The 144,179-nt window shown below is 40.2% G+C and overlaps 2 protein-coding genes and 1 pseudogene across 5 annotated transcripts in view; 1 reads left to right on the top strand and 2 right to left on the bottom strand.

Moving 5' to 3' along the window:
- Nucleotides 1-8,364: 8,364 nt before the first annotated feature.
- LOC140788790 (uncharacterized) lies at nt 8,365-39,177 on the top strand. 4 transcript variants are annotated; one of them, XM_073138242.1, is made up of 7 exons: nt 8,367-8,778; nt 10,229-10,392; nt 10,496-10,805; nt 10,884-10,946; nt 13,458-13,707; nt 28,175-28,268; nt 38,772-39,177. In XM_073138242.1, the coding sequence occupies exons 4-7, from the start codon at nt 10,939-10,941 to the stop codon at nt 39,014-39,016; spliced, it is 597 nt and encodes a 198-aa protein (XP_072994343.1). In that variant the 5' UTR covers nt 8,367-8,778; nt 10,229-10,392; nt 10,496-10,805; nt 10,884-10,938; the 3' UTR covers nt 39,017-39,177. The 4 variants fall into 4 exon arrangements, with proteins under 4 accessions (XP_072994341.1, XP_072994343.1, XP_072994342.1 ...); XM_073138241.1 differs by having other exon boundaries at nt 10,223-10,392; XM_073138240.1 differs by lacking the exons at nt 10,229-10,392; nt 10,496-10,805; nt 10,884-10,946; nt 38,772-39,177 and adding an exon at nt 28,394-32,912 and having other exon boundaries at nt 8,365-8,778.
- Nucleotides 39,178-55,857: 16,680 nt separating this feature from the next.
- LOC140788493 (uncharacterized) lies at nt 55,858-115,347 on the bottom strand (annotated as a pseudogene).
- Nucleotides 115,348-141,300: 25,953 nt separating this feature from the next.
- The window catches only part of LOC140789892 (pentatricopeptide repeat-containing protein At1g03100, mitochondrial), a 3,893-nt gene continuing 1,014 nt past the window's right edge, over nt 141,301-144,179 (bottom strand). The window contains exon 2 of the mRNA XM_073139785.1: nt 141,301-144,128. Coding sequence (XP_072995886.1) covers nt 141,750-144,074 — 2,325 coding nt within the window. The 5' untranslated portion in view covers nt 144,075-144,128 and the 3' untranslated portion in view covers nt 141,301-141,749. The remainder of the gene's footprint in view (nt 144,129-144,179) is intronic.

Raw genomic sequence — 144,179 nt, 5'->3', positions numbered from 1 at the left:
TAGATAGAATCAAATAATAATCATGCAGAGTAATACTTTTGATTATTTAACTAAGTCTAATTACCTCACTACTATTTTATATTAGTATTTTATTTTATTAGTTAAATAGTGATTAGAGAGAGTAATATTTTTTATTATTTAACTAGCTCTAATTATCTCACTATTATTTTTTATTAATATTTTATTTTATTAATTAAATAACGATTAGAGAGAGTTGTATAGAAAAAAAAAGAGTAGGATTAAATGATAGAGTCAGATTTTACTATTAAATGATGATGAAAAAGAACAATAAAAAGAAGAAAATATATTAACAACTTTTGTCATTTTCCTATACACCGTAGAATTTATATATTTTACTATTACAATTTATATAAAAACAAATAAAATAATCATATAGAGTCAAATTTTAGTTATTTAATTAATTCTAATTATCTGGCCACTATCTCTAATTAATCTCTCATTTTATTAATTAAAAATGTTAGATATACGTGAATAAAAAAATGAGAAAATGAAGAAGAAGAAGAAAAAGAAAAAGAATAAAATTATAAATCAACTTTCATTATTTTTTTAATAATTTTTTCTGTCTTTTTATACACTACAGAAATGTAATTTATCATCACAATTTACGTAGAAATAAATAGTAATCATGCGGAGTCATACTTTTGGTTATTTAATTAATTCTAATTATACCAACTATCTTCGATTAATTTCATACTTTATTAATTAAAATCTGATTAGAGTTGCTTGTATAGAATTTCTTTATACACCATAGGATTTATATACTTCGCCATTATAATTTACATAAGAATAATTAATATTAATTCAGAGATTTACTTTTGATTATTTGACTAATTCTAATTATTAACGACTTTTATAAATATAGTATTTTTTTTAAATAGAAAGAAAAAAGAATAAAAAAAAGTATAGTAGCAGCATACGAAGAAGAAATGAAAAAGAAGATCGAGAAGAATAAAGAATACAAGGTTACTCTCTCTTTTTATAGTTTTCCGTTAATATTTAATTAGTCAGTAAATAATAGGGGGTTATTTGCATCGAAAACCCACTTATTTTTTAATTTGGCGAGGCATGGTCATTTTGGTTTCTCTTGCACTTGAGGCTTCATTCTTACTTTTCTTCCAACTTTACCCTTCTGTCATTTAGTGTCTTATTAAATATTGACGGGACACCATAAGAGAGCGAGAGAAATATCTCGTACTCATCATCTTCTTCTTCTTCTTCATCTTCGTCATATTCTACTTCATATATTACTGCTAATTCTTCTTCTTCATCATCATCTTCTACTACTACTCATTTTTTTATCTCTTAATTCTTTTTTTTATGCAAGTTTGTTATGAACCGGACTAAAGAGAGGTGTAGATTGGTTATTTGGATTGAAGGAAGTTCTTTAATGGTGATAGAAGGAAGGAAAGTAGAATGAATATAGTGATAGGGATACGTGTAATTAGAGAAGAGATCGAACGAGAGGGGAGAAGGGAGTCGTTCTTAGAAGAAGTAGGGAAGTGACAGATGAGGGGAGGATCTAACCAATATTGGCTGGGGGTCGACGTGAAGTTAGGACACGAGGAAGAAGAGAAAGAAAGAGGATTTATTCATAATAGAACCCAACTAGGGTAGACTCCACAGTACTTAGAGGCTACCCTTTTGATCCAAACAACAAATAAATCCTTAAAAACCAAGCGTTCTCGCCACGGCGCGTTCAAACGCACCCGATCCCGTTCGAACGGGCAAATTCTATCCTCTGTCTTTGCGAACGTGTGCAGGTATTCGAACGGGCCCAATACCGTTCGAATGTGCAAATCCTGTTCTCTATCTTTGTGAATGCGTGCAGGCGTTCGAATGCGAGTCCCTAGCATTTGAACCCCCCCGAGCAAAAAGTCTTATTTCTCAAGCAAATTTATTTCTTCCGATACAACTTGATCCGGCTCTAGTTGTATCAATCCACCACGCTTTCGTCACCTTGACCTAAAGGTGAGAAGCCTGAAAAGCGTTCCACGATGTCCTCCTCAGACTCCCACGTCGTCTCGTCAAAATGCCGTCTGAGCCACTCCATTAATATCTCTATCTCTAGCTGCCCTTCCAGGCATCGCGCAAAAACAAGATCCCCGACCTCAAACTCTAACTCCCTATGCCGACAGTCATATACTTATTTCATGTGGTTTTGGGCCGTTCTCATGTGCTCTCGTAGCCTCTGTAGCAATACATCCTGATTTGCTAGCTCTATCTCTGTCTCCGTCCTCACTGATGATGCCTCGATGTCGTATGTTCTCAAAGTAGGTGATGGTCTACCATACACCGCCTTGAATGGTGTCATCTCGATAGAGTTGTGAAATGCGGTATTGTAGTGCTTAGCATGATGTCGGGTACAAGTTCAAGGTGAAACTATATCCCTGTACCCGTACCACCACTCCTCGATAGACACTGTCGGCTCTAAAGCAGATGCCATCGCCGATGGTCACATCAAATCCGATAGTGGGCTCGACCTCGAGCCCTATACTCCATACCAATCTCTCTTCCAAAAAGTTATGCATGCTTCCCATGTCAATGAGGATGTGCACACATTGCTTTTGGACGAACCCATCCACCCGTAGGGTTTTTGGGGCACTAGTACTATAGTATGCATACATCGAGATCTCGGCTTGCATCTCCTCCTCCACTATCTCTTCAAGCTCCTCTCTGACTACCTCCTCTATGACGTCCCCCTTAGCCTCGTCATCATAGCCGTCAATCAACATGATACTGCCTGTAGCCTTGGCGCATCGATACCCCAGAGTGTAGCGCTCGTCGCACCAAAAACACAAGCCATTGGCTCGTTTTTCATTCACCTGCTCTTGGGACAAGGACCGGCCTTTGGGTTGCATGCCTCCTCCTCTGAACCCAATCGTCGGTCTTGGGGTACCCTGTTGTCCCAAAGAGGGCGCCGATGGTCTCATCATGGAACTAGAGACACTGGTTATGGGCGCCGTCCATTGCATATATCGACTGTCTTTTGACGTCCAGCTCGTCCTCATATCCCCTTTTAAAGCAATATACTTATGTTCAAGCCTCATGGCAATTTTGAAGGCCTCCATCAAAGTCTGTAGTTGTATGGAATAGACGTTGACTTTTATCTCCTCCCATAGCCTCACCAAAAATATGCTATTCAATGCTTCTTGCGGCCACCTTGGAAAGCAACGACTGCTAAGGCACTCAAAATCTTCTTGATATGCTATCACATTAGTTTTTTGTGTCAATTTGGAGAGTATAGCACCATAATCTTCATATCCAACAGTCCCAAACTGTTGAACTAATGCGAAAGTGAATGCCGTCTAATTGTTGAACGGTTGGTGAGCATGCATTGATCGATACCAATGTAAGGTCGCATCTTCCAAATGAAAGCTCGCAATAGGTATACCTTAGCTTCTTCTGGTGTGCCATGACATGAAAAGTACTATTCGGCATGAAGAATCCAATCAATAGGATTACCTCTATTAAACTTTGGAATTCCAGCTGAGCGGTTCGTTCCTGGATGCCATAATCACGTCCATTGTTTATTACGGGATCCATCCTCACTACTGACGAATGAAGGATGTGAATCTCTGGACCACGATGCCTTCTTTCCTCCTTCTCGCGTGCAGCCACATGTTCATCATCATATGGCCATGCTACTCCCGGTTCACCCCTGCCTTGATGGTGCTCGGTTCTTCCCCCATCCACTCCATGGTTCACTCCTGGTGGGGCCGGGTATGACATCCTTGGCCTAGGAGGGTTGGGCAGTAATGCGTCCATTTGCCCAAGAAAAACTCTCGTCGTCGATGGAGTTTGGTTGGCCGCTAGTGTATTTACGGTGGGTTCCTTCGGTGTTAGTCCTCCGCACGATATCATCCGGATCTCCTCACATAGGGACTGCACAAGGGCTTCCTACATTCGCTGTTGATGGTCTATCATCCTTTGTTGTTGATCCATCATTTGTTGGATAATAGCTGCAACATTAGGATCGAGCCGCGTGGAAAGAGGTGCACTAGGGTTGGCGCTAATGCTAGCGTCACTAGTACTGCCGCGGTTGTCGGTGTAACCCCCCCCCCCCCCCCAAGACACGGCACGTGCATGCCCACGCGCCCACACGGCACGCACGGCGCACGCGACAAGTCGGGCGAGGCCCGTCACGCACAGATACTCTCCTAAGCACATATAATCATGACATCATCGAAAAAATATCCTGCTAACCTATTCATGATTACATAATCCATCGCCAAATAAATCATACTCTTAACCAAATAAACCTGTTAACATATGAATATCAAAGTCCACAATAATATACACTAGACTGCTACACAATCTGGCAGGGCCCACACAGGCCACAACAAACCATCAAGATACCATTAAACAACTGATACAAGAGTACACTATGATTCGACCTGTATTATACAAATCATCGTCTAATACAAAAGAGTACAAATATCAAATACTAGTACAACTTAATTCCTATATAAACCACCATCTATACCATCTCGCATCTATAGCTCACCTCATCATCACTCTAAAATATATTCTCAAGATATCTCAAGTCGCTATCACGTACCACAAACCTGAGGGGTTAGAAAAGAAATAAAGAGAGTCATGAGCAAAAGCCTCAGTGAATAGACCTTACCCCGAATCAGTGATGCCAAACAGAGAGTAAATCATATACTAGATAATATGAATTAGAAAGCAACATCATGTCATGAATGAGTATATGAATGCATCCTCAATAATACATAATTGAAAAGTAGATAATATGTCATACTGATAAAAGTATACAATCTTCGACAATGAATAAATAAATCTCCATGTCATATGATCATCATAACTCTCTTTCAAATATGATATATGATGCATGCCGATCATGACCATGCGATGATATCAAATGCAACCATATATGATATATATTGACCCCTCAATAATCAGTTATGTCAGATAAAAATAAAATCATATGCATTTCTCAACATCACGATCATCACCGACATCTCGGTATAGTATCATCATACTAGACCACTGTGCACAGTCAACACCCGGTACCCGATCTCAACATCATGCCCGAAGGCTAAGAGCATACTCTGCCATCCGCAATGAGTATCTCAAATATAATCATACCCTGCCATCCGCTAGGGTATCAACATCCATCCAGACCGGGCACACACATAGTTGATAGAAACCTCGTGAGGATAACTCGCCACATATGCCCCGGCGAACGGCATGTGTCCGAATGTTCGCGCGCACACGTACTAACGACTTCGGACGTAAGGCCAACGGGATCGCGACCATGTCGAGCGATCAATCATCCACCAAGCGCGTCCTAACCCTCGCGCCCACTCGGGTATCCTCACGCTTTCTATCAACTATCCTATCAATCACATTTCATGCTTTTCTTCTAAATGACAAATCATATACATATATCCAGTACGATAACAAGTCAATGCATAACAGGAATTTAGGTGGAATAGGAATCAAGAGAAAATGATGCAATGTAGTCTCCAACTGTATCGTCAACACATGCATACTCATGCTAATCTATTACATGCATACTCATGCTACAGATCAACTCGGTAAACAATCATAACAGTAGAATCATCTCTGATTATCTCTATATATATCACCAATGTACTCTTATTCTAAATCAGCGTAATCGAGTTGATCGATAGTCCGGCCTCGGCGAGAGAGAGGGAGGGAGAGAGAGAGAGAGAGAAATTTAAAGAGAGAGAGAGAGGGCGGTGGGAGGTTGGCGGTAGCTGTGGCGGCGCTGGGCCCGCCGCTGCCAGACGGCCGCAGCCGGTTGGCTGCGGCGACGCGAGGGGGGGTGCGTGGCACCACCCCCACGCAGCCCCACTGCATGGGCACGAGGCCGGTCACACTATGGGCGGCCACGTCGTGCCCATGCAATTTTTTTTTTTTTTTTTTTGGGATTGGGTTGTTACAGTCGGCATGCTCAGGACAGGGCCCGAGTTGGCATCCGTCATCCCACGCTTCACCATTGACCTTATGTTAGTCATGGTCTGAGAACCGATGGTTCTAATACCACTGTTACGAACCGGACTAAAGAGAGGTGTAGATTGGTTATTTGGATTGAAGGAAGTTCTTTACTGATGATGGAAGGAAGGAAAGTGGAATAAATATAGTGATAAGGATACGTGTGATTAGAGAAGAGATCGGATGAGGGGGGAGAAAGGGGTTGCTCCTAAAAGAAGTAGGGCAGCGACATATGAGGGGAGGATCTAACCAATATTGGCTAGGGGTCGACGTGAAGTTAAGGCACGAGGAGGAAGAGAGAGGAAGGGAGATAGAGAGAAAGAGGATTTATTCATAACATAACCCAACTAGGGTGCACTTTATAGTACTTAGAGGCTACCATTTTGACCTAAACAATAAAAATAAATCCCTAAAAATTAAGCATTCTTGCCGCGATGCGTTCGAACGCTTCCGATCTCGTTCGAAAGTGCAAATTCGGTTCTCTATCTTTGCCAACGAGCGCACAAATCCCGTTCTCTGTCTTTGTGAACGTGTGCAGGCATTCGAATGTGCGTTCGAACACAAGTCCTTATTTCTCAAACAAATTTATTTCTTCCAATACAACTTGATCCAACTCTAGTTATATCAAAGTCTCTAATCACTCTTTAATTAATACAGTAAGAAACTAATTAGAGATAATTTAAACTATGAATTATTATTAGAATTTCATACTTAAACTATAAATTTCTTGTCAAATTCTTTGTTTCACTATAGATGAATTATTGTTTCACTATAGATAGATTTTATCCAATTAGTTTCATATTTTTTGGATGTCAGATACATATCTTTTGAAAATTTTGCTAAATTACATGGAATTAGAATTTCGTACTTTAAGTATAAAATTCATACCTTAAGTACAAATTTCGTACTTAAACTATGAAATTTCAGTTGTGCATAGTTTTGAAAAAAATATTCACAAGATAATCATTTGAAGTCCAAAAATTATGAAATTTAAAAGATAAAATCTATGATCATGATCTAGAACTTTTTTATTCAAAGTTTCTTCAGATTGAAAATATATCTATAGCAGAATGAAGAATTTATATGTTAAGTATGAAATTCGTAGTTTAAGTATGAAATTTTGATAAGAATTCATAGCTTTTTAAGTATATATTGTAATTTACTTGTAATATTAGATTAACTTATATTTTTGAAATATTGATTAAGGAGTTTTTATTTATTTAAACTATCTCTAATTTGTTTATATGTAAATTGTAATAGTGAAATATATAAATTCTGCAATGTAAAAAAAATAACGAAAGTTGTTAAAAATCAATAAAAGTTATTATTATATTTACGAAAGTGACTAATTAGAGATATTTTTGCTATATAAGTCTCTCTAATTGCTTTTTAATTAATATAGTAAGAGACTAATTAGAGATAGTCTAAACTACGAATTCTTCTTAGAATTTCGTACATAAACTATGAATTCTTTTTTCGGCTATAGATATAGTTCGAATATGAAGAAACTCCGAATAAAAAAGTTAATATAATATTACAAGTAAATTATAATATATACTTAAAAATCTGTGAATTATTATCAAAATTTCATACTTAAACTACGAATTTTGTACTTAAACTACAAATTTCATACTTAAACTATGAATTTCTTATCAAATTCTTTGTTTCACTGTAGATAAATTTAAATATAAAGAAACTCCAAATACAAAAGTTTTAGATCATGATATTACAGATTTTATCCAATTAGTTTTATATTTTTTAGATGTCAAATGCATATCTTTTGAATATTTTGCTAAAATTACGCAAAATTGGAATTTCGTAGTTTAAGTATAAAAATTAGTTGTGAAGAATTCATAGTTTAAGTATGAAATTCGTAGTTTAGATATGGAATTCCGACAAAAATTCACAGTTTAAACTATCTCTAATTAGCCTCTTATTTTTATTAATTAAAGAGCGACTAGAGACTTGTATAAAAAAAAAATTAAGAGAAAGAAAAAGGAGCAATAGAAGAAGAAGATAATGATGAAAAAGAAGAATTAACAATAACATATGAATTAGAAGATGAAGAAGATGAAGAAGATGAAGAAGAAGATGAGTACGAGTTAATTCTTTTTTTTTTATAGTGTCTCGTCAATATTTAATGAGGCACTAAATGACAGAAAAATCAAAGTTAGAAGTAAGTAAGAAAAAAATCTAAGTGCAAGAGAAATCGAAAATAACCCGCCAAATCGAAAACTAAATGAGTTTTCGATGCAAATAACCCAATAACAGGAGACAAACTTGAAATGATAAAATGGAAAATGACTCTTAAACTAAAAACAGATCTTACTTACAAAAGCGAAAACAAGTGAGTTTTGGTGCAATCAATAACTTCTACGAGTCCGGAACTCATCCGAACCACATAAATCTGCTGTTATCCACTATACTGCGGATAAAGAGAATGGGAGGAAGAAGCGTCACACGTCCGGCAGGTCTGGCCGGCGCCGGTGCCGGTGCCGGAACTTCCGGCAAAAAGCACTTCGTGTCCGGTACCGATGGCAACGCAAAGCCCACAACCATCCTCCCCTTCTTTACCTCCTCCTCTTCTTCTCCACTTCCCTCCATCTCCGCTTCGTCGTCGAGCAGCATCTCTCGCGTTCTTTGCCCCAACGAAGAAGGCGAATTGGGCGAAGGAGGAATACCCAATAATGGGGTCGGACTCTCGGATCACTTCGTGTTGTTCGGGCCGGTGCCGTCCGAGGAGGAGGCCGAGGCAGCTCTCTCAGCTCTTAAGCAGTATGATTGCTAATTTCTCCTTCTTTCTAGCCTTTTAATTTTTATATGGATTCTGTTAATTTAGTTGTCACGTGTGAATTTCTCTGTTTTATGCTACAATTGCTTAGTGATGAGATGATCTGTTCCTAAGATGCCGTGGAATTTTATTTTGATTTGAAGTCCGTAGACAAATTCATTTCATTCAAACCATTACACAAAATCTGGATCACATTCGGTCCATTCATTACAACATTTGTTCTGAATAACTAGACCGGCAAGGTTATGAGCTATCTGAGTTGTTTTTCCTGTTCGAATAGAGAACCTTGATAGAGGATAACTTGCTTGATAATCTATTGCATTCCTGGATGATCGCCGATATTCGCCAATCCACGGGCTCTAGACTGTCATTTACTGCATTCACTACTGTTAAACAATCGCTAAAGATCACTCCAGACTGTTCAGCCTGATCCATGGCTTCTTTGATCCCTAGGAGTAGTGCATGAGCTTCTCCAACCAGAGCGTTGTCACAGAGGGCTAAGAACTTGCTTTTGTACCTTTTGCACTTTGATCTTTTGCTTGCTAGGTAGATCCTCACACCTCCACAATAACTGCCCTTCCAAGCGGCATCAGCCCAGCACGTGAAGCCACCCTCGTCCACTACCTCGTAATTGTTGCTTTTTTGCATGGCTTGGGGCAACGGTAACATGCAGCCCGGTCTATGCTCCTTGTTTTAGAGTTTAGGGTTTGAACACTGCCTTGTTCCTCGCTTTGCAAATAAGCCACATGGCGTTGAAGGCATAACTGAGCTGTTCCTTCGACAGCTTTTCACTCAGGAGCTCCAACCCACCATCAAAGCTGCATGTGTTCCGATCAGGTTGAATCCCAAGCGCTCCCACGAACTAGATTGCTCTCGAGAAGTGACATGAAATGAGGAGGTGCTCTATAGTTTCCGGCTCGTTCCGACAGAGCGGACATTCTGTGTCAATGTGCGGCATCAGCTTGTGAAGTGTCATCCGGACTGGTAGAGCTCCCGTTGTGCATCTCTATATAAATACTTTGATGCGAGGGATTGTGTTTGCATCTTTCCAGATTATTTTCTAGAGTTTGGCTCCTCTTGGGCTTGAAGCAGAGGCTTCCTAGTCTCCTTCTAAGAGTGCTGATAAGCAGACCTCGAGCTAAACACACCATTTGTAGTCGGGGTCCAGAGAAGCCTATCCTTTCTAGCCAAGGAAGCAGGACTAAGGAATATATTTGTGATGGCACTTGCTATCTTTGCTCGGAATAGTTGTTGCACTAGCTCATTGTTCCACCTCGCTTCCTGCCTAACAATTAGATCTTCCACTTTAGTGATCTGGTCCGGGAGTTGAATCTCGCTAAGGTCGAAGATTGGCACCCAGGGGGGTCTTTAGAGATAAAAACTGAACTTCCATCGCCGATCTCAAACCTAATCATTTTCCTTGGGTAGCTGCAGGTCTTGAGGATTGAGCGCCATGTCCACAAAGCCGCTCCTGTGCCTTTTACCGACCAGAAGGAGGTCTTGGCGAGATACTTGTCCCTGAGTAGCTTTGTCTTGATGCTGTCATTTTTCGTAAGGAATCTCCATGCAAGCTTTATAATCAGAGCCTTGTTAACAAGGTGCATGCGTTGGACTCCTATGCCTCCGCTCTTCATTGGTTGATATATTGAGCTCTACCTTCTGAGATAAAAATTCTTCTTATTTGCCGTGAACCCCCACCAGAAGTCTCACAAAATGGCGTCAAACTCCTTTAGCAAAGATTTCTGGAAGAGTAAACTCGACATGAAGTACACCAGAATGTTGCTAAGCGTTGCTTTGATAAGAACAATTCTTCCAGCATGTGATAGTTGTCTTATTTGCCATCCAACCAAGCGCTTTTTAAGTTTATCTAGGATGAACCAGTAGGCCTTCCGCTTGGAACACGGCAGGATTAGAGGATTCCCAAGGTACTTATCCCCTCCCTCCAAGAGTTTGACACGGAGGGTAGCAATCACCTGGCTTCTCATGTCGGGGTCAACTTTGGAGCTGAAAGGTATGGCTAACTTATCATAGTTGATGGCCTGACCAGAAACTTGGCAGTAAAGATCGATTGTTGCTCTCATATTTGTAGTGTCACGAAGAGTAGAACTACCGAAGAGAAGGAGGTCATTAGATGCCCTGGAAAAATGAAATGGTATTTTTTCCCCATATTTTATCAATGAATTGCCGTTTTCTGTTATGTCAGTTATGTAGTGGAGAGGTCTACAGTTTAATATGAATACATATTATTCAGACGATATTATAGGGAAGTGACATATAATAGTACTAGAAAACAATATTTTCATCAACCAAATGAGTAGTATTTAAATCTAATGTCAATCATGCTCAATACATAATGTTTTCACGTATAATACCATACAAACAAACAGGCATTCTCATAGACTACATGTGAGAACTTAGAGCGGTCTTTAACATCATCATAAAGTTGGCTGTGTCCAGGAGTTTATTTTGCCGCAAATTCATATTTATATTTCAAATTCAACAACTTAACTAGCGGGTAACACTTTCTTACAATTAAATGAAAATAATAACATATATCCAACGAGCTCGAACAGGCCTAATAAGTCTCAATCATATTATGATAATGAGCTTTTTGTGATATCCACACCTAGAACCTTTAATAGTTTCATTTCTGAGACATTTACATCTGATATTTAATATCTAAGAATTTAATGGTGTCATGACACTCGCAGAGTAGATGTAGAATATGATATAGATTTCCCCAAAATGACAAATTTGTCCTCATAAGAAGCGTTGGAGCTGGAAGATTACAGAAAAAGAAAGCAATCATGAACTTAAATAGTTCATGAAGATGTTAAAAAATTGCTTTTGTGTGACCATGACAGCACGAGTGCCTTTAGATGGAATTTGTTGTTTTAGTTTACAAAGTTTCATGTCGACATTTGCAGAAGATATACTTGTGAAGTAATTGTTGTGAGGCTGGATTTGTTAAACTTTGGTGAGATAATAATTTGCTAAATGCATCATGGTGTAGCCTAAATTGGAACAACAATTTTTATACCTCACTAAAGTTTAGGAGCAAAGCAACTTCTATTATAGCTTTTTCCAAAATCTGCCAAAAGATCTATTACCTTTATGATGATCTACACTTTGGTGAGATAAAGCATTAGATGGACTTTATCCCAAATGCATTCAAGATTAGATGTTGAGTGGCTCTTGTTTTCGTTGCCTATTCACTTTGGACAGCAAGCACTTAAATGCATATTGAACTTGTGGTTGTTGTTACCAATAAATGGAGCCTTTTCCAATTTCTGTATGTCTGGAGCTGTTGTCAGTTAAGGGCAATATGAACTTATTTTGCTTCTAAGTTCTAATACATAAAATTGATACTTCCCTGTTAAATGTTTCTCTATCGAGTTAAATAGTTAATGTTAAGTTCCAATATTAGAGTATACAAATTGAAAGTCCATTGCCTCTATGATGGTGAAAGCTGTTAATGATAAAATGGCATATAGTTTGAACTTTGGGGGTTCTCAAACCATTAATTGAATTTTTTCACAAAAAAATTGAAGCGGGCTTCTGTATTGGCACATATGAAACAACACTACATGATATCTCTTGATGAACACTTCTTAGAATAAGTCTAAGTTTTGATTCTTCTCAACCATAGATATTAGAATCAGACTTTACCATTATAGCCATCTAACTTTCATTCACTGAATATGAAAGCACTTTTCGCTTGTGTAGATCACAATAATGGTTTTTGTTGACAAGTTTGGTAGTCAATTATTGATTCAATAGTTCTCGAGAGAAACTGTTTAATATGTGAATAGTGAAGCTATTGTACTAATATTGGGCTTGAGCATTAGCAAGGTTATAAATATCAGTAGATGCTTGCAATTATGTGATGATGTAACTAGTTTATGCAGTTCATGATCTACATTAAAAAAGGATAAACATAAAATGGGTTCCAAGTAATACTTAAAACACCTGGCTATAAGCAAAGCTGGATAGGAGATGAAGTTGAACTTGGACCATGCTTTTAGTTATTACCCTGCTTGCCTAACTGAAGTAAGCTCAAATACCCACATTGCCACTACCAAGTTGCGCTGTAGGTTATGATTGCAAGTAAAACATAATGAAATCAGTGAAACCATGGACAGTAATTCTCCATGCAGCAAAGCTCAAAGTTACTGAAAAGTGAAAACAATGTCCTAAAATATGGAATATCTATAACAGTGTCAATTTACGCAAGTTTTTTCGTTTTACAAGATTAAGTTGAAAGACATGTAAACGCAGGGTATCAAATTTAGTAAATATATAGCTACTTTGATGAGCCAAAGAAAAATTTAAGCTACTATATATTCATAAGTTGACGTTTTTTTTCTAGGATGTTAAATAACATTGATCTTCATTGGGTCTGAGAAATCATATATTTGTTGAAATTCCTGACAGCCATCTTCAGGAATTTATGCACTCATAGTAGTGCCATCTTTGTACATGTACAGTATTTGTTTCATTTGAGAAACAAGCATAAGAGCACATAATTTGTTTCATCTATATCTTTGTCTTTTAGATGTGATGACTAAATTAGCTTAAACTTTTTGGTGTTGTGCATTCCAAATTTTTGCATGCTTGTGTTTCACCTCTTTCAACAAATATTTTTTGTATCTTTTACTTCTAGGATATTCGGACGGCCACATTCAAAAGATGAATTACCTTCTTTGGGCAAGGACGCTGTTGATAAAGTGCCAGTTTCGTCTAAAATGTGCCAGAGAATATGCTCTGCTGAACAAGAATCAAACAAAATTGAGATTGGTCAACAGGAAGTTAACCATGCCTTGAATATTAATGCACTAAATACTTTTCAGTCTCAAGGGTTGGACAGAATTCGCAACTCATTTTACCTGTTGCAGTTGAACACTTCTATTCAGGTGATACTCTTCTCCCATACATTTGTTTGTTTTTGCTTGTCAAACTATATTTTCTTTCTCTTCATTTTGAGTTTTCTTTTACTCTGCAATACCTCATCGATAATCAGTTACTGATTCATTATTTTTAGAATTTTGCATTTGGTTTGGAACTTTGTCCAATGTAACAGTGCTAATTCTTCTTTAACACAAATGATAACCTTTAGGTCTCTTTCTATTCTAATTTCTCTGAAGTTTACTAGATGTTTATTCAGTCATACATAATTTTGGGCTGTTGAGTATCTTAACTACACCTACTTTGATTTATCAGTTCCTAAGAATAGCTTATGCCTGCTGATGTAAATTTTCTTTCATATTCATATTTCCAGTTTTAATTTTTTCTTATGTGGTCGAGTATATTTAATGTCTTATATTCGCTGTGCTCAGAAGTAATGCAAATCTAGTATGAATACAATGTTTTGGAGAACAATCGACTCAAACAAATAACTAAAATAAAATATAGTAGACAATAACTGACAATAAGTTAATCGATTAAAATGATCACTACTAGATGGAAGGAAAGTGATGCAGGACAACGTCTTGATTGTAAAGTTGAGAAGAAAAAGTAGGGAGAAATAATCAAACCCGTGGAATCCACCAATCGGGGTGTCGGAATCCACCGATGTTGGAATCCACCAACAAACACTCAATAGGCAAAAACTCTCAAAATATTCATTAACCCATAAAAGATGATTACATGCCTTTATATAGGCAAAATAAATTAAAAGACATAGGAAGAACATAGCCCTAGAAGGTAACTAGTTACAACCTTTGTTAAGCCAAAGGGCCACGGGTGCAGCTCTTTTGTACTTACGAGAATAAACGTGACGAAAAGTAGTGTCTCCACCAACTCTCCCGGGGTGGAAGAAACTCGACCCAGTCGAGTGGCTCTGATAGTATTCCAAAATGTCAGGGTCAAGCTGCTGTAATTTCTTGCGAGTGATCCACGTACAATCAGACTCTAGTTGCCCGTGCCATCGAACGAAAAAACGGTGGACCCCTCCTTCTGCAGTAGATGTTATTTGATCATCTAAAATAGCGTCTATCTTTTCTTGTGATGTGGAGGGGAAATGAGAAGTGATAGGTGGCACAGCAAGGATGTCTGGAAGGGTAGTAGATGTACCATAGGGTTCCATAGGGATATGCATAGGTGGATGGTAGGCTGCTAGATCATCAATATTAAAAGTACAACTAATGCCATAATCAGGAGGAATATCAATGACATAACCATTAGCATCAACACGTTTCAGAACTTGGATAGGTCTTGCACTACGGGCATGCAACTTCCGAACAGCTCCTGAAGGGAATCGTTCGGGTCTGAGACGAATCATAACATGATCTCCAACATTGAACTCCTTAGCACGTTTTGTCAGAATCAGAAATTTTTTTTTTGGGTTAGAGAGGAGGGTGCACATGACGAGGCGCAAAAAGGATTTTATCTAATCCGAATCGGATTAGATTTGATCATCTCTTAATCTATAAATTAAACCTTAAATTTTTCTCTCTCCTTAATCCCCTCAGCCCCCTCTCCCTCCTCTCTTCTTCCCCTCATTCGTTTTCTTTTTTTTTTCTCACCGTCGGAGTCGTCGCTGTGGAATCGGATCGCCGGAGCAGCACCGGAGCAATCAAAGACCACCATACGACTCGTTGGTAAGCCCTCTCCCACCCATAAATTTTAATTAAAGTTTAATAGAGTAAATTAGAAATACCTAAATTGGGGATTTCGGCTTTGCCGACAACTCTCACCGGTCGGCGGCTTCGGGCGCCTGCTACTCGTGCTTGAGAGCTCCAAGCTGTTGGTCTTGCGCCATGGTTGCCTTTTGGAAGAGCCCTCGTGGCTCCGGTCGTCATCGGCATTGGAGTCGACTGCCGGTAACGGGTTTTCCATCTCGTGAGGACGACAAAAAAGAGAGAGAGAGAGAGAGCCGGCCGTGAACCGCCGCTGGCAGGGCCGCCGGCGGCCACTCTCTCCCTCGATCCTTCTCTTCCTCGCGTTGGTCGTGGGAAGAGAAGGCTGTGGGTAGGGCTCGGGTTTAACCCGAGCCAACCCTTTTCTATTTAGTTTCGGGTTCGGGTTCGGATTGGATTTTGGATCCAAAGACCCGACCCGAACTGAACCATTTAAATGGGTGGGTTGCGGGTTAGCTCGTAGCCCAATCCACTTAGTTTTGGGCTAGGCCGGGCCAGCAGTAGCCTAGCCCAATCCATTAGGTAAATTAAACCTATTTTAGTTCTTTTTAGTTTTTAAAATTTAAAAATATTGATATTATTCAAATTAATTTTATTATTATTATTTATTATTTAAGATGGTGATTTTTAGTACGTGAGCTAGAGATTTGAGATTTCGGTTGTCCTGCCTAGACTCAGGTGAGTGGATTCACTCACATTTATTTTATTATATTTCATACTTGTTAGATAATGTAAATTTTCTGTGTGAAAATTATTTATTTCACCCTTACGTGCAAAAATTTAATTGTTACAATTTCTGTGTGCAAATCTATTTATTTTATCCGTACGTGCAAAAATTTAATTGTTATATTGTCTGTGTGCATTTAATCATTATACTCAGTGCATCACCATACTTTGTGCAAATATTAAATTTAGTGCAAATATTAAATCCGTACGTGCAAGTTGTGACTCTCTATATTAAATTATTATTGTTATTATTTAAAGAGCATGCCTATTGCATATTGTTATGTATATTGTTGTTTTTAGTTTAATTTTATTCAGCATTAATATGATTTAAAATTTATTTGATTTTCGAGTGGATTCCACTCATTGAGCTATAGTTGTTGGCTCATGGATTCTTTTTTTTTGTATTTATTTATCTATCTCAGGTAATAATCAGCTGGGCGACTGAGAGAGATGTACCCGGACTCTATCTCCACTTAGGATTCACCTATTTACTTTTCCGCTCTTTTAGATTTTATGCTTTAGATTAGAAGTTTTATTTATTTAGTTTAGAGACTCAAAAATATTAACATTGTTTTATGTTTATTGCAATTAGTTTTGAATTTAATAAAATAGATTTTTATTTTATTTATTTATTTTGCCATCGTACACGTAGAAAGTATTAATAAGGTTTCGTATATCTCAAGCATATTGAGATGCATGGCCGGTCATGATTCCTATTTCGGGTCGTGACACGTTTGTGCAAGTTGGCATGCATTTTATACTGGTGATTATTTGCCTCAATTCGCTTAGTGATCTCTTGATGCAAAGAATGAACATGATATGCAAATGCTTCGGCAGATTCAGAGACTCTAGAGTGAGATGACATAGGCAATAGATTTAGAGGTTTGTGTGCTTTAAAACCATGAACAACTTCAAATGGGCTCATGCCAATAGACCTATTAATGGAGTTATTGTATGCAAATTAGGCTATAGGAAGAATGGTATCTCAGTTTTTGTTATGATTACCCATGAGACAGCGCAAAAGATTTTCAAGACTACGATTAACGACCTCGGTTTGACCATTGGTTTGAGGATGATAGGCAGTAGAAAATTTTAATTTTGTGCCAACTATATGCCATAAGGTTTTCTAAAAATAGCTCATAAAGTGAACATCCCGGTCGAAAACAATAGTTTTTGGAAGACCATATAACTTAACGATATGGGCAAAGTATAATTTAGCCACTTGTGACGCATCAGAGGTCTTAGCACAAGGAATAAAATGGGCCATCTTAGAGAAGCGATCCACAACCACGAGGATTGAATCATGTTTTTTAAATGTGCGAGGCAATCCCAGGACAAAATCTATACTAGCATCCTGCCACAGGTGATCAGGCACAGGTAACGGAGTGTAAAGTCCAGTGTTTTATTTTCTGTGCTTTGCTAACTGACAAGTCCTACATTGACCAACTAATTTTGCAACGTCACGTTTGAGACTTGGCCAGTAGAATTGGTGCTCCACTTTCTTAATGGTTTTATCACGTCTAAAATGACCTGATATGCCATCAACATGGATCTCCCAAACAAGGAAGTCACGCACGGACGTACGGGGAACACAAAGCTTGTTAGCCTTAAACAGGTAACCGTCTTGGAGGGAATAACTGTTTAAAGCTAGGTTCGGATCAGTCAGCAAAGTGAGAACGATTTTGTTAAAGTCCGGACAAGTATAATCTTCCTTCATTTTGTCAAACCCAGTAACTTTGATGCTAATGGCAGATAGAAGGTTAACCCTTCGGCTAAGCACATCAGCCGCCTTATTCTCAACCCCAGATTTATGTTTGAGTACAAAAGTGTAATCCTGTAAGAACTTGATCCAACGAGCATGTTTTGAATTTAGTTTCTTCTGAGAATTTAGGAATCGAAGAGCTTCGTGGTCGGAATAAAGTACGAATTCATGTGGAAGTAAATAATGGCGCCAATAGCATAAAGCTTGAATAACAACATAAAATTCTTTATCGTAAGTGGAGTACTTTTGCTTAGCCTCATTTAGTTTTTCGTTGAAATAGGCAATATGATGGCATTCCTAGCTAAGGACACCGCCAATCCCGATGCCTGAGGCATCACATTCCACCTCGAAAGCTTTAGAAAAGTCAAGAAGACGCATTACAGGTGCTATTGTCATTTTCTTCTTAATCTCAAAAGCCTTATTTGCTACTTTACTCCAATGAAAATCTCCTTTCTTCAAGCAAGCAGTGATCAGCGACATGATAATACTAAACCCTCGAATGAAGCGGCGATAAAAAGTAGCAAGGCCATGAAAGCTACGCACATCATGAATATTTCGTGGTTCCGACCAATCAACAATTGCCTTGATCTTCTCTGGGTAGTGCGGACTCCTTCTGAAGTAACCACAAATCCTAAAAAGATGACTTGATCGACAAGAAAAGAACACTTCTTCCTATTGCCATATAGTTGAGTAGCATGAAGCGCTAGACAAACTTGACGCAAATAGTCCAAATGAAGATCTTTTGATTGACTATAAATCAAAATGTCATCAAAATACACCACAAGAAATTTTCCTATGAATGGGCGAAGCACTTGTGTCATAACATGCCTGAAAGTGCTTGAGACATTTGATAAACTGAAAGGCATTACCAACTATTCATACAACCCGTCTTTTATCTTCAAAGTAGTTTTCCATTTATCGCCTGGGTGAATTCGGATTTAGTGATAACCACTTTTAAGATCGATCTTAGAGAAAATTGAAGCTCCCGCCATCATATCAAGCATGTCATTAAGTCGTGGAATAGGAAAATGATATTTGACAATTATTCTATTAATGGCTCGACTATTGACACACATCGCTAGGACCTATCCTTCTTTGGCGTGAGCAAGGCAGGCACAGCACAAAGGTTTAGGCTCTCGCGGATGAAACCCTTCATAAGAAGTTCATTTACCTGATGTTGCAGTTCAGCATGTTCTTTGGGGTTCGTTCAATAGTGTGGCAAGTTTGGGAGAGGCGCTCTAGGGACAAAGTCAATTGCATGTTGGATATCGCGTAAAGGAGGCAATTGGTCCGGCAGATCATCCGGGAATACATCTTGAAACTCATTTAGTATAGGAGCAGATTCGTCGAATGATGGAGTGCGGGTAGTGCTCCCAACTTCACGAGCCACCAAGGCAAACACAATAGAGCCTTGGTTTGCTTCATTTTGAAATTCTTTAGAATTTATTATGTGCAAACCCTTTTTACTTGGAGCATTTTTCTTGTTATCTTTATTAATTATTTTAGGGCGCATAGGATTTATCTTAATCTTTTTGCCTTCAAAATTGAAAGAGCACGAGTTGGAACGCCTAAAAATAGTTACATCATGATCAAATAACCCTAAGAAATGTATCTTTCTGACAAACAAAGTTGTTTTCTTGGGTTTCATTGTTTCATCCGAAGGAGTGTCTGCTGACCTTGATAAGGTCAAAGCTATTAATGAATGGCCTGAACCCCGTACTATAAGAGACGTGAGAAGTTTTTATGGGCTCGCTACCTTCAATCGTCAGTTCATCAGGGGGTTTAGTATCATTATGGCTCCAAAAACTGAATGCCTCAAGAAGGGTGAATTTGAGTTGTCAGTAAGTGCTACCAGAGCTTTCGCTGAAATCAAGAAGAAAATGGTGGAAGCTCCTGTCATGCGACTCCCAGATTTTACTAAAATTTTTGAGGTCGCTTGTGATCTTTTGGAGTTGGTATAGGAGGAATCCTGAGCTAGGAAGGTCATCCGATTGCCTACTTTCGTGAAAAGCTGAATGAAACCAGACAACAGTATACCACTTACAATAAGGAATTTTATGCTATGGTTCAATTTCTTCACTACTGGAGGCATTATTTAGTTCCTCAAGAATTTGTAATCTTCTCTGACTATGAAGCTCTTCGTTACCTTAACTCCCAGAAGAAGCTTAACGCTAGACACGGCAAGTGGGTTGAATTTCTCCAGGACTATATGTACACGTTGCAACACAAATTGGAGGCAGACAACAAAGCGGCTGATGCACTGAGTCGTCGCAAATCTTCTTTCAAGGATGAATGCGGAAGTAATAGGATTTGATAAAATTAAAACTAAATATGAATCATGTCCGGATTTTCATACAATTTATTAAGCGACGGAGTGACTTAAGAAATAGATGGTTTTATCTTACAGGATGGCTATCTATTTAAATCTCAAAAGTTATGCATTCCTAGCACCTCGTTAAGGAAATTTTTAATTTGGGAATTGCATGCTAAGTAGGGGTGAAAACGGGTCGGATTAACTCCGACCCGACCCGCTATCCGACCCGACTCGGATCGGATTCGGATAAAAAATTTCTATCCGATTCGGATTCGGATTCGGATACGGATAGAATTTTTGAAAAAAATTCAGATACGGATTCGGATACGGGTCAGATATATTTTTCGGATTCGGATACGGATATCGGATATCCGTTTATCCGCATATTTTTTTAAATAATTTACAGTTTTTAATTTGCTTATTTAAATAGTAAGTATTAATATTATTACTAATAATACGTTATATATTATTTATAGAGATTAATTTCTCTAATTTTATATATTTGACATACAAAAAAATTATTTGTTATAAAACTCTTAATAATTTTGTGTTAATTATATTTAAATAAAATATTACAATTATTTCAAATTTAATCAATATCCGTTTAAGATCCGATCCTTTATCCGAAAATTATCCGTATCCGTTTAGTTAGGATATGGTTTTAAATTTTACTATCCGTCTAATATCCGTATCCGAATCCGTATCCGAACTAAAAATACGGATCCGGATATGGGTTGAGCACTATCCGATCCGTATCCGATCCGTTTTCACTCCTAATGCTAAGGGTTTAGTAGGACATTTTGGGCATGCGAAAACTAATGAGGGTACGGAACATTGATTTTTCTGGCCAAACCTTAAGAGTGATGTTATGAGACTTGTTAGTCGATGTCACGCATGTCAACTTTGGTACGATCTCCTCTTGGGCTAAGGTTCGATTTATTCTATTTTCAGATCTGGACAGAATCTGGCACAAAATTTTGGAAATGGATATCGGAAAATGCAGCCGTCGGATCAACATAAAATTTTGGTATGTTGTAGCCCTGGAGAAGAGCTTTCCAATAAATCTAATTTCAGAGAAATCGAACAGTGGGATCTCGAGATATCGTCCGAGACGAACGTCAGGGAGTCCGTCTATGGATCCGTGGATGGAGGCACGAGATCCTAGGTGATGATGGATGGTGGTAGACCGGCGGTAATGGGGTGGCACCAGTGAGTAAGTGGTGGTGGAAGGATTAGGGATGATGGAAGGGGTTAGGGCAAGGTATTAGATAGATTGGAAGAAGGGGGAGGAGTGGGCCGCCCTAAGGGACTAAGGTGAATGGCCGGTCGAGGGAGGCTAGAAGTGGCGGCGCCGGGGAATGAGAGAACGTGGGAGAAGAATACTAGAGAAAAACTCAATTCATTCAATAATAACTCCTTAGTTGCTATCCATGCCTTTAGAGGCTAACCAAACAATTCAAAAATGACAATTATTAACCCTAAAAATAGTGGATTTTCGTCGAACGCGCTCGAACGCAAATTTTGTGTTCTCTGTATTTGCGAACCTGATGCAGGCGTTCGCAAGCACGTTCGAACACACCCCACCCGCGTTCGAACGCACCCCACCCGCGTTCGAACGCACCCCACCCGCGTTCGAACGCACCCCACCCGTGTTCGAACGCGACATACATAAAACTTATTTTTCTTTAAATTAAACACTAAAACAAGAATAAAAGACACTCATAACAATGTATCCATGCTCGAGACGACATCGGTGAAGTCCGAATCGTATCACTCGCTAAGCAGCGTAAGCAAAATACGGGATTGTACACGCCTCTACCTGTTCCTAATTGTTCTTGATAAGATGTTAGTATGGACTTCGTACTTGGACTTCCAAAGACTACTGGAAAGCACGATTCCATTCTTGTGGTAGTAGATCGATTTTCAAAGATGGCCCACTTTATATTCTATTCTCGAACTTTTGATGTCTCTCGAGTTGCTAAAATTTATTTTGATGAAATCGTTAGGCTGCATGGGCTACCAAAAACTATTGTATCAGATAAGGATGTGAAATTCACTAGCTATTTTTGAAAAACTCTATGGCATAAGATGGGAATCAAGCTTCAGTATTCAACCTCTTTCCACCCACAAATTGACGGGCAAGCTGAAGTAGTCAATAGGAGTTTAGGTAACCTACTGAGAACTCTTGTCGCCAAAAGTCTAAGACTAGGATCAAAAACTACCAATTGCTAAATTTGCATATAATAATTCTGTTAATAGATCTATAGGTCTAAGTCTAACTGAGGTAGTCCACAAACCTAGACAACCTATAGATCTCATTCCTATGACCCATTATCATAGGTTGTCTGAGTATGCATCTGCATTCGCATTACATATTCATGACTTGCATAAAGAGAACAGTAACAGAATTGCTTAAAATAATACTAACTATAAAATTCGATCTGATCTAAGAAGGAGATTCAAGAATTTAATGTTGGAGACTATGATGGTCTGGATACGTCCGGAACGGTTCCCACGTGGAACTGTCAAAAAGTTGCATGCACGAAGTGCAGGACCTTTTAAAATTCTGAAGAAAATTAATGATAATACTTATGTTTTAGATCTCTCCAATGATTTCGGCATCAGTTCTACTTTTAATATTGAGGATCTAGTAGCTTATAAAGGTTCGAATTTTACTCCAGATAACCCACTAGATATTGAACATACCAATAAGCCTGTTTATGAGAGACTCTCTTTACCTCCACTTCCTAATATTCTACCAAACACAGCAGACGAAATTGATAAAATTTTAGATGATGAGATTATTTCAACTAGAGAAGGTGGAACCCAACGATATTTAGTACGTTGGAAAGGACGATCTACATCTGATGACATGTGGTTTGATCGCCACGATTTAGAGGTGCATCACCCTGATGTCTTAGAGCAGTATGAGAGCAACAGAGTAGCACACTCAATGGGATCGAATTCTCTCTCACCCGGGGAAAATGATGCGGATATCACTGATAGGACTCGATGGCGTGTGTACCAGCGCAGGAGGCGCCGATAGTTGATGATCCCTCTTATAGGGATTTAGTTATGATTTTTATTTATTTGGAGTGTCTTTTGTTTATTTTCTATGTAGGGTGTCTTTTGCTTAATTTCATTGTAGGTCTATCTATAGATCTGTTATATTTTCTTTGGAGGTTAATGAAAGATTATGTGATTTTGCTCTCTGGAGAATTTTGGTGTGAAACCATTTTTAGGGTGGAGGTGTGAAACCCCATTCCTTTCTTTCTTACTTTTCTCCCTCATTTCTCCCTCTACCATGTTTTGCATCACATAATTAGCTCAATTAGACCCGAATTAGACTAAAGCAACTTTATTTTGTCAAATTGAAGATGATGCCCACATCAAGAAGTCAGAACTTGTACTCTAAAATGTCACCAGTTAGTCAATGCATGTTTTGTTGCTTGTGGTGTTACTGTATCTCTCCCTATTTGGAGATTAAAGTGCATGTATGTACTATGTTAGGATATCATATATATGGTACAAGTTTATAACAACAGTAAGGTTGATACTTCTTCAACTTGCAACTATAAACAGGATCCAAGATAAACATCATTGACTTACCCTTGTTAAAGCTAGTTTGTAGCTTCCTCAAGTATAGTTTGATGCTGGACAAACATTTTGATCACAGATTTGAGAAGAAATAAAGCAAAAATAACTGAACTCGAGAAATTCACTAACCAGAGTGTCAGAACCCACCAACATTGGAACCCACCAACAAAACACTTAGTATATCAAAACTCTAAAAAATATTCATTAATTGAAAAGAGAAGAGCATAAGCCTTTATAGGCAAAGCAAATTAAAAGATCAAACTAACCATGATGCCCTAATATGCAAACATAATGAAAATAGCCCTACAAGGCTAGTCAAAATTCTCATTAAGCTAGAGAGTCATGGGTAAAATTCTCTTTATGCCTACGAGAATAAATGTAACAACCCAATCCCACAAAAAAAAAAAAAAAAAAAAAAATTAGTTACATGGAACGACGTGGCCGGCCACAGTGTAGCCGGCTCGTGCCATGCAGTGGCAGGAGGGGAGCGTGCCATGCCCCCCTCGCGTCGCCGCAGCCAACCGGCTGTGGCCAGCTGGCCGCGGCGGGCCCCAACGCCGCCGTAGGCACCGCCAAGACCCCCCCCGCCGCCTCTCTTTCTCCCACTCTCTTTCGGTCTCTCTCTCTCCTCCCCTCAAACTCTCTCTCTCTCTCTCAAACTTTCTCTCTTTTTCCTCGTGCTGCCGCCGACCTGCCACCACCGGGGTAAGTTTCCTACTTTCCCTCTCCCTCCCTCTCCCTCCCTCTCTCTCTCTCTCTCTCTCTCTAGCTCTCTTTCTCTTGTCTTGGGCTCGTCGGAGTCGAGCCGCCGGCGAGAGGCCGATCGCTGGATGGCCACCAGCGGCCGGTGCCCTCCCGCCGGCCCGGGTCCGCAACCCCCCTCCCCCACCTCCTCTCTTTCTTCTCTTCCTCTCCTCTTCTTCTTCTTCCTTCCTTCTTTCTTTCTTTCTTTCTTTTTCTCCTTCTTCCTCAGAATTAATTTATTAATGAATTATTTTATTTATGTTATTTATTTAGGTAATTTTCTTCTTAATTAATGCAAATAGATTATTTAGACATTAACTATTTTAATAATATTATATATTCTTCAATATAATTATTATTAATTGTAATTTGTATAGCTAATGATTAATTAGGTATAAATATAGGTAATACTTATATTTATTATTTATATCCCTATTAGAGTAATATATAGATTTGTAAATTATAATTATCAAATTTATACACTATTATTCTTATGAGATACATTTTAAGTAATTCTAATAATCTATTATACATTATTATTTTGTAACAAATAAAATACTAGATGTATTTATTTATTATTTTATAAAATAGTGGTTATATAGTTCTAATTAATCAAGATATAATTATAATTAGTTTTTTTATCTATATTTATAGTTTTATTTTTAAAATTTAGCTAGTTATAAAGATAAGTAGAAATTCTAAAATCTACTAAATCATCTTATATTATATGAACGGATTTTAACTAGATGAACGGCTAACTTCATGCTACTTAAATATTTTTAGACCCCGAACCCCCTTATTTGAGACCCCGTAGATCTTACTAGTGATAAGTTGTCATTCGGTTGATTAGCGGATACGAGGGATACGTGGTTTGCGTCTTCTGATCAAGTGTGAGTAGTATTATCCTTTAGACGCCTTTCTCAAATTAGGTTATATTATATATTTATGTACATGCATGTTTTGGCCTCTAGCATGATTATATGATTTTATCTAGAGATGATTATAGTCGAGCATATTTTATCATGCATTTGATTATGCTGATTTGGGATATGAGTACATTGGTGATATATATACAGAGATGATTAGAGATGATTCTACTGTTATGATTGTTTACCGAGTTGATCTGTAGCATGAGTATGCATGTAATAGATTAGCATGAGTATGCTTGTGTTGACGATACAGTTGGAAACTATATTGCATCATTTTCTCTTGATTCCTATTCTACCTAAATTCCTGTTATGCATTGACTTGTTATCGTACTGGATATATGCATTTGCTCTGTCATTTAGAAGGAAAACATAAAATGTGATTGATAGGATAGTTGATAGAAAGCGTGAGGATACCCGAGTGGGCGTGAGGGTCAGGGCGTGCCTGGAGATGATTGATCGCTCGACATAGTCGCGATCCTGTTGGCCTTACGTCTGAGGTCGTTAGTCTGTGTGCGCAGCAGACATTCGGACACATGCCGTTCGCCAGGGCATATGTGGCGAGTTATCCTCACGAGGTTTCTATCAACTATGTGGGTGCCCGGTCTAGATGGATGTTGATACCCTAGCGGGTGGCGGGGTATGGTTATATTAGAGATACTCTTGCGGGTGGCGAAGTATGCTCTAAGCCTTTGGACATGATGTTGAGGCCGGGTACCGGGTATTGACTGTGCACAGTAGTCTAGTATGATGATATTATACCGATCTTTCTGATTCATATTATCTAGTATATGATTTACTCTCTGTTTGGCATCACTGATTCGGGGTAAGGCCTATTCACTGAGCCTTTTGCTCATGACTCTCTTTATTTCTTTTCTAACCCCTCAGATTTGTGGTACGTGATAGCGACCTGAGATCTTGAGAATATATTTTAGAGTGATGATGAGGTGAGCTATTGATGCGAGACGGTATAGAAGATAGTTTAACTAGACATTGAGTTGTATCGTTGTTTGTTATATTTGTACCTTATTGTATCAGATAATGATTTGTATAGTATATGTCAGATTTTATAGCACTTGTGTATCAGCTATTTAGTTGTCTCTTGATGGTTTGTTGTAGCCTGTGTGGGCCCTGCCAGATTATATAGTGGTCTAGTGTATATTATTATGGACGTGGATATTAATATGTTAACAGATTTATTTAGTTGATAGTATGATTTATTTGGCGATGGATTATGTGATCATGGATATGTTAGCAGGTGTTATCTGATGATGTCATGATTGTATGTGCACAGGAGTGTATCTATCGCGTTCGAACGCACTGCAGCGAAAATTGTTGATTTGTTAGGGTTTTAACTTAGTTGTTGGGCACCTAGGGTGAGCCTCTATAAATATGTGGAGGAAACTCTAATTGAAGTTTTATCTGACAATTGAAACGGCATTGTGCCTTTATCTTCTTCCTTCTTGCTCTAGCCATTGGTGCCCTCTCCCACCTCTTTCCTTCCATCGCCCAAGTCTTTGGTCGACTTTCTCTAACTCCTAACCTCCCTCTTCTACATCAGCTTTTCCCCCTTCACTTCGAAGGAATTAACCTAGCACCTATCTAGCCATTGAAGGGTTAACAAGCTAGGGTTCATCCGACCTTCGGCCACTGTTCGGCCGATATCTCAAGATCTAGCCATTCAACCCTATGATCTTAGATTCTTTAAAAAGCTCTTTTCAAGTGCGACAATATATTCAAAATTCAGCAAGATCCAACGGCTAGATCATCTGCAGCTTCTTTCGAAAGTCTCGTCCTGAAACCAGTCCAGGATCGTTACGTATTGGATCAAGCCAGTTCGTAACAACTGGTATCAGAGCCAACATTCCTTGGATCGTCATGGCTACCACAAGATCGAAGGCAGGATCAAGTTGTTATAACTCCTCACGAGTGATTCACGTACAATCAGACTCTGTTCGACCTTGCCAAAGAAAACCTTATCCTATTGAATTAATATAGTTTCAAGTCTTATTTAAACCACATTTTTTACATTTGGCTATACCTAAGTGCGGAGTAGTAATCATTCGGAATTTGTATAGTTATTCTAATACATGAAGTGATACCTGCCTATTTGGAGAATTACATCCTGTAGTAGGTATGCACTTTTGCCATAGAGATTATATATTACAATGAAGCAACTGTAGAGAACTACATAAATAGTTAAAATTCTTTCACAGCCTACCTTTTGACGATATGACATATATTTTCACTATTCACACATCAAGCCTTGCTTATGTTTAATGCTGAAGAATATCCTTTTGCAAATAGACTAGAATCAAGTATATGATTAACTTTACTAAGCTTATGACTAAAAATGTGCTTGATAGACTGACTAGTTTGTTCCTTGGGACAAAGTTCTCATTTCAAAAGGGGAAAACATCAAATGTGAACTGTAATGCAACTAAAGATAATATGTGAAATGAAAATTTTCTAAAGAAATGATTATTTTCTTCATCAAGAGTAAAACTTATTAACTAAGCTAGATCAATGGAGTATTTATTATTTAGTGATGTATGCTAATATTCTATCTAGCAGCACACACTTTTCGTCCTTTGCATCGGGTCTATGTATATAAAATAGTTGATTTTTGAAGTTCTATGTAACTTGCTTGACACTGCACTACTTCCTTTTCAGAGGATGGTTGTTTCACTTTCAACTGATAAAGCTGTATGGGATGCAGTTATGAAAAATGATGCAGTACAAGGAATCAAGCAATGCTTCCTTCCAGGTTTCTTTAAGTGCTATAGTATACTTAATTTTGTTCTGCTGTATGAATTTGCAATCATTACCCTCTATACTAATTGGTATACTAATTTATCTTAACTTACAACTTCCAATATCCTAAAATCATAGGCCTTACAGAGGGAGAGGACGCTTTGAGGGCTAATAATATAATATATTAGTAATATATTATATTAAGTATATGACAAGATATACCTATCCAAGGCTGTTCCTATGGCATGGCCAGTGCCACAAGAAAGGGAGAGAAAAAGAGGAGGGAGATTGCTCGCCTTCGCCTTGCGCCCTACATTGCTCGCAGCTGAGCTTGCCATTGACCTTAGTGTACCTCATTGCTCATGTGCCCCTAGCTCAACAAAGAAGGCGCTGCTTGTGTTGGGTTGGATGGGGTTGGATTAGGTTGAATAAAAACTTAAGTTGCGGATTATGATGGACAACAATAAGGTTGACGTCGGGCGGCAAAGGAAAAAGGCAAGTATTAACATTGACAGTGAGTGGATGGCTGCTAGAAGGGGTGTTGTGTGGCAACCCTCGTGCCATGTGCTGATACGCATAGTGCCTTTTGGCACGACTATAGTTGTACTTATCCAACTTCATACTCAGTTATGTAATAGTCTTATATGGGTATGAATATGGGTTGAAGAATGCTATCTGAATATATATATATATAGTTTAACTTATCATGGAGGTGTAGAAAATGAATAGAGAAAAGCCCTATTTTGTATGTTTATGAGGATCTCCAATCTGTTATTTTTATATATTGCTTTATAGATTTGAGTAATTTACATTTCTTCACCTTTAAAAATCAAATGTTTATTACCAATATTTAATTTATATCCATATCTGTATTAACCAAACATGGTAACTAGTTTTGCTATTTGTAGCCATTTGTATCCGTAATCTTATTTGGAGAAGAGAAGCAAATTCAAATCCAATCAGTTTTAGCCTATAGTACATTCCATTCCCAAAATTAAGTGCAACAACAACATTAAACACTTTATTTGGGTTTGCCCAATTCGAAGATTGTATATAAATTTTAAATAATTTTTTTGAAATTTGTCATACTTACTAGATAAAAGTAAGTAAAGTTGTAGGAAAGCAAATGAGCTTTCTTCTTTTACTAGATATTTAGAAACCCCACCTAGTGCCACCAAGTCACCACTTCCCCTACCTTTGTTAAGTAAACTTTAATTTTTTACTATATATTTGTAAATCTCGGCCTAGTGCCACCAAGGTACCACTTTCTCTACCTTTGGTACTTGTTGCTCCAAGAGTTGTTACTCCTATTTAGATGTGATCATCGGGCGGGTCGGGTCGGATTCGGGTCGGGCCAATCGGGTTGGCCACTGTGTTCGCTAGCCTGCCCGTGAGTGGGTCAGACGTTGCCGGGCTAGAATAGTCTACGTTACCGCCCGTTGGCCCATGAGAGAGCGGGTTAGTCGGGCCGGGCTAGTGCGAATTTGTAGAATTTTTTTACCATTAGCTTATCTTTTTAAAAATAATTTTGTTCCTCTCTTTTCTTAGAAAAAAATAATATGTTAAAATTTTTTTTAAACAGTATAGAGTATTGAATGGGCGAGCTTTCGTGTGGGCCGAACAGGCGGGCTTTTGTGTGAGCTGACGGGTGGGTTTCTAGACCGGGCTTTCTGGTCGGGCTGATGGACGGGCTTGCAGGTCGGGCCAAGCAGGCAAAGGGCTGGCCTGTGCCGTCCATTGTAGTTCGGGCTTCGGGCTGGGCCGTTTGATCAGGTCTACTCCTATTACTGATGCATGATCGTTTTGTTGGGTAAAATATTGCTGATATATTAAACTACACTTCTTTTCATAATGGCAAGGTTCAACCAGATGTGAACTAATATACCTATCCATTTCCATATTTGGAGGCGAATCCATATCCATGTGGCCTTAAAGAGATATTGGTACGCTTTGATTAAGAGCATATCAAGGTACAAACGATCTTGGCTTCAATTCTGGACTAAAATGGTGAATGGGCTAGGACAAAGTCTAGAATATGATTTTGGTGGCGGAATTAGGCGTGTGAGTAGTCTAAATCGATGAGAAAAATTGATAGGAATGCATTTGGTGTGGTGATTTTGGCAAAGGATGTGATTTGATAGAGAATAACCCTAGATAAAGGTTATGTGGTAACTAGGACAGATGGTAAGGATAACTTGTAGGTGTTGATAATTGGTAGAACGGAAGAAGGGAGGAGGGAGAAAGGAATCATGACCGGCCATGCATCTCAATATACTTGAGATACACGAAGCCTTATCAATACTTTCTACGTGTACGATGGCAAAATAAATAAATAAATAAAATGAAAATCTGCTTTATTAAATTTAAAACTAATTACAATAAACATAAAACAATGTTACTGTTTTATTGTCTCTAAACTAAATAAATAAAACTTCTATTCTATAACATAATATCTAACAGAGCGGGTACATCTTGCTCAGTCACCCCACTAACTATTACTTGAAATAGATAAACAAATACAGAAAAAATAGAATCCATAAGCCAACAACTATAGCTGAGTGAGTGGAATCCACTCGAAAACCAAATAAATTTTAAATCATATTAATGCCTGAATAAATTAAACTAAGAGCAACAATATCTATAATAGTATGCAATAGGCATGCTCTCTAAATGATAACAAAGATAACAATAGAGAGAGTCACAACTTGTAACCTTGCACGTTTTCAACATATTAACATCTTTTCAATATTTATACTGTCATGTCTCAATGGGTCTAAATCCTGTGGATCCACATCAACTAGAAGTCACATCGAGATGATGCTCGGGACTTTTCTTCATAGCTGATCCAGTTAGGGTTATCAGATGGTATCACCTTGTGATCAACATACTCTATTTTTTCCTCTAACCGTTGAGAGAAGTTAGAGTCACCTAGGAAATTTTCTCATTCATCCGAAGACTGTTCCCTAACCCTGCCAGAGTCACCTAAAAAAGTCACCGCAGTGATCTAATTTAGGACTTTTCCCTGGGCTTCCAGATAGACTTGAGTCACTAAGAAAAATCGCAAGCGATTTATACCGGGACTGTTATCTAAGTCGTACCAATACTAATCTCATTTTTTTCTTTTTACAAATTTTAATATTTGCATGAAGTATGGTGATGCACTGAGTATAATAATTAAATGCACACAGAAAATATAACAATTAAATTTTCTCACGTACGGATGAAATAAATAGATTTGCACACAAAAATTACAACAATTAAATTTTTACACGTAAGGGTGAAATAAATAATTTGCACAGAAAATTTACATGGTCTCACAAAGATACGAAATATAAAAAAATAAATATGTGAGTGAACCCACTCACCTGAATCTAGGTAAAACAACCGAAATCTCAAATCTTTAGCTCACGTACTAAAATCACCACCTTTAATAATAAATAATAATCAAAATTTTAATTTGAATAATATCAATATTTTTAAAATTTAAAAACTAAAATGGGTTTAATTACCTATTGGGTTGGGCTTGGGCTAATCTGGCCCGGCCCCATTCAAAAAGAACTAATCTGGCTGGGCCAAGGCTTAGCCAAAAAGAAACTAATCGGGCTGGGCGAAGGCCTAGCCAGATAGGAAATAGATTGGACCGCAGCCCATCCAATTTAATTGGTTCGGGTCGGGTTTGTGGATCCGAAATCCAAACCCAAACCCGAACCCGCATTCAAAAGAAAAAGGGGTGGCTCGGGTTAAACCCGAGCCAACCAACCCCCTTTTTTCTTCTTTTCTCCCTTCTCGCGTCCGATGCGAGGGAGGGAGGATCAAGAGAGAGAGTGGCCGCTGGTGACTTTGCCGGCGGCGGGTCACGACCAGCTCCCTCCCTCTCTCTATCTCTCTCTCTCTCTCTTGTCCTCACGAGGTGGAGGACACACCACCGACGGCCGACGCCGAGGCCGACGTCGACTGGAGCCACGAGGGCTCTTCCAGAAGGCATCCATGGCACAAGGCTAACGACGTGGAGCTCTCGAGCACGAGCAGCAGCAGCCCGAAGCCGCCGGTCGACGAGAGTTGCCGGCGAAGCCGAAATCCCCAATTTAGGTATTTTTGATTTACCTTTTTAAATTTAAATTAAACTAGAGGGATGAGAGAGGGCTCACCGGGGAGGAGTGTGGTGGTCCCAAATTCCTTCGGCGATGCTTCGGCGATCCGATTCCACAGCGACGACTCCGATGGTGAGAAAAGAAAGAAAATGAAGGAGGAGAAGAAGGCTGGGGGGGTTGAGGAGAGAGAGAGAAAATTAGGGTTTAATTTATAGATTAGAAGAGGATCAAATCTAATCCGATTCGGATTAGATGAAATCTCCCTTTTCCTGCACCTCGTCGCGTGCCAGAGAGGGAGAGGGGAGGGGCTGCACGTGCAGAGCACGTGCACCCTCCTCTCTCAACCCCCAATTATTTTATTTTTTATTTTTTTTTTCTCCTCTGGTTCTGACAAGATTGGTCAAAACTTGGAGTTAGTCAAACGAGAGAGAAAAAGAGCGAGAGAAATGAAGATAGAGATCGATAATCCTCAAAATAATTAATGCTTCTCCAAAAGGGGTTGCCTCAATACCTATTTATAAGCTAACCCACGTCCTAAGATAATTAGAGTCCTAATGAAAGAAAAACATATAAATAGGTCAAGTTCGAGTCAAATTCGTCGTTGGGCGTTCGAATGCCTAAGGCCCATTTCTACTCTCGGGCTAGGGCATTCTACCCAAGCGTTTGAACGCCTAGAGCCGAGAGTTCTTCGTTGGTGTGTTTGGGTCTGTATCAGCCCACTACGCTTCCCTCATCTTGCTCTTAAGGTGAAAAGTTAGAAAAATGGTTCAGGATATAAGTCTTGGGCTCCTATATCGTCTCGTTGGATGGTTTTCCAGGCCATTCCACTATAACTTCTGCCTCTAGCCTCAAGCCATGTCGTCTCCTCCTCGCTAGCACATGAACCGGCACACAAGTCTGCCACTCATCCTCGGGCTTGCGCAACTCCATGCTCACAATCTGGTCCGGTCCAATCCTTGTACGGTACTAGTTCAATCCTCTCTAACACCTAAAATGGTTTAAAAAATCTGTGATAATTTCTAGTTTCACATTGGATGCTATACCACTTGATGACATACTTGCACCCGTACGAATACCATGTCACCAACTTCAAATTCATGCTCTCGATGCCCTTGATCATAAATTTGCTTCATTTGATTTTGGACTATCCTTATGTGTATCTTTAACTTCTTTAATATGTCATCATGATCCATAAGAGTTAAATCAGCTTCGATTCAATTGGAAGAGGCCAGCGGGTCAAAAATACGCAAAACGGGTGCCGTGCGCCTGTATACCACCTCAAACAGTGTCATCTGCATGTTACTATGATACGAAGTATTGTAGGACTGCTCTGTCCATGACAAGTACTCCAGCCAGCATCTAGGACGGCCTCCAATGAAGCATCGAAGGTATTTCTTAATCCTCGGTTCATGACCTCTGTTTGCTCGTCGGTTTGTGGATGATATGTCGAGCTTAAGTCTAAATGGGTCCTTTGCAACCTGAAATATTTAGTTCAAAAGTCATTTATAAAACTTGATCACGATCTGAAACAATCGAATGTGGCTTGCCATAAAGTTTGGCTATGTTTTGCACAAAATTTTTAGCCATCGTCTTCACCAATAAAGGATGTACCAAGGCTAAAAAAATGAGCATATTTGATTAGACGGTCACCACAACGAATATCACTGGGTACCCTTGAACCAACTATAAATCCTCAATAAAGTCCATGAATATGTCCTCTCACACATGGTCTGGAATGGGCAACGACTGTAAAAGTCCAACCGGCTTCATAATCTCCGTCTTCACCCGTTGACACGTTTCGCATGTTCTCACTATGCTTTGACGTTTTTCTTCAATCTAGACCAGATTTGGGAGATCCTCTTATAGGTCTTCAAGATACCCCCGTCTCCTGCTTTTGGTGTGCGGTGAAAGTCCTCTAACAATCTGGTCCATAACGACTCATCCTCGGGCACACGAATGCACCCATGGTCAAGTAAAAGCCTGTCTCGGTCTTCTAATTTAGGGTGGCTCTTCGGATCAACTTTAATTTCCTACAACAAACCCCTCACATAAGGGTCAATCATACCTACTCTCCTTATGTTGTTGAGGAAGGGAAAAAATATAGTGGAAAATGCCGCAAGTTAATCTTCATGCAGTTGACGTGACAAAGCATTTGCCGCTTGATTCTCTATTTCCTTTTTATATTGTAGCTCATAATCGTATCCTAGTAATTTTGTGACCGTGGCTGTTGCACCGGTGTGTGGATACGTTGTCCCATGAAGTAGGGAAGACTCTTCTAGTCGGTATGGATGATGAAGCGGCGCTCGATTAGATATGATATCCACTTTGTCAGTTCGTGCAGAATTGCTAACATCTCTCTCTCGTATGTTGAGAGTTGCTGCAATTTTCTGAATAAAGCTTTTATCAAATAGGCGATAGGTTTCCCTCTTGCATGAGAACATCACATATTCCCACTCCCAAAGCATCACATTCAGTAATGAAGCTTTTCGTGAAGTCGGATAGCGCCAAAGCTGGTGCCGACGTCATTGCTGATTTTAATACCTTGAAAGTTGTTGTAGCTTTGTCGCTCCACTCGAGTGCATCCTTCTTTAGGAGAGTCGTTATAGGTGTTGCGTTCTTCCCATAACCAACCAAGAACCTCTTAGGTAGGCAGGCATTGAGATTTCGACTTTGACTTTCATGTACTGATAGGTTCTTGTACCAAAAGATCGGCTACGGAACATTCATTAAGATCTGAATTTATTGCAGGAAGCAGTCCGCACAACCGTGGAAAAATATTCGTCAAATATTCTTTGGTAGTCAGAAAATTACGAAAATTGGGTTAGATCCGTAACTTCCTGATCTACAACTTTCGTATTTACGCCCTTCGCAGATTCGAACTACAATTGGGACGAAAATACGAAATAACGTGGGTGATGATAGTGGTGACGGGTGGAGTGGATGTTAGGGTTATAGATGGGTATGGAGATGAATATGGATGGTGGATGTGATTAAGAGATTTAGACGAAAGGAATGAAGTGGTCGAGATCCCAAAGAAGAGGGATGACTCGATAGATGAGGGAGATTAGAAGTTAGGAGAAACCTTGCCAACGGTAGAGGTGGAAGGATGGTGAAGAGGGAGGAGGGAGATTAGGGTAGATAGATGATTAAGGCAAGAAATCAATATTTCAATAGCATAATGAAGTTGGCTGCCATCCACATATTTATAGAGGCTAGCCAACAAGTCCTAAAATAATATGTAACCCTAATTCTAGAAGATTTCCGCCGATCGCGTTCAAACGCGCCCGATCGCGTTCGAATGCACAAAAGACGTTCTTTGTATGTGCGAACGCGGTGCAGGTGTTCGAACGCGAGCATTTGAACTCGCCCGACCGCGTTCGAACACACAATATACGTTCTCTGTATTTGCGAACCTGATGCAGGCGTTCGTAAGGGCGTTCGAACGCAGACCCCACTTGCGTTCAAACATGATTTACAAGAATTTTATTTTAATGAAAATAAACAACTAATGCAGTAAGAAAAGATCCTAACTAAACGTATCACATACTCTTCCATTGCCTCCTCTAGATTCTCTTCCTCGCCCTCATCATCTTTAATGTTCTCTTACCCATCAATCAACATCACTCCTTGTTGTCTTTGCACACTGATGACCGGGTGTAAATCGCTCTTCACAATAGAAACAAAGACCTTTTGCTTGTCTCTCCTCTACTTGGGCCAGAGTTACAGTATGAACAGCAGGCCTAGAATCTCTCCTTATATTAGCTGAGGTCTGAAGGGGCGGTCGTTGTCCAGAATTTGCAGCAAGCACCCTTGGTCCAGCAGAAAAATTTCTCGTCGAGTTCGGCCGCATTGGGTACCTCGTGTCATATATACTTCTTTTTTATGAGTATGACATCTTCATAGGCCTCCTCCAAGGTCCGTGGTCGAAGCGCTTGAATGTATGCTTGGATTTCACTCCGCAATCCTGAAATAGAAGTGCTCTTCAACGATGCATCCGACCATGGTGGAAAGCAACAAGTGCTAATTCTAGCAAACTCTTCTTGATATGCACACATGGTGGTTTGCTGAACTGTCTTAGTAAGAAAAGCATCAAAATCTTTATAGTCAGATGCCCCAAACTGTTTAGTGAGGCAGGAACTAAAGATTTCCCACCGATCCAAATTTTAGTAGGCAGTGGTGCCTCGTTACCAATGTAGGGCTGAGCCCTCAAGATGAATACTTGTGAGCAAGACTTTTTGATTTTTCGGCATCCTTTGGAAGGCAAAGAATAGCTCCGCACGATATAATCAACCAACCAGATGATGCGGACATCACTGATAGGACGCGATGGCGTGTGTACCAGCGCAGGAGGCGCCGACAGTTGATGATCCCTCCTATAGGGATTTGGTTCTGATTTTTATTTATTTATGGTGTCTTTTGTTTATTTCCTATGTAGGGTGTTTTTTGCTTAATTCCATTGTAGGTCTATATATAGACCCGTTATATTTCCTTTGGACTTAATGAAAGTTTATGTGATTTGTTCTCTCGAGGATTTTGGTGTGAAACCTTTTCTTAGGGTGGAGGTGTGAAACCCCATTCCTTCCCTTCTTATTTCTCTACTTCATTTTCCTCCACCACGTTTTGCATCACCAGATCTCCTTTGCTGAATTTTAGAAAATCTAGCCATACTGTTCGCCCTTGGATCCCATGGTTGCCATCCGAATCGTATCCTTATCCAAGTCTGACATTTGGCCCCATTCCATGGTAGTTTCTCCTCTTTTCTACTTCAGCTTGACGTGGTTCAAAGACTAGCTCCTCGGGCTAATAGTCGTCTTCATTGAAATTCTCGAAATCAACCTAGTTCTTGCACTAGCCGTTGACCGGTTCTTGTAAACCAATGTTTGCTACTCTAGTCATACCTAGGTAAGGCAACAAGGGTTCCATATTCTAGTTTGGAGGTATTTGAGAGCCTTGAGAGGCCAGCAGTGGGGCTGGAATTGTCGAAATCGATGTTCAAGGCCTTGATTGCAGTGTAGCCAATTGGATAGTCGGGCTGCGATTAATTCTAGAGCCTCCAGATGTTTTTGATTATTTGTGACATGTGTATCAACTGTTGCATCATAGTTTCCAGCGTTGTAGAAGGGGTTGCGGTGTGTCTTGGGGCTATCGGAGTATCCTCCGATCTCCCATCGATTGGATCTAGATTCATAGCAGCCATATCACCCTCGATGCGCATTGTTTCATCCATATTCTTTCTCAGTCTTGTGTTCACCATTAATGGAGCTTTGAGGTGGTCTAAGATTCGATTGGCTCTGATACCACTTGGTATGCTCCGATTAAGAGCAGAGACTTTATACTAGATGGAGACTTCCTAAAGCATTCATGGCAGTGAGTATGAATAATAGAAGTCAAAGCAGTAGAGTGTGTAGAGACTTTATACTGGAAATGACTAGTGGTTGTTCAAAGAGCTTTTTCTTTTCTTTTCTTTTTAAGAGAAGTGGGAACTTAATAGTGATAGTGTCTAATTAAACTGGTGCAGCTGGGTTTCGATTTTAGAAATACTCATACAATATGAGCCTCTCTAAGTATTTGAGTATGATTACATTGGTGGTTGTCCAAACTCTAAAGAGGTTTTACATTTGATAAAATTTGATCTTTCATTGAGCAATCCACCACATCATTATACATAAAAAGATTGTTTTAATCTCCTACATTATCTGGGCCTTTTTGACTCATGTCATGTTATGTAGGTTAAATTTATTCTAACAATGCGTTTCACTCTTTTTGAATGTAATGTTTGCAATCCCCAAATTGCACTTATTTCTGTCTCAAATATGTTAGTTACCTCCCCACGTCATATAACAGTTGAAGTGTTCAGTTGGGACAGGCTTGGTTGGAACATCATTTTATCTGAGTCAGATTCCTAAGGATCTAGTCAAGTTAAACTGGGGGATTTTAGTAACTTCATAGGTAGTTCAGCCAATCTAAAAACTAGAATATACATAACCAAAAAATGAGATGATTTTATATTGTTTATGTTGAGAAAAAGCAGCACGATGTAATCTTTACAATCAGGGAGGAAGGGAACTAATTTCCAAAGCAGACTATTCCTTCTACAAGAAGTAGACTGTTTGGCTAGCTGATTTGAAATAGTGCCAGGATATTTGTCTCTTACTTTGCTAGAAGTACCATATTGTTGTGTTGTCCTTTTTTCTTGGAGACATTTATGTTTTAGTACATATATATATCATGTTAGTTATAATCTTCTAAAAAAGAAAAATCTAAACCGCCAGTTTTAATATAATTTAAAGAATTGGTGTAAAGAATTGAATGTATTCATTAACTGATGTTGCTAACTATTTTCAAAAAAGTAGTGGTTGAAGACCATATTTCTAGAGGCATTTATTAATTTTGGGCTGAATCTTGCTGACATTTTTTTTATGCAGCTGTAGGAAGTAAAACTAGGATGTTTGCTGACATTGTAACAAGAATTATGAGTTGGATTTTGGAGAATGCAATGTCCCAGATATTGGAACTTATTGATAAGATCACCAATCTGGTGAATGAGCTTTTTCATTCACAAGAAAAGGGTAAAAGTTGGGATACTGCGAGTGATATACTAAGTTCATCATTTATGCTGTCAGTCTTGGTCTTCATTGTTATCATTGTGAAACGCATTCAAGGAGATTGATTATTGACTCATATGACGAAAAAAACTTTTATCTGTATATAAGACATAAGGTGTTGAAAATTAATTGGGTTATTCTGATATGCATGTATTTTTCCTTGTATAAGAAACATATTTGGGCCTTCATTCTGAATCCAGTAGGGTGAAGAGACTCATTCTGTTTAGGGTATTTGGGCCTATCAGTTGACTGCAAATGGTTGGCGGCGAGTAATGGCCTGATTGTTTTTATTGTTGGTTACATGCTGTTTCAAATGTTTGTGCCTAATTAACTTGACTTATTAAAATATTGATGCAAAGGAAGTTTGATGCAATACATAGATAGATACTAATGTTTTTTTTGTAAAGATGTGTTATAAAATCTTCCATATTCAAGAAATGAAGATATGATTGTTGTTAGCGCTTTTGCTTCTTTATATCCCTTAAATTATGAATATCCTATCTTGAAACGTTCTTTTAAGTAGCTGACTATTCATGGATGTTTTGTTTCTTGTATTTAAAAATCTAAGTTGGCAAATCCCTCTTCTTTTTTCTTTTCTTTTTTTCCTTCTGCTCTTGGTGATCACAAAGTTTATAGTTTTGTTTTGGAAAAATTCCTCAAGTCCCTCCTAAATAGGCTGGAAGTCTACGATCTTCAATGTCATCATATTCTAGAAAGTTGATAGTTGCTTCTTTATATTCCTTTTTGCCTCTGCTTCTTCTTCTTCAATGTCATCATTTTATATCTTTCTTAACACTTTCCTTGAATCTTTTTAAAATGATTTCATACAAAATTTTACCCTTTCCTTAAATCTTTTCAAAATGATTTCATGTTAATTTTTTATTTCCTATCATTCTTTTTTTTTTAGTTTCCCCTAATGGATTTCTTTTCAATAATTTTTTTACTTTGTGAAACCTTAATATGTCAAGGTTTCCATCATGCAATATGAAATTTTGCTTTAGTATGCAATTGCAGCAAGGCTTAATGGTCAATCTAATATTTATAAAATATATACAACATGCCTACTAGACATTTAAGCCATGCAACCTACCAGCAATTTACATACCAGATTTCAGCAATTTACATACCATGTATCAATGAAATCTAATAAAGCAAAAATATATGACAACAAAATCCAGTCAAAAATACATAAATAAATTAACAAAAAATGATGCAATCAAAGTGTGTGCCAATGAAAGTATGCTGCCCAAGACTAGTAGCTAAGGGTGGATGGCCTTTTTAGAAAATATTGTGTGCATATCTTAATTGACTCTTGGAGCACATATAATTTTCTAAATGAGTGGCTGGTTGGAGTCAGTGGATTGGAAGTGGAACCAATGATTGATTCTAATGTCGCCATTGGAGATGGCACAAAGTTGAGGGCGAACAACTTATGTTGTTGGGTCAGTATCCAAGTCCAAGGTCACAAGTTGACTATGGATTTGTATCCTCTTGCATTACAAGGTGTTGATGTGGTCTGAGGCACACAATGGCTACAAAGCTTGGGTCTCATCACGTTTAATTTTAGCAATATGTGAATGACGTTCTAGAGAAACAACAAAGTGGTGCAGTTTGATGAAGTCATGTCCTAATCGACCTCAACATTGTAGCTTATGGTGGGGCTGCTGGGTGCAGGTGATGAGGCCTACTTTTTTCAAATGGGACCAGCTGAACTTGGGCCAAATTTGAGCTTAGTTACACCTATTAATTTGCTAGACTTGCTGAATTTCCAGATCTATTTGAGGATCCGAAGGGGCTATCGCTGGTTAGAGAAGTCGATCATCGCATAGAGATCATTCCAGGGGTTGAACCGGCTAACCTAAGGCCTTACCGGTACATTCATGTGCAAAAGGAGATCATTTCAAAGATGTTTGCTGAAATGTTAGAACAACAATTATCCAACCAAGTCGTAGCTCATACTCCTTGCCAATGTTGTTGGTGAAGAAGAAAGAAGGAAAGTGACGGTTTTGTGTTGACTATCGAGGACTAAAGGCTATTACTGTTAAAAATCAGTATCTCATTTTGGCCGTCAAGGAATCGCTGAACGAATTTGTAGAGGCTACTATATTCAAAAAACTTGATCTCATGGTCGACTATCACCAAATCAGAGTTCATCCAGCGAATGTGCACAAAATAGTGTTCTGGACTCCAGACGGCCACTATGAGTTCGGCCTCACAAATGCTCCAATAACTTTTCAAGGTCTTATGAATGATGTGTTCAGACCTTTTTTGTGTCGGTACATTATTTTAGCCGAGGGGGTGGTGGCCGACCTGAGCAAAATTGCATGCATGCTCGAGTGGCCGCAACTAAAGACGGTGCAAGTACTTCAAGGATTTCTTTGGTTGACTGACTACTACCATCAATTCTTTGCCGAATATTGGAAGATTGCTGCTCCATTTACTGCCTTATTGAGGAAGAATGCATTTGAGTGGTATGAAGAAGCAACAACGACATTCGAAAATCTGAAACTGCTATGACATTGGCACCCATTTTGGCCTTGCCGGACTTTTCTAAAGGCTTTGTTGTTGAATGTAACGTATCAAGAGTGGGCATAGGTGCTATTCTAATGCAACATGGTAGACCTATAGCATTCTTGAGCAAAGCCTTGTTCGAGAAATCGTATCGAATCTCAATATATGAGAGGGAAATGCTTGCTATACTCTATGTGGTCACAAAGTGGAGACCGTGGTTGATCGAGCATCATTTTGTGGTTTAGACTAATCAAAGAAGTCTTCCTTACTTCATGAGATAGTGGATCCATACTTCGACATAGCAGTGATGGGTGACTAAACTTCTGAGCTATGATTATGATATGCAATACAGAAAGGGAACAAAAAATTGAGTGGCGGATGCCTTATCATGCCAACCCGACAACGCAGAATTTGTGGCTTTATTGATGCCCACATTTCCCTTCCTTGACAAGCTCAAAAATGCAAGTGTTGTTGATCCAGAAATTGACAAGTTGCTATAAGAAATTGAGGATGATCTAGTGAGTCATACTGAGTTGGAGAACTGAGTCAGCTTGTTGATCAATCGTGGATGCATCCGAGTGCCCGAGGGTGATGAATTGCAGTCTAGATTACTAGAGCACTTCTATGCTACACCCGAGCTAGGTCATGAGGTATCCGAGCATGCCAAACGTGTCAACGAGCAACGAATGACACATTGAAGCTAGTTGGACTCCTCCAACCTTTGCCCATGCCGGATCGCATATGGGAGGATATATCCATGGATTTAGAAGGTTTATTGCTGGTACATGGGTACTCAATAATTTTTGTTGTGGTAGGTTGGTTGGGTAAATATGTACATTTCTCAGTTTTGGTGCACCTATTTTTCGCCAAATCGATAGATGAAATTTTTGTTCGTGATGTGGCAAAATTGTATGGCATGCCTTGATCCATTGTATTCGATAGAGGCCGCATCTTCCTCAGCAAAGTTTGGACGGAATATTTCAGATTGCAAGGGACTCGACTGAACCATAGTTTGGCCTGTTGTTTGTAGATGGATAGCCAAACCAAGGTGGCCAATCGAGGGATCAAGCAGTACTCTGATTCTTTGTAGGTGAGAGAACAAGGGGATGGTTGGACTTTCTACCATTGGTAGAGTGATCATATAACAGCGCTCATCATCGTAGCATATATATGACATCATTTGAGGCGGTGTATTGGAGGCTGGCGATGGTTTTGAGGACTTTTGACCCGGTAGCCTCATCGGTGAGGATGGAGGCTGACTTGGACCTTATGGACTGAGACCAAACCTTGAAGAGGCTGCAGGCACACATGGTTCAAGCTCAGAATTGCATGAAGCAAATCTATGACCGAGGGCATCGGGAGCAGCAATTCAGCAAATGAGGCCTTCTCTATGTGCGGGTTCATTCATACCAACAGATTATTTTGAGGTTGGTAAAGAACCATAAGTTGGCGCTCCGATTCTTTGGACCCTTTTGGGTGCTAGAGCAAATTGGACTAGTAGCCTATCGACTCGAGCTACCAGAGGGATTGCGGGTTCATCTAGTTTTTCATGTGTCACTTCTACGAGCCTAGATCGGACCTAGCCAGATTGTAGGCGCTGCTGTGGATGAGATCCAGGTTATGCAACTAGTTTGTGTCTTAGCTCGATGATGACATCGACAAGGAGGGTGACTAGAGACCGTGATACTAGTCGAGTGGCTCAGTAGGCACTCAAACAAGGCAACATGGGAGCTCAAGTCCCACATGGTAGATCACTTCCTAGACTTTGCACCTTGAGATCAAGGTTGCGAAAGTGTGGTCAATTGTTGTGGCTCAGTTGGACCAAGCTTTGGCAACCCACATCACATTGGGTTCAACGTGAGTCCTTGATGTTTATCTATTTGTTTTTTGCATTGTTTTGCTTAATAGTTGTTGCTTTGTATTTTTAGACCCTATGATACGATCTTCCCTGGATTGGGTTTGATCTATTTCGTTATCAAATCTATGCGGGACCTTGTACAGAACTTTCGGATCAACGTGAAATTTTGATAGGTCGTAGCCCTGGAAAAGAGCTTTCCAACGAATCTAATTTCGGGTGATTCGGACGGCGGGATCTGGAGATATCTTTAGATAAGTGGGTGAACGTTGGGAAGTCTGAACTACTAGATTAAGATCAGAATATGATTTTGGATCCATGGATGGGGGGCACATGATCTTAGGTGGAGTAGGGAGGTGGTAGGCCAGTGGTGAAGGGTGGCGTTGGCAAGGAAGGTGGTAGGGGAAGATTATGGATGGTGGAAAGGGGTAGGGCGAAGGTAGTGAGAGATTTGAAGAAGAGGGATGAGTGGGCCGCCTAAGGGACTAGGGTAGGGTGAGTGGCCAGTCGAGGGAGGCTAGAGGCAGTGGCGCCGTGGTGGTGGCTGTTACCGTGGGGAGGAGGGAACGAGAAGGAAGGAGAGGGAAGAAGATTAGGGCAAGAAACTTAATTCATTGATCATCCCTTTTTTGGTTGCCATCCACACCTTAAGAGGCTAACCAAACAAGCCAAAATGACAATTATTAACCCTAGAAACAGTAGATTTTTGCCAACCGCATTCAAACGGGGTCGAACACGTTTGAACACACAAATTGCGTTCTCTGTCAATGCGAACGAATGCAAGCGTTCACACGCGGGCATTCGAATGGGGTTGAGCGTATTTGAATGCACAATTTGCGTTATCTATTGATGTGAACACCTACAGGCGTTCGCAATTGCATTTGAACACAACCTATAGAAACCTTATTTTTCTCTGAATTAAATAACTAACACAATAAGAAAAGACTTCGGTAAGGTGGATCCATGCTTGAGATGACTCGGTGAAGTTCAAATCACATCATCGTATCACTGATACATCTTATTAGAGTCTTTTCTTATTGTATTAGTTGCTTATTTTTATTAAAATAAAACTTTCGTAGGTTGCATTCCAACGCCCTTGCGAATGTCTGCATTAGGTTCGCAAAAACATAGAACGTGAAATGCGTGTTCGAACGTGGTCGGGCGCGTTCAAACGCCGCATTCGAACGCCTACATCGCGTTCGCACATATAGAGAACGTCTTTTGTGCGTTCAAACACCATCAGGCGCGTACGAACGTGATCGGCGGGATTCTACTAGGATTAGGGTTAGTTATTGTTATTAGGACTTGTGGCTAGCCTCTATGGCAGCCAAATTTATTATGCTCTTGGAATATTAATTTCTTGCCTTTTATCTGCTCTCTAATCTCTCTACCCTAATCTCCCTCCTCCATTTTCACTAATCTACCATCTCTACCGTTGGCAAGGTCTCTCCTAACTTCTAATCTCCCTCATCTGTCGAGTCCTCCATCTTCTTTGGGATCTCGACCACTTCTTCCCCTTCGTCTTAATCACTTAAACTACACCACTCATCCACCTTCATCTCTATTATCATCCATAACCCTAACTTCCACTCCACCCGTCACCACCACAATTATTCGCACTAAATCGTACTTTTGTCCCAGTTGCAGTTCAAATCTGCAAAGAACGTAAATACAAAAAATGTAGATCAGGGAGGTACGGATCGATTCCACTTAATTTCATAATTGTCTAACTATAGAAGAATATTTGATGAATATTTTCCCTTGGTTGCGCGGACTACTTCCTACAATAAATTTAGATCTTAAAGAAATTATTTCGTAATCTATCATTAGTCTCAAAGCCTATCAATTTGGTACCGTAGACTCTAATCACTGGTATCAGAGCCAGGCGAACCTCAGACCTCCATTAATAGTGGAAATAAGGAAGATGACATCAACAAGGAGACAATGGAGAGCACACCAACAAGGGAAGACTTAATCCACGATAACCCTAACTGTGAGACCGATTCCCTTAGAGCGACACGGCAGTACCGAGTCAACCAACGTCCATGCGTGTGAACATGGGCTTGGCAGATGAACTTAGAAGCATGTTCCGAACATTGCTACATAGAGACGCAATGCAGAATGATCATAATGCTTTAAAGGAATATGTCATGAACCGATCGGCTTCGTCATCTCCTCGACGAAGATTGGTGCCTCAAGAAGGACTAGTGGTGGGACCACATCGAACTAAAATCCCACAGGTGCAGGTGCGACATGTGAGTGTCAATGATCCTCTTTTACCTATGCCTACACATCATCCCCTAACTCCGATACAAAACCCAAGACCGGTAGTGATGGAACCCGAGAGGCGTGTAGCACCGGTGCACTTCGTCGATGAGGACGATTAATACTTTGAGGATGAGGTTGATCCCTTCGGAGATAGTGATGGACGTGCTCGAGGATTTAGAGAAGGAGATCAACATGCACAAAGGTTCAGACCTGAACCAAGGATCTTTCGCGAACCTGATAATGCTATTCGGGGGAGAACCGCACACTTGGACTTTCTAAAATTCCAAGGCGGTGATCTAATGGATTGAGTGTTTCAATTGTCAAGGGACATCAGAGAACGCAAAGGTCTAGATGGTAAGCTTTCACCTCCAAGGAATGACATTGTATTGGTATCGATCATTCATGATAGAGGATTTACTGGTTGGGCTAACTGTTGTAGGTGGATTACACGCAAATTTGGGACAATGGCATATGAAGATTTTGCTGCCACATTAAGCAAGATGGTTCAGAGGACGACCGTATTGGAGTACCAAGCAGAATTTAAAAGAGTTAGTAGTCATTGTGAGCCACCTTGGCCCGAACTGACATTGATGAGCATATTTATTTCAGGGCTACGAGAGGAGATACAAGCGGATGTTCTAGCTCTATGTCCTACCACTCTTGAGGAGGCTTTTGAGAAGGTCGTGAGATAGAGAAAAAGTATAAGGCTCTCAAGATGGCAGCAAAAATAAGTTAGGGAAACCGAGATGGGCAGTTTGCACCTAGAACACCGGCTGAAAATTCTGCGGGTTCAAAGACAACGGTTGCTAATAGTAGACTATGACTACCTTTGAGACCTTCTTCCGATGTTAGAGGAGGCACAAGACCCCCCCGTTCGAACTCTCACACCTGCCTAGGTGGAGGAGCAAAGAGCGAAGGGTCTTTGCTTCAAACACCTTCTTGCATTGACCCTTGTCATAAATTTGCTTCATTTGGTTCTAGGGTGATACTAGATGAGTCCTCAATTGCCTCAGGACCATGTCTTAGTTGGCTAACTTGAGGTCAATTTCGGTTCGGTCCAAAGCTGCGGGGTCATCTTGTTACTCGAATGGAATGTCGTGTTGTATGCCCACTTAAGCCAAGGCAAGAACATGACCCAATCTGTCGGTTAGTCTGCCACAAAATAGCGAAGGTATTACTTTAAGCCATGATTTACCACTTCGGTTTGCCAGTCGGTTTGCGAGTGGTATGCTGAACTTAGAGCAATCTTCTACCCGTGCAACTTGAAGATTACCATCTAGAACTCTCTTATGAACATCCTATCCCAATTTGAAATGATAGACTTGGGCATGCCATGCAAACCAGCCACTTCGTGCACAAAAATTTCAGCAACCCATCTTGCAGAAAACGAGCGCGCCAATGCCATATATTATGCATACTTACTCAACCGGTCCACGACCACCAACACCACAAATTGCCCCTTGACCTCCAGTAGCCCCTCGACAAGGTCCATGGACATATCCTCCTAGATTTTCTCAAGAATTGACAATGGTTGCATCAGCCCCACTAGCTTCATTGTCTCCATCTTTGCCCTTTAGCAGATTTTGCACTCCTGTACATATCGCTCTACATCAGCCCTCATGGACGCCTAGGTACAGCTCTTAGCTATCCTCTTGTAGGTATGGAGTGTGCTTTCATGCCTCATAGTCGATGAGCCATGAAAGTTGGAGATCAAGGTCCGTCAATGCTCCAGATTCGCGGGCACTCGAATTAGTCCACGCACAAGGATAATCATGTCACGTGTCTCGAGTTTGAGGTGGCTTGACAATTCTCTACTCAACTCCTCTAGAAAATGATCCACCTCCAGATCATCCTCTTCGGCCTTCCTCAGATATGCAAGAATAGGAAAAAAATGGAACCGAAAATGCTGCAAGCTCCCCTAGGCTCAGTAGACGCGATCGGCGGCTCAATTTTCGGTTCCTCTTTTATACACCGAGTTGTAGTCAAATCTCATTAGCTTTGTAATCCTTTTTTGTTGGGCTGGAGTGTATACTTGCTACTTCAAAAAGAATGGCATGCTTTGTGGGTCTGTTCGAATGGTGAGTCATTGCCCAATGAGGTAAGGTCACCATTTAGCAAGAGCATACAAAATGGCAAGCATCTCTCGCTTGTATGTTGACAATTGCCTTGACATTTCTAATAATGCCTTGCTAAGGTAAGCCACGGGCCTCTTGTTTTGCATCAAGATGGCTCTAATCACTGCACCGGAAGCATCACATTCAACCACAAAAAGCTTACCAAAATTGGGTAGCTCCAAAACTAGTGCCGACACCATGGCAGCCTTTAAGTCCTTAAACGCCTCGATTGCCTTCTCGGTCTAACAAAATCCTCCTTTTCTAAGCAAGGAGGTCAGAGGGGCAGCGATCTTGCTATAGTGGGTGATGAACTGATGATAGAAGCTTGTCAGCACCAAGAACCCCCTCAACTCGTGCGGGTATGTAGGTTCCGGCCAGCCCACCATACATTCGATCTACGTTGGATCAGCTTCTACTCTATTTGCTGAAATGATATGGCCCAAGTATTGGTCTCTTGGCTGTCCCCAAAGGTACTCATTCATCTTCACCTTCAATTGGTTTCGCCTCAAGATGCTCAAGGCTTCCTCCACATGCTGCAAGTGCTCACTTTGCGTCTTGCTGTACACAAGTATGTCATCAAAAAAGACGAGTACGTACCGACAAAAGAGTTTGAAAGATATTGTTCATGAGCACTTGAAAAGTTGTCGGTGCATTAGTGAGACCAAATGGCATGACCCAAAACTCATAATGCCCGTCATGAGTTTGAAATGTCGTCTTGTGTACATCTGTTGGATCGACCCTGATTTGGTGATTACCTGACCTCAAGTTGAGCTTGCTGAAACAAGTTGATCTTGTGAGCTCGTCTAGCAACTCCTTGATCACTGGAATGGGGATAGTGGTCCTTCACAATGATTTGATTCAAAGCCTGATAGTCTATGCAAAACTTCTAACTTTCGTTTTTCTTGTGCACTAGCAACACTAGCGAGGAGAAGGTACTTGAAGGCACTTTGGCTTGGTTGAATAATGCCTTGCTCGAGCATCTCCTTGACCATCTTGCTAATCTCCTCCTCTTGTATGTGATGTACTGGTAGGGTCAAATGTTTGCTGGTTTGGCTCCAAATACAGTTTGGATTCGATGGTCGTGCTTGTGGGTGGGCGACAGCCCCTGTGGCTCCAGCACATGTTTAAAGTCCTACAACAACCGATCAAAGTCAGTAGCTATACTTTCCATTAGAATAGGCTCTAGCACAATGGATGCTAGCTGCATAAGCACCCCATAATCGCCCTAACATGGCTCTCCAATTTGCGAACGCAGTGTTGGACCATGGCACAACCAGTGGCTACCTTCCAGCCGCACCACCTTGTCTCCTTGCTGAAAGGTGAGGCTTAGGTTCACAAAGTTAAAGGTTACAACCCCTAAGCTCTGTAGCCACTAAATGCTCAACACTAAATCCACTCCTCTCAGTGGGTACGAAGCGAGTACGAAATTGAAGCCCTGCACCCACAATGATACCCAATAGCTGAAATACCCACCTCCAAATACACGTGACCCTCAAGTGGGTAGAACCCATGTGATTTCCACGTGACTTGTTGGTTAATATTTTTACATAATATATAAAATAAAAACCCAATATGTTCACCAATTAATACAAGCTAAAAAGATTCTAAGATACCATAGGCCGCAACAAGCCATCAGACTAAGCCATATCCATAAATTATCATTACCTGCTAAAAAAGCTATTGACCACATAATAAACATCATGTTACACATCATCTCAAACATTGAGGAGGGATAGATAATTTAGTGGTAATACCATATGTCTGTGACGCTGTATATAACTGATTGTCTATGACCATCAGACTAAGGGCCACGGTCGTAAGTCCATATCATTGCACACAACAAAATCATCGCATATAATAGAATCATCGCTCATAGCGAAATCAATAGCACACTATTAATAAATGCCCTGACCTTGTGTCGTTGGATACCGTTAGGTCTATGACTCCTACCTCCTAATTATAATTTCAGAACACATAGTGTGTAGTCTTCATATTCGGTAGTGTTTTGCCTACTCAAATTTGTGCATGCGGTGCCTGATAGTCAGTCCCTTCTTGACTTTATGACCTCATGCATTGGCCAATATAAATATAGATAATATATATACATTCTACCCTTAGCCTTGGGATGAGTGGGTAAATGGGCACAACCGAGACATGACTCAACTATATAATGGTAAGTGCAAGTGGTGCAGTGGTCATCATCATAAATCATATGTCATGCATATCAAAGATATCATACTCAGGAATGCACTAATAATACATGAATAACTATAAAGTAGTAATATAAATATAGTTATGTCGAATAGTAAATAAACATCTACACATGTATTATATGAATGTGATGAACTGATAAATTAAAGCATCACTTTAGTATTATACTATTTCTAAACTACGAAAGATTCACTTACGTGGAAAGTATATTCGGACTGCAATAAGCTCTCCTCAAACGTCAATCTCCTCCTATGTCTCATGATCCTCCCTGTATAGTAATGGATACACCAAGTAATGAAATTGTTAGGTTTATAATTGTTGGCAATTGTGTACAAAATATTCTAATTGTATTTATACATGTATATGAGCTTTTATACAAGTCTAGAAAATCTCTCATTTGAAGAATTGCAAGATTATTGGAGAAAAGTATATGAGTTCACATCGCGTTCACACCACATTCACAAGCGCGTTCGAACACGGGCTCACGCGTTCACACAGACCGAGAGCTGCATTCACAAGCACGTTCGAATGTGGGCTCATGCATTCACACAGACCGAGAGCTGCGTTCACAAGCGCGTTCGAACATGGGTACATGCGTTCACAAGCGCGTTCGAACGCGGGTACATGCGTTCACATAGACCGACATCAGTGTTCACAAACGCGTTCGAACACAACCTGAGAAATTAAGGCTGTCGCGTTCGAATGCATTTCAGCCCGTTCGAATGCACCTGAGATCAAGTCAGGTCGTTCGAACGCACTCGGGCCGCATTCGAACTTACCAATGAAGTTTAAAATTCTTGGACTTTCGTGAGTTCGGATAAGACTTGGATTTGACTCTATCTTGGAGATCATATATAAGTATTGTGATGCCCTAACTCTAGGGCTGTTGAAGAAATAATTTTGAAAGAGACTTCTTGAGGCTACATCGGTTCTTCAACTAACAAGGTCCTAGTCTTCTAAAAAGCTTAATCTTTCATTTTAAGGGCTAGTTAGATGAAAGATCAATCTCGAGGGCTACTGAGGTTGGACATCAATCACGAGAAGTAGTGAATCATGGGTTCTATCGAGCAAGACTGAGAGGAACAAAGTCATTTGGATCAAAGGGTTGTTTTGTGAGTCAGTCTTGTAACTGCTACTATCCTAGTGATTGGTTTTGATCCGAGTTTGGATCCGTGGTTATTTTCCCATTTGATTTTTTTCCACGTTAAAATTTTGGCATTTATCTCTACTTTCGTTTTTAATATTTCTTCGGACTTTTACTTAAGCGAACAAGTGATATTATTGCCTAGCATTTAGATGCATACTTGTGTCAAGGGTTTTTTCAATTGGTATCAGAGCAGGTTCTCTCACTCGTACAGAGAGCTCAGATAGGCATAGATTTTCATAGAGATGGACCATCGTCTATTAGACCTCCTATTCTAGATGGATCAAATTATGGATATTGAAAAGCTAGGATAAGTGTTTACTTGAAGTCTATAGACGAACGAGTATGGTTTACCGTTGTGAACGGTTGGAGTCCACCAATGTACATGGTGGATGATAAACTTGCTGAAAAGCCGATATAGTCATGGGATAGGACAGATTATAAAAAAGTTGGATGGAATAACAAGGATATAAATGTAATTTTTAGTTGTGTTTCCTCGAAAGAATTTAGAATAATTTATACCTGTGAGATAACAAAAGAAGCTTGGATGATCTTAGAAACTACTCACGAAGGAACTATGGCTGTAAAACTTTCTAAACTTCAAAGGTTGACTACTAGTTTTGAAACTCTACGTATGGAGGAGAATGAGACATTTGATGAGTTCTATGCAAAGCTGAGTGATATACTCTACTCAAGTTTCAACCTAGGAGAGAAAATTCCAGAAAATAGAATTGTTCGTAAGATACTTAGGTCTCTTCTAGAAAGGTTTCAGGCGAAAGTTACAACTATTGATGAAAGTAAGGACATCGATTCTATGAAAGTTGAACAATTGGTAGGAAATCTACAAACATTTGAGTCCAGCCTTTCGACACCGAGAAAGTCCAAAGGAATGGCCCTATCCGCAGTTGAACAAAATATAGAGGAGTCTGATGATGAAGGTGATTTAGATGTTGAGATGTTGGCTATGTTTGTCAAAAAGTTCAATAAATTCTTTCGGAAGCCAAGAATACAAAGACGAAGGAGGCAAGACAAAACTCAATTCTTCAATAATAATCTTTTGGTTGCCATCCACATCCCTTTAAGAGGCTAACCAAACAACTCAAAATTAACCCTAAACAATACAATTTCGCCGACCGCGTTCGAACGCGCCCGACTGCGTTCGAACGCACCGAGTTCGCTCTTCTCTAGATTTGCGAACGCGATGCAGGTGTTCGAACGCGCCTATTTCTCGCTTCTTTGGATTTGCGAACGCAATGCAGGCGTTCATAGTGTGTTCGAACGCACGATGCACACTCTCACAACCATTCACAACCGCGTTCACAATCGCATTCGAACTCACTCCAACCGCGTTCGAACGCGAATTACAGAAAACTTATTTTCATGGAAATTAAACACTAAAATAAGAAACAAAGACACTCCTAAAGTGAATCCATGCTCGAGAGAACATCGGTGAAGTCCAAATTGTATCATGGCGGTGACGGGTGGAGTGGATGTTAGGGTTATGGATGATAATGGAGATGAGGGTAGATGGTTGATGTAGTTTAAGGGATAAAGATGAAGGGGAAGAAGTGATCGAGATCCTAAGGAGGGGGAAGGACTCGATAGACGATGGAGATTAGAAGTTAGATTAGACCTTGTGAAACACCCACTTCCAAAATTAACATGTTCCTTATGTGGAGAGTTCCACATGATTCTCATGTGACCTGACAGTGAAGTAATCTCACAAGGTATTTGGATAAGTCTAAAAATACCATAATAGTCCAACCAATAATCCAAGTTATAATTATCACAGACCTCATCAAGCCTCTAGGAATACAAGTCCAAACACAAATTTTAAACATAAATACCCTCGCAGGGGCTAAGACTAACTAGATGTAACAGAATAAACAATACTAAATAAGGAAATGAATGTTCTACTCGATATCCTCGTCCTCCATAATTAGCTTTAAAATATTTTCACTAAAATGGCGGTGAGCATAGGGCCCAGCAAGTAAAATCCAATAGTAATTTATGAATAATGCATTGCATGATAAATAGAAATGCAAACCTATAAACATGTCAGGAAATGTGTACATTACAACTTTTAATAACTTTCATCATTATAGCTCGATTTACATAAAAATTCACACAAAAACCGAGTCACAATGACATGTCTCACAAAGTATCATAAAATCGAGGATGACTAGTTATCTAGCGGTATTATTGCCTATACATGCCTGGCGACGCTGCATATGACTGGTTGTCTATGGCCATCAGACTAAGGACCCCGGTCGTAGGCCCATCAACATCGCTCTAGTAAATCATCCCATAGAGCAAAATCATCACCCCTGCATCCTCGGGTACCGCTAGAACTACAACCCTATCTCTCAATCATCTTTCTAATATCATACTAGACTAGTCTCCAACTAGGGCAGTATAATCACCTGAATGCTCCACCAGCTAACGACCTCAGGTGTAGACCGCTAATATAATACTATATAATACACTCTACTCTTAATCCCGGGTTGAGTGGGTGAGAGGGCATTGCCTAGTTGGGACTTGACTAACAATGATATGTGCACGTGGTGCCATGACATCTATTATTTATTATAACATAATCATCAAAATAACATGTATTATAAACAATGCATGGAGTCTATCATACATGTGCAATAAGTGATAAATAATGCAAGTAAGAATTGACATGTAATTAATGCAAGTATGAAATAACATGTAATTATTACAAGTAAGAAATGACATTTAATTAATACAGGTAAGAAATGACATAAGTATGCATTTTTCGTAGACTATTATAGGATTCTACTCGCCTGGGATATATCTCTAGAATCTGTCTCACTCTCCTAATCAGTCGGCTCCTCCTGAATTTCGAGATCCTTCCCACACAGTAATGGGTCTAATAGTTTATAAATAAAATAAACATAAGATTGATGAACTTATAGGACTAACTACCTTATTGTATAAATTAAGTTTGATTTTCTAGGTCCGAATATATTATTTTGTATTAATTTAAAATTGGTCATTTAGAGTCGTTCACATTTGCAAGTGTCGAAGATAATTGAAAAGACTAATAAATTCAAATACCTATTTGAATTATGTATTAATCCTAATTTTATTAATAACATGGTCGAGAAAAATAAAATAAATACAACATATGTAGCTAACAAAATTAAGAAAATAAAAGACTAAAAATAATTAGTCTATGGTCCAAAAGTTGGGCTGGGCTCAAGGCCGAGTCAGCATTATGCTGAGGAAGTGGGCTGTGGGCCTACCTACAGTCCACAAGGCCAAAAAAAAGCTGGCTAGCTACAGGTGTGGGTCTTGGCCCACATTGTAGTTGCCTAGATTTCAGGTGGGCTGGGCTTGAGAGCCTAGCCTATCAAAATAGCCAAAATAGAAATTTTGGGGTGGACTGGGCTGAACCCAATCCACCCCTAGTTACAAGTGTGGGCTGCGGCCCACATTGTAACCGATAGGGTCGGGTGGACTGGGCTCACAAGCCCAGCCCACTGCTAGCTACGAGTGTGGGCTGCAGCTTACCCCGTAGTCTACATAAGTCGGGTGGACCGGGCTCACGGGCCCAATCCACTGCTGGCTACGAGCATGGGCTGCGGCCCACCCCGTAGCCAACACAAGTCGGGTGGACCGGGCTCGCGGGCCTAATCTACTGCTGGCTACGGGCATAGGCTACGGCCCACCCCATAGCCAACACAAGTTGGGTGGACCGGGCCCACGGGCCCAGTCCAGTGCTGGCTACGGGCATGGGTTGCAGCCCACCCCATAGCCAACACAACTGGTGGGGGATTGATCAACCCCCACATAGTTCAATCTTCAAAGCGGGGCTGCTACCGGTGATCCCTGTCGCCGGCAGCCCAGCTCCAGTAACTCCTCCCCAAGTCAACGAGGTCGACTTGGGTGCAGGAGAGTTTTGAACCACCGGGCAGTGCGACTGGTGGGTGAGAATTGAGGAACTCCATGGCTGGCAGCCATGGAGCTTCCCAATCCAGTGCAAGATGGGCTCGAAACTCTCATCTCGAGTACCCTCCTCTTCCATGTGAAGAGGTGAGTTAGTCGAGGCTGACGAGCGAGGCCAGCACCGCCGGTGGTGGCCGCCTATGCCTAAGTAACCCGGCGGTGGGAGGCGACATGGCATCGCCTCTCTCACACCCCGTGGGTACCCAAATTGGGTACCCACGACAAGCGGCTAAAGTAGAGAAACTCCCCGGACCGGTGGGTAGTCGACCCGAGGTCGTCGGCCGACGAATTTCTTCGATGAAGGTAGAAATAAATAAACTCATAATTAATCATGATTAACTAGGTAATATTCAAATTAAATTAAAGAGGCGATGGAGGCTAACCTGAAGATTGAGATGAGGGAGTTTTGGTTGGCTGTCGGCGCTCCGATGATTCGCTGTTCATGATGAAGGCTTCGGCGGCTCGGAGGAGAAGAGAGAAAAGGGGTGGAAGAGTGAGAGAGAGATGTTGCGAAAAGTGAAAAAGCTCGAGGGGAAAGGGATTTAAATAGGGGTGAGGAGAAGAGGGAAGCGGAGTGGAGTTAGCTCCACACCGGCACACTTCTCCCCCACCTCTCACAACCAACTGCAAGAGGTGGGGGGGAAGGAAGAAGAAGTCAACGCATGCGATTACAATGCACGCGCATGGCGTGTGCGCTAACTAAATTTTTATTTTTATTTTTTTATGGGTGTTACAACTACTCCCAACAAAATAAAAATTTCGTCCTCGAAATTACGTACCAGAGTTATCTAGTAAGTGTGGATAAGTGGACTGGATCTCCTCCTCAAGCTCCTAAGTAGCTTCCTCTACACCATGATTCTGCCAAAGAACTTTGACCAGTGGTACGTTTCTTCTCCGAAGCATCTTTACGCATCTATCAATGATCCGAATTGGCTGCTCCTCATAAGACAAATCCTTCTTTAGCTGAACAGATTCCTCTTTTAACACATGGGAGGGATCATGTAAATATTTCCTCAATACTAACACATGGAAAACATTGTGAATTTGAGACAACTCTGAAGGCAGATTCACGCGGTAAGCAACTAGACCCTATCCGCTCTAGTATCTCATAAGGTCCAATGTATCAAGGGCTCAAGTTGCCCTTCCTCCCAAATCGGACAACTCCTTTCCTGGGTGAGACCTTGAGGAAAACTCTATCTCCAACTTGGAATTCTAGGTCTCGACGTCGACGATAAGCATAGCTCTTTTGTCGACTTTGGGCTGCCTGCAAATGCTCTCGTACTTTTTAGACTTTATTAATGGTTTCCTGCATTAACTCTGAGCTCTCTATCTTCCGCTCTCCCACTTCATCCCAACTGATAGGTGTCCGGCATCTCCGACCATATAAAGCCTCATATGGGGGCATCCCAATGCTGGAGTGATAACTGTTATTATAGGCAAATTCAATCAAAGGAAGATGCCTATCCCAGCTAAGTCCAAAATCAGTGACTAAAGCACGCAACATGTCCTCCAATGTCTAGATCGTCCGCTCTGACTAGTCGTCGGTCTGAGGATGATAAGCTGTGCTGAACTGCAATTTGGTACCCAGAGATCTAGCAAATTGCTGCCACAATCTAAATGTAAATCTAGGGTCCCGATCTGAGGTGATAGAGATAGGTGCCTCGTGGCGAGCAAAGATCTCATCTTGAAATAAGGTAGCCCGCTGCTCTATGGAATCTGTGGTGTTAACTAGAAGAAAATGAGCAGACTTGGTCAACCGATCTACAACTACCTATATGGAATCTTTCTTCTTCATAGTCTTCGGCAGCCCAACCACAAAATCCATAATAATATGCTCCCATTTCCACTCAAGAATGGTTAGAGGTCTGAGAGTCCCTGCAGGTCTTTGGTGCTCAATTTTTATCTGCTGACATGTCGGGCATCGGGATACAAACTCTGCTATGCTCCTCTTCAGTCCTGGCCACCAGAAAGACCTGCGAATATCATGATACATCTTCGTCTCCCTAGGGTGGACGCTGTAAGAAGTTTGATGGGCTTCCTCCAAAATTTCCTTTTGGAGTTCACTCACATCTGGCACACAAAATCTATCTCGTAACCTCAAGGTTCTCGTATCATCAATACGAAAACCCTCTTTGCCCGAACTTTGCACTTGCTGAATTATCTGCAGAAAGTGAGAATCCTCCACTTGTGCAGTTCTGAGCCTCTTAGATAGAGTCGGTCTCACCACCAAATGAGAAAAAAGTCCCGAGCTCGCTCTACTGGAAATAATAGGAATATCAATCCTCTGCAGATCCTTTAAGATGCCCTCCTACTAGGTGATCAAACAAGCCAAGTTGCCCGTAGACTTCCGGCTCAAGGCGTCAGCTACCACATTTGCCTTTCCTGGGTGATAGCTAATAGTGCAGTCATAATCATTTACCAGTTTAAGCCATCTGCGCTGCCTCAAGTTCAGCTCCATTTGGGTGAAAAGGTACTTCAAGCTCCCTCAAAAGCAGTCGCACAAATCATTCTAGCGTGTTTAGGCGGCATTCCTGTTAAGTTCAGAGTAATTTATTTATAATTCAGAAATTATACCTACATGTCACTAATATCCCTTATGTACAATCTGTCATGGTCTCTAAACTTCCTAAATCAATATATGGACTGTACCCTAGAGAACTTGCCAAATTATGGTGAACTTGGCTCTGATACCAGGTTGAAACACCCACTTCCAAAAATCACATGTTCCTCACATGGAGAGATCCACGTGACTCTCACATGACTTATCAGTATAATAATCTCACAAAGTATCTAAGCTAGGTCTAGAAATACCATAATAATCCAAACAAATAATCCAAAGTTATAAATATTACAGGCCTCAAGAAGCCTCTAGGAATACAAGTCCATATACAAATTTAAAGCATAATAACCCTTGCAGGGGCTAAGTCCGACTAGAAATAATAAAATAAATAATCCTAATAGGAAAATAAATATGCTACTACTTGATATCTGCGCCCTCCATAATTAGCTTTGAAATATTTCCACCAAAATGGTGGTGAGCACACCGCCCAACAAGTATAATCCAATAGTAATCTATGAATAATGTATTGTGTGATAAATAGATATGCATGCCAATAATTATCAACATATTAAGGTAAAAGTGTACAGCGAAATTTTCAATAAACTTTCATTTACTCATAACACACAAGAGTGTATATTAACATCATAACTCAATGTATAAAAATCCACAAAGCAACCGAGTCCATAATGTCATATTCCACAAGACAAACATAATAACGAGGGGACTAGTCATCTAGCAGTATTATCGCCCGTACATGCCTGGCGACGCTGCATATGACCAGTTATCTATGGCCATCAGACTAAAGACCCCAATCGTAAGGCCATCCTCAACATTATCACTGCTATAGTAAATCATCGTATAGAGCAGAATCATTACTTATAGCTGAATCATCGCACAAAGCAGAATCATCGCAAATAGCGGGAAAGAGCTCACAGCTCAATAGACATCTTGACCCAACATCCTCGAGTACTACTAGAACTATAATCCTACCTCTCAAATATCTTACTAATATCATACTAGGCTAGTCTCCAAATAGGGCATTGTAATCCACCTGAATGCTCCACTAGCTAATGACCTCAGGTTTAGACCGCTAATATAATACTATATAATACACTCTACCCTTAACCCTAGGTTGAGTGGGTGAGAGGGGCACTACCTAGTTGGAACTAGACTAATAATGATACGTGCATGGGTGCCATGACTTCTATTATTTATTATACCATGATCATCAAGGTAAAATGTATCATATCTAAGCACGGAGTCTATCATGCATAAGCAATAAATAATAATTAATGCATGTAAGCAATCAATAATGACATACATAATTATCATCATAACAATAACATTATTCATAGACTAACATAGGATCTAACTCGCTCGAAATATCTCTGGAATCGATCCCAATCTCCTCCAAACAGTCGGCTGCTCCTGAATCTCGAAATCCTCCTCGCACAGTAATAGGTTTGAGTATTGAAGTGAGGGTGTTTTGATTGGCCACCGGCACTCCAGTGATCCACTATCCACGACGAGATCTTCAATGCCTCAAAAAGAGAAAAGAGAGGAAGAGGTGGAAGGGTGAGAGGGAGAGAGACTGCGAAAGAAGAGAGCAAGAGGGGGAGGTGCTGGAATTTATATAGAGATGAGGAGGAAAGTGGGGGCGGAGTGGAGTCCGGCTCCACTTCGGCACCTTCTCTCCCACCTCTCGCAATTGACTACGAGAGGTGGGGGAGAGGGGGACTAGGTCAGCGCACACGCTAAATGGTTAGAGTGCACGGACATGGCGCTTGCGCTAAATTTTTTTTTAGTCATAGGTGTTAGAGGCTAATCTAACAACCAAAACAACAAAAGATAACCCTAAAAATAATGCAACCTCGCCGTGGCACGTTCGAATGTGTGCGAGGTCATTTGATCAGGCAAAAATTGTTCTTTGTATGTGCAAATGACTGCAGGCATTCAAACGAGGTATTCGAATGCGACTTCCTAGTGTTCAAACACCCCAACCAAAAAGCTTTATTCTTTAAAACAAAAATTATTCCTTTCGAGGCAACTAGGTCCAGCCCTAGTTGTATCGCAAGCTACTCGTCTAGAGAATTATGTGTACTTCCTGAATCAATAAGGATGTGTACACTATTTTTTTGATAAGGTCGTCCACTTGTAGGGTCTTCAGCACGAGAATTCCCAGATACAGTTGCAAGGAGATCTCTGTTTGTATATCCCCCTCCATGTACTCGCCCACGACCTCTTCCTGAGGTTCCTCTACATGCTCCTCATGACCTTCTCAAAGGCCTCATATGTGAGATGGTTGAGAGCCTACACATCTGCTCAAATCTCCTATTGTAGCCTTGAAATAAAGGTGCTCTACAATGCTGGGCCCCGCCACGATAGTCTGCAGTAGATACTCACCCTTTCGAACTTCACTTGGTACTCCATCATTGTAGTTCGCTGCACCATCTTACTAAGGACGACATGGAAGTCCTTGTGGTGTGCTGTCTCAAAACGCGGAGTAATTCTCCTAAAAAAATTGGCCCATCCATTGATCGCACAACTACTAATAATGAACAATACCAATGGAGTGCCATCTCTTGAAAGTGGAAGCTTGCCATATGCACCTTTATCTACTCCATAGTCCCTTGGCAGTCAAAATATTTCTCAACTTAGAATTACCAATCCGCTGGATCACCTCCCAAAGTCCTGCGTGTAGTTCGGGCATGGATCATGTCGGCATTCACATTAGGCCTTAGCTTAGGTCTAAACCTTGGAGGACATGGTTCAGCTCTTTGGTAGCCCCTCACATGCTCTAGATCATTAATGAAAGGATTGCGCTCATCCATGTTTTGCTAGTCCTCTTCTCTGACATATTGAACCGAGTTGGCTTGGCAAGCCAGCTCAACCATGGCCTGTCCAAGCATGACTGCCGATGCAGTCCTATACTCGGGTGGATTAGGCAGTAGGGGTTCTAAAGTCATTGGAGGAAGAACCTAAGGTGGAGGACCTATGATTAGTGGAGGAACCAGCGATGAAGGAGTTGGCAATTCCAAGTTCCAGAAGGTATACGACGATGTTATCCGGTCCAATAAAAGCACTTGCATATCGAGATAACTCACCTTCATCTCCCTCAGCACCTCGAACATCAACTCGATTAAAGGGGCTAATTTAGATCCTCATGGCTAGGACTCGTCGAGTGTTACAAACCAGATTTGGACCAATCTAGACATAAGAAAATTGTAAAAATTTATATGTGGTAGCCTTGGAAGTTAGGGTTCTAATGGATCTAGTTTCACGAGAATTTGACATCTGGATGAAAAGATCATAATAATATAGTGGAGCAAGGTCAAATAGGGCAGAATAGTAATTAATCGATGTTGCGACAGTCATCGGAGGGTGGCAGATGGCCAAGGGTGGTGGTGGACGGCCGCAAGGTAGGGTTGCTGCTGGTGGAGGAAGATGGCTAGGGTATGAAAGATCGGAATGCTTCTACGGCTATGATCTACTCCAAGAAAGATAAAGGCAATCTAACATCTACGGTATAAGATAAGGACGAAAATAATAACTTAGCTAAACTCAGATTCCTACAATGATAATTATCAATATATGTCCACTTCTATTTTTAGGAGTAAAAATTCCTATCGAATCAGATGCACATGTAGATTATCAATTTATTTGAAATTTAAAATAATAAAATAAAGATAACTACTAACTTGACTCGACTTAACCCATGTTGTCAGATCATAACACCGAGGCTGGGTCCAAGTCTAGACGATTAGTCCCTTTGATAGGGATTTTCACAAGCCCTTCTTCCTCGATCGACTTGGCTTTGATACCACTGATAGACTCTTCGGTCTATTAGATGGGGAAACGGAACAGTCTTTGGATAGATTATAGGGTAGAATTTGCGAGGGCTACTTTGGGAGATCTACCCATTGGAGCCTTTTAAAATTTGTATATCTTGTCTTGGAAGAGAGCTTTCCCACAGATCTAAGATTGCAAAGTTTGGCGAGTTATATCTTTATATCTCAACCAAATAGTGGCAAAAGGTTGGAAGACCTACAGGATGTTGGTCTTGAGTTGTATAGTGGGGATCTGAGATAGTGGAAATGTAGATTGAGGTTGGAGGATTGATTCTACAGTGATAAATTATGGAAATGGTAGCTAATGATGGTGGTAGTGGTTCAGCTAGCGTAAGGCAGTATGGAGATGGAGGATGGAGATGGTATAAGTAAGTAGAAATTTAGAGGACGGAGGGAGAATTTGGACCATCTCTCCAGGACAAGAGGCGCTGGTCAGGCGAGGAGATGGGCATCAAGGTTTGGCAATGGTGGTCGGCCGAGCCTGGAGGAAGAAACAAGAAATGGAGAGGTCGAATAAGGAAGAAGAGGTGTCAATTTCAATTGATCAAAGATGGTTAGCTAGGTGTACACCACAATACTTGTTGCCTACTTGCGACTTGGTCAGCCTAGCCTGACTGGCTTAGGTCTGTCTAACACAAAGTGACTACGTGCTCATAAGCAAATAACAGGACCTTTAGGGTCTAATCTAAAATACATCAACTAAATAATAAAAACAGGAGCAATAAGCAAATGGATAACTATTAGGATGTAAAATGTAAACCACTGACTCTTTGGCTGCTAAGCCCAATGTGGTGTGGCTCTCTAGCTCGAGTTGGTGCTACTTGAACTATATCATAAATCTCTTGCACAAATGTGCTAGCACCTTGGAAGCTAGTGGTGTTTGTCTTTTAGGACATTATGAATTCTCAAAAAAGGAACTTTGAGGAGCAGATATAGGCAATGGTCGAACCAATATATATATTGGTGTTATTTGCCTTATCTATTTTTTATTTTTGTTTTCTTATCTTATTTAAGTTTTTATAGCATAATCATATACATAAGCATAAGTTATTTATTTGCATTCTCTTAATTAGTATGAAGCTTTAAATTTTCCATTATCATTGTAATTTATGCATATTCTTACATTCTTGAACTTTATCAACATATTTAGTTTGTAAACCTAATTTACCTCCCTTCTTGGATTGCTTAGTCGCGCCAACAATTAGTATCAGAGCAAGATCTCTATTTTTAGGCTTAATTATCTTATAATAGATCATGATAAGGAACCCTATATCCGAATGTCAATCAACCAATATACCACCCTTGTTTAGCAGTTATAATATAATTGTTGAATGCTAAAATGAGAAAATATATCCAAGTTATATATTATGAGTAATGAAAGGTTATACAATTGGTAATATTATAGATGGAAATGTTGTTACCAAGTCCAAAATTAATGTGATGAAATTGTTGTAAAGAATATTCAAATGAATGCTAAAACTATGAACTTATTATATCGTGAATTAGATACTAGTGAGTCTAATAGAATCTCTACATGTGAGTCTTCTAAAGAAATTTGAGATAGATTAGAAATTACTCATGAAGGTATTAATCAAGTTAAAAGAGTAAAAAATCTCTCTTTAAAAAGTACCTACATATTTTTTCTCTCTTTGTAACACCCCATTAAAAAAAAAAAAAAAAAAAAAAAAAAAAAAAATTTCCCTGACCGACGCACGTGCCGAGCACGTGCGTCGGCCTGCCACCCTGCCACCCTCCCTCTTTCCTTTCTTCTTCTCTTCCCTTCCTTGCCGTGCACGCCACCATTCCCCCATCTCCCTTATCCCTTCCTTCCCTCACCGCATGACCTCTCTTCTTCTTCTCTCTCTCCCTCCCTCGTGGTCGCCGATAGCCGCCGACGGCCCGCCGACTCGCCGACTCCCCCTCCAGGTAAACCTCCTTCCTTTCTTCCCTTTCTCCTTCCCCTCCTCGGCCTCGTCTTTGTCTTGGGACCCTTGCCGCCGCCGCCTCTGCTGCGCTGCGCCGCCGCCTTGTGCCGTGCGCCCGCTCTCTCGCACTGCTGCGCCGCCGCCGCTGCGCCTGCGCCGCTATCCCCATCCCTGCTGCGCCGCCGGCCTCGTGCCGTGCCGCCGCTGTCTCCGCGCTGCGCCGCCGGCCTCGTGCCGCGCCGCCGCAGCCCATCAGCCTCTCCACCTCCCCTTCGTCTCCTCCCTCGGTTGGGGAATACCGAGGGAGGGTGGGTGGGTGGGAGGGGGGTTTGTTAAACCCCCCGTGCCCTTCCCCTCCCCTTGGTGGGCTGCGGTCATACCGCAGCCCACTGATCCCTGGGTGGGCTGCGGTCAGACGCAGCCCACCGAGCCCCCTTGGTGGGCTGTGGTTGGACCCAGCCCACTTCGGCCAAACTTGTGGGCTGCAGTCCAATTGCAGCCCACCTTGGCCCTTTGCCTATTAGGTTAGGTTTGAGTCTACCTATTGCCTCTAGCCTAGCCCATATGGGTCCATTTGGACCCTATAACTCTGTTTACCATTTTCACCTAATTTGATTAGCCTGATCCTTAATTTTGGGATAATATAAGATTCCTAGGATACCCTTGACTCGTACCAAACATAAATGTGCTAATAAGATAATTAATTCTATTAGTTCGCTAATGACTTTACTTGCGTGAATTAATAGGATTGACACCGCGTGAGGAAGATTTTGGGATCCCGGACTAGGCGACGAGTTTTACCTTACCGTGGAGACCCCCGGGCGAGTAGAGTTATACAAATCTAGAATAACATGATACAAGAGTAGGAAATGTCGGTATTAATGCATGCGGTTGGTACTCCTGTTATATCTTTTGCATATGTAGCTATTTATAATACATTCAGTATAGTATCATGAGAAAGATAATGTGTATGATAATGCTTTACATGTGTCATGTATGGTATACCGTTGCATAGATGTATGATTCTTTGCGGATATGGTGTAATGATCATGATGACTATAACATGCTTTATACACGCATAAACACTTTGCACCACTTCCACCTATCATTAGTAGTCGGGTCGACTAGGCGGTACCCCTACTCACTCGGCCCGGGGTTAAGGGCAGAGTGTATCATATATGTCTATACTATTAGCGGCCTACACCTGAGGTCGGGAAGCCTGTGTGGCATTCAGGTAGTTATACTGCATAGTCAGGACTAGATTATAATGATAGAAGAATATGATTGTGAGGCGGGGATATAACTCTAGCGGTACCCGACGACGCAGGGTTAGGGCGTCTGTTGATGAGCCGAGGGCTCCTGATTCTCCCGCCGAGGGCGGTGATGATTTAGAGAGAGTGAGATATGGGCTGACGACCGGGGTCCTGAGTCTGATGGCCACAGACAACCGGTCACATGTAGTGTCGCCATACACGTGTAGGTGACATTACCGCTAGATGTGTATATATCCCCCCTCGATGTATAGATGATGGATGATTATATGATGGATGATTATGTGATGGATGATTATATGATGGATGATTATGTGATGGATGATTGTGTCTTAAGAGTATTTACCCTGTGTGGTGAATAGCTCGGTGAGCGATGATGAGTATGATTATTGCTTTGGTAGACATGAGGTGACTAAACTGATATTTTATTGCTATGCATAACATGTAAACCTATGATTGAGATGTGTACGAATAAGAGATTGTCTCAAACTTTATATCTCGTGTGTGAACCGATCATAATATGTTTGGTAAACTAGCATGTTCCAAGATAGTGATTGGTAATCTTTATCAAGCTTTGCATTGACTTAGTAAATTGTGGTAAGTCATTTTAAATAAGCATGTCGTTATCGTTAGCAAATTTAGGCATACATTGGATATACACCTGTGATGTCATTATTTTAGATTGTATGAATCCTACTACGGGCCGTAAGCTCACCCCTCGTGGCATATTATTTTAGAGCTAGGGGGACGGGTGCGGGTAGCGAGGAGTAGCCGCTTCCTTTCTTTTTAGTACGTACATAGTTGTATTAAGCCCCTGCGAGGGTATGATGATGACGTTGTATCTTCTTGGACTTTAACATAATATTTTGGATGTATATTTGGAAGGCTTGTTGTGGCCTGTGGAACTTGTATCCGGACTCCTTTAGTTGAGTTTTATGGTGAATTTATGTGGTTGTATGCCTTGTGAAATCCTTGTACTGACAGGTCATGTGATGTACCGCGTGGGAGGATTTACCCACGCGGTTTACACGTGTATTTGGAGGTTAGGGTGTTTCACTCTTACTTTCCCACCCATGGCCTCTTTCAACCATGAAATATAGATAGTCCTTTAAGAGCATCAAAGGGCTCCAATTAAAACAGCTCAGACATTTGGTAACATGGGAAGAAAGTTTCTAGATTGTACCAGCTATATCGTAAGTATTATTAGATCTCCGTGTTTTTTTATGAAGTTTAGTAGTTATATAACATTTAGGAAGAAGATGAAGATTGGTTAAACAAAAACCAGTTAAAAAACCTAGTATGTTTTGCCTAATAAACATGATAGAGTATTTTAGTCATTTGGTTGCGCTCGATTAATTTTGATAGAAAAACTACCGGTCTTAATTTAGTTGTAAGTACAAAGGTTCGTTTGAAATTTTTTGAAGTACAGGGGGTAAAGTGTTTTTAGGAATAAGTATGGGATGGTAAAATGTATTTACCCGAAAAATTCTTTATTAAGGCAATATCTTCAAATCATCCTCATACTATTGTCATTATTGTTTGAAGAATGGTCATATATCTTATTCATATCCTACTAGAAGTATTAATTGTAATAGAACTAAAAAAGTTTGAGTTTTTAAAAACTTTACTTATTTCGGAACTAAAAAATGTTTGGATTCCAAAGAAACTTGTATAGTTTTTGAGCTGAGATATTTGGACCCAAGAGAGGTTGGATACAAAATCTCAGTGAATAATTTAATTTTTGTATAAGTATGTCTTAGATAGTGCATGCTCAAGACATATGACCCGAGATAAATCAAAGTTCATAATATTAGCACCCAAAGATAGAGGGCATGTCACATTTATAGACAATAGTAAAGAAAAATTATTGTTATTGGTAGTATCGGTAAAAATTATTCTCTTATTATTAATAATGTTTTACTTGTTGAAGAATTGAAGCAAGTTTTTTTGTGTGTTAGTCAATTATGCGATAAAGGAAATAGATTTATATTTTAACACTCTCGTTATACTATAGAAAGTATCAAAGATAATAAGACTCTATTTATTGAATATAGACATGAAAATATTTATTTTGTAATTTTGAAGATGTTTCTTTTTTTTACATTAAATATCTTCTTAGCTATAATTGATAATGGTTTGTGATGTCATAGAAGACTTGCTCATGCTAATATGGTTTTGATGTTAAAACTTTCAAAACGAGAGCTAGTTATTGATCTTCGAAATATCAAATTCAAAAAGGATAAGCTTTGTGATGCATATCAAAAAGGAAAACAAACAAGAACTTTACAATTATTACATATAGTTTATTTTGGTCTCATGAAGGGGAAACAATATGGGTTGTCATTGAAGATAATTTTCTAAATTTAAGTTCTTTTTCTTGCTCATAAAGATGATGTTTTTACTGCTTTTATAGAATTTTGCAGAGAAATTCAAAATAAAAATGTTTTTCTCTTATCTAGTATTAGAAGTTATCATGGTAGAGAATTTGAAAATAAAGATTTTGAAAGATTTTTTAATGAACTTGGAATGGACCATAATTTCTCGGCATCTAGAACTCCTCAATAAAATATAGTTGAGAGGAAAAATATGATTTTTGAAGAGATGACTAGAACTATTCTTTGTGAAAATAATTTACCAAAATATTTTTGACCCGAAGCAGTCAACATGGCTTGTTATATCATAAATCGAGCTATGATAAGGCCTATTCTTAAGAAAACTCCTATAAGCTTTGGAAATAAAGAAAATCAAATATTAGTTATTTTCATGCATTTGGTTGTAAATATTATGTTTTAAATAAGAACATAGATATTTTAAAAAAATTTGGTGCCAAATTGGATAAAGCTATTTTCTTAGATATTTCATATCTAGTAAGTCATATAGAGTTTTCTATAAAATAAAATTTGTAGTAGAAGAATCTATACATGTTGTATTTATTCAATCTAATAATATTTTTTCCAAGAACGTTGTAATTGATGATGATGATGATATAGATATAGAGCAAAATCTATAGGAAGTAACCATTCAAAATAGAGAGAGAGGAGCTACAAGTGAAAATATATATAAAAAAAACTCAAATATTAATCAAAGAGATGAAGACATTAAAGGTGATACTCAAATCATTAGTAATCATTTGGAAGATTTAAAACTCGCTCTTTACTTGGTAATATCTATAGTAATCTTATTTTTGTCTCTCAAATAGGACTAAAATCCTTTCAAGATACCGAAATCGATGAAAATTAGATTTTAGCTATGCAAGAAAAGCTTAATCAGTTTGAGAGAAATCAAGTTTGGACGTTAGTACTTAGACCAAATGATCATTCCATAATTGGTACTAAATAGCATTTTTGAAATAAAATAGATAAATCCGATGTAGTAATTAGATTAGTAGCCTATTGTGATCTTGGTTTCAATGGGGAATATTTGGATGTAAGGGAGAATAGAAGAAGAGGAATAAGTGGGCAAGCCCGTCGAGAAGGTTAGATAGCCAAGGTAGGAGAGAATGAGAGGGAAGGAGAGAACAAGATTTGGGAAAGAAACTTAATTCATTCAATAATGATCATAAGGTTGCTTCCACATATTTAGAAGCTAACCTAATAAGCAAAATAGTCAAAAGAAAGCCCTAGAAATAGTATAATTTCCCCGATCGCATTCGAATGTGGTCGAGCGTGTTCGTACACGCCAAATAAGTTCTCTATATTTGCAAACATATAAAAGCATTCGGACGCGACATCGAACGTGCTAAATGTGTTCTTCGTATTTGCGAATGTATGCATGCATTTGAACGCGACGGTTAGAACAATTTTTATTCTTAAAAAAAAAAACAAAAGAGACTCAGCTCAAGATAACTAGGTCCAGTTCCAGTCATATCATTGCCCAAGATTTTAAGTAAGAAGAAGGCATTAATTATGATAAAACTTTTGCACTGATAGCTAGATTTGAAGCAATTAAGAGGACGATTTCTAGTAAAAAGCCCTCAATTATTGATTTGGCACAAATAGGCCCCCTAATTATCGAATTGCAATTTTGATCTTTTTTTACTGATTTATACTAATTTACCTTTTTCTAACCCAACCCAACCATTTAATCTAATCTATCTAATTAATTAAATATTTAGCTGCTCAAAATCCTTCCTTTTCTTCTTCTTTCAATTATTTTTCTCCTCACACATCAAATTGGGTTTTCTCTTCTCACCATCAACCCCAACTTCCCCTCTCACGCATCAAGCCCGTCTTCCTCTTCTTCATTTTCTTCCTCTTTTTTCTCTCTGCTCTCTTCACTGTCCTTCCATTCTCACGTATCAAACCCTAACACACGCATCGACCATAATATTTCACCTTAAAGTTGTTTGCATCAAATCCTAATGCATGCATCCAACTCTTCTTTGTCTATTCTTGCCCTCTTCTTCTCTTTTTCACCATTTTCACTATTTTTGGTTCATCTTATGGCTCCTCGGCAAAGACACAAGACAAACCTAATGTTATTTCAGGTAATTAGTATTTTGATTAGTATGAAATATTTTTTTTCTCTATATTTCTAAATTATTTTGTTTATCATTGTTTGTTCTTCCTTATTTATTTTCCCTTATGTTTAATTTTGATCCTTTTATTTAATTGTTATTTGATATCATTAATTTTGCAACTATATGAAGTAACTAGCTGTGCATCTTTATTAGTTCCTCTCATATTTGAATTTATAAAGTTCTCAGTGAGTTATACATGTCGATTTCAAACCAAACTAAAGCTAAAATTTGGGGCCTTAGAAGCATTAAAAAAATATAGTAAAGACTAAAAGCTTCTTCAACCTACAAATAGTGGGGAGAAACTCGAAAGTATCATGGTTTTAGCATTTTCCTTCTAATTTTTCGCTCAAGCTTTAGACTTTCTAAAGATTTGGTATAGTTGTAGCTCAAGTCTGGTATGAAATTTAACCAAAACATTATTATGTTCTTGTTCACATTATCTCATCATCGCATATGAGTAAAATAAAGCATGCCAAAGTTTTCACATTTTGGTTAAATTTAAGTATTCGTAAAAAAAATCCTCCCTTCAACAATAACAATAAAAGTTTTTTTTGTTTGAATAATTTGTCTAAGTTATAAGTTTAACTTAATTGAATAAATGAAGAAATGAAATAAATGAAGTTCTATTTACTCAATAAATTACTCCCCCATAATCCTTTCTTTCCCTTTGTTTGTCCACTACTTCTTATGAATCTAAACAAAGGATTTCCCATAGACCCGGAAAAGAAGGAATAGTAATGATAGTAAGAATCAAGGTGTAGTTGATCTAGAATTTTGTATGTGGACTATCCTACATTCACCTTTTGAGGCACTAGATAGCATGATTTGGTCCAAAATAAAGTGTCTCAGAGTACATAGAATGTTTAAAATCTACTATGAATCATTCAACTGCGTAGATGTTTCTTACATAAAACTAGTATATAACCACAATAATTTCTCATATCTGATGAGGAATCCTATTTTTTGTGGTTTATCATAATATAAAAAGTGCTTCAGTGGCGAGATTACTAAATAGAACCATGAAAGAATAATGTAAGATGAAAATAAAACATGCCAAAAGAGAAATGTTATCTTGCTTTAATCTTGCTTGAAATCTTCAAGGCTAATTCCTTAGGAATCATGTTATATGGTCTTTGTTTCCATAAGAAATAGTATCATATAATCATGTCCAAATTATCATAATTGAATCCCAGTCAAAATGAGGTGTGCATTACAAATGGAAAAGCAGTAGATATAATTCATGGTCACTTAGAAATCATTTTGTACATGAAATAATATCAAACATGAATAAATCTCTTGTGGTATACTTATATCTAGATTCTTCAATGTTCGTCATACTCTTATCAGGCCAAATATCTCTGTTTTTAAATTGACTAGTGATATTTCATCTTCCTTTAAGACAATCTCTTCTAATTTTACTAATATCCGTTGCTTTGGGTTGTAATTTATTTAAAAGTTTTTTTTCTGCTTTTGGGACAATTATGTTGCATTTACTTTATAAGTTTGTAATTTATTATACAAGCTATGTTCTCCTTGAAGTGGCAAGGACGTATTTAGCTATTAATTGTATAATATATTTGTTCTAAATACACATATGTTGTACACTAGATGCAGACATTTCTATAATAGAATAATGTATGAACCGGCTTATGATCCGTAACGGTTCTGGACTAGATTGAGGATGTGACTTTCGAAGAACGTTGTAGGTAATCTAACCGTTGGATCTTTCTGAATTTTGGATATGTTGTCACCATTGTAAAGATCTTTCCAACGAATCCAAGATCGCAGAATTTGGATGGCTAGATCTTGAGATATTGGCTGAACAGTATGGGTGTAAATGAGCCGAGCCTGAGCGAGCCGGTTGCTGCTCAGGCTCGGCTCAAAATTAATTTTGAGCCTTTTTATTGGGCTCAGGCTCGGCTCACCTCAGCTTGAGCTGAGCCTGATCCAAGCCTGATGAGCCCGAGCCTGAAATAAGATTATTATCAAGTCTCATTCAAGCTGAGCTGGACCGAGCCAATTGAAGCATCTTCCTGACCGATGGAGGAGGACGGCATGGCGGATGCTTGGAAAAGGAGGGCAAGGTGGAGCTTAGAGGACGGGTGCCGATTAAAGGAGTAGGATGCGGCGAGTGGCGGCAGCTCGAGGAGACGAGTTGTTAGGCTCTGATACCAAATTGTTAGGCTCTGATACCAAATTGTTAAGCTCTAATACCAAATTGTTAGGCTCTAATACCACTTTGCTAAGCTCAGATACTACTTGATAAAATCTGGAACCAAAGATAAGCTACGCAACTGAATGTATTACAATAATCAGTCCGTGCAACCATGGGAAACTATTTGTCAGATATTCTCCAGTAGTCAGAAAATAACGAAACAAATTGGGTTAGATCCGTAACTTTCGGATCTACAACTTTCATATTATGCCCTTTGCAGATTCGAACTACAGCAGGGACGAAAACACAGAATAACATGGGTGATGGTGGTGGTGGCGGGTGGAGTGGATATTAGGGTTATGGATGCGTATGGAGATGAAGGTGGATTGTGAAAGTGATTAAGGGGAGAAGATGAAGGGAACAAAATGGTCGAGATCCCAAAGAAAAGGGGTGGCTCGACAGTCGAGGAAGATTAGAAGTTAGGAGAAACCTTGCTAACTATAGAGGTGGAAGGATGCTGAAGAGGGAGGAGGGATAAGTCTAGAGAGAAGATAGGAGGCAAGAAATCAATAATCCAATTCCATAATGAAGTTGACTACCATCCCATATTTATAGAGGCTAGCCAACAAGTCCTAAAATAATATGAAACCCTAATTCTAGAGGATTCCCGTTGATCGCGTTCGAATGCGCCCAATCGTGTTCGAACGCACAAAAGACGTTCTCTATATGTGCGAACGCGATACAGGCATTTGAACGCGGGCGTTCGAACTCGCCCGACCGCATTCCAATGCGCAATATGCGTTCTCTGTATTTGTGAACTGATGGCAGGCATTCGCAAGGGCGTTCGAACGCAACCCCACCTGCGTTCGAACGCGACTTACAGAAATTTTATTTTAATGAAAATAAATAACTAGTGCAATAAGAAAAGATCCTAACTAAGTGTATCAGCCTACCACGCTTCCCCTACCTTGCCCTTAAGGTGAAAAGTTGGGGAAACACTCTAAGATATCAATCTCCAACTCCCATGTCGCCTCATCCGATGGCTTGCCAAGCCACTCAACTAGAATCTCTATCTCTAATTTGGTACCATGTTGGCGTCGGCGTCTAGCAAGTACTCGAACTGGCTCTACAATCTCTCTCCTCCAATGACTCTAGTAGAGCTGATCCAACAATCACATGATCTCCAATTCGCTCCCTCAGCAATGAAACATGGAAGATAGGATGCACTCTCGACCCCTCCGGCAGCTCCAAACGATATGCAACAGAACCAATAGCTCCAACACTCGAAATAGACCAAAGTAGCGATATGCTAACTTTTGGTTTCACATCGGCCGTAAGGTCATCTATCAATATGGTTGCACCCTCACAAACACACAACTGACGATGTCGAACTCCTGCTCCCTATGGCTACAATCATAAACTTGCTTCATGCGATTTTGAGCAAGTTTAAGATGAGCACGCAACCTCCTCAATATGGCATCTCTATCCATCAAAGCTAAGTCCACCTCCATACGATATGTAGATGCAACTGGATCATAAGCGCGTAATGTCGGAGTCGTGCATCCATACTCCACCTCAAATGGAGTCATGCCAATGCTACTATGGTAGGCGGTGTTATAAAACCACTCCGCCCACGGTAAGAACTCCAACCATCGTCTTGGCATCTCTCCAACAAAGCTCCTCAAGTACTGCTCAATGCCTCGATTGACCACTTCGGTTTGGCCGTTCATCTATGGATGATAGGCCAAACTGAAGTTCAACCGAGTCCCCTGTAATCTAAAAACTCTGTCCAAAAGTCGCTCATAAATACACGATCATGATCCAAGACAATCGTGCGTGGCGTGCCATGTAACCGAGCAACATCTCTAACAAAAATTTCAGCCACCGACTTGGCTTAAAATGGATGTGACAATACTGAAAAGTGCGCATACTTGCTCAATCTATCAACCACCACAAAAATAATGGAATAACCACGTACAAGTGAAAAACCCCCCTTTGAAATCCATAGAAATGTTCTCTCAAACACGGTCCGATATAGGTAAAGGCTGAAGTAATCCGCCCGGTTTCAATGTGGGTGCTTTAGCCCTTTGACAGACTTTGCAAGCACGGACAAAACTCCTCACATCCCGCCTCAATCCTGGCCACGTGCAACTCTGAGATATCCTCCTATAAGTCCTCAAGACACTCTCATGACCAGCCTCTAGAGTGTGGTACAAGTGCTCCAACAATTTCTGCCGCAATCCATCATTTGCGGGCACTCGAATGCATGGCGCTCCGGATCATCCATCACCTCTTGCAACAATCTCTAAATATCGAGGTTAGATGTACATGCACACCTTAGCTCGTCAAGGAAGGGAAAGGTAGGAGATGAATAGGCTGCAAGCTCAACGGTATCGGGTTGGCGCAATAGTGCATCCGCTACTTTATTTTCCGTTCCCTTCTTGTATTGGATTTCATAATCATATCCCCGCAATTTTGTGACCCATCGCTGCTGTGCTGGAGTGTGTATGTGATGTCCCATAAAGTATGGAAAGCTCCTTTGATCAGTTCGGATAATGAATCATCTACCGATCAAATAAGTCCTCCACTTTGTCACTGCATGTAGAATTGCCAACATCTCTCTCTTATAAGTCGATAATTGCTGAGATTTTTGTGACAAAGCCTTAACAAGAAAGGCTATGGGACATCCTCTTTGCATAAGTATATCTTCTATGCCAACACCCGACACATCACATTCCACAATGAACTCTTTGGTGAAGTTCGGTAGCGTTAGAATGGGTGTCGTCGTCATTGCAATTTTTAGTTTTTTAAAGGCTGAAGTAGCTTTATCCGTCTATCTAAAAGAGTCCTTCTTCAACAAAGAAGTGAGAGGAGCAGCGATCTTACCATATCCGGCGATTAATCGACGATAATATCCTGTTAGACCTAAAAATCCTCTCAATCTGGTGGTAGTAGTAGGAATAGGCCAAGCGGTCAAACATGCAACCTTTTGAGGATCTGCCGCTACACCATCCTCTAAAATAATGTGGCCTAAATACTCCACATGTGGTACTCCCCATAGGCACTTAGACTTTTTGATCTTCAATTGGTTTTGCTTCAACAAATTCACCACATTCTCCAAATGCCGCCAATGCTCCAATTCAGTCCTACTATACACCAAAATGTCCTCAAAAAATACCAAGATATACCTTCGCAAGAGAGGGCGAAATATATCATTTATGAGGCCTTGAAAGGTAGCTGGAGTATTGGTGAGATCAAAAGGCATAACTTGGAACTCGTAATGCTCGTCCGGAGTCCGAAATGCCGTTTTGTGCAAATTCGTCAGGTGAACTCTAATTTGATGACAGCCCCGGGTACAATTTCTATGCAACTGCTCTCCTCGGCGGCAACTCCTACGGTTTCTCAAATAGTCCAGAAAAATTATCTAATAAATTAGACAATTCAATGGTAATACCTAAAATCATTTGAGGCTCATCTCCGCTGGTCCTAATAGAAGAAGATAGGCCAATTTTTACGCACAAGGTAGGCTGCATCGCAAGAATTAGCAAAGACCGAACAACATCTAGCCGCACATCCTTGTTTCCTTGTTTATATTTCATCCACATGCTCCGGAAATCAAATATGACGAGTCCCAAACTCTATAACCACTGAGCACCAAGGACAATGTCCGCTCCTCACAGCACCAACGGATATAAGTCCACAATGATATTGTGTCCTTTCACCTGTATACTGACCCGGCGACACATGCTCTCCGCCCTAAGCTTCGTGTCGTCTCTAATAGCAACGTCAAATCCCGTGGTCGGTCCGGCATCCAAACCCAATCTCCTCACTAACCTCTCGTCTAGAAAGTTGTGTGTACTCCCTGAATCGATGAGGATGTGCACACAATGCTTTCTAACGAGTCCGTCTACTCCTAACATCCTCGGTGAGAAAGTACCTGAATATGCGTGCATCGATATTTCAGCTTGGATATCTTCCTCCACGCCCTCCTCAACGATCTCCTCATGGACCTCCTCTAGACACTCTCCATCATTAACAACCTCATCATCCTCCTCAATACCATCGATAAGCATCACACTCCCGATCGGTTTAGAACACCGATGACCGGGGATGAAATGCTCATCACATCGAAAGCAAAGACTCCACCTGGGCAGGTGTGAGAGTTCGAATGGGGGTTCTTGTGCCTCCTCTAACATCGGAAGAAGGTTTCAAAGGTGGTCATGGTCTAGTACTCGCATCAGCTATTTTTGAAACCGCATAATTTCTAACCGGCATTCTAGGTGCAAATCACCCATCTTTGTTGCCCTAGTTGGTTTTCGCTGCCATCTTTGGAGCCTTATGCTTTTGCTCCATTCTCACAGCCTTCTCAAAGGCCTCCTCAAGAGTAATAAGACAAAGAGCATGCGGTTCTCCCCCGAATAGCATTGTCAGGTTCGCAAAAGATCCTTGGTTCAGGTCTAAACCATTGTGCATGTTGATCACATTCTCTAAATCCTCGAGCACATCTGTCACCATCTCCATAGGGATCAACCTCATCCTCATATTGCCAATCCTCCTCATCGACGAAGCGCACTGGTGCTGCACGCCTCTCGGGTTCCTCCATCGCCGATCTTGGGTTTTGCAACGGAGGTAGGGAATGATGTGTAGGCATAGGTAAGAGGGGATCATTGGTACTCACATGACGTACTTGGATCTGTGGGGTATCAATTCGATGAGGTCCCACCGTTGGTCCTTGAAACTCCGATCGCCGTCGAGGAGATAATGAATCAAATCGGTTCATGACATATTACTTGAAATCATTGTGATCGTTTTGAATTGAGTCAACTATATGCATCAATGTATGGAACATGCCCCTAAGTTCATCCATATTCGCACTCATGGACGTTGGTTGACTCGGTCCTGCTGTGGTCGCTCCAAAAGAATTGGCCTCATGGTTAGGGTCATAGTGGATTGAGTCTTCCCTTGTCGGTGTGCTCTCCATAGTCTCCTTGTTGATGTCATGTTCCTTATTTCAACCATTAATGGAGGTTTGAGATTCGCCTGCTTTGATACCAAATTATTAGGCTCTGATACCAAATTATTAGGCTCTGATACCAAATTGTTAAGCTCTAATACCAAATTGATAGGCTCTGATACCACTTTGCTAAGCTCAGATACCACTTGATAAGATCTGGAACCAAAGATAAGCTATGCAACTATTCCTTCAAGATCTGAATGTATTATAGGAATCAGTCCGCACAACCATGGGAAACTATTTGTCAGATATTCTCCAGTAGTTAGAAAATAACAAAACAAATTGGGTTAGATCTGTAACTTCCGGATCTACAACTTTCATATTTATGCCCTTCGCAGATTCGAACTACAACAGGGATGAAAAACACGGAATAACGTGGGTGATGGTGGTGGTGACGGGTGGAGTGGATGTTAGGATTATGGATGGGTATGGAGATGAAGGTGGATGGTGGATGGTGGATGGTGGATGTGATTAAGGGATATAGACGAAGGGAACGAAGTGGTTGAGATCCCAAAGAAGAGGGGTGGCTTGACAATCAAGGGAGATTAGAAGTTAGGAAAAACTTTGCCAACGGTAGAGGTGGAAGGATGGTGAAGAGGGAGGAGAGAGATTTGGGGTAGATAGCTGATAGAGAGGCAAGAAAACAATATTCCAATAGCATAATGAATTTGGTTGCCATCCACCTATATATATAGGCTATTCAGCAAATCCTAAAATAATAAGTAATCCTAATTCTAGAAGATTCCCGCAGATCGAGTTCGAACGCACCTGATTGCGTTCGAACACACAAAAGACGTTCTGTGTATGTGCGCACGCGATGCTGGTGTTCGAACGCAAGTGTTTGAATTTGCCCAACCGCATTCGAACACACAATATGCATTCTCTGTATTTGCGAACCTGATACAAGCATTCGCAAGGGCGTTCGAACGCGACTTACATGAATTTTAGTTTAATGAAAATAAACAACTACTAGAATAAGAAAAGATCAAAACTAAGTGTATCATGAGCACAGGTGCCGAAGTTCTGAATTGCCGACTATCGAAGGAGGAGGAGGAGGCGGTGGCAGCTTGAGGAGACGAGCACGGGTACCGAGTGCCAAAGGAGTAGGAGGCGGCGGTAGCTCAAGGAGACGAGGATGGGTACTGACTGCCGAAGGAGTAGGAGGCGGCGACAGCTCGAGGAGACGGCGGCTTGGCTTCTTCGCAAAGGAGGAGGAGGAGGCGGCGATACCTCTCTATCTCTTGCCCTTGGGCTCGAGATCGCTGGAGCCGAGCCACCGGCGAGAGGCCGGCCGCTGGACAGCCACCAACGGCCGGTGCCCTCCCCGCCGGCCTAGGTCCACAACCCCCCTCCCTCACCTCCCCTCTTTCTTCTCTTCTTCTTCTTTCTTCTTTTTTCTTCTTTCTTCTTTCTTCTTCCTCAGCTGCTTCTTCTCTTCTTGTTTTTCTGCTATAGCAAGCCAGTGCTGGACCAAGCCTAGCATTAGTACTAGTAATCCTTATTTTTATTTTATTATTTATTTATTTAGGTATTTCTATCTTAATTAATACAAATAGATTTAGACATTATTTATTTTAATAATAATATATATTCATCAATATGATTATTGTTAATTATAATTAATTAATGATTAATTAGGTTATAAACTATTACACATAAATATAGGTAATAGTTATATTTATTTATTTATTTACTTATATGTATATTAGATTAATAGATAGATTTGTAAATTATAATTATTAGATTTATATTCTAATATTCTTATGATATACATTTTAAGTAATTCTATTAATTTATTATATATTATTATTCTGCAACAAATAAAATACTAGGCTTATTTAGTTATTTATTTATTATCTTATCGAATAAAGACTGCATAGTCCCTAATTAATCAAGATAGAGTATGAATTATAAAATTAATTATAATTAGACCTTGTCTATACTAATAGTTATTTAACCTTTTATTTTATTTTATTTTATAATTATATATTTAGAAATATTCTTATACAAAAAGAAACAGACATGTTCTCCGTATACTATATAATTAGCATTTTATGATAATAGTATAATTATAGTATTTGAATCGTATCTATAAGATAGATCTAGTTATGTAATCAAAAATAAAAAGAAGTGATTCTAAATCTAATAAACATTTATATTTTACTTGACTTAATTCGAATCACTTAAATATTTTCAGATCCCGAACCCTTTTATTTGAGACCTCGTGGACCTTGCTAGCGATGAGTATCACTCGGTTGGTTGGTGGATATAAGGGATACGTGGTTTGCGTTTTCTGATTAGTGTGAGTAGTCTTATCCCCTAGATGTCTTTCTCAAATTAGGATATATTATATATTATGTACATGCATATTTTGGCCTCCAACATAATTATATGACTTTATCTAGAAATGATTACAGTCGGGCATATTTTTATTATGCATATAATTAGGCTGATCTTGGATATGAGTATGATGATGATAAATAGAGATGATGAGAGATGATTATACTGTTATAATGTTATGTCCAATTGATCTGTTGCACGAGTATGCATGTAATAGATTAGCATGAGTATGCATGTGTTGACTACATGATCGGAGACTATATTGCATTATTTTTCTCTTAATTTCTATTCCACCTAAATTCTGATTATGCATTGACTTATAATTGTATTGGATATATGCATATGATCTGTCATTCAGAAGGAAAGCATTAAATGTGATTGATAGGATAGTTGATAGAAAGCGTGAGGATACCCAAGTGGGCGCTAGGGCATATGTTGCGAGTTATACTCACGAGGTTTCTATCAGCTAGAAGGGTGCCCGGTTTGGATGGTTGTTGATACCCTTAGTGGATGGCAGGGTATGATTATATTTGAGATACTCTTTGTGGATGACAGAGTATGCTCTAAGCCTTTGGGAATGATGTTGAGACCGGGTATCGGGTGTTGACTGTGCAAAGTGGTATAGTATGATGATGAGATATAAAGCGAACATTGATGACTAAGATGTTGAGAAATGCATATGATTTCATTATCATCTTATTACCTGATTATTGAGTAGTCAATATACATCATATATGATTGCATTTGATATCATAGCATCGTCATGGTCGGCATGCATGATGTGTCTTATTTAAGAGAGAGTTATGATGATAGTATGACGTGGAGATTTATTTATTTATTGTCGATGATTATATATAATTTATTAGTTATGACATGTTATCTACTTTTTATTTATATATTATTGAGGATACATTCATATATTCATTCATGACATGATGCTCTTTATGATTCATATTATCTAGTACGTGATTTACTCTTTGTTTGGCATCACTGATTCGGGGTAAGGTCTATTCACTGAGCCTTTTGCTCATGACTCCTTTTATTTCTTTTCTAACCCCCTCAAATATGTGGTATGTGATAGCGACCTGAGATATCTCGAGAAGATATTTTAGATTGTTGAGGTGAGCTATAGGTGAAAGACGGTATAAAAGTTAATTTGTATAGAAATTGAGTTGTATCGTTGTTTGTTATATTTGTACTTTATTATATTAGACGATAATTTATATAATACATGTCAGATTATAGTGTACTCATGAATTAGTTGTTTAGTTGAATCTTGATTGTTTGTCGTGGCCTGTGTAGGTCATGCTAGATTATGTAGTGGTCTAGTGTATATTATTGTGGACTTAGATATTCATATATTTACAGGTTTATTTGGTTGATAATATAATTTATTTGGTGTTAGATTATGTGAGTATGGATATGTTAGCAGGTATTATTTCATAATGTCATGATTATATGTGCACATGAGTGTATCTCTGCGTGACGAGTATTTGTGCGTGACAGGCCCCGCCCGACTTGTCGCATGCGCCGTGTATGTCGTGTGGGCACGTGAGCATCCATGTGCCTATGCCGGGCGAGGGCATTACACTAAAGGTTAGATAAACCCTATCTTGATAGCCCTTCAATGGCTAGATATGTGCTCGGTTAATTTCTTAGTGTGAAGAGAGAGAAGTTGTTGTAGAAAAGGGGGATTAGGAGTTAGAGGAAGCTGACCAAAGACTTTGGTGGTGGAAGGAAGGAGGTGGAAGAGGGCGCCAATGGCTAGATCAAGAAGAGAAAGAGATAAAAAAAAGCACAATGTTGTTTTGAATTATCAGATTAACTCAAATTAGGTTTCCTTCACATATTTATAGAGGCTCACCTTAGGGACCCATTAACTAAGTTAACAACCCTAAAGAGTCAATAGTTTTTGCCGCGGTGCATTTGAACATGCCTGATCGCGGTCGAACGAGGAATTACAGTTCTTTGTCCTTGCTAACATGTGCAGGCGTTCGAACGATCGCGTTCGAACTGCCCGAGCCCGTTCGAACGCGCAAATTGCGTTCTCTATTTTTGTGAACCCAAAGAGTTTTCAGAGTTAACTCGTCGACGAAAGAATGAAGGGACAGCTCGGCTTGGACATCAAGCGAGTTGCCCTCTTTGGTCTAGCCAACTTCCTCCTCTTGCTGCATCTCAAGATCTTCAATGGGATCGTCCTCGATTATCTCCTCCATGAGCATGATGTCTGTGGGCTGTTTGGAGCATTTGTGGCTCGGTACGAAGTGCTCATGACAATAAAAGCATAGGCCCTTCGAGTATCGCTCTTCGATCTTCGTTGGTGTGAGGTGTTGACCCATCATCTGTAGCTGTCCCCAAGGATCAGGGGCTATCCATAGTGGGGGTGGCCGATTGGGGTTTGGTCGAACTCATCCTGAACGTGCCACACCCGAGACCGGCGGTCTACGGTTAGTGCGCGGATCGCTAGTGCTCCATGCTAGACGGTGTGTTGTCTTCAACTCCCTTATCTTTCTCTTCCATCATTTGAGCTGCTGAGAAGGCCTCCAACAAAGTAGTAGGATGAGTCACCTTGAATTCCGCTTGGATATCACGACGAAGCTCGGAGACAAAAGTGCCTTTGAGAGTTGAGTCTGACCACCCGTGGACTCAATTGCTAATTCTTTCGAGCTCCTCTTGGTAGGCTCTTATAGAGGTCTTTTGGGTTAGCTTCGTTAAGGTGGCTTGGAAGTCTTCAAAGTCGGAGGGTCCAAAATGCACACAAAGTGCGTCGACGAACTCCTCCCAGGTGATGAAGGCACGTACGCGATGTGCTGCTTGAAACCATTTCACCGCTACGTCTTCAAGGTGGAATGAGGCCAGAAGCACCTTTTGGTGATCAAGTGTCACTTGATAGGTGAAGAATTGCTCTGCCCTATAAATCCAATCCAACGGGTCACCCCCGCCGAATTTGGGAAAATTGACTCGAATGGTGCGGGGTAATAGCATTTGGTCGCGTCCGTTTTTGCATCCTCGGTGAAGCAGCTCATGTTGCTGGATCCTTGGTTGATATGGGGCCTCCTCCCACTCATCCCAAGGTTCCTCTTCTAGGTATGGGGCCATAGGTGCCCTCTAGTGCAAGGGTGGTAAATTAGTGCGGCACCCTTGCGGTTCGTCACATTATTGGCATGATGCCTCCAGGATCGGTCCTCGCCGAATCCTATCTCATGGTAAGAGACGATTCTCTTGTCTTCAATAATGCTCACGAGGTGGAGGTCGATGATCTGGTTGGGCGGCAATTGGTGGTGGAGCCACAGAAGCCGCAGCCCTAGCTGGATCTTCCCCAATGTTTCAGAGGCGAGATGCTATCTTGATTAACTTCCCCATGATTGTTATGCTCAGGGGTACGCCTTGGAGGATTTTGGTTCATGTCAACAAGGGTTGCCTTGATCTCCAACATCCTTTGTGCTATGAGCGCTAGTGTTTGCACGAGATCAAGAGGGCCTTCCGTCCGTCTTCATGAGCTCTGTGGGGATGGCAATCTTGACGGAGCCATGTGATCCGTCCCCATGCCTTGGTCGCTCAATTTACTTCCATTAATCACTTCTACAATCCACCCTCATCTCCATACCCATCCATAACCCTAACATCCACTCCACTCGTCACCACCACCATCACCCACCTTATTCTGTGTTTTCGTCCATGCTAAAGTTCTAATCTGTGAGTTGTAGATTAGGAAGTTACGGATCCAACCCAATTGGTTTCATAATTTTTTGACTACCGGAGAATAACTGACGAATATTTTTTCTTGATTGCGCGGACTGATTTCTGTAATAAATTCAGATCTTGAAGGAATCTTAGCGTAGCCTATCTTTGGTTCCAGATCTTATCAAATTGGTATCAGAGCCTAATAATTAGTATCAAAGTAAGCGAACTCAGACCTCTATTAATGGTTGAAACAAGGAAGATGACATCAACAAGGAGACCTATAAAGAGCACACTGACAAGGGAGGACTCAATGCAAGATGATCCTAACCGTGAGGCCGATTCCTTTGGAGCGACCACGGTAGGACCGAGTTAACCAACGTCCACGGTTTCAAATATGGATGAACTAAGGGGCGTGTTCCAAACATTGTTGCATAGAGTTGACAACATACAAAAGGATCACAATGAATTCAAAGAATATATTGTTAATCGATTGGGTTCGTCATGTCCTCGACGACGAACGGAGTTTCAAGGACCAATGGTGGGACTCCATAGAACCGATACCCCAAAGCTCCAGGTGCGTCATATGAGTGTCAATGATCCCCTCCTATGCCTTCACATCATCCCCCACCTCCGTTACAAAACTCAAGACCGACAGTGGTGAAATCCGAGAAGCATGCGGTACTGGTGCGCTTCATCGATGAGGAGGATTGGCACTATGAGGATGAGGTTGATCCCTATGGAGATGGTGATGGACGTGCTCAAAGATTTAGAGAAGGTAATCAACATGCACAAAGGTTTAGACCTGAACCAAGAATCTTTCGCGAACCCGACAATGCTATTCCGGGGAGAACCGCACGCTTAGACTTTCCAAAATTCCAAGGCGGTGATCCAACGGATTGGGTGTTTCAAGTTGAACAATATTTTGATTGTCAGGGTACAGTGGAAGATGCAAAAGTCCAGATGGCAAGCTTTCACCTCCAAGGAACGGCATTGCATTGGTATAGATCGATTATTCGTGGTGGTGGATTTACCGAATGCGCTAATTTTTGTAGGAGGATTACACATAGATTTGGGACAGTGACATATGAAGAATTTGCGGCCACATTAAGCAAGATGGTTCAAAGGACTACCGTATTGGAGTACCAAGCTGAGTTTGAAAGAGTTAGTAATCGTTGTGAGCCACCGTGGCCCGAATGTACATTAATGAGTATATTTATTTCAGGGTTGCGAGAGGAGATACAAGCGGATGTTCATGCTCTATGTCCTACTACTCTTGAGAAGGCTTTTGAGAAGGCCGTGAGGTCAACAAAAGCATAGGGCTCTAAAGATGGTAGTGAAAACCAATTGGGGCAACCGAGATGGGCGATTTGCACCTAGAACGTCGATTGGAAATTCTTTGGTTTAAAAAATAGCGACCGCGACTACTAGACCACGACCATATTTGAGACCTTCTTCCTAGGTTAGAGGAGGCACAAGACCCCCCGTTTGAACTCTCACACCTGCCCAGGTGGAGGAGTGAAGAGCGAAGGGCCTTTGCTTTCGATGTGATGAGTGTTTCACCTCGGTCATCAGTGTTCTAAACCAATCGGGAGCATGATGCTTATCGATGGTCCTGAGGAGGATGATGAGGTAGTTGATAATGGAGAGTGTCCAGAGGAGACCCATGAGGAGACTGTGGAGGAGGGCGTGGAGGAGGATATCTAAGCTGAAATATCGATGCATGCATATTTGGGTACTTTCATGCTGAGGACGTTACGAGTAGACAGACTCATTAGAAAGCATTTTGTGCACATCCTCATCGATTTGGGGAGTACACACAACTTTCTAGACGAGAGGCTAGTGAGGAGATTGGGTTTGGATGCTGAACCGACTAAGGGGTTTGACGTTGCTATTGGAGACGGCACAAAGCTTAGGGCGAAGAGCTTGTGTTGCTAAGTCGGTATATGGGTGCAAGGATACGACATCATTGTGGACTTGTATTCGTTGGCGTTGCGAGGTGCAGACATTGTCCTTGGTGCTCAGTGGTTACAGAGTTTGGGACCCGTCACATTTGATTTCTAGAGCATGTGGATGAAATATAAACAAGGAAACAAAGATGTGCAGCTTGATGGTGTTCAGTCTTCGCCGATTTCTACGATGCACCATATGGTGGGGCTGCCTTGTGCATATGATTTAGCCTATCTTCTTCAGTTAGGACCAGCAGGAGATCAGCCTCAAACGAGTTCAGGTATTACCATTGAATTGTCTAATTTATTAGATAACTTTTCTAGACTGTTTGAGGAGCCGTAGGAGTTGCCACTAAGGAGAGTGGCAAACCATCGCATAGAGATTGTACCCGGGCTGCACCGGCGAACGTGAGGCCATATCGGTATCCACATATGCAAAAAGAAGTAATCTCAAAGATGGTAGCCGAGATGTTGGACTAAAGCCTTATACAACCAAGTTATAGCTCATATTCATCCTCCATGCTTTTGGTGCAAAAAAAAGATGGGAAATGGCATTTTTGTGTCGACTATCGATTACTAAATATTATTACCGTCAATGATCGGTATTCTATTCCGGTTATCGAGGAGTTGCTGGACGAGCTTGCAGGGGCGACTATATTTAGTAAGCTTGACTTGAGGGCCGGGTATCATCAAATTAGAGTTCACTCGGCAGATGTGCACAAAACTGCATTTCTGACTCTCGATGAGCATTATGAGTTCCGAGTGATGCCTTTTGGTCTCACCAATGCTCCAGCTACCTTTCAAGGCCTCATGAATGATATATTTTGGCCTCTCTTACGAAGGTATGTCTTGATATTTTTTGATGATATTTTGGTGTATAGCAGGACTGAATTGGAGCATTAGTGGCATTTGGAGAATGTGCTGAATTTTTAGAGCAAAACTAATTTTTAGATCAAGAAGTCCAAGTGCCTATGGGGAGTACCGAAGGTGGAGTATTTAGGCCACATCATTTTAGCGGATGGTGTAGCGGCAGATCCTCAAAAGGTTGCATGTATGACTGCTTGGCCTATTCCTACTACTACCACCAGATTGAGAGGATTTTTGGGGCTGACTGATTATTATCGTCTATTCGTCGCCGAATATGGTAAGATCGCTGCTCCTCTCACTTCTTTGTTGAAGAAGGACTCTTTTAGATAGACAGATGAAGCCATTTTAGCCTTTGAAAAATTAAAAACAGCAATGACGACGGCACCCATTCTAGCGCTACCGGACTTCACCAAAGAATTCATTGTTGAGTGTGATGCATCGGGTGTTGGCATAGGAGCAGTACTAATGCAAGAAGGACGTCCTATTGCCTATCTTAGCAAGGCTTTATCGCAAAAATATCAGCAATTATCGACTTATGAGGGAGAGATGTTGGCAATTCTGCATGCGGTGTCAAAGTGGAGGCCTTATTTGATCGGTAGACGATTCATTATCCGAACCGATCAAAGGAGCCTTCCATACTTCATGGGATAGCGCATACACACTCCGACATAGCAGCGATGGGTCACAAAATTGCTGGGGTATGATTATAAAATTCAGTACAAGAAGGGAATGGAAAATAGAGCGGCGGATGCATGTACCAAACTTGCAGCCTATTCATCTCCTACCTTTCCCTTTCTTGATGAGCTGAGGTATGCATGTACATATGACCCAGATATTTTGAGATTGTTACAGGAGGTGATGGATGATCCGGAGCGCCATCCCGAGTTGGAGAATCGAGGCGGTTTGCTGCTGGACCGCGGATGCATTCAAGTGTTGGAGCGTATTGGTTCGGCTGCGTATCGTTTGGAGCTGCCGGAGGGGTCGAAAGTGCACCCTTTCTTTCATGTTTCATTGTTGAGAGAGCGCATTGAAGATCATGAGATTGTTGGCTCGGTTCTACCGGAGCCATTAGAGGAGATAGAGATCGTAGATCTAGTTCGAGTATTTGCTAGACACCGAGGACGATATGGTACCAAATTGGATATGGAGATTATAGTTGAGTGGCTTGGCAAGCCATCTGATGAGGCGACATGGGAGTTGGAGACTGATATCTTGCATTAGGTGTTTATTTTTATTAAAATAAAATTCTTGTATGTCGCGTTCGAACACAGGTGGAGTTGCGTTCGAACGCTTGTGAACCCTTGTGAACACCTTGTGAATGCTTGTGAACGCCTTGTGAATGCTTGTGAATGCCTTGTGAACGCCTTGTGAATGCTCGCGTTTGTGAACACCTTGTGAATGCGTTTGTGAACGCTCGCGTTCGAACGACTTGTGAACACCTGTGTCGTGTTCGCAAATCCAGAGAAGGGGCTTTTTGAGTGCGTTCGAACGCGATCGAGCGCGTTTGAATGCGATCGACGGGAATCCTTTAGAATTAGGATTTCATTTTGTTTTAGGACTTGCTGGCTAGCCTCTATAAATATGTGGATAGCAACCAAATTTATAATGGAATTGGATTTGTTAGGTTTTTATTTGTTGGCAATTGTGTACAAAATATTCTAAGTGTATTTTTTCATGTATATGAGCTTTACACAAGTCTAGAATATCTTTGGTTTGAAGAATTGCAAGATTATTAGAGAAAAGCCGTTGAGTTCACACCACGTTCACAAACGCGTTCGAACATGGGTACTACGTTCACATAGACAGAGAGCCGCGTTCACAAACGCGTTCGAACGCGGGTATTGCGTTCACACAGACTAAGAGCTACGTTCACAAACGCGTTCGAACGCAACCTAAAGAATTCAAGTTGTTGCGTTCGAACGCACTCGGGCCCATTCGAACGCACTTGAGATCAAGTCATGCCGTTCGAACGCACTCGGGCCGCGTTCGAACGCACCAATGAAGTTGGATAAAATTGGATTTTCGTGAGTAAGGATAAGACTTAGATTTGGCTCTATCTTGGAGATCATATATAAGGATTGTGATGCCCTATCTCTAGGAGAGAAAATTTCTCAAAACAGAATTGTCCGTAAGATCCTTAGGTCTCTTCGAGAGAGGTTTAAGGCAAAAGTTACAACTATTGAGAAAAGTAAGGACATCGATTCTATAAAAGTTGAATAATTGGTAGGAAATCTACAAACATTTGAGTCCAGTCTTTCAAAACCGAGGAAGTCCAAAGGGATTGCTCTATCCACAGTTGAAGAAATTATAGAGGAGTTTGATGATGAAGGTGATTTAGATGTTGAGATGTTGGCCATGTTCGTCAAAAAGTTTAATATATTCTTTCGGAAGCCAAACAAGTTGAATGCTGAAAAACTTGAGAAAAGTAAAGCCTTTGTGAAAAAGAAGAATACTGCGAGTTCGAATATAGGTGTGAGCAACAACAGTGTCAAACAGAAAAATAAGAATTCTGAGAATAAAGTTCGATATTTTGAATGTTCTGGTTTTGGACACATAGCACAAGAATGCCCTAATCGCCTTAAGAAGAAGGGTAAAGCTATGAAAGTTACTTGGGATGACTCAAATGAATCTGATGATGATTCTGGAAAAGACGAAGAAAACTTTATTGCTTTTGCCTCTTCTCTAATTAAAATCGATTCTGTTGTTGATACTGATAGTACAGATGATTAGGATATGTTACCAGTCGAGGAAAATGAATCTGAAATTCAAAAGGCATATAATTCTACGGACTTTTACTCAAGCGAACGAGTGATATCATCGCCTAGTATTTAGATACATACTTATGTCTAGGGGTTTTTCAGGATTCTTAATTTCTTGCCTCCTATCTTCTCTCTAGACTCCTCTCTCCTCCCTCTTCACCATCCTTCCACCTCTATCGTTGGCAAGGTTTCTCCTCGCTTCTAATCTCCCTTGTCTATCGAATCACCCCTCTTCTTTGGGATCTTGACCACTTCGTTCCCTTTGTCTACTTCTCTTAATCACTTCAACAATCCACCCTTATCTCCATATTCATCCATAACCCTAACATCCACTCCACCCGTCACCACCACCATCACCCACGTTATTCCGTGTTTTCGTTCCTGCTATAGTTTGAATCTGTGAAATGCATAAATAAGGTTGTAGATTAGGAAGTTACGGATCCAACTCAATTGGTTTCGTAATTTTATGACTACCGAAGAATATCTGACGAATATTTTTTCTCGATTGCGCAGACTAATTTCTATAATAAATTCAGATCTTGAAGGAATCTTAGCGTAGCCTATCTTTGGTTCCAGATCTTATCAAATTGGTATCAGAGCCTAACACTTTCTCAAATTTATATAGATATTATCAACCTTGACTAGTTTTAGTTTTTTTTCATAAATTATTTACCATAGGTTAAGAAAATATTGGTATATGCACAAGAATAGATACATTTACTTATGGATGAGCATGGTGCATCAAATAAAATTGAGAAATTAGTAGGTAGTGATTATTCCAAATGGTGATCTTGAGACATGGAAGGCGAAGAGGTGGCTTCGGAAGGGTGTGAAGAGAAAGAGCAAAAGAAGAGTGTAGAAAAAGGAATGATATATAACAAGTGTGTTTTTAAAGATATGCAATTATTATTATATGCTAACAAAAAGTTTGTCCATTTCGAAATGTAGGATAAGTCAAAAAAGATGGGAGAGTCCTCAAATACTTATCTTCAGCTATTGATTAAAGACGTGAATGAACTTATAGCTAGACAAGTTGAATTGACATAATGTGTGATTGGTATTGATGCTATTATGAAGATACTAAAAGAGAAGATAGATACTTTGTTAATACCTTAATCGGCAACTAAAGAGCACACACAAGACACACAAACTGCACCAGTTATAATACTGAAAAAAAGGACTAGTGAAATATTGCAAATCAGCCACTAAAAAGCATGTAGAAGCTTCACATGTTGTATCTAATATGCTAGCAGCAGTTGATTTATCGGTTGGCAAGGTAGCAAGTGATTTATTAGCTAGGAAATATAGCATTTCTAAACATGTGAAGTTCTCTGAGCAAATAGTGCAAACAAATACTATTACTTTGCATTGAAGTCCGTATGAATTTAGAGATTGCAATAGTAGCCAAGTACAAGAGAAGTAGAAGTAAGAAAGGAGCAAAAGGGAGCTCATTCTAAAAAGTAAAAAAATTTGGAGAAGGAAGAAAGTTTGAGACTTATTTCAATAAGCTCTACTGAAATGTCCTCTTTAAGAAACAAGTGACTTTGGTTTTGAGATATCCTTGAAGAAAGTTCGTCACTAACGATGAGCACAACAACATTTGAAGGTTGCAATAGATACAAGATGAGTATGTTAGTTATAATTTTTTTTGCATATTTTGATACACTATACTCCTTTAATGATTTTAAATCTTATTAATAGTTTTTCTTATAGTGTGGAAATCATATGGTGCAATGATTATACTACTATTAATAGAGAATAGTTAGTTCGTTCTCACTCATCATATGATTGGAGGAGATGTCATGTGTTCATCAACAAATGTTCTACAATAGGTAGTTGGCGGATTTGACTACATATGCTCGTTTTATTTTTGAGTACTAAAGTCCATGTAAGTTATTTTTATAGTAAATAATTATATTTAGATATTTTTATAAATCACACCCTATAATTTACCTATTTTGTGATTCACACCGCCGTCTTTGAGGATTTTGTAACCCGATCCTTCCTTTTCCCCTATAATTCTCATTTAACACCCTGGGTTAACTTAGCCGGTACTAGAAAAAGAATATTTTGTTATAATATATAAAATAATTTATAAATACCTAAATTACCTCTCTTATCCTATTTTTCTCTTCCCAAAAAAAAAGAAGAAAAGGAGCAGGAGGAATAGGAGGGGAAGGGGAGAAGAAGAGGAAAGGCGGCGATGACGGTGGAGGACGTAGGTGGGGAAGATGGTGGAGGGATATAGAAAATGAGAGAATGGTGGGGGTATTTTAGTAATTTGGTTGACATTATTTAGTCAAAATAACAGCAGGGTGTTAAATGAGAATTATAGGAAAAAATGAGGGGCCGAGTTACAAAATCCTCAAAGATGGGGTGTCAATCACAAAATAGGTAAAATGTATGGTGCGATTTGTAAAAAAATCCCTTATATTTAATACTATGGTTTATTTAGAACAAATATTATTTTTTTGTAGAGGGCAGTAAAGGCCAAAAGCTTTAAAGTGCTTGCAACTTTACTATAGCCAATTCATGAAGATCAAAGTTTTGATGAGAAGGATTACTAGTTCTTTCAGCCACACACACATATGCATTGGTACCTTCTCCTAATTGATTTGAGAGATGCAAAAATAGTTTATTATACTTCTTTATCCGGTAATAAATACACAAGAGAGGCCAACAACATGGTAACTTACCAAGTAACCTAAGTGTGTTAAATTATCTATGACTGTTAGAATCTAATGAGTACATTTATTTGCGTAGGCATATATTATAAATGATCATCTTTCTAATTAGCACAAAGAGATATACAACCGATGTGAAATTGATGGAAAAGATAATTTGAGTATGATTTCTAATGAAAATATCCCGCAACAATGAAGAATGTATGTGTTCTATTTATTTTCCTTCTTATTCTAAATCCTTATTATTCATTACTATGAATTAATTAATAATATAATTTTATATGAATAGGCAAGATTATGGCATATTTGTCTTATAATATGAAGAGTACATACAACAATGTTCACAGTGTGATTTTTACTAGCGAGTTATTATGAAAATTAGGGCAAAGATAGCTGCTAAGATTGCCTATGATGGGTTAGTGCATAGAGGAGGTAGCAGCTAGAAGTTATAAAGCTATACCATATAATTAGAGTGTAATTATTATATTTATGATGTAATATTTATAGTGTAACATACTTAGTGATGGTTGATTGTTATTCCAATTATTTTGTATTATTGTGTTATTATGAGATATTGTTTTAAATTATTAATGACTAGTGATGATTTATTGTTTTACATACTCAATGATGATTGTAATTTTTTTTAAATTGATATAAATTTCAGTTATAATTTATTATTATTGTGGTATCATAATTTATTATTTTATGTTAGTAATGACTTATAGTGTAACTTACTTAGTGATAATTTTAGTTTTCTGCTCTAAATTTTTTTTTAATTTCTAGAAGATGAGTGCATTCATTTTTAAGCAGATATAGACTTTTAATTGGGGACATGATATTGTGTTATTTTTAATTTTTTTTGCTAAGGAAATGGATATAAATTTCTGCAATCTAGTTTATCCTCAATTTTAGTGCATTAATTTCTGAAAGGTGAGTGTATTGTATTATGGTCTTATGTTAGTTGTTTTTTAATTTCTGTAAGATGAATACATTCAATTTGCTAAATAGATGCAAACTTTTAATTTGGGACATAATATTATGTTATTCTTTAATTTTTTTTGTTGCTAAGGAAATGGATGCAAATCTCTACAATCTAGTTTGTCCAATCTTAGTGAATTAATTTCTAGAAGATGAGTGCATTATATTTTGGTCTTCTGTTTGTTATTTTTAATTTTTGTAAGATGAGTGCATTCAATTTGTTAACTAGATGCAGATCTTTTAATTTGGGTAGATATATTTTGTATACTATAGTGATATTTTTGTTATCTTTTAAGTCTCGATTCGTATATTTTAAATATTCAATGCGAATAGGTTACATAGGTGATACATTTTATTTTTTATGAAATCTCGATGTGTATCTTGTTCGGAATTAGAGCGTACATTTTGCATTGGCGATGGGTACAAATTACATAGGTGATACGTGGTATTTTTTAAAAATCATGATGCTTACCTTGTTTAAAATTAGAGCGTATATTTTGCATAGGTGATGCATATATATTATATAGGTGATCCGTAATATTTTTTAAAATCTCAATGTGTACATTATTTAAAATTGGAGAGTATATTTTGCATAGACGTTGCATATAAATTACATAATTGATATGTGATATTATCTTTTTTTTGAAATCTCAATGCGTACATTAGTTAAAATTAGAGTGTATATTTTACGTAGGCGATGCATATAAATTACATAAGTGATGCATGTCATTTTTTTAAAATTCTAATGTGTATATTGTTTAAAATTGAAGCGTGCATTTTATATAGTCGATGCGTATATGTTACATATTCCACATATTTGTCTTTTAAAATTTGTGATTGTTAATTTATCAAAATGATGGACTTCTATTCCTATTTAATATTAATATCATGTTAATTTTTTTATTAATAATTTTTAATTTTTTGGTAAAAACTAATAGTTTATTTATTTAGATTTTGATGCTTACCTTAGCAAAAAAAATTTGTCGATATTTTGTATACTCTTTGGGACTACTTTACATAGTTGATGTGCATAATTTTTAATAGTGATACGATTCGGACTTCACCAACGTTATCTCGAGCATGGATTCACTTTAGGAGTGTTTTTGTTTCATGTTTTAGTGTTTAATTTCCATTAAAATAAGTTTTCTGTAAGTCGCGTTCGAACGCGGTTTGTAAACGGGGTTGTGAACGTGGTGAAAAGAATGTACTGTGCGTTCGAACGCACTGTGAACGCCTACGTCACGTTCGCAAATACCGACAGGCGCGTTCGATTGCGCGTTCGAACGCCTACGTAGCGTTCGCAAATCCAGAAGAGCGAACTCGGTGCGTTCGAACGCGGTCGGGCGAGTTCGAACGCGGTCGACGAAAATTATGTTTTTAGGGTTAATTTGAGTTGTTGGTTAGCCTATAAAAGGATGTGGTAGGCAACCAAATTGATTATTGATTATTGAGATTGAGTTTTGCCTTGCCTCCTTCGTCTTCTTCGCTCCCGTTCTCTCAATCCCCGGCGACGCCGCTTCTAACCTCCCTCGTCCGGCTAATCACCCTAGTCCCTTAGGGGTGGCCCTCTTCTCCCCCTTCGTCCAATCTATCCAACACTTGCCCTAATCCTTCCATCAACCACAACCCTTCCACCATCACTTTTCACCGGTGCCACCACATTAACGCCGGTCCACCATCCACCATTACCTAGGATCTCGTGCCTCCATCCACGAATCCAAAATAGAGCATCCTGATGTTCGTCTACTAAACGAACGATATCTCGAGATCCCCAACTCCGATTCGCCTGAAACTTGATTTGTTGGAAATCTCTTTTCCGGGCCTACAATATATCAAACTTTCATGTCGATCCGACGGCGGAATATTTCGGGATCTTATTTTAAAGTTCCGTGCCAGATCTAGTCCAGATCAAGAATTGGAAGAGATCGACCCTTCACCAAAAAGGCGAGATCGTATCAAGCTGGTATCAGAGCTCCATAGCCAGAGGCGTGATCGTATCAAGCTTGGTATCAGAGCCACCATTCCTCCAACAAGCGCTTCCAATGACGACAACCAGATCCATGGCTGCACGGCGAGATGATGAAAAAGAGATTCTCCCAATAGATGAGGGAGAAACGGTTGCGGGGACTTTCACCCGTGGAACCGCCCGATCTAATCGGAATACAGAAGAACCTAGTGTTCAAGCCGTGTTGGGGTCTCTTTCTAGACAGATGGCCATCAATAATCAAATGATGATGGAGATGCTGTGGGAAATACGGACGTGGCCGAAACCTTCTTCAACAAGCCAAGGAAGCCGCAATCATGCTCAACCAAACATAGTGGCGGGAAATACTATCAGAGTACCAAGGGTTGCTACTACAGTGGTACCTCCTCAAGCACCCTTGAAGCCATCCCAAGATGTGAAGTATGCACCTAGAGGTCCGGGACGAGCACTCACACCAGCCCAAGTAGAAGAAAGAAGAGCCAAGGGCCTAAGCTTCCGTTGTGATGAGAAGTTTGTACCCGGGCATCGCTGTGCTAAACCGATGGCATCGGTGATACTAATCGATGGATTGGAGGAAGCGGAGGATGAGTTTGCAGCTGAAGGTGCAGATGTGGCTAGACATCAAGGAGAAAAAGTTGAGGAGCAACCCGTGGAGGACATGATAGCCGAAATCTCCCTCCACGCCTATTCGGGGACAGCTGCGCCAAAGACCTTGCGGGTGAACGGGATAGTCAAGAAAACCACAGTGAGAATCTTGATTGACACCGGGTCCACCCACAACTTCATTGACAAGAGGCTCCTTAGGAAGATTGGGCTCGAGTCGGAACCCATGGAAGGGTTCGATGTGATGATTGGAGATGGCACCACATTGCGAGTGGATTCTATTTGTGGAGGTGCAGAATTGAAGGTGCAAGGCCAAACATTCACATTGGATCTTTATTCGTTGGCCTTGCAAGGTGCCGATATTGTTTTTGGGGACCCAATGGCTTCGAAGCTTTGGGCCCGTGACATTTGATTTTACAAGCCTCACATTGACATTTTGGAGAAATGACAAGAGAGTGCTGCTAGATGGAAGCCAACCGCTACTTGAACTTCCAAATGAAGGGGTCGCAAGGGAGCTCGCTTCTTTCTCGGCGCCCACCTTTCCTTTCTTCTCAGATCTGCGGAGAGCTAGTGCAGAGGATAGTGAGCTGGTCCAACTCATGGAGGAGTTGAGAGAGAACCCCTCAAGCCACCCCGAGCACGAGGAGCGCGATGGGTTAGTACTAGAGTGCGGGCAAATCAAGGTACCCCGGAACGAAGAGCTACGGAGACTATTGATGGCACACTTCCATGATACTCCTATAGCAGGGCATGAAGGGGTATTACGTACCTACAAGCGGCTGGCCCAAAACTGTATATGGACAGCAATGAAGACGGACGTGAAAAAGTATGTGCGTGAATGTCAAATCTGCCAACGAGTCAAATCGGAGGCACTCAAACCTAGTGGGCTACTACAACCACTACCTATACCAGAGCGTATTTGGGAGGATATCTCCATGGACTTCATCGAGGGGCTGCCGGAGGTTCGGGGACAATCGGTGGTGTTTGTTGTGGTGGATAGACTAAGCAAATATGCTCATTTCATAACATTGTCTCACCCGTTTTCAGCAAAAAGGGTTGCTGAAATTTTTGTTCGGGAAGTGGCACGCTTGCATGGGATGCCTAGGACGATAGTGTCAGACCGGGATCGCATCTTCATCAGTGAGTTTTGGTCCGAGTTCTTCAGATTGCAAGGGACTCAAATCAACCTGAGTTCAGCTTATCACCCCGAGACAGATGGCCAAACCGAGGTGGTGAATCGCGGACTGGAGCAATACTTGGGATGCTTTGTGGCGGAACGACCAAAGGATTGGGTCAAATTCCTTCCATGGGCTGAGTGGTCATACAATACGGCTCATCACTCTAGCATCGGCATGACCCCCTTTGAGGCGGTTTATAGGCGCACTCCTCCGTCTTGCGTGCCTATGATAGACTCGCGGCGGCGGATAGGACCGAGCTTGACTTGGAGCTTGCTGATCGAGATGAAACATTGAGACTGCTTAAGACTCACCTAGCCACAGCCCAAAACCGCATGAAGCAAACTCATGACAAAGGCCGACGTGAGCGAGAATTTGAGGTGGATCAATTGGTGTTCGTTCGAGCTCAACCGTATCGGCAATCCACATTAAGACCAATTTTGAACCAAAAGTTGGGTTACAAGTACTACGGTCCGTACCGAGTGCTACAACGAATCGGTCCAGTAGCTTACCGGTTGGACCTACCTGAAGGAACCAGGATACATCCGGTCTTCCATGTATCAGCATTGAAGGCCCAAATAGGGCCTAACCATGTGGTGGGTTCGGCCTTACCCGAACTAATGGAGGAGGATGGCCCCACTGAACCGGTCCGAGTATTAGGCCGCAGGAGAAGACGCCATGGGATCAGATTAGAGATTGAAGTGCTAATTGAGTGGCTGGGCAAATCCACCGACGAGTCTACCTGGGAGCTAGAGTCAGATATCATGGATCGCTTTCCAAACTTCAAGCCTTGAGGACAAGGTTGCGGAAGCGTGGTAGATTGATACGATTCGGACTTCACCGACATCGTCTCGAGCATGGATTCACTTTAGGAGTGTTTTTGTTTCATGTTTTAGTGTTTAAAATTCCATTAAAATAAGTTTTTTGTAAGTCGCGTTCGAACGCGGGTGGAGTGAGTTCGAACGCGGTTTGTGAACGGGGTTTGTGAACGGGGTTGTGAACGTGGTGAAGAGAATGTACTGTGCGTTCGAACGCACTGTGAACGCCTACATTGCGTTCGCAAATACCGACAGGCGCGTTCGATTGCGCGTTTGAACGCCTGCATAGCGTTCGCAAATCCAGAAGAGCGAACTCGGTGCGTTCGAACGCGGTCGGGCGAGTTCGAACGCGGTCGACGAAAATTGTGTTTTTAGGGTTAATTTGAGTTGTTGGTTAGCCTATAAAAGGATGTGGTAGGCAACCAAATTGATTATTGATTATTGAGATTGAGTTTTGCCTTGCCTCCTTCGTCTTCTTCGCTCCCGTTCTCTCAATCCCCGGCGACACCGCTTCTAACCTCCCTCGTCCGGCTAATCACCCTAGTCCCTTAGGGGTGGCCCTCTTCTCCCCCTTCGTCCAATCTATCCAACACTTGCCCTAATCCTTCCATCAACCACAACCCTTCCACCATCACTTTTCACTGGTGCCACCACATTAACGCCGGTCCACCATCCACCATTACCTAGGATCTCGTGCCTCCATCCACGGATCCAAAATAGAGCATCCTGACGTTCGTCTATGAAACGAACGATATCGCGAGATCCCCAACTCCGATTCACCTGAAACTTGATTTGTTGGAAAGCTCTTTTCCGGGCCTACAATATATCAAAATTTCACGTCGATCTGACGGCGGAATATTTCGGGATCTTATTTCAAAGTTCCATGCCAGATCTAGTCTAGATCAAGAATTGGAAGAGATCGACCCTTCACCAAAAAGGCGAGATCGTATCAAGCTGATATCAGAGCTCCATAGCTAGAGGCGTGATCGTATCAAATAGATTTAGATGCATAACTAGGTAATATGATAGTGTTAGATCGTAAAATATATGCAATCCTTTACTACGCCTTATCTCCTTGGTGTTTGGCAAAGAAGTTAAGCATGATATTTTTCTCTTAAATTTTATTTTCTTAACATTTGGCTATTATATATAGTTATATATTTCAATACCTAAATAATTTTTTTGTTAGTTACATATGTTATGGGTGAGACTTTTTTTATCATGATAAATGCATGTCTTACCTAATTCCTAAGCGCACCTTTTGTATAGCAGTACACATAAATAATATAAGTGATGTGTGATATTTATTTAAATTCTAATGGGTATATTGTTTAAAATTGAAGCGTACATTTTACATGAGCAATGAGTTTAAATTATATGGTTGATGCGTGTTATTTTTTAAAAATCCTAATGCATACCTTGTTTAAAATTAGATCATAAATTTTGTATAGATGATGCACGGCACTTTTTTAAGTCTCAATGTGTACCTTGTTTGAAATTGGAGCATATATTTTCATAGGTGATGCGTACAAATTATATTAGTGATGCTTGGCATTTTTTTAAAATCTCAATGCATATCTTATTTGAAATTAGAGCGTACATTTTGCATAGGCGATATGTACAAATTACATAGGTGATGGATAACAATTTTGTTTAAATTTGGTTGCATACCTTATTTGAAATTAAGGTGCATAGTTTGCTTAGACGATGTGTATAAATTACGTAGGTGATATGTGGTATATTTTTTTAATCTTGATACATACATTGTTTAAATTTTGAGCATATATTTTGTAAAGATGATGCGTATAAATTACATAGGTGATGCCTAATATATATATATATATATATATATATATTTTTTTTTTTTTTAAATCGCGATGCATACATTAGTTAAAATTGGAGTATACAGTTTATATAGGTGATGTGTATAAATTACATTGGTGATGCATAACGTTTGTTTTTAAATCCCGATGTGTACATTGTTTAAAATTGCAACGTACATTTTGCAAAGGAAATACGTACAACTTATATAGGTAATGCATGTAATTTACATATCCCACATAAATTTATTTTAGAATTTATGATTGTTAATTTATCAAAAGGATTGACTTCGAAAATTTCTTTGTAAAAAAAAACTAACGGTTTCTTATTTAGGTTTTGATGCTTACCTTTGGCTAAACTTTTTGCCCAAGTTTTCTATACTTGTTGGGAATACTTTAAATAAGTGTGTATGAATTTTTACTAGGTTTAGATGCATACCTAGACTAATTTGATGGTGTTAGATCCTAAAATATACATAGTTCCACTGGCGTCTTATCTCCTTGGTGTCTGGCAAAGAAGCTTAAGAATGACGTGTAAGATCAAAGACACCTTTGCAAAATTAGAGAAGTGGAAAATATTGGCAAAATGATTTACAAATATTGACAACATTTACATGAGTAATACACCAGTTTTGAGCAAGATAAAATAGTCAACAAAATATTAGCTTAATTACATAAAATGATATACATGAAGAAAAAACATACATATATCATGTATTCAAATATTTCTTTCTTTACAAAATATTGACAAAATATTATAGTGTGACTATGTCAATCTTTGAACGGGTATAGTTTTCTACAACTTATTATGTCCATTTCCATGACAAATTGAACATCGTTTCTGTTTTTTCTTATTGCTATCAGTCTAAGCCTCGCCAAGTGATGGCGGCCTCTTTTTCTATCTATGTCCAAGATTCATCTCTAGGCCAAAATTCTTTTGATGTGGTTGTAACGCCCCCGCCCAACATGGGCATATGCACGCCCACGCGCCCACATGACACGTGTGACTCACGCGACAGGACGGGGGGGGCCCATCACGCACAGATACACTTCTGTGCACATATAATCATGACATCATGAAATAATACCTGCTAACATATCCATACTCACATAATCCAACACCAGATAAATTATATTATCCAAGTCCACAATAATATACACTAGACCACTACATAATCTCGCATGACCTACATAGGCCACCACAAATCATCAAGATTCAACTAAACAATTGATACATGAGTACACTACAATTTGACATGTATTATATAAATTATTGTCTGATATAATAAAGTACAAATATAACAAACAACGATACAACTCAATTTCTATATAAATTATCATCTATACCGTCTTGCACCTATAGATCACCTCAACAATCTAAAATATCTTCTCGGGATATCTCAAGTCGCTATCACGTACCACATATCTGAGGGGGTTAGAAAAGAAATAAAGAGAGTCATGAGCAAAAAGCTCAGTGAATAGACCTTACCCGAATTAGTGATACCAAACATAGTGTAAATCATGTACTGGATAATATAAATCAGAAAGAGCATCATGTCATTAATGAGTATATGAATGTGTCCTCAATAATACATAAATGAAATATAGATAACATCTCATAACTAATAAAAATATATAATCCTCGACAATGAATAAACAAATCTTCATGTCATACTATTATCATAACTCTCTCTCAAATATGACACATGATACATGCCGACCATGACCATGCTATGATATCAAATGCAACCATATATAATGTATATTGACCATTCGATAATCAAGTAATCAGATGATAATGAAATCATATGCATTTCTCAATATCTCAGTCATTAATGCCATCTCTATATGTCATCATCATACTAGACCACTATGCATAGTCAATATCCGGTACCCGATCTCAATATCGAGCATATTCCTGCCACTCGCAAAGAGTATCTAAAATATAACCATACCCTACCACCCGCTAGGGTATCAACATCCATCCAGATTGGGCACCCTTCTAGCTATAGAACTTCGTGAGGATAACTTGCCACATATGCCCTAGCAAACGCCATGCGTCTGAATGTCTATTGCGCACACAAACTAACGACCTCGGACGTAAGGCCACAGGATTGCAACTGTGTCAAGCGATCAATCATCTACCAAGCGTGTCCTAACCCTCGCGCCCACTAAGGTATCCTCACGCTTTCTATCTGTAACAACCCAATCTTAAAAAAAAAAAATTGGGCATGATGCGACTGACCACACAGTGGCCGGCCTCGTGCCCATGCAAGCTCTGCATGCAGCTTGCGTGGTGGGGGCACCACACGCCCGTTGCCGCTGTCGCAGCTAATGGGATGCGGCCAGCTGGCCACGGCGGGCACTAGCGCCGCTGCAACCCTCCTCTACCGCCTCCTCTCTCTCTGTCTCTTTAAATCTCTCTCTCTATCTATCTCTCTCGGTCTCTCTCTCACTCCACTCTCTCCACCCTCTTTCGCACTCCTCATTGCCGACGTCGGCCCACTGCCACCGTCCCGAAGCCGCCGCGGTTGGTGAGAAGCTCTCTCTCTCTCTCTCTCTTTCTCTCTCTCTCTCTCGCCCGAGCTCGGGCTCGTCGAAGCCAAGCCGCCGGTTAGCCAGCAGCGACCGATGCCCTCCTCGCCGACCCGGGTCCGCAAGCTCCTCCCTCACCTCCTTTCTTCCTTCTCTTCCTCTTCTCTTCTTCTTCTTCTTCTTCTTCTTCTTCTTCTTCTTCTTCTTTCTTCTTTCTTCTTATTTCTTATTTCTTCTTCCTTTCTCCTTTCTTTTCCCTAAGCTCCCCTTCTCTCTTCTTCTTCTCCTTCTCCTCACTTCTTCTTCTTCTTCTTCTTCTTCTTCTTCTTCTTCTTCTTCTTCTTCTTCTTCTTCTTCTTCTTCTGCTTTCTTTCTTTTTCTTCTTCCTCCTCGGCTTCTACTCCTTTATTTTTCTGCACAGTGCTGGGTCGAGCCCAGCATTGTAGCAGGCAGTGCTGGGCCGAGCCAGCACTAGTGACATTATTTTATTATCTACTTTATTTTATATTTATTTATTTATTTAATTAGGTATTACTTTCTTAATTAATGTAGATAAATTATTTAGACATTAATTATTTTAATAATAATATATATTCTTCAACGTGATGATTATTAATTATAATTAGTATAATTAATGATTAACTAGGTTATAAAATATTATGCATAAATATAGATAATACTTATTTTGATGTAACTATGTATTTATATTTCTATTAGATTAATAGATAGTGTTGTAAATTATAATGATTAGATTTATATACTGATATTCATAATATATGCAATTTAAGTAATCTTAACAATTTATTATATACTATCGTGTGTAAAAGAAGATACTAGTCTTATTAATTAATTAATTATTTTACATAATTAAGTAAATACTATATAACTTCTAATTAATCAAAATAGACTAAAAAATATAAATTTATTATAAATAGATCTTATCTATACTTATATCCCATTTATAATTGTTTAGCTTTTACTTTATAATTATATATTTAGAATATTAAATAAAAAAAAATGAACCTTTCTCCGTATATTATAACTAGCATTTTATAATTATAGTATGTCATAATATTTGAATCGTACCTATAATGTGAATCTAGTTATGTACAAAGTAAAAGAAGTGATTTTAAATCAAATAAACCTTTATATTCTACTTGAATTAATTTTAATTGGATAAACGACTAATTAATATTACTTGAATATTTTCAGATCCCGAACCCCCTTATTTGAGACCCCGTGGACCTTGCTAGCGATGAGTGTCACTCGGTTATCTGACAGACGTGAGAGATGCGTGGTTTGTATCTTCTGATCAGACGGTGAGTAGTCTTATCCCCTAGACGCCTTTCTCAAATTAGGTTATATTATATATTATGTACATGCATGTTTTGGCCTCCAACATGATTATATAATTTTATCTAGAGATGATTACAGTCAAGCATATTTTATCATACATTTGATTATGGAGATCTAGAATATGAGTACATTGGTGATATATATTAAGATGATTGGAGATGATTTTACTATTATGATTATATATCGAGTTGATATGTAACATGACTATGCATGTAATAGATTAGCATGAGTATGCATGTGTTGACGATATAGTCGGAGACTACATTGCATCATTCTCTCTTGATTCGTATTCCACCTAAATTCCTGTTATGCATTGACTTATTATCGTACTAGATATATGCATATGATCTATCATTTAGAAGGAAAGCATGAAATGTGATTGATAGGATAGTTGATAGAAAGCGTGAGGATACCGGAGTGGGCGTGAGGATACCCGAGTGGGCGCGAGGGTTAGGACGCGCTTGGTGGATGAGTGATCACTCGACATAGTCGCAATCCTGTTGGCCTTACGTCCGAGGTCGTTAGTCTGTGTGCGCAGCAGATATTTGGACACATGCCGTTCGCCAGGGCATATGTGGCGAGTTATCCTCACGAGATTTCTATCAGCTAGAAGGGTGCCCCGGTCTGGATGGATGTTGATACCCTTAGCAGATGGCAGGGTATGGTTATATTTGAGATACTCCTTATGGATGGCAGAGTATGCTCGGAGCCTTTGGGCATGATGTTGAGACCGGGTACCGAGTGTTAACTGTGTACAGTGGTCTAGTATGGTGATATTATACCGAGATGTCGGTGATGATTGTGATGTTGAGAAATGCATATGAATTCATTATCATCTGATTGTCTGATTATCGAGTGGTCAATATACATCATATATGGTTGTATTTAATATATTAGCATGGTAATGGTCGGCATGCATCTTGTGTCATATTTGAGAGAGAGAGTTATGATGATGATATGACATGGAGATTTATTTTTATACATTGTCGAGGGTTACATATTTTATCAGTTATGACACGATATGTTATCTACTGTTCATTTATATTATTGATGATACATTCACATATTCATTCATGGCATGATGCTCTTTCTGATTCATATTATTCGGTATATGATTTACTCTCTGTTTGGCATCACTGATTCGGGGTAAGGTCTATTCACTAAGCCTTTTGCTCATGACTCTCTTTATTTCTTTTCTAACCCTCTCAGATATGTGGTACGTGATAGCATCTTGAGATATCTTGAGAAGATATTTTAGAACGATGATGAGGTGAGTTATAGATGCGAGATGGTATAGATGATAGTCTAACCAGATATTGACTTGTACTAGTACTTGATATTTGTATTCTTTTGTATTAGACGATGACTTATATCATACAAGTCGAATCATAGTGTACTCTTGTATTAGTTATTTTGGTTGTATCTTGATGGTTTGTTGTAGCCTTTGTGGGTCCTGCCAGATTATGTAGTGGTCTAGTGTATACTATTGTGGACTTGGATATTCATATGTTAACAGGTTTATTTGGTTAATAGTATATTTTATTTGGTGTTGGATTATGTGAGCATGGATATATTAGGAGGTTGTATTTGATGATGTCATGATTGTATATGTACAGGAGAGTATCTGTGTGTGACGGGCTTTAGCTGGTAGTATTTGATGATGTCATGACTGTATGTGTACAGGAGAGTTTCTGTGCACGACGGGCCCCGCTCGTCCTATCGCGTGCGCCGTGCGTGCTGTGTGGGCGTGTGGGCGTGCACGTGCCCGTGCCAGGCGGGCGTTACATTATCAATTATCCTATCAATCACATTTCATGCTTTCCTTCTAAATGACAGATCATATGCATATATCTAGTACGATAACAAGTCAATGCAGAATAATAATTTAGGTGTAACAGGAATGAAGAGAAAAATGATGCAATATAGTCTCCAACCATGTAGTCAACACATACATACCTATACTAATCTATCACATGCACATCAATGCTACAGATCAACTGGACATAAAATTATAATAGTATAGTCATCTCTAATCATCTCTATTTATCATCATCATACTCATATCCAAGATCAGCCTAATTACATGCATGCTAAAATATTCTCGACTGTAGTCATCTGTAGATAAAATTATATAATCATGCTGGAGGCCAAAACATGCATGTACATAATATATAATATAACCTAATTTGAGAAAGACGTTTAGGGGATAAGACTTCTTACATCTGATCAGAAGATCCGAACCACGTATCCCTCACATCTATCAATCAAACGTCAACTCATCGACAAGGTCCACGAGGTCTCACATAAGGAGTTCGGGATTTAAAAATATTTAAGTAGCATGAAGTTAGTCATTTATCTAATTAGAATTAATTCAAGTAAAATATAAATGTGTATTAGGTTTAGAATCACTTCTTTTTATTTTTGATTACATAACTAGATCTATATTATAGATACGATTCAAACACTATAATTATACTATTATCATAGAATGCTAGTTATAACATAAGGTGAAATATTTGTTTCTTTTTATTTAAAAATATTCTAAATAAGTAATTATAAAGGATGATAAAGGCTCCTTGCGAGTGGCACAATATGGATGTTAATACCCTATATCACCCTTTTAATAATCTGGCCGTGTTAGTGTTTAGAAATTTTCACCCATTTAATGAATGGGTCGTGTTCGTTTTTGCATTACCATGACCCAACATGACCCAAACTCAGTTAACATGATCCGATTGCCACTCCCAGACGCAAGTAACTATGCCGTAGGGGTAGTTTTAGGACAACAACGAGAGGAAAAATCCTTTGTGATTTATTATGTTAGTAGAACCTTGAATAGTGCTTAGATGAACTACACAACTATTGAATAAGAATTACCAGCAATAATGTTTGCATAAATTTTGTACTTATTTGATTGGATCCCCTATCATCATATTTACTGATCATTCAGCCCTTAAATTCTTTCTTACCAAGAAGGATGCTAAAGCAAGTTTGATTAGGTAGATCATGATTCTATAAGAACATAATCTAACAATTAAAGATAAAAAGGGTGTAGAAAATGTAGAGGCTAATCAGCTCTCTAGGTTAACATTTGAGGAAGCCACTAGTGAATAACTGATTTAAGATAGTTTTCCTAACGAGCATTTATTTTATATCACTCATGTTCCATTGTTATTTGGTAATGGTGCTCTGGTGGTCCGCAACCCTCATCGAGTTCTTCGGTAGCACAAAGCAAAGAAAAAGAGAGAAAGAGGTGAAGGGAAGATCAAGATGAAACAAAGAAGAGCATAGATGAGGTGGTTTAGAGTTTATAGGGATAGGAGGTGACGTGGAGGGAGTGGAGTCCAAACTCCACTCTGGCGAGGCAGATTCCCTCTACCTTTGAGTACATTTATAGTTGACCTTAGAGAATAAACATGTATTTGTAGAAAATGGGATGTGATAGGTATATCTTGCCCACATGCAATTGCAGCTATATTTTTTTGACAAAGGACAGCTAGAAAATTATGTGCATAAGTTCTTCCATTAGTCAACTTACCTGAGGTCATACAATCACATGATAAATCCTATACTAGATCTAAAGATGTGGGACCATGCAATTACGACCCTATGCAACCACCTTTTCTAAGAAAGTAGCCTGGAGGCCTTAAAAAGTTAGAAGGAAAGCTATAGATGAGAAAAAAAAAACCCTCAAAGTCAAGAAACATTGTACAATCATAAGGCGTAAGAAATGCAATCAATATGAGTTTTAAAGGTGGACAATCAACATTGAGAAAGGTAGTCATATTTTTTTAATATTATTTGTTATGAACTGTTACGATCACTTTTGGTGAAGATGATTTTCAATCTGATTTGATAATTTGGATAGAATTCAATATGGAACTTTCAAATGTACTTGGGCTCGATCTAAAGGTTGAATCAATCTAAGATTTGGATATGTTGTTCCTCTAGGAGTTAGGAATCCAACGCCACTAGAATCTCGTTGATCGCATGAGTAGATCGAAAGTTACATATGAAACAATGACCAAAGGTCAAGAGGTAGCGGGATGGACGTGGAATATGTGGTTAGAGTTAGGGGAGATGAGTATGGCATGGTGGATAGATTAGTGCTTGGAACTAGATGATGGGCGAGAAGAGAGCTTCCAAGTTAGGCTAGTTGCTAGAGGGAGGAGGGAGAAGCGATAGGGGATTAACCTCGGCCGTAGACGAACACTCGGGTTGGATACGAAGAGGGAGGAAGGAGGGAGAAGATGACTCAAACCAAGATGAAAACCAATTCCAATGATCAATAATCTAAAGAGATTGCTTTTCCACATATTTGGAGGCTAGCCAAACATCCAAAAACCCTAAACAAATCCTATTACAACTCAACTTTATCGTCGTGCATTGAAATGCACCCGATCGCGTTCAAACGGCCAAAACACATTCTCTATGTGTGTGAAAGCGAGATTAAGTGTTCAAATGCCATGTTAGAATGCCATCCGTTTAAGTTTCAATGCACCTGCCATAAACTATCTTATTTTCCTAAAACATAAATAGAAATAATTACAATTTGAAACAGTTTAATCAAGTCCACTATGCACGTAAATAAATTACAATGTGATACGTTCTCCCCTTTTGGCTAAGGTTCGATCTCTTCCAATTCTCTGATCTGGACTGATTCTGGCACGGAACTTTGAAATAAGATCCTGAAATATGCTGCCAAATGTGGAATTTGGATATGTTGTAGCCCCAGAAAAGAGCTTTCCAACAAACTAAGATTCAAGCGAATCGGATGTGGGGTTCTCGAGATATCGTCTGATTAGTGGACGAACATCAGGGTGGTCTATTTAGGATCCGTGGATGGAGAAACGAGATCCTAGGTGATGATGGTTGGTGGAGGACCGGCGTTAATGGGGTGTCACCGGCGAAAAGTGGTGGTGGAAGGGTTATGGTTGATGGAAGGGTTAGGGCAAGTGTTGGATAGATTGGAAGAAGGGGGAGGAGAGGGCTACCCCTACGGGTCTAGAGTGATTGACCGGTCGAGGGAAGTTTGAAGCGGCGTCGCTAGGGATTGAGAGAACGAGAGCGAAGAAGATGAAGGAGGCAAGGCAAAACTCAATTCTTCAATAATCAATCCTTTTGGTTGCCATCCACATCCCTTTTAGAGGCTAACCAAACAACTCAAAATTAACCCTAAACAATACAATTTTGCCGACCGCGTTCGAACGCACCGAGTTCGCTCTTCTCTGGATTTGCGAACGCGATGCATGCATTCGAACGCGCTGCATGCGTTCGAACGCGCTGCATGCGTTCGAACGCGTGATCAAACGCACCTATTTCCCACTTCTCTCAATTTGCGAACGCGATGCAAGCGTTCACAGGGCATTCGAACAGGGCGTTCGAACGCATAATGCACACTCTCATAATCCGTTCACAACCGCGTTCGAACTCACTCCACCCGCGTTCGAACGCAACTTATAGAAAACTTATTTTCTTGGAAATTAAACATTACAACAAGAAACAAAGACACTCCTAAAGTGAATCCATGCTCAAGACGACATCGGTGATGTCTGAATCGTATTAGAGCGACCATGGTGGATTAGGAAGTCATCTCTGTTCCTATGGGAGTATGCCCCGGCGCCCTCTCCACCAGCAGTAGTCATCAATAGGTTGGCATGGGCAAAGGCATTTTTAAATAATTTTTTGGCCGAATCAAATAAGAGCTTCGAAGGGATTGAGAAGGCTCTCCATGCCTTGACAACACCTATCCTGGCTCATTACGGCCACCCCGTGCCGCCCACACCGCCAGCACCACCAGACACGACGGAATCCGGTTAGCCGCAGCTAGAAAACTCCACCCATGAGAGAGGTGGAGGGAAGACCCAAACCGCAGCAACCATGATTCCTTTGGCCATGGAGGTGAACCCCCAACCAATTGCAAACCTAGGTCACTCCCCCGAGTCATCTTCCCTAGCTACGGTGGAAGCTAGGGTCGAAAACCCTAGCCACTCGCCACCACGTCCAGTCCCTTCCATAGGACTCTCGCAACTGATCTAGGCTGGTAATAGTCGTAGGGGATGGCCAGCCTACAGCCCACGACGTCGGTCTTCATTACAGCGAATCGAGCTACATGGCCGCGAGACTAGCATTTCAGCGACCACCAACGACCACGATCGGCTCCCACTGACCGACTACAAGCCTGTGCGAGCTACCATAGCCACCAACGACCATTACATGACCGAACCTGACGTGCTCATGGCAAAATTGCCCGAGCAAGCCACATCGGGTTTGCTTCCGCTAGCCTCTCTAACACCTAGGCTCCACTACAGTGGGGCCATGGCCACCAACTGTAGCCACTGAGGATCGGTAGACCCGCCGACGACGCTCCATGGCCGTCACTCTTCACTCTAGTAACTCGAGCTCGAGCTCAATAATGGGCTTCCGCCACCGCTCATCGCCGCAAAGACCACATAGAGATCGATTACCAATGGCCCACAACCTTGCCCAGCCACCACTACTGCATATGCAACCCAGAGTGGCGCCCCTAGGCCAAAAATAATTTTATCCCTAGGGTTAGGGTTAGGTCAATATATAGGAGAGATAAAGTGCACATATCTCGAGGCATGCTGAATTTTTGTGATTCGGTTCGACTAGCTCATGCGAACTAGTTGGAAACCCATGAGCACGACTTGCGGCTTGAGTACAAGACCAAAGACGATTGGTGGGATGACCCAATGGACCCACATCAGCTAACTAAGTCATATCTACATGCAGACCAATGGGCCCTTGAGCACGACATAAGCCAGAAGTTTCAGCTCTCATACTAGTCAACCTTGAGGACAAGGTGCCGGAAGCATGGTAGATTATTATGATTCGACTATGTGGGTTCGGTTAGTCGAGTCGGTTGAGTCAAGTCGAGTCAACTCATGTTAGTTAGTTAGCTTTAACTTATTATTTTGAATTTTAAATAAATTAGATAATCTGCATGTGGATCTGATCCGCTAGAATATTTACTCCTACAAATAGGAGTGGACATGTGTTGAGTATCGTCAATCATTGAAGAAATCTAAGTATAACCAAACTAATTTTCGTTTGTATCTTTTACCATAATCGATAGATCACCTTTATCTTTCTAGGAATAGATCATAGCTGTAGAAGCATTCCGATCTTCCAAACCTTAGCTATTTTGCTCCACCACCAGCCCCCTATCTTATTGCCGTCCACCAGAACCCTTGGCCGTTCGCCACCCTCCGACGACTACCGCAACGTCAGTTATTTACCATTCTGCCCTATTTTGATCTTGCTCTACTATTTCATTTATAACTTTTCATCTCGACATCAGACTTATCATGAAACTAGAGCAATTAGAAACCTAACTCACAAGGCTAACAGCACATAAAATATCACAATTTTATTATGTCTAGAGCGACCAGATCTGGTTCATAACAAAAGAAGCCCAGCCCCTCTATATATAGATGCCGTGTACAATGAGTAATGTACAGACTAGCCCTAAAGGCTTTTACAACTCGAACTAGAACTTGCCATAGTGACTTACATGACTTAACTAGACTTGCCTTAAGGGCTTAGGGTGACATAATTAGATTTGCCTTAAAGGCTTACATTATGAATTAATTAAAAGATAAATAGACTCCATCAATCGAGCTGAATATCCTCGTGATTCGATTCAATCAAACTCAGATCATATCAATCCACCATGCTTCTAACACCCTAATTTATAGGTAGCTTCTTGTGGTGGTGGCTGTCGGGTTCAATGATCGGGGGAGATGATCCTGCGACCACTATTGCGAACAACTCTAGTATGGCAGCAACGTTTGGGAGGGTCTCCATGATAAGTTATGGAATGTCTTCTTCAATATATGGATTGATTGTAGGAAGCAGTCTGCATAACTGAGGGAAAATATTCACCAAATATTCTCCTATAGTCAAAAAATTACGAAACTAAGGGTGGTCGATCCATAACTTCCTGATCTACGTTTTTGGTACCTATGCCCTTTTCATATCGGACAATAACTAGAACGAAAATATGCTAGAGTGGGGATGATGATGGTGGTGACGGGTGGATAGGATGATAGGGTTATAGATGATAATGGAGATGAGGGGAGATGGTTGATGTAGTTTAAGGGATAAGGATAAAAGGGGAGAAGTGGCCGAGTTCCTAAGGCAGAGGGAGGACTCGACAGACGAGGAAGATTAGAAGATAGATGAGACCTTGCCAATAGTAGAGGTGGCTAGTTGGTGAAGAGGGAGGTGGGAGATTAGGGTAGAGAGACTAAAGAGAGGATAGAGAAAGATAGAAACCAATATTTATTCATCATAATGATTTTGGCTGCCATCCACACCTTTTAAGAGGTTAGCCAATAAGTCAAAATAACAATTATTAACCTTAATACTAGTGGACTCTCGCCGATCGCGTTCGAACGAGGTCGACTACGTTCGAACGCACAAAATACGTTCTCTGTGGATGCGAATTGATGTAGATGTTCGCATGTGGGTGTTTGAATGCACATTTTGCATTCTCTATTTTTGTAAACTAATGCAGGCGTTCGCAAAGGCGTTCAAACGCGCCCCCTTCCGTGTTCAAATGCGACCTACAGAAACTTTATTTTCTTAAAAATAAACAACTAATGCAATAAGAAAAAAACTCTACCAAGGTGTATCAGCCCACCACGCTTCCCCCACCTTGTCCTCAAAGTGTAAAGTCGGGTAAACGCTCCAAGATGTCCGTCTCCAGCTCCCATGTCGCCTTGTCGGATGGTTTGCCAAGCCACTTGACTAGGACCTCCATCTCCAATCTGGTACCATGACATCGTCGACGCCTCGCAAGTACATGAACTCGCTCCACAATCTTTGTTTCCTCCCATGGCTCCGATAGAACTGATCCAACGACCTGATGATCTCTAATCCGCTCCCTCAACAATGAAACATGGAAGATCGGATGTATTTTCGATCCCTCAGGCAGCTCCAAGCTGTAACGCCCTTGCCCGGCACAGGCATGTGCACGCCCATGCACCCACACGGCATGTGGGGTTCACGCGACAAGACGGGCGGGTTCCGTCATGCACAGATACACTCTTATGCACATACAATCATGATATCATCAAATAATACTTACTAACATATCCATGCTCACATAATCCAACACCAAATAAATCATATTATCATATGAATATCCAAGCCCAAAACAACTATACTAGACAGCTATTGAAACACCCAATGCAAGGTGGTGAGCTTACAGCCCAGCGAGTAGAATCCATACAATAAAAAAAAAATAATGAAAACACATGTGTATATCCAATGTATGCCTATATTTACTAAGGATAACGACATGCTTACTGAAAAGACTTACCACAATTTACTAAATCAATGCAATCGATAAAGATTACCAGTCACTATCCTGGAACATGTTAGTTCCTAAACGTATCATGATAAGTTCACACAGATATATAGCTTGATACAATCTCTTATTCATACACATCTCAATCATAGGTTTTACATGTTATGCATAGCAATAAAATAGCAGTTTAGTCATCTCAGGCCTACCAAAGCATTAATCATACTTATCATCACTCTCCGAGCTATTCACCACATAGGGTAAATACTCTCAAGAAACAATCATCCATCATATAATCATCCTTCGAGGGGGGATATATACACATCTAGCGGTAATGTCACCTACACGTGTATGGCGACACTGCATGTGACCGGTTGTCTGTGGCCATCAAACTGAGTCTGAAGTTTGCAACTAAGGCACATAGCATGTCCTCCAAGGTCTGGATCGTCCGCTCTGACTGACCGTCAGTCTGAGGATGATAGGCAGTGCTGAATTGCAATTTGGTACCTAGTGACTTAGCAAAATGATGCCACAGCCTAGAGGTGAACCTGGGGTCACGGTCAGAAGTAATAGAAACTGGTGCCCCATGACGAGCAAAGATCTCATCCCGGAATAAACTGGCTCGATGATCCATAGAATCAGTGGTATTGACTGGGAGGAACTGAGCTGACTTGGTCAATCGATCCACAATCACCCATATAGAATCCTTTTTCTTTAGGGTCTTTGGCAGACCCACCACAAAGTCCATGGTAATATGCTCCCATTTCCACTCAAGAATAGGTAATGGCCTGAGTGTCCCAGCCGGCCTCTGATGTTCAATTTTGACCTGCTGACAAATCAAGCATCGAGCTACAAACTCTGCAATGCTCTTCTTCAATCCTGGCCACCAAAAGTATCTACGAACATCATGGTACATCTTCGTCTCCCCAGGGTGCACACTGTAAGATGTCTGGTGGGCTTCCTCTAAAATCTCCCGACGGAGTCTGCCCACGTCAGGTACACAGAATCTATCTCCAAACTTCAGGGTTCCTAATCCATCCAGGCAAAAACCCTTTTTACCTGAGTCTCGAACTTGTTGGAGGACTTGCAGTAAATAGGGGTCTTCTCCTGCACAACTCTTGATCCTCTCCGCTAGGGTTGGCCTCATAGTTAACTGGGCCAGCAGTCCAATATCCACATCTTTGGCTATGATGTGCACGTCCATCTTCTGCAGATCTCGCAGGATGTCCTGCTGCTGAGTAATCAAACTAGCACGTCCATCTTCTACAGATCTCGCAGGATGTCCTACTGCTGAGTAATCAAACTAGCCAAGTTCCCCATCGACTTCCTGCTCAAGGCATCCGCCACCACATTTGCCTTCCCAGGGTGGTAGTTAATGGTGCAGTCATAATCATTCACCAGCTCAAGCCACCTGCGCTGTCTCATGTTCAACTCCCTCTGGGTGAACAGGTACTTCAAACTCTTGTGGTCAGTGAAGATCTCGCACTTCTCCCCGTAAAGATAATGCCTCCAAATCTTCAGGGCGAACACTACCGCTGCTAGCTCCAAGTCGTGGGTAGGGTAGTTCCGCTCATGGTTCTTGAGCTGCCTGGATGCATAAGCAACAACTCCGCCCTCTTGCATGAGCACACAGCCCAAGCCCGAGTATGAAGCATCACAGTAGACCTGGTAACCTCCTCCACTGCGAGGAACTACAAGGATGGGTGCAGATGTAAGTCTCCACTTCAGCTCTTGGAAGCTCTCCTCACAATCAGCTGTCCATTCAAAACACTGATCCTTCCGGGTTAGCTTAGTAAGGGGACTGGCAATTTTCGAAAATCCTCCCACAAAACGCCGGTAATACCCGGCCAAACCCAAGAAACTACGGACCTCTAAGACGGTACTCGGTTGCCTCCAATTGAGAGCAGCGGTGATCTTGGATTGATCAACCCGGATGCCCTCTCCTGAGACCACATGCCCAAGAAATACCACTTCCTCCAGCCAAAATTCACACTTGGAGAACTTAGCAAATTACTTTTCTTTCCTTAGCATCTGCAGTACCAACCGAAGGTGCTCTTCATGCTCCTGTTCTGAGGCAGAGTAAATCAAGATATCATCAATGAATACCACCACGAACCGATCCAAGAAAGGGCGAAAGACTCGGTTCATCAAGTCCATAAAGATAGCTGGTGCATTGGTCAAGCCGAAGGGCATAACCAAAAACTCATACAACTCGTACCGGGTACGAAAAGCGGTTTTTGGGACATCCGCTTCCCTAATCCTCAATTGATGATACCCAGATCTCAGATCAATCTTCGAGAAGACGTGTGCTCCACACAATTGATCAAACAAGTCCTCAATGCGAGGCAATGGATACTTGTTCTTCACAGTTAGCTGGTTCAGTTGCCGATAATCAATGCAAAGGCGGAGGGTACCATCCTTCTTCTTCACAAACAAGACTGGAGTGCCCCAAGGAGATGAGCTAGGCCGGATAAGTCCCCTACATAGTAGGTCATCAATCTGCTCTCTTAGTTCTTCCATCTCCTTCGGAGCCATACGGTAGGGTGCCTTGGAGACTAGTCCCACCCCCAGGATTAGGTCAATGATGAACTCAACTCCTTTGTCTGGGGGAAGCCCTAGAATGTCCTCAGGAAAAACATCTGGAAACTCCTGCACCACTAGTAAGTCAGTCAGGGTTTGGGTCCCAGCTGACTCAATAGACATGATCGCCACCAACTGTGATCGGTCCACCTGTCGATCCATATACAATCGACACTCAATGCCATCATTAAGCTGTAAGATGACCTCCTTGCTGTAGCAGTTAATACTCGCATGCTAGGTGGCTAACCAATCCATCCCTAGGATTATGTCAAAATCCTTCATCTCGAGGGGTAGGAGGTCCGCCCTAAAGTCTCACTCGCCAAAAGTCACGGTGCAAGAACGATAAACATGGCGGACTTCCAGGAAGTCTCCAAGTGGTGTGGCTATGACTAAGGGCTCCACAAGAGGTCCCGGCGCCACATCCGCATTTTCCAGGAAAGATGTAGAAATAAAGGAATGGGTGGCCCCGGGGTCAAATAGAATCTTAGCAGTGTGTGCAAATAAAGTCATAGTACCTGTCATTACGTATATAAGCCTTAACTAAAAAAATAGGAAACACATTTCCCACAATATGTAAATTTGCACACGGTTAGGAAGGAGGATCTAATATTATGTATGAACAAGACATACGTAAAACTTAAAACATGATTAATTTACTCGGTTACCTGTGGCCACGTCATTGGATGCTTCAGCATCCAGTAGGGTCATAGCAAAAACTCGGCCGGTACGTCCGCCCTGCCCCCTGTTAGGAGGTCCCAATCGTGCGCCCCCACGACCCCTACTCGCGGCAGTACTGGCTCCCGATGCTCTAGATATAGCAGGCGTGGTAGGAGTGGCTGGCGCTCTACCCAATAGGGGACACTGCGTGCGGATATGCCCGGACTCTCCACACTGAAAGTAGGTAACGCGAGCATCGAGGCAGTCACGAGATATGTGACCCCTCTTGCCGCAAGCAAAACAAATCCGACCCTCAGGGGCCGACGGCCGTGCAAAACCACCACTGCCCACACTGCTCGAGACTGCTGCTGACCTCCCGCCACCAATAGAAGGTCGAGCACTACTTGGCCCGCCTGAATCCTGAGGGCTAGGTCTACTCGAGGTAGCACTAGATCCTGCGCCACTCGCATAGGGGTGACACCTCAGTCGCAGGAAGGTCCCACCAGAGTGGCCTCCACGCGAACGCCCATCAAAGCGGTCGGTACGACCGGCTGCCCGCTCCTGATGCTGTGAGCGCTCCTCAAGTAAATCCCTCTCCGCTATCCTTGCACTCTCTACCAGCTATGCATATGTCAGGTTCTTCACCATGTTCACCTACTTGCGGATCTCGATTCGGAGGCCCATCTTGAACTGGTCAGCCCTAGCAGTATCGTCCGGTATAACTCTAGGGCAGAAGCGGGACAAGGCATTGAATCTGTCCTCGTACTGAGCCACTGTCATATCCCCCTGCCTCAACTGGGTAAACTCCCTCGTCAGCTCGAAATACAGGGATGCAGGGAAATATTTCTGGTCGAAGGAGTCCGAAAATGCCCTCCAAGTGATGTACTCCCCAGCCAGGCATTCCGGCATCAGGCGCTCAGTGGCTCTCCACCACTCTTCCACCTCCCCATGGAGAAGGAAGTGGCAAAGGTCACCTGACGACTCTCCGGGCACTCAAAAGCGGTCAGGATCTTTCGTACATCCATCATCCACCTATTAGCCTCCATGGGGTCTGTCGTGTCGCTGAACAAAGGGGGGTTAAGCTGCATGAACCGGTTCAGCGACCAGGCGGACCCGCCTCCAGTCTGCTCGGCTGGAGTAAAATGCCTTGACGGCTCCCTCGGTATGTGCATACCAGACATGGCTGCCGTGCGCTCCCGCACTGACTCCTCGATGAGCCTCTCTTGCTGTCTGACAAGCTGTCCCAGGGCCTCAATGCTAGCTAAAGCACCGGCTGCTGGTTTGTCGACGGGGGCCGGAGCCCGTCCACGACCAGTCGCACGAATAGACCGAGCACGTCTAGGCGGCATTCCTAGTAAGTTCAAAGCAATTTAGTTCTTAATTCACAAGTATATCACAAGTCGTGAGTGACTCTATTATTCATTACTCCTAGTTATTCATTATTATTATCCAATTCCTATGTATTTGAATGATATCTAGGAAGACTTGCCGGATTTATGGTGAACCTAGGCTCTGATACCAAGTTGAAACACCCAAACCTCCAAATACACGTGTAAACCGCGTGGGTAAATCCCCCCACGCGGTGTATCACATGACCTGTCAGTACAAAGATTTCACAAGGCACACAACAGCACAATTTCACCATAAATAAACTCAATTATAAGAGTCTGGATACAAGTCCACAGGCCACAACAAGCCTTCCAAATATACATCCAAAATACAATGCTAAAGTCCAAAATACAATATCGTCATCACGCCCTCGCAGGGGCTTAACACAACTAACAAACCTACTAGAAAGGAAAAGCAGCTACTCCTCGCTACTCGTACCTGCGTCCCCTAGCTCTGAAAATAATACCACCACGAGGTGGTGAGCTTAAAGCCCAGCGAGTAGAATCCATACAATCAAAAAAAAATAATGAAAACACATGTGTATATCCAATGTATGTCTATATTTGCTAACGATAACGACATGCTTACTAAAAAGACTTACCACAATTTACTAAATCAATGCAATCGATAAAGATTACCAGTCACTATCCTGGAACATGCTAGTTCCTAAACGTATCATGATAAGTTCACACAGATATATAGCTTGATACAATCTCTTATTCGTACACATCTCAATCATAGGTTTTCCATGTTATGCATAGCAATAAAATAGCAGTTTAGCCATCTCAGGCCTGCCAAAGCATTAATCATACTTATCATCACTCACCGAGCTATTCACCACACAGGGTAAATACTCTCAAGAAACAATCATCCATCATATAATCATCCTTCGAGGGGGGATATATACACATCTAGCGGTAATGTCACCTACACGTGTATGGCGACATTACATGTGACCGGTTGTCTGTGGCCATCAGACTCAGGACCCCGATCGTAAGCCCATATCTCACTCTCTCTAAATCATCACCGCCCTCGGCGGGAGAATCGGGAGCCCTCAGCTCATCAATAGACGCCCTAACGCTGCGTCGTCGGGTACCGCTAGAGTTATATCCCCGCCTCGCAATCATGTTCTTCTATCATCGTAATCTAGTCCTAACTATGCAGTATAACTACTTGAATGCCACACAGGCTTCCCAACCTCAGGCATAGGCCGCTAATAGTATAGTCATATAAGATACACTCTACCCTTAACCCTGGGCTGAGTGAGTAAGGGTACTGCCTAGTCAGAATTCGACTACTAATGATAGGTGTAAGTGGTGCAGTGTTTATGAGTGTATAAAGCATGTTATAGTCATCATGATCATTACATTCTATATTCACAGTAATCATACATCTATGCAATGGTATACCATACAGGACACATGTAAAGCATTATCACACTAATGTTTATGCTACATTCAACCTTCTCATAATATAATGAGGAGTAGGTTATCAATAACTACATATGCAAAAGATATAACATGGTGTACTAACTGCATGCATTAATACTGACATTTCCTACAGTGTCATGACAGGTATAATGACTATAATTATGTTATTCTAGATTTGTATAACTCTACTCGCCTGGGGGGTCTCCACAGTATGGTAAAACTCGTCATTTAGCCGGCTCCTCCGGAAGCCCAAAATCCTCCTCACGCGGTGTCAATCCGGAGGGGTGGGGGCAAGCTTGAAGGCTCTCGGTCCAGGCTCCATCGGCACCGGTGTTGGCAACCCGAGAGAGAGAAGAGGAAGAGGGGTAGTGAGGTGGAGAAGAGAATGAAGGGGCCTGCGGGATGGCTGCGGTGAGGGGGAAGAGATAAGGGAGATGGGGAAGGTGGCGTGCACGGTAAGGGAAAGGGAAGAAGAAGGAGAAGGGAGGACGGGGTGCGCAGGCTTCCGTGACGCACGCGCTCGGCGCGTGCGTCGGGAATTTTTTTTTTATTTTTATTTTTTATTTATTTTGGGATGTTACAGCTATATAATCTGGCAAGGCCCACACAGGCCATGACAAACCATCAAGATACAACTAAAATCACTAATACATGAGTACACTATAATTCGACCTATACTACAAATCGTTGTCTAATACAAAGGAGTATAAATATCAAATACTGGTACAACTCAATTTCTATATAAACTATCATCTATACCACCTCGCATATATAGCTCACCTCATTATCACTCTAAAATATCTTCTCAAGATATCCCAAGTCACCATCATGTACTACATATCTGAGGGGGTTAGAAAAGAAATAAAGAGAGTCATGAGCGAAAGGCTCAGTGAATAAACCTTATCCCGAATCAATGATGTCAAACAGAGAGTAAATTATGTACTGGATGATATGAATCAGAAAGAGCATCATGTTATGAATGAGTAAATAAATCTGTCATGAATAATACATAAATAAAAAGTAGATAACAATGTCATAACTGATAAAATGATATAATCCTTGACAATAAATAAATAAATCTCCATGTCATACCATTATCGTAACTCTCTCTCAAATATGACACATGATGCATGCCGACCATGACCATACTATGATATCAAATGCAACCATATATGATGTATATTGACCACTCGATAATCAGATAATCAGATGATAATAAAATCATACGCATTTCTCAACATCTCAGTCATCAATATCATCTCTATATATCATCATACTAGACCATTTTGCACATTCAATACCCGGTACCCGATCTCAATATCATGCCCAAAGGCTCAGAGCATACTCTACTGCCCGTAAGGAGTATCTCAAATATAACCATACCCTGCCACCTACTAGGGTATCAACATCCATCCAGACTGGGCACCCTTTTAGCTAATAGAAACCTCGTGAGGATAACTCGCTACATATGCTCTAGCGAACAGCATGTGTCCGAATGGCTACTGCGCACACAAACTAACGACCTCAGATGTAAGGCCAACAGGATCGCGACTATGTCGAGCGATCAATCATCCACCAAGCGCGTCCTAACCCTCGCACTCACTCGGATATCCTCACGCTTTCTATCAACTATCCTATCAATCACATTTCATGCTTTCCTTCTAATTGACAGATCATATGCATATATTTAATACGATAACAAGTCAATGCATGACAAAAATTTAGGTGGAATAGGAATCAAGAGAAAAATGATGCAATATAGTCTCCAACCATGTAATCAACACATGCATACCCATGCTAATCTATTATATGCATACTTATGCTATTGATCAACTTGACACAAAATTATAATAGTATAATCATCTCTCATTATCTCTATTTATCATCATCATACTCATATCCAAGATCAGCCTAATTATATGTATGATAAAAATATGTTTGACTGTAATCATCTAGATAAAGTCATATTATTATGCTGGAGGTCAAAACATGCATATACATAAATATATAATATATCATAATTTGAGAAAGGCGCATAGGGGATAAGACTACTCACTTTTGATCAGAAGACCCAAAGCACGTATCCCTCACATCCATTAATCAAATGTCAACTCATCGACAGGGTCCCTAGGGTCTCGAATAAGGGGTTCGAAATTTGAAAATATTTAAGTAGCATGAAGTTAGTCGTTTATCTAATTAGAATTAATTCAAATAAAATATAAATGTTTATTAGGTTTAAAATCACTTCTTTTTATTTTTGATTACATAACTAGATCTATATTATAGATACAATTCAAACACTATAATTATACTATTATCATAAAATACTAGTTATAATATAAGGTGAAAGGTTTGTTTCTTTTTTTAATTACAAATAAGATATAAGTATAGGTAAGATCTATTTTATAATAAATTTTATAATTCTTACTCTATCTTGATTAATCAAAAATTATATATTATTTACTTAATTATGCAAAATAATGAATAAATAAATAAATAAGACTAGTATCTTATTCTACACACAATAGTATATAATAAATTGTTAAAATTACTTAAAATGCATATACTATGAATATTAGTTCATAAATCTAATATAAATAAATAAATATAAGTATTACCTATATTTATGTATAATAGTTATAACCTAATTAATCATTAATTAAACTAATTATAATTAATAATCATCATGTTGAAGAATATATATTATTATGAACATAATTAATGTCTAAATAATTTATCTACATTAATTAAGAAAGCAATACCTAACTAAATAAATAAACAAACATAAAATAAATAAATAATAAAATAAATAATAAAAGCAATGTCACCAGTGCTATAGTGCTGGACCGAGCCTAGCACTATTGCAGAAACAGAAGACAAAGCTAAGAAAGGAGAAGAAGAAGAAGAGAGAGAGAGTGGGGGGGGGGGGGGAGAAGAAAAGGGAGGGGGATAAGGGAGCACCAGTTGCTTCTCGGCGGCGATGGGGGGCCTCGCCCCGGCCAACTGGACGCAGCCGGTTGGCTACGGCAACGACAGCTGGGGTGCGTGGCACCCCGCCACGCAAGCTGCTCATGCAGCTTGCATGGGCACGAGGCCGGCCATAGTGTGGTCAACCACGTTGTGCCCAATTTTTTTTTTATTAATTAGTTTTTTTAATGATAGGTTGTTACGCAAGCGGTACGCAACTGGAAAGATATTCTCTAACACCCGAAATGGACCGAAGTAGCGATGTGCTAACTTCTGGTTTCACATCGGACGCAAGATCAGATGTCGGTACGGTTGTTCCCTTACGAACACCCAACTACCAATGTCGAACTCTCGCTCCTGATGGCTGCGATCATAAATTTGCTTTTTGTGGTTTTGAGCCGAAGGGCACGTAAACTCCTCAATGTGGCATCTCTATCCATCAATGCCAAGTCCACCTACGTCTGATCCATAGATGCCACAAGGTCATAGGCGCGTAATGTTGAAACCGTGTGCCCATACACCACCTCGAATGGAGTCATGCTAATACTGCTGTGCTGGGCAACGTTATAAGACCACTCTGCCCATGGTGAGAACTCCAATCATTGTCTCGGCATCTCTCCCACAAAGCACCCCAAATACTGCTCAATGCCTTGATTGACCACCTTGGTTTGGTCATCCGTCTATGGCTAGTAGGCCGAACTGAATTTCAATCGAGTGCCCTACAACCTCAAAAACTCCATCCAAAAGTCGCTCATAAATACACGATCACAATCCAAGACAATCGTGTGTGGCATGCCATGCAACCTAGCAACATCTCTCACAAAAATTTCAGCCACCGACTTGGCTGAGAATGGATGCAACAATACAGAAAAGTGCGCATACTAGCTCAATCTATCAACCACCATAAAAATAACAGAGTAGTCACATACCAGCAGAAGACTTTCTATAAAATTCATAGAAATGTCTTCCCAAAAATAGTCTGGTATCAGTAGAGACTGAAGTAATCCGGCCAGTTTCAATGTGGTTGCCTTTGCCCTTTGACAGACTTCGCAAGCATGGACAAAACTCCTCACATCTCGCCTCAGTCCTGGCCACGTGCAGCTCTATGATATCCTCCTATAAGTCCTCAAGACACCCTCATGACCAGCCTCTGGAGTTTGGTGGACGTCCTCCAATAATTTCTGCCATAATTCGTCATTTGGGGGCAACTGGATGCACCCGAGGTCCAGCAGCAAACCGCCTCGGTTCTCCAACTCTCGATGGCGCTCTGGATCATCCAATACCTCATGTAACAACCTCATATCATCCGGGTCAGATGTACATGCATACCTCAGCTCGTCAAGAAAAGGAAAAGTGGGAGAAGAAAATACTGCGAGCTCAGCGGTATCGGGTTGGCACGATAGTGCATCCACCGCGCTATTTTCCATCCCCTTCTTGTACTGAATTTCATAATCATACCCTACCAATTTTGTGACCCACCTCTGCTATGTCGGAATGTGAATTTGCTCTCCTATAAAGTATGAAAGACTACTTTGATCGGTTTGAATAATAAATTGCCAACTAATCAAATAAGGCCTCCACTTGTCACCGCATGCAGGATTGCCAACATCTCCCTCCCATTGGTCGATAATTGCTGGAAATTTTATGATAAAGCATTGCTGAGAAAGGCTATGGACGTCCTCCTTGTATTAGTACAACTCCTATGCCAACTCCTGACGCATCTGTTAGGCTCTAATACCAATTGTTAAGCTCTTATACCAATTGATAAGATCTAGAACCAAAGATAGGCTACGCAATGATTCCTTCAAGATCTGGATTTATTACAAGAATAAGTCCGCGCAATCGTGGGAAAATATTTGTCAAATATTCTCCGGTAGTCAAAAAATTATGAAACCAATTAGGTTAGATCCGTAACTTCTACAACTTTAATAATATGCCACAGATTTGAAGTGTAGCAGGGACAAAAACATGATGAAAAACCCCTAGACACAAGTATGTATCTAAATACTAAGCAATGATATCACTCGTTCGCTTAAGTAAAAGTCCGTAGAAATATTAAGAACGAAAGCAGAGATGAACGCCAAGATTTTAACGTGGAAAAACCCAAACAGGAAAAAACCACGGATCCAAACTCGGATCAAAACCAATCACTAGAATAGTAGGAATTACAAGACTGACTCACAAAACAATCCGTCGATCCAAACGACTTTGTTCCTCTCGGTCTTGCTCGCTAGAACCCACGATTCACTGCTTCTCGTGATTGAAGTCCAACCTCAGTAGCCCTCGAGATTGATCTTTCGTCTAGAGAGCCCTTAAGACGAAAGATTAATTTTTGTAAATGAGAGGAAGCGCACCGGTGCCGCATGCCTCTCGAGTTCCAACACCTTCGGTCTTGGGTTTTGGAATCGAGGTGGGGAATGATGTGTGGGCATAGGTAAGAGGGGATCATTTACACTCACATGACGCACTTGGACCTGTGGAGTATCAGTTCGATGAGGTACCACCGCTAGTTCTTCTTGAAACTCTAATCACCATCGAGGAGATAACGAATCAAATCGGTTCATGACATATTCCTTGAAATCATTGTAATCCTTTTGAATTGAGTCAACTCTATACATCAATGTATGGAACATGCTCCTAAGTTCATACATATTCGCACTCATGGACGTTGGTTAACTTGGTCCTACTGTGGTCGTTACAAAGGAATCGACCTCACGGTTATGGTCATCATGGATTGAGTCTTCCTTATCGGTGTGCTCTCCATAGATCTCCTTGTTGATATCATCTTTCTTATTTTAACCATTAATGGAGGTCTGAGGTTCGCCTACTCTGATATCAACTGTTAGGCTCTGATACCAATTATTAAACACTGATACCAATTAATAAGATCTAGAACCAAAGATAGGCTACGCAACGATTCGTTCAAGATTTGGATGTATTAAAGAAATTAGTCCGCGCAACTATGGGAAAATATTTATCAAATATTTTCTGCTAGTCAGAAAATTACAAAACTAATTGGGTTAGATCCGTAACGTTCTGATCTACAACTTTCATATTTATACCCTTCATAGATTCGAACTGTAGAAGGGATGCAAATACGGAATAACGTGGGTGATGGTGGTGGTGACGGGTGGAGTTGATGTTAGGGTTATGGATGGATATGGAGATAAAGGTGGATTATGGATGTCATTTAGGGATATAGACAAAGGGAACAAAGTGGTTGAGATCCCAAAGAAGAGAGGTGGCCCGACAGTTGAGGGAGATTAGAAGTTAGGAGAAACCTTGCCAACTGTAAAGGTGGAACGATGGTGAAGAGGGAGGAGGGAGAAGTCTAGAGAGAAAATAGGAAGCAAGAAATCAATAATCCAATTCCATTATGAAATTGATTGCCATCCACATATTTATAGAGGCAAGCCAACAAGTCCAAAAACAATATGAAACCCTAATTCTAGAGGACTCCCACCGATCGCATTTGAATGCACCAAAAGATATTCTCTGTATGTGTGAACGCGATGCAGGTGTTCAAACGCGGGCGTTCAAACTCGCCAGACCGCGTTTGAATGTACAATATGCTTTCTCTATATTTGGAACCTGATGCAGGCATTCGCAAAGGCGGTCAAATGCAACCCCACTTGCGTTCGAACGTGACCTAAAGGAATTTTATTTTAATGAAAATAAACACCTAATGAAATAAGAAAAGATCCTAACTAAGTGTATCAACATCGCATTCTACAATGAATTCTTTGGTGAACTTCAGTAGAGCTAGAACAGGCGCCGTTGTCATTGCTGTTTTGAATTTTTTAAAGGTTATAGTGGCTTCCTCCGTCCATCTAAAAGAGTCCTTGCTCAGCAAAAAAGTGAGAGGAGCAGCGATCTTGCCATACCCGGTGATGAAGCAGTGATAATACCTAGTCAGCCCCAAGAAGTCATGCAATCCTATGCTGGAAGTAGGGATCAGGCAAGCTGTCATGCATGCCAACTTTTGAGGATCCGTCGCCACTCCTTCCATTGTTATGATGTGACCTAAATACTCTACTTGTTGTACTCTGCATAGGCACTTGGACTTCTTAATCTTTAGCTAATTTTGCTTTAACAAATTCAGCACATCCTCTAAATGCCGCCAATGCTCAATTTCAGTCTTACTGTACACCAAAATATCATCAAAGAATACCAAGACATACCATCGCAGTAGAGGTCGAAAAATATCATTCATGAGGCCTTAAAAAGTAGCTGGAGCATTGGTGAGACCAAATAGCATCACCCGAAACTCGTAGTGCCCGTCTGGAGTTCAAAATGCAGTTTTATGCACATCCACTAGGTGAACTCTAATATGATGATACCCGGCCCTCAAGTCAAGTTTGCTGAATATGATCGCCCCTGCAAGCTTGTCCAGTACCTCCTCTATGACCGGAATAGGATACTGGCCCTTGACAGTGATGGCATTTAGTGCCCGATAGTCGACACAAAAATGCCACAACCCATGCTTCTTTCGCACCAATAACACGGGCGATGAGTAAGACCTATGACGGTTGTATGAGGCCTTGCTCCAACATCTCGGCCACCATCTTGGAGATAACTTTCTTCTGCACATGTGGATACCAATACGATCTCATGTTTGCCGGTGCAGCCCCAGGCACAATCTCTATGCGATGGTCTATCGTTCGCCTTGGTGAAAACTCCTTTGGCAGGGACCGAATGCCATCAAGCCGCACCTCTTTGCTTCCTTGCTAAAATTTTATCCACACATTTCGAAAATCAAATGTGACTAGTCCCAAGCTCTGCAACCTCTGAGTGCCAAGGACAATGTCCGCTCCTCACAGCGCCAATGGATACAAGTCCACAATGATGTCGTGTCCTTGCTCCCGTATACCAATTTGGCAGCATAAGCTCTCCATCCAAAGCTTCGTGCCATCTCCAATAGCGACCTCAAACCTTGCGGTCAGTTCAGCGTCGAAGCCCATCTTCCTCACCAACATCTAGAAAGTTGTGTGTACTCCTAGAATCAATAAGGATATGCACACAATGCTTTCTAACGAGTCCGTCCACCCGCAATGTCGTCGGCGTAGAAGTACCCGAATATGCATGCATAGATGTCTCAGCTTGGATATCTTCCTCCGTGCCTCCTCCACGTCCTCCTTATGGACCTCCTCTGTATACTCTCTATAACCAACAACCTCATCATCCCCCTCGAGACCGTTGATGAGCATCACACTCCTGATCAGTTTTGAACACCGATGACCAGGGGTGAAACGTTCATCGCATTGAAAGCAAAGCCCCTTCACTCTTCGCTCCTCCACTTAGGCAGGTGTGAGAGTTCGAACAGGGAGTCTTGTGTTTCCTCTAACATTGAAATAGGGTCTCAAGGGTGGTCGTGCTCCAGTACTAGCAGTCGCTATATTTGAACTTGCAGAATTTCCAACCGGCGTTCTTAGCGCAAACCACCCATCTCGATTGCCCTACCTTGCTTTCGCTGCCATTTTAAGAGCCTTGTATTTTTTCTCCATCCTCACGGCCTTATCAAAAGCCTCCTCGAAAGTGGTAGCACAAAGAGGACGAACATCCGCCTGAATCTCCTCCTACAGCCTTGAAATAAATGTGTTTATCAATGTCGGCTCGGGCCAAGGTGGCTCGCAACGACTACTAACTCTTTCAAATTCTGCTTAGTACTCTAACACGATTGTCCTCTGAACCATTTCACTAAATGTGGCAGCAAAATCTTCATATACCACTGTCCCAAATATACGTGTAATCCTCCTACAAAAGTTTGCCCAACCGATAAATCCTTCACCTCGAATGGCCGATCGATACTAATACAACGCCGTTCCTTAGAGGTGAAAGCTTGCAATTGGTAAAAGAGGCTCATTGACATTAACATGTCGTACCTAGACCTGTGGGGTGTCGGTTCGGTGTGGTTCCACTACTAGTCCTTCTTGAGGCATCGATCTTTGTCAAGGAGATGACGAAGCATATTGGTTCATGACATATTCCTTCAAGGCATTATGATCATTCTACATTGCGTCCACCCGATGCAGCAATGTTTAGAACATGCCCCTAAGTTCATCCGCCAAGCTCATGTTCACACCTATGGACGTTGGTTAACTCGGTCCTACCGTGGCTGCACCAAGGGAATCGGCCTCTCGGTTAGGGTTTTTGTGAATTGAGTCTTTCCTTGTCGGTGTGCCCTCCATTGATCTCCTTGATGATGTCATCTTCCTTGTATCCACCATTAATGGAGGTCCGAGGTTCCCCGAGCTCTGATACCAATGATAAGTTACAAAACGTCCTCTTCAATATCTGGATTGATTATAGGAAGTAGTTCGCACAACCAAGGGAAAATATTCACCAAATATTATCCTGTAGTTAGAAAATTACGAAACTAAAGGTGGTTGATCCATAACTTCTTGATCTACATTTTCTGTATTCATGTCCTTCACAGATTCAGACTACAACTGGGATGAAAATACGCTAGAGCGGGGGTGATGGTGGTGGTGATGGGTGGATAGGATGATAGGGTTATGGATGATAATGGAGATGAGGGTGGATGGTTGATGTAGTTTAAGGGATAAGGATGAAGGGGGAGAAGGGTGATATGATTTGGGGTTCACCGATGTCGTCTCGAGCATGGATACACTTTTGGGGTGTCTTTTATTCTTATTTTAGTATTTATTTCAAAAAAAAATTTATGTATGTCGCGTTCGAACGCAGGTGGGGTGCGTTCGAACACGTTTGTGAATCCCTGCATCAGGTTCACAAATATAAAAAATGCAAAATGTGTGTTCAAACGCGATCGACAAAAATCCCCTATTTCTAGCGTTCCCCGGTGTGGATGCCAACCAAGGAGTCATTATTGAATCAATTGAGTTTTGCCTTAGTCTCCTTCATTTTCTTTTCTCTCATTCTCTTGTTCCCTGGCGCCACCGCTTCTAACCTCCCTCGACCGGCCACTCACCTTAGTCCCTTAGGGGTGGCCCACTCCTGCCCCTTCTTCCAACCTATCTATCACCTTGCCCTAACCCCTTCCATCATCCCTAATCCTTCCATCTCCACTTACTCTCAGTGTCACCCCATTATCGCCGGTCCACCACCATCCATCAACACCTAGGATCTCGTGCCTCCATCCACGGATCCATAGATGGACTCCCTAATGTTAGTCTACTTATTGGACGATATCTCGAGATCCTACTGTCCGATTTCCCTGAAACAATATTTGTTGGAAAGCTTTTTTCTAGGGCTACAACATATAAAATTTCACGTCGATTCAATGGCTACATCATCCAAGATCCATTTCCAAATTCTCATGTCAGATCCTATCCAGATCTGAGAAAACGGGATAGATCGAACCTTAGCCTAAGAGGTGATCATATCAAGAGTGGTATCAAAGCCAGATTTCTCGGACACGTGCTTTCGATGACAACCACCAGAGCTATGGCTGCACGATGAAATGAGGAGGAAGAGATCTCCCTAATAGAGGAGGGGGAGATAGCTGCAGGAACTTCCACCCGCATAACCATCCGACCAAATCTAAATGCCGAAGAGCCTAGCATTCAAGCCATGATTCGGTCTCTTTCCGAGCAAATGGCCATCAATAACCAGATGATGATGGAGATGATGCGGGGAATATGGGGGACAAGAGAAGCCATGGCGAACAGAAATGCACCAACAACCCCACGATGCGAGTCCACCCCCATGAACCCACCGCCACCGGTTCAGAATTTGCACCAGCAAGAGCCTCTGCTGCCACCACCCTATGGCTTTAAAAAAAAACAGGGAACAAGCCAAGTAAATTGGCTTTGCAGGGACCAGTTCGGAGTCCTCAGTGGTGAGGAAAGCAGTAGCTTGCTTTTGACCTAAGAGGGAAGCGCAAGTGGAAGATCAGAGACAAGCAAGGATGGTTCCACCAGGCCTAGTTGCAGGTGAGCCCATCCGACGAGCGAACCAAAATGGAGATCGTCCTGGAGATCTAGATCCTTGGGCAGGGCAATACGAACCGGAACCACGTCGAGTTAACCAAAACCAAAAGAGGGATCATCAACCATTCATGGTGCATCCTCCTCCGGTTAGACAAAGATTTGGATATGATTTGAGTCAACACAATAATATTCGTGGACAAATCGTGCGTCTCAAATTTTCCAAGTTCAAAGGTGGTGATCCGATTGATTAGTTGTATAGGGCGGAACAATTCTTCGCATACCAGGGTACAGCGGAAGAATATAAGGTGACGACTGTGAGCTTTCACCTTGAAGATGCGGCGCTTCACTAGTTTCGAGCAGCCAATGGCCATGAGATGATTGAAACTTGGGCCGATTTCTACACCGATATCACATGGCAATTTGGAGCGTCGGGGTATGAAGACTTCGATGCTCTACTCTCAAAGACGGTGCAAAGGACCACGGTTGGGGCATACCAAGAAGAATTTGAGAGGATAAGTAGACGATGTCAACCTCCATGGACGGATCAACAACTTCGCAACACCTTCATCTCCGGGCTGCGGGGAGACATACAAGACGACGTGAGGGCTTTAAGGCCTAGAACCTTAAAGGAGGCCTTCGAAGATACAGTACTCATGGAAGACAAATATTGAGCAATGAAGTTACACCTCAAACAGAATTGGACGAGCCAAGAAAGCCATAATCCAGTTTGTCCTACCATAGCAGCTAGAAATGTTACCAGCGTACCAAAAGCCGCTACTGCAACGGTGCCTCCTCGAGCACCCCTGAAGCCCTCCCAAGATGTGAAGTATGCACCCAAAGGTCTGAGTCAAGCACTCACACCAGCTCAAGTGGAGGAGCGAAGAGCCAAAGGCCTATGCTTTCGCTGTGTTGAGAAGTTTGTACTCGGACATCGCTGCGCTAAATCGATGGGATCGGTGATGCTAATAGATGGGTTGGAGGTGGCAGAGGATGAGATTGCAGCTAAAGATGAGGGTGTGGCTGGACAGCAAGGAGGAGTAGTTGAGGATCAACCCGTGGAGGACATGATGGCCAAAATCTCCCTCCATCCCTATTCTGGGACAACCGCGCCAAAGACTTTGCGGGTGAACGGTGTAGTCAAGAAAGCCACAGTGAGAATCTTGATCGACACTGAGTCCACCCACAATTTTATTGACAAGAGCCTTCTTAGGAAGATTGAGCTCGAGTCGGAACCCATGGATGGGTTCGATGTGACGATTGGAGACGGCACCACCTTGTGAGCATATTTCATTTGTGGAGGTGTGGAGTTGAAGGTGCAAGGTCAAATTTTCATATTGGATCTTTATCCATTGGCCTTGCGAGGTGCCGACATTGTCTTGGGGACTCAATGGCATCAAAGCTTGGGGCCGAGATATTTGACTTTACAAACCTCACACTGACATTTTGGAGGAATAACCAAAGAGTGCTGCTGGATGGAAATCAGCCACTGTTTGAATTTCCAAGCGTAGGGGACGCAAGTGAGCTCGCTTCATTCTCAGCATCCACTTTTCTTCTTTTCTCAGATCTATGGAGAGCCAATGCAGAGGATAGTTGTCTGGTCCGACTCATGGAGGAGCTGAGAGAGAATCCATCGAGCCACCCCGAGCATGAGGAGCATGACGGGTTGGTACTTAAGCGCGGGCGGATCAAGGTACCCTAGGATGAAGAGCTACGGAGACTATTGATGGCACACTTCCATGATACCCCTATAGCAAGCCATGAAGGGGTCTTACGTATCTACAAGTGGTTGGCCCAAAGCTGTACATGGACAGTGATGAAGTCAGACGTGAAGAAATATGTGCGTGAATGCTAAATCTGCCAATGAGTCAAATCAGAGACCCTCAAACCAAGTGGGCTGCTGCAACCACTACCTATATCGAAGCATATTTGGGAGGACATCTCCATGGACTTCATCGAAGGGCTGCCGGAGGTTCGAGGCCAATCGGTGGTGTTCGTTGTGGTGGATAGGCTAAGCAAATATGATCATTTCATAGCACTAACGCACCCGTTTTCAGCGAAGAAGGTTGCTGAGATTTTTGTTCGGGAAGTGGCGCGCTTGCATAGGATGCCTAGGACGATCGTGTCAGACCGAGATCACATCTTCATCAGCAAGTTTTGGTCCGAGTTCTTCACATTGCAAGGGACTCGAGTCAACCTTAGTTCAGCTTATCACCCCAAGATGGATAGCCAAACCGAGATGGTGAATCGCGGACTAGAGAAATACTTGCGTTGCTTTGTGGCGGACTAACCAAAGGATTGGGTCAAATTCCTTCCATGGGCTGAGTGGTCTTATAATACAGCACATCACTCTAGCATCGGTATAACCCCCTTTGAGGCAATTTATGGACGCACTCCCCTTGTCTTGCGTGCCTACGATAGACTTGTAGCGGTGGATCAGACCGAGCTTGACTTGGAACTTGCAGACCGAGATAAAACCTTGAGACAGCTCAAGATTCACCTAGCATCAGCCCAAAACCGCATGAAGCAGACTCATAACAAAGGCCGGTGCGCGCGAGAGTTTGAGGTTGATCAATTGGTGTTCATTCTAGCTCAACCATATCGGCAATCCACATTGAGACCGATTTTGAACTAGAAGCTAGGTCACAAGTACTATGGGCCATATCAAGTGCTACAACAAATTGGACTAGTAGCTTACCGGTTGGACCTACCTGAGGGATCCGGATTTTCCATGTGTCGGCATTGAAGGCCCAGATCAGGCCTAACTATGTGGTGGGTTTGGCCTTAACCGAACCAATGGAGGAAGATAGCCTAGCTGAACCGGTTCGAATCTTAGGCCGTAGGAGAAGACGCCATGGATCCAGGTTAGAGATAAAAGTGTTGATCGAGTGGCTAGGCAAGCCCACTGACGAGTCTACTTGGGAGCTTGAGTCCGATATCATGGATCGCTTCCCTAATTTTACACCCTAAGGACAAGGTTGCAGAAGCGTGGTGGACTAATATGATTCAGGCTTCACCAATGTCGTCTCGAGCATGGATACACTTTAGGAGTGTCTTTTATTCTTGTTTTAGTATTTATTTGAAAAAAAAGTTTTTTGTATGTCACGTTCGAATGCGGATGGGGTGCATTCGGATGCGTTTGTCAATGCTTGCATCAGGTTCGCAAATACAAAGAACGCAAAATATGCATTCAAATGCGATCGGCGAAAATCCATTGTTTCTAGGGTTAATAATTGCCATTTTTGAATTGTTTGGTTAGCCTCTAAATGTTTGGATGGCAACCAAGGAGTCATTATTGAATGAATTGAGCTTTTCCCTAATCTCCTTCATCTTCTTCTCTCTCGTTCTCTCGTTCCCTAGCACCGCCGCTTCTAACCTCCCTCGACCGGCCACTCACCCTAGTCCCATAGGGGCGGCCCACTCCTCCTCCTTCTTCCAACCTATCTATCAACTTGCCCTAACCCCTTCCATCATCCATAATCCTTCCATCTCCACTTACTCACTGGTGTCACCCCATTATCGCCGGTCCACCACCATCCATCAATACTTAGGATCTCATGCCTCCATCCACGGATCCATAGACAGACTCCCTGACGTTCGTCTACTTATTGGACGATATCTCAAGATCCCTTTGTCTGATTTCTCTGAAACTAGATTTGCTGGAAAGCTCTTTTCCAGGGCTACAACATATAAAAATTTCACATCATCCAAGATCCATTTCCAAAGATCTGTGTCAGATCCTGTCCAGATTTGAGAAAACGGGATAGATCAAACCTTAGCCTAAGGGGAGATTGTATCAAAGTGGCCGAGATCCCAAAGAGGAGGGAGGACTCGACAAATGAGGGAGATTAGAAGATAGATGAGACCTTGCCAATGGTAGAGGTGGTTGGTTGGTGAAGACGGAAGAAGTAGATTAGGGTAAAGAGACTAGAGAGAGGATAGAGGAAGATAGAAACAAATATTCATTCATCATAATAATTTTGGCTACCATCCACACCTTTTAAGAGGCTAGCCAACTAGTCAAATTAATAGTTATTAACCATAATACTAGTGGACTCTCCTCGATCCCGTTTGAATGAGGTCGATCGCATTTGAACGCACAAAATAAGTTCTCAATGGATGCGAACTGATGTAGGCGTTCACAAAGGCATTCGAACACGCCCCCTTCTACGTATCACTCCACCATAGCGGAGGCAGGGTTGAGGCATGGCTTGGGCCGACTTATCCCCTACCTCACGGCTTGGTATTAATTATTGCAGCTGGCTGATGGTGCTACCGGAGCAGGGTGATCATACTGAGTCAATGTTACAAACCAGATCTAGATAAATCTAGATGTTGTAAACTTATGCTATTTTTATGATTTGTAGCCTCATGAGTTAGAGTTATAATAGCTTTAGTTTCACGTTAATGAGGTTGAGGTAAAATTTTAAAAAATGAAACAATGAAGGAAGGGGATAGAAGTGAAAAGATTCAACGTTGCGGCGATCGTCGGAGGGTGCAAGTGGGTGGTGCTGGGTCAGGAGGGCTGCCGCCAAGGCTTGAATAGCCTTTTCCATCCTTTAATACCATTGTTAAAAACTAGATTTGGAATTATCTAGATGTAATAAAATTATGATATTTTTATGGCAAGAACTTTGAAAGTCATGGATCTAATGTCTTTTGTTTCATGAGATTCCGAGGTGGGAATGAAAATAAAAAATCAAAACAATGGAGGAAGGTCAAAACTGGATAGATTGGTAATTATCGGACGTTGCGGTGATCGTTAGAAGGTGACAGACGGCCAAGGGTGGTGGATGGCCGTAAGGTAGGGTGGCTCATGGAGATGATGGTGGCTAGGGTTTGGAGATAGAATTAGGGTTCTACTCCTATAAAAATGAACGGTTATGGTTAAATTACTTATACTCCTAGATTATCTTACTCTTACTCCTAAGATAAAATCAAGGCTAAAATAATTTCTCAATGCTTGGGTGCTTGTATGATTAAACAAAGAAGCCCAACCCCTCCATATATAGAGGTAAAGTACAATAAGTCCTACTCAAACTAGCCCTAAAGGTTTATACGACTCAAATTAGAACTTGCTATAGTAACTTATATGACTTAACTAGACTTATCTTAAAGGTTTACATAACATAACTAGACTTGTCTTAAGGACTTACATTATGAATTAATTAAAAGATATATAAGCTCGATCTATCGAGCCAATGTCCCCATAATTCTACCGAATCAGACCCAGATCATATCATTATTATATGTTCATAGTGTTTATATATCTGTATGCTATAATTACTACTTCTCAAGTAATTAGCGCAAAAGGCAGCTAGACAGGAGTTTCGGACTTGTCTGTACTACTATTTTGTCTAAGTTTGAGACTGAACTTATTTGTACTAAGTTAATGATTTCTAAGACTATATCTTTGTCTATATTAAATTAACTCTACAAACTTGTTTGTACTAAGTCAACTCACGAGCTCTTTGGTCAATCATGAGCAATTTTGGATGGTTCATGTGTTTAGTGCAAGCTTATATGAAGCTTGTTTAGTGGTTTATTTGCTTACTTTGCTTGTTTGTGTCTGTATTGGTTGTGGTAGGAATGCTTTAGACTATAACTGTATTGGTTATTCAACATAGAATAATGCTATATGATTTTCTTCAGACAAAATTCATTCAATTTAGACAAGATTCATTCATTCAATTGCTTGTTTGTTACTGTATTGGTTTTGATAGCAATGCTTTAGACTGTAACTGTAGCATAGACATTAATGCATTAGAAATTTGCTTAATAGTTGTGGTAGCAATGCTTTTGGCAACTATCTAAATATAATGCCTCAAACAAAATTCATAAAAAAAGCTATACAACTAGCTTCAGACAAAATTCATTCGTTCAGATTATAACAAGTTTACTTAACAACTTGCAAATAATAGTTTTAGGGCGATTTGCACTAAAAAGCCCCTCAATTTTTCAATTGGTAGAAATGGGCTCCCTCATTATCAAATTATAATTTTAAGCCTTTTTTTAGTAATTTAGCATAATTTATCCTTTCTCTAACCCAACCATTTAATCTAATCTATTAACCATTTAATTAAATCTCTAACTACTTAAACCCCTTTCTTTTCATCTTCTCTTAGTTTTTTTTTCTCTTCACACATCAATTGGTTTCTTCTCTCATCATCGTCAACCCCAACTTCCTCTCTCATGGGCCCATCTTCCTCTTCTTCCTCTTTGTGCCTACGAGTGCTTCACCTACTACCCATGCCATCCTGAAGGTCTCTCTGCTCTCATGGGTAACTCTCATCACACTCTACTATTTGTTTCTTTTTACTTTTTAATTTTTCTTTTTTATTCTTCTTGTAGGTTTTGTTTATTGTATACAAATTGAGTATGGCATTTGTTTTAGAACTCATTTGGTAATTTGTGATGTTTTGTAAAATAATTCTTCTTATCATCTAGGTGACCTCTTACTGATCTCTTTTGTTATGTCTATTTTAGAAATTTAGTGTGAAGTGATTTAATTAATTTGTGTTTATACTAAGAAGACTGTGGTACCGTTTAATGCATTTTCCCTTAATTTGCAAGTCAATTCATTTTGTAAACTTTGTATTAGTGTTCTATTAGTTAGGTTTTTCTTTTTCTTTTTTTCTTCTTTTTTGTATTTTTCCAGCTATTCCTAAATCAGATAAGATTGTTAGGATTTGTCTCGTGTTTCCATTTCTGGAGTAATTTTTAGTTTTTCTTAGAAAATAAGGTATCTAGAAGGTGCGTTCGAACTCCAGGAAAGGGCATTCAAATGCGGCCGTTTGAATGCCTAAATGTGTTCACAAAGATAGAGAATGCTCAAACTGTGTTCGACAACTGTGTTCAAATACCTAAATGCTTTTGCAAATATAGAGACCGATAAAAGCGCGTTCGAGCGCACTCAACAAGAGTGCTTGTATTACGATGAGATTATTAGGTTATTTTTGCTAGGTTAGGCACCATTACATAGTGTGGATGGCAGCCTAATTTGGAATTACGAATGAAATTGTCAAGTTATGTTTTCTCCTCCCCTCTAGACTGAAAACTTCTCCCTCCTCCCTCAAGCCTTAGTCGTGCACCATCAACGCCAATTACCCCTAGCCTCTCTCATCCGTCGAACCCTCCCTCCTTCTTGGGACACTGACTCACTTCTCCCTCCTCTTCCTTCACCCTACAACCCTCAGGCAACCCCTACCATATCCCACATTCATTTCATCTCTACCATTACCATCACTTTCCATCACCAACACTTCCACCAAGATTCCACCGTATTTTAACCCTAGTAGTGATCCAAATCCACAAAGAAAGTAAACACTAAAAACATAGAACAGGAAGTTACGTATCAAATCCAATTGGTTTCATAATGTTCTGATGACAGTATAATTTCTGGTGAATATTCTCCTTGAATTGCGTAGTCTGTCTTCCTACACCCGAGGTTGATCTGGGCCGAGTTCGATTCATATCAAAGATATGCATATAGTTTGTTCTTTAGCCTAAAGTCTAAGCTAATTTTAAATGATGTACAAAGTAAGAAACTATACATAGTTTACATTTGTTAGGTTTATTTATACTAATGTAACTGGCAAATTATGTTTCAAAATATAATTTTTATTTATATAATGTGTCTAGATTTTTATATGAGCATATGCACAAGTTATAACAAGTTATGAGATGTTTGAAGTGGAAGATTGAATTTAAAGTCAAAATATTCAAAATAGTTTTGGAATTGTCATTGAAGTGCTCAAATGGTGTCATGATGGTCAAAGTATTATAAAAAATACCCTACGGCACATGAACAACAACTCTTATTTAACTATCTAGTCTGTTGTTTGAACAGGGCATTCGAACGCACTTGGGCCACGTTCGAACGCATCCTGCAACGTGTTTGAATACAAAATCTAGCATTCGCATATATAGGAATGTGTTTTGGCTGTTCAAACCCTCTCGAGCCCCATTCAAACGCACCCACATAATATACTTCCAAGAGTTATGTTTTGACTTAGATTTTACTTTATCTCTAAGAAATATTTATCTTATCTCTAAAAGAACCCATGTAGAATCTTTGAAGAGATATTTATCTATCTCTACGAGATATTTACTTTATCTCTAAGAGATATTTATCTTATTTCTAAGCATATAAAAAGGGTTTAATCTAACCCTAGGATTGAGGAGCTGTCAAGTATTAATCTGGAGATTACCTTTTGGAGGCCATTGAAGATTATTTCTCAGTTATATTATTAATGATGATATATTATTATTACAGTTATATTGTGTTGGTATATTGTTATGATTTATTATCTTATGTTATTTATGACTTTCGTGATGATTTATCATGTAACATACTCAATGATGATTCTACTGTTGTTTAGTAATGCAAATTTTAGTGATGATTTATTCTTATTATAGATAGGTTATGTTGTTGTGTTGTAATAATTTATTATTTTATGTTAATAATGATTTATGTTGTAACATACTCAGTAATATTTAGTATTTTGTTCTAAAAATTGATGCAAATTTATGAAAGATGGGTGCATTCATTTTGTTAAACAAATCTTTAATTTATTTAGATACGCATTGTATAGTATAGTGATATTTTCATTTTCTTAAGTCTCGATGCATAACTTGTTTATAATTGTAGTGTATATCTTGTATAGATGATTACTATAAATTACATAGGTGATGCATTGCATTTTTTATGAAATCTCGATGCGTTCCTTATTTAAAATTGCAGCATATATTTTACATAGACGATGTATATAAATTACATAGGTGATGTGTGGCATTTTTTGTCCAATTTCGATGCATACATTGTGTTAAAATTATAGACATTTTGCATAGGCGATACGTACAAATTATATAGGTGATGCGTGGTGTTTTCTTTAAAATCTTGATGCATATATTTGTAAAAATTACAGCATATATTTTGTATAGATGATGCGTATAAATTACAGAGGTAATACTTGACATTTATTTTTAAACCTCAATGCGTACATTATTAAAAATTATAGCGTACATTTTGCATAAGTGATGCGAATAAATTACATAAGTGATGCGTAGTGTTTTTTAAATCTCAATGTGTACATTGATAAAAATTGCAGCGTATATTTTGCAAAGGCAATACTTATAAACTACATAAGTGATGCATTGCATTTTTTTAAAAATCTCGATGCGTACATTGTTTGAAATTATGACATACATTTTGCATAAACGATATACAAATTACATACATGATGCATAGCATTCTTTTGCAAAATCTCGATGCACATACATTATTAAAAATTGCAGCATATATTTTGCATAGATATGTATCAATTACATATGTGATGCGTGCTATTTTTTTTTTAAATCTCGATGCATACATTTTTTTTTTTAAATTATAGCATACATTTTGTACAGGCAATGTGTATAAATTACATCGGTAATGCATAGCAATTTTTGTTTTTTTGAAAATCTCGATGCGTACATTGTTGAAAATTACAACATACATTTTACATAAGTTATGCATATAAATTATATAGGTGATGCATAGTATTTTTTAAAATCTTAATGCGTGACATATTAAAAATTAAAGATTACATTTCGCATAGGTGATAGTTATAATTACATATGTGATGCATGATATTTTTTCAAAAATCTCGATGTGTATATTATTAAAAATTACAACTGTATTTTGTATAGGGGATATGTATAAATTATATTTACATTTTTTAAATTTTGATGCATACATTGTTGAAATTTATAGCATATATTTTATATAGACAATACGTATAAATTACATAACTGGTGTGTGACATTTTTTTTTAATTATGATGCTTATAGTGTTAAAAATTACAGCGTACATTTTGCATACTCAATGTGTATAACTTACATAGATAATGCGTGTAAGTTATATATCTCACATGTTTGTGTTTTAAAATTTGTGATTGTTAATTTATCAAAAAATTTTGTGAAAATGCCCCTCTAACTCATATTTTAGTGCAATTATGTTCACTGAGTCTCTCAATGTTAACTCCCTCATGTGTGGAATTAGTAAATTATACGACTCATCAAAGTTTCTGCGGACTTTCTCAATTGCATACACCCATAAATAGTATGTTTTCCAATAGGATATACACATACCATTTTTTGTTTTTATAAATGTTTGGATTGATTTCGGTCTAAATTCTTCATTTCTAACAACTTGCGCTCGAACTTTATTCAAAATAAAATCAGTTGTCACATGTCTATGACCTTGTCCAACTATCGGTTTATTGCGTGTGTGCTTATTAATAAATTTTTTTATCTCGAAAGTTGCAACTTCATTCAATTTTTTTGCCATTATCATCCATAGATAATCTAAGGAGCTACATTGAGTCTTTACTTTAAATTGCTTACACTTTGTAGGTTGAAATTCAAATCGATGAGTGACTGCATGGACTTTGAGAGCATGCTTCAAATCATTTAACCCATGAAAGCGTTGTCCAATATATAATTCTGAGTTGGAGATATAAGTATCACCCTCTGTTTTAGGAGTATTGTATTAATAATAAATTCATCAATATAATTCTCAAATATTTTTTTTAATAATGCATTTGTTGTAGCTGTAGAAACCCTTCTTTAAAGTCAATGATTAACTCAATATGTGTTGAACTAGGTGGGTCCATCTTTAGAAATATCTTCTACTGCTCTATAATTTTTAATTTTGTCATCCCTAGGGGGTGGTCCACCTTCACAAATATATGTCTTTTACTGCTTTATAATTATGAGTTTCCTCATTTACAGGGATATATACATTTGTAAGAGATAATTCAATATCTTTTGTTTCCTCTAATCTTTCTTTCAAAATATCAAACCTAAAATAAAATAATATGCATCATATTTACTTAAAAAGAATATTTTAGCATCAATGACAAAATATAAAAACTAAGATTAGACTTTTGAAACTAAATGCATTCATTATACAAGATATACACATTTTTATGACAAATACACATCACTTAGATAAGGGATGCACACAAATTTTTATAAATTATGTATATTTCATTATAAAAAGATGTGCATCAGACATTGTGGAAATAGATAGATCATTTGCACAACAGCTCTGTAATTTTTTAAATATCAACAATGGGCCCTTTTGCGCATCTCTTATGTAATTTATGTGTACTTTATGACAAAAAGATGTGAGATGTATATAAAATCAACGCATTTAGTTTCAAGACCTCAAACTTTCTATTACTAAAAATAAGGATATCTTTCTGCAAATTATTAATCTTACGTAAACACAACATAGTACGCATTATATATGTGCATCATCTACCTTTATAATCTACGCATATTTTTCACAAATATATATCAAACACATTTAGAATCTATATACTTACATTACATGTGATCTTTAGATTATCTTATAGAATATTTCATTCACTGAAGAACAAGATGAGGAGCATAAATAGTGAATAAGATGAGAGAGATATTGAATGAATAAATTATCTTCTACAATTGACAAATGAGGCTATTTTAGAGGAAAAAGAGTATTTGAATTGTTATTTATGATAATAGAAGATGAAAGAAGAATGAGAGAAAGAAAATGGCAAAAGAATGAAAGGAAGAAGAATGAGAGAAAAAAAATGGTAAAAGAATGAAAGGAACAAGATAAGAGGAAGATGGAAGCTAGTAGGTATCTTTGAGAAATCTGAGAAATCACACTAAGGACACGAAAATATTTTTTTAGTTTGTTAGGCCTAAACTAATAAATGATGTAATTTGGCATATATTAATTTTGTTGTTTTAGGACACAACAATCTTTTTAGAATTATTAGGGCTAAATCAATAAAAAAAAACTAAAAATTATAATTCGATAATTAAGAGGCATATTTCTGCCTATTCAATAATGGAGAGATTTTTTGCTACAAATCGCCTCTTTGGTTTACATATCACAAAACCACGTTTGCAAAAAGCCACCTCCTTCTTGATATATTCACAAATAGACTCCTTTTTAAGAAATATTTTCCAAGATAACTTTCAATAAAGCTGTTAGAAGTAATCTCAAGTTGTTTATTAAAATGCCCTACTTGACAGGAAGGTGTATATGACACATATATTTTATTCTTGTTATCAAGGTTAGATCACTCTTATCAACCACCTAGATCAAATGAAAACATACAGTGGTCTTGGACTAACCATAAGGTATTTGCCAGTAAGCATCTCAAGACATTAGTTAATATCCATATTAAAAGACAATAAATTCCAACTTCATGGTACCATGTCTATATCTACAAATTTGGTGATGGGCAGTTTTGTAGCAGCTGGATTACATCACAACATGATTCATGGCAAAACTGATATTAATGTACACTATAATCACCAAATTTAAAAAGATTGTGAATAATTTCAGAACTATTTAATACAATCGGAAATTTAGAATCTAAGGATGGTTAAATAGTCTGTACAACATAGGGCAGCCCTGCAGATGATCCTTATAGCTGCTACCTATTTGTGACAACTTTGTGTCACATATCGCCACATAGTTATAGCTACAGAAGATGACTATCTCATCTTGGCTTGAGAGTGTATACTTGATTAGGCAGAGGATCTTCAACTGATTACCTGTTCTCAATTGCGATAGAGTAATAACTCCTGCAAACTCCACTAAAATGTCTCCATCCTTTCTGTGCCGATCACTGTGTTTGCTTCTTAAAAGCAGATGCTTCTTTGGGTTATCTACCAGCACTATTTGTTTGGTATTGTCGACAATACCGGTGAGCAAGATGGCCAATCAATACACAAATAAGCAATAGGAAATAACTTCATGATACTCGAACTAGAATTTCACCAAGAGAAACACAGGACGGTAAATGGTTTAGAAAGAGTAAAACGAAAAAGAAAAACCAATGGACACCGAAATAATCGGTTAGACAAAGACTACCGAAATAATCGGTTAGACAAAGACTACCGAAATAATCGGTTAGACAAAGACTACCGAAATAATCGGTTAGACAAAGACTACCGAAATAATCGGTTAGACAAAGACTACCGAAATAATAATTCATGCAAGTATTCTTTTTTATTTAAATAAATTTGTCATTTACAAAACCTGGCAAAGCCAGCGATAGTTATAGAGCGACTGTCTCAGGATTCAATATCCTACCCCTGAAATAACTGCTTGCAATATATACCCATATTAGCTAGCCATTAGTCAACCATTCATTTATTTTTCAAAAAGACAACAAACCAAATAATGTCTGACAAAATTTTGATTTTTTTTCAAATGTTGAATCTAGGATGTTATATATTGAATATTGATAGTTATTCAATTTACAGGGAAAGAAATTATGTTATTCATTTCTGTTTACAAGATAAATGGAAAAGGTACTCTAATAATTTTACCATTTCCTTAGAATAGCAAGTTTGAACTCAGATTCTCCTAACCCACTTCTCTGAATCACAGTTTAGTGTACCAGTTACTATTCACAGCTGAACTTTGTAAAACTAAACGGATCAAACTGCGAGATACTAGATGTGTCATATGCAAGATTCCGACCAGTACTGCCCCAAAGGAATTCTAAATTTCATATACAGATAAGCACATAAGGGTTAGTAGTTCAATGCTATGCCCACCAATATGCTTTCACGTCAATCCAATCCATCTTTTAAAAGACAAAGCTGCTTCCCTCCGCCTCAATTGTGCTTCTGACTGTACCTTAGGAGCCTTGCCTTTGTATAGCGTTCTGTGATATTTAAGCCACAGTGACTTGTACTTATATTTATCGATAAACATATTTCCTCTCTCCATCATCTCAATGACTTCTATGGCCCGAAGAAAAAAACCACCTCTGACAAAGCAATACAATAAGGAATCCAAAAGCTCCTGGTCAAATTTCACTGTGCTTGAACTAGCAAGCAGCTTCATTTCACCCCATAAATCTGTTACTTCAACATACTTTCCCCCTATGGCAGCATAAGCAGTTACTAGAGAATGAAAAGTCTGGGCATTTGGATTGTGCCCCAAAGCCCTCATCTTGTTTAGAGATTTCAGGGCGTCATTCATTAATCTTTTCTTACAGAAAAAATGTATTACATTGTTCCAGTCATGAACACCACAATCCACACTCTGGTTGTCCTTAATTTCCTCCAATAATTTTGTCATTACAGCAGCCTCACCACCGCTGGTGCACCCTTCAACCAACATCTCAAATTCTAGATTTACAGATCTCGATAAATTAGAGTCTTTCACCTCTTTAAATAGATGAAAGGCACCAGTCGAGTCATCACAGTGTACTTTGGATTGGATCAAAGCCTCATAGCAGCTTGAATCAAGCTGGATGCCAGCTTGGCGAGCATCCTTCAGAAGTGTTGTTATCTCTCCATGACTATTCTCTTTGCAATAGGCTTTTAGAAGTGAAGAATAAGCAGAGGAACCAACTCTTATTCCATGAAACCTCATCTCGTCCAGAAGATCATGTGCTTGTTCTAACAACCCAAGAGAAATGCATGCATTTATCACTTGAACAACAGTGGAGCTCTCAATGGAAACTGGAAATTCTTCTTTACTTACTGTAACTAGAAATGTTGTCAACTTGCTAATTTTGTCAGCTTCAAGAAGTGCTCTAACAAGTCTGGCATACATTCTCTCTGTTGGGTGGAGAATCCCATGTTCCGACCTAACCAGTTCAACCTGTGCCTGCAACTTATCTGACAGTAGTTGAAGTGAATCCTTTGCCACAGCTTCAAGCCTTGAGAAATTGCTGTCCTTGGAGAAGGCATCATAAGTTGGGGCCTGGCTATTGATAAACATGAACCTACCCACAGAATCTAATTTTTCATGTTCACACTTCCGATAAGGAAGATGTTTTTTTCTTGTTTCAACTGCTTCCAGCACTAATTTTGCTGCCACAAGAGACCGCTTCGCTTCCTTAGCCTTTCTGAGCATGTCCAAGACCAAATCCACTGCAGAGTCTAGGTCCCCAAATTTCAGATGGCAAGAAAGCATGCATTCATAGAATTGCTGAAACTCCAAATCACTAAGACCACAAGCCTCATCAACATGGCGCTTCAGTTTCTTGATCTCATCTCTATGCCCATTCTTTTCATATATACAAGCCATAACAATCAGTAAGCTAGCATCAGGCCTCACCCCTACCCGGGGCATCAGTTCAAGAAGCTGCTCAGCCTTTCTTGTTGTGCCAAACAGGAGCAAACCAGTCAAAACTAGGTTGAAAACAAAAGAGTTAGGCTTCATCGATAACAGTAGTCTGTTGCTTTTCTTTCGTGGATCAACCCTATTATCCTTAAAAAGGTAACCAATCTCCATAATTAGCTCTGCAGCAAGGAATGCACCGGTTGCTGTTTGAGATAAATGCCCAACTATTCCAGACCATGCAGCTAAGGAAGGAAATGCTTCTATCTGTACTAATCTTCTCACAATGTTTGAAGAAAGAACCGGTAACTGGCACTGTGCGAGAATAAAAGAAAGGTATATAAGAGCCTCTTTCTCCAATAAATCATGTTTTTTCTCTTCAAATATTAGTTCCACAACACTGTAAGCTTTATTCAGCCAGTAGGCATCACAAGTCTCAGCAAAACCAGTAACAAGTTTACTTAAAACTGATTTGCGAGGAAACCCAGTCATATGTATATGCTTCTCATAAGCTTTCCATGCATCCTCAAATCTGCATTCATCAACTGCACTCTCCAACTCCACAGCCACTCGAGAGGGATCATGAGCTTGGACTAATACAGGTTCAACAAATGTGGAGAAAATGCTTATGAATTTTTGGAGCACCAATGTCTCACCTATGATTGTCAGCTTGTTGCTAGGAGGAGAAGGAAAAAATGGCTTGAAAGATGCATGACTCCTATAAGCTACTGTCCGACCGCCAACATGGAGAAGACCCAAAATTGTAGATGTAGAAGATGGAAAAGACTTAACACAAAATTTTCTGGCACAAAGCATTATGTAGTCATAGCTAAGCACCTTCAACTGACAAGGTTCCTTGGATCCTCAACTCTGGCAAGAGTAGAACACAGAAATGAACAGGGTATTAATCCAAATTATGAT

Source organism: Typha latifolia, chromosome 5 (assembly GCF_019914945.1).
Source record: "Typha latifolia isolate L0001 chromosome 5, TyphaL0001v2, whole genome shotgun sequence".
NCBI lineage: Eukaryota > Viridiplantae > Streptophyta > Magnoliopsida > Poales > Typhaceae > Typha > Typha latifolia.
This window is presented reverse-complemented; position numbering and strand designations above follow the sequence as displayed.

Bases quoted from the DNA above. Each gene is read 5' to 3' on its own strand.
- LOC140788790 (XM_073138239.1), top strand. From the start codon at position 8,444: ATGGGAGGAAGAAGCGTCACACGTCCGGCAGGTCTGGCCGGCGCCGGT. The intron at 8,779-13,457 runs GTATGATTGCTA...TTTTACTTCTAG, and splicing joins GCTCTCTCAGCTCTTAAGCA to GATATTCGGACGGCCACATT. The intron at 13,708-28,174 runs GTGATACTCTTC...CTTCCTTTTCAG, and splicing joins AGTTGAACACTTCTATTCAG to AGGATGGTTGTTTCACTTTC.